Consider the following 121,896-nt stretch of genomic DNA (forward strand, 5'->3'; position numbering starts at 1 on the left):
GAGTCTTTTGTAGGCGAAGTGTTTGGGCTACTCAGGAAATAGACTCCAACTGAGAATGTGGAGATGTCAGATGCCGTCCACTTAGGAATGTTTCCTGGACCAGAGGGTAAGAATCCAGGGAAGGTGGGAAAAATCCAGGTTGCGTTGAAGACACAGCAGTTAAGGTGAGGAAAGAGCCTGGGTCAGCTGGCCAGAGGTGGGAAATCCATCCACCTGCCCTGGCTGGCTTTGCCAGAGTTGCTTGCATTTTCATTGGCATCAAAATGATTTTAACTTCTTTTCTGAATTTGCTAAGAAACTATTATTTTAAGTCTCTCTGTCATTATCCTGATCTTTATTTTCCTTTTCTGTAGAGGCCGGGATGATCCCCAGAAACCAGCTTCTCCTTTTATGGAGAGCTGCCCACGTCATCCTTTGAACCCGGAACCACCTTGTCTTTCTTCTGCACTCATCTGGGATTTCTGTGGATGATTGACAGTAGTCTAAGTATGCCAGACACCGCCCTCTGGGAGACCTAGAGTGTCCCCAGGATATTTCCTTCCAATCCCTGCTTCTGATTCTATGTAAGATAACATTTCCTCTGTGTGGCATCTTTTGTTATGATCATACTAGTGTTGGATACATAGGCGTAATAATGCTTTACATTTTAAAGTAATTAAAAATTTTCAAGTTATCTTTAAAGGGTATCTTAGTATTTTCATTCCTTTATGAAAATAACCAGAAACCTGTAAAATTCCAGGGTCAAATAAAGCAGTGACATCATGAATTAAAAGGCCTGACTGGACCCAACTGCCTAGCTCTTTGCTGTGAACTCCTCCATGTTGGAGAGGGTTCTCTTTGCCCACTGCTGTTAAACCAGCCTGATATAAATGTGTGTCTCCTGTGGTTCCTCACATCGTTCCTAGATTTAGGAAGATTATTAGGGATTTCCATTTTATTTCCTTCTGGGTGTGTGTGTGTGTGTGTGTGTGTGTGTGTGTGTGAGAGAGAGAGAGAGAGAGAGAGAGAGAGAGAGAGAGAGAGAGAGAGAGAGAGAAGCAAATACAAATACAAGCAAATAGTGTTTAAATCTATCTGTTTCATTGTAGCCATTTGCCCTGAGCTGAAAATTCTCCTTGCTGTGAATAGTCTTGGAAAGGGACTGTCTTTGCTAAGGATGTGGCCATGATTGTAGAAGCCTGCATGTCCATACTTCAAGAAGACTGAGTTTGGGAACTGGAGACTGGGTAGCCCCTGGTTCCAGTTCAGATCTGTTCCCAGGTATATGGAGGATTCTTTTCTACCACAGAATTCTTCCATTGATGATACTTTAAGTATCATCAGCCTTCCATGTCTGCAGGTTCCATAGATAATGGTTCAACCAATGATGAGTCAAAAATATTAGAAAAGCACACATGTCTATATTGAACATACACAGATTTTTGTCTTGAATTTATTTCCTAAACAATGTGTTTTAATACCTAACTACTTAGCATTTTATCAGTCAGTATAGAGATGCTTGAAAGCATACAGGGGGATTGTGCAGCATATAAGGAAATAACACGGCACTGTATTGTATTTATTAGAAGTAACAGGCCAGGCATCATGGGGCACATTGCGGTCCCAGTGTTTGTGGGATGAGGCAGGAGGATTTGTTTGTTTGTTCAAGGTCAACCTGGTCTACAGAGTGAGACCTTATATCTTATACCATTGGAAGTTCTTTGTGTTTGCCTGGGGGCTTCACCCCAGCTCCTTGGCATAAGCTCCCTCCCCTGGGAGTTGCCTCAGTCCAAAGTCCACCTTCAAGAAAGCCCACCTAATAGAGACGCCTCCCCAGAGAGGGTCAAGAAAGCCCACCAAATGGCAATCCCTCCCTAGGAAAGGTCGGGTCCACTCCTACAGGCTATTTAAACTTCTCCCCAGAGAATGAACACGTGGTCTCTGGGTTACCCATGGTCTTTCCCTCTTTATGTTTCCCCGGAGCCACCCAGGAGTAAGGCCATCTATTAAACATGGGCATCTTTAATTCGGTCTGATTTGGTCTGATTGGGATTATTTATGTTAGTGGAGAGGCTTGTCTTAAGAAAATACTTAACATTTGGAGGTTCCACCAGGGCTGGGGAGGGGATGTTTTTTCTATGGGCCCAGGGCCACCCTTCTCACGCATGCTCACTCACGCATGCTCTCCACCACGCTAAGATCAGCTTCATCTAGGTGAGTTCTCCTTTTTGAGTACATGCCTCTAGGGTCCAGAAACCAATCTGCGTTTATTTTTACTGATTTTCGGGCTTTTCTGTGGGAGTCACAATCATACCGAATGCCCGATTCAAGTGGTAAGCCAGGCCCCGCTGAGGTGAGACTGAGGGAACAGGAATGTCTGCCACTCATTTCTCCTGCCCCACTCCCATTCCCCATTCCCCTCCCTACTTCCCCAGCTGTTTGTTCTCTACAAGGGATCCGATCCATCTTCCAGTCCTTTTACCTTCTTTGTCTCTGTTCCCTCTTGCAGCATCTGCTAATCTGGTCCTTAATGGGACCACCTGTGTCCTTCCCTGGCTTCTACCACCTAACTACACCTGGATTTTTAAGTTGGCCGGCTGACACAAGTTCCTAAAAGTGTTTTGTCTGTCTGTTAGAATAATGTGGCCACAGTATGCTTGTTTTATATGAGTGTGTTTCCACAGTAGGCTGGTTTTATGTCTGTGTGAGTATATGGGTATGTTTCCACAGTATGCTTGCTTTATGTCTCTGTGAGTGTGTGTGTCTGATTTCACAGTATGCTTGTTTTGTCTGTGTATATTTGTGTGTGTGTTTTAAGATCTGTAAAACTTATAACTTCAGATTACAACAGTCTGGAAAAATACAAATGTGTGGATAACCTCCATTTTGAACCCAACACCATCTTGGGTAAGAGTACCCACATATGCTAGTCTTCTTTGGCTTATTAAAATATTCCTTTTAGTCTTCTTACATTTACTAGCATTGATAAACTGTAACTAATTGGGTAAAATACATGTCTAAATTTAGCTTATATGTCTAGTTTAATATAACAGGTAATTGTACCCAATTCTCAAGTGCCTTTATAGATCTGAGAGTATGGCATTTAACAAAAGAGCTTTTAACACACAGGCATGCCAGCTCTTGTAGCATCCTTTAGCTCCTCCGAGAAGATTCATGGTTACAAAGGACCTTCTGCCTCGAGGCTTGCCTTTGGTTTTGGCAAAGTCACCTGCATAGCATAAAGCAGCCTTCCACCTCTTCAGCTTCCTGGATGCCACCCGGGGAATCAATCTTCTCATCCTGCCAAGACAGTTAGACTAAATCTCCCCCCACACCACCACCACTTAGGAAAATCTTTGGCCCTCTTGTACACAGCAGCTAAAGGCAATCACTGCTTCTAGGCTAGTGTTCTCCAAAGATTAAGGAGAGACTTGGGATTGCCTGTGTAGCTAAAAAAGCTGTCTCATTTCTGCTCATTTATCTCTCCCAGATCTATCTGATGGTATTTGATGACCTAAAGTACTGGTAGCTCATTACTTCATTTGTTAAGTTTCCTGCTAAAATATAAACAGGTGTGCCTCTTTCACAGGCTTCATAGTCCAGGACTAACAGGTTTCAGGTGTATCTTCAGAGGTTTAGAGTTTCCAATTTTAATTGTCTTCTAAAATGTTCATGCCTTTTAACCTAAAGCAACAGCCTTTTGCTACAACATCAAGACGTAAATCTGTTCCAGTTGTTTTACAGATACCTACAGGTTCCTGGAAAAAAGTTCTGCTGCTGTATCAAAAATCAGGCCTGGTAAAAACTAACAGTCTCCAGAGCCTACTTTAACCTCACCCAGTTTCAAGCATATTTTATAGGTCACTCCTGCTGTCTGGGGCAAGACCAACTTACAAAGGGCCCTTCAAACAATGCCAACACCTGCACCAGCTCCTGGAATTTCACCATTGGTACCAATCCTCTTGACTCAAGGACACCTACTAACTAAAATCTGGTTTTATTCCTAATTACACACCTGAGCCTCACCTGTACATCCAGGGCACTGCTCTGTCCCATTCTTTCTGGCAGTTCATGACTCTTCCCATGACTAGCCCCATTCATAAGGCCAATAATAACAATATAAATTTTATCCTAGCCACCTGCCTACTCATCTCCCTCAAGAAACAGCTGCCTGCGGTCTCCAGGATGACAGTAAACCAGGTGCTGCTCCAGCCCCACCTCTCACTGGCTGAGCATGAGCCCAGCAACTCCCAGCTCTCCCCTCCCTCACATTGCCTCATGCCGGCAGGAAGCAGCCACACTTGAGCCGGCACCCCTTTACCCAAGGAGTCTAAAACGTTTGGTTGAGGGGATTCACCTCAGCTCGCTGGCACCCCTTTATCTAAAAGAGTCTGGAATGTTTGGTCGGAAGCATCACCTCAGCTCCCTAATACCCCTTTATACAAAAAGTTTGGATTGTTTGCCTGGTGGCTTCACCCCAGCTCCTGGCATAAACTCCCTCCCCTGGGAGTTACCTCAGTTCAAACTCCACCTTCAAGAAAGCCCACCAAACAGCGACCCCTCCCAGGGAGGATCAGGACCACTCCCACAGGCTATTTAAAGTGCCCCCACCCCAGAGAATGAATCGTGGTCTCTGGGTTACCCATGGTCTTTCCCTCTCCACATTTCACAGGGGCCACCCAGGAGTAAGGCCATCTACTTAATCGTTGATTCAGAATGAGGCCAATTTCTGAGCTCTCGGTTAGGTTTGTACAGCTGCTGTTTCCTGGTTTTTGTAGCTCTTCCATACACAGAGAATAATTAATTAGTGCGGGTCCTTTTACTGTGCACCATCCTAACCACTTTGATTTCTGTAGGTTCTGTGCATTTCCAGTAAACAACGACAAACTGCTCAGTTTTTAGCCCCTCCCCCACTCCTTCCAGAAGTAAAGTTGGAATTTCACTGAGTTTGTATATCAGTTTGAGGAGAATTCACCTCACATCCAGTTTGGGGTATGCATAATATTGCATTATTTAAATCTTCCTTAATTTTTCTTCACAGTTTGTCTTAGATTTTGGTGTATATAGGTATCATATATGCTGTGTTAAGTTGATCAAAAAGTATTTCATACTTTTAGAGATCACTATAAATTGAATAATAATTATTATTGCTAATGCAATTATGAGACTGAATGATAATATTTCAGAATCACTTTTAAAAATTTTACTATCCTATTTTCTTTTACTTTGTAAAATAAGCATGATTTTTGTTTTTAAAGCATGTGGTCTTGCTAAATACACATGAATTTATAGAACTTTTAGCATTTTCTATTTCCTATATGCATAACTGTTCACTATAAATATCTTTTTGTATGTGTGCATTAGTTTGTACCTTTTATTGCTCAGTATTATTCCATCCCACTAACATGCCTCTCTAAAATATTCCTTCTTTAAAAGCTCTTTCTTTAAAAATATTTTTTAGAGTAGGACTCAGCCAACCATGATAAGCTTAATAGCAGCAGACCACCTAAAGGAAGTTCTTAACCATTATCACCTGCCAGAGTAGGACCCAGCCATGACAGGCTTAATGGAGGCCTGAGTCTCAGTAGTTTGCCCTGAAGCAACACCTGATTGCAGGAAGGACCACAAACTGAGATTGCCCAGGTACCATCCAAGAACAGATCATTCAAAGGAAATTCCTAACATTCCAACTGATTTAAGATAGGATCATCTGCTAGCACACACTCACCAGGACTCCCCTAGACAAATGTCAGCCAATCAGGGGTCCTGAATCTTAGAAATCCCTCACCCCAACCTTTACTACTATAAAAACCCAACTCTAACTGAGCTTGGGGTTCTCCCATCACTCCAATTTGTTGTTCACATGGAGAGAACGAGTTTGCAAACTTGTATAAAACAAAGGCTCTTTGCTTTTTACAAATGGGACTCAGACTCCTTGTTGGTTTCTGGGCATAGCAGTGTTTGATAAGAAAAATTGGGTTACTGTGTGTTTTGAGCTATAAAGCCACCCCGAGCATTTGTTGACATTGCTTATGCAGAGGTGAGCTTTGGCAAATCCCAGCGGGTGAAATGGCTGGCTCCTGTCAATCACAGATGAACGCTCGCTTTTGTAGGAAACTGGTGAACTAGTTCCTCACCGCAGTTTTGGAATTTCACATTGCCACTAGCAGAAAACTGGCAAGTAAGTAGAGCTCGCCTTTCTTTGTTGTCTGCCATGCTCACTTCTGCCTTTGAACACGTTCCATCCTATAGATGACCTCTCTTGCTCTGGCCACCTGGTCCCCTCCCGGGAGCTTCAGCACACAAAGCCATTTCCTGTCTGAAAGCATCCTTAGCACTGCTTCCTCTCCCCTGCAGAAGCCCTGGCTTCCTTGTTCACCTTGGGTTGGAGGTCACATCCTAGTAGCCTAAGCACACTGCTTAGGCACTGCTTGCCCCTGCTTCATTACACTGTTTCCTTTTTCTTTGTAGCATCCCTGCCCCCTGCCCAGCCACCACTGTAATTATATTTAATTGTTTTCACCTATTTCCTTGGCTGAGGAGTCAGCTGAAAGTTTTCCCACAACATCCTGAAAATAACTCACACTGGGACTTCGATCGTTGAACCCTTTATTTACAACTCATTTTCTTACCATTAGTGTTTTTTTTTTTGCTTTTTTTTTTTTTTAGCATCCTTATTTGAGAAACACAAGGCAAATTTGTAGGCAGATCCAACTCTGTCAAGCAGACTAACTTGGACAATTGTCATTACAATAGACTGAAAAAATACATTCTCATGAGCCCATCTGAGAAAACTGCCATCAAATCATTGGGCATTCCAATTGTCCTCGTGGGATGCTCGAGAAGGTAGGACTCATTTGTTCATTCCCACGCCTGAATCTTTTATGAATGCTATACAGTTTTACAAAGAAGGACCAGCATTGCACTTCTCGTAAGTGGATTTAATAAGATTTTATTTTGGGTGCACAAACTGTATAGAAAGGGAGGTCATGACCCCTCTGAGGTATGGTTTAAGGGAAGGTTTTTATTGTAGTTATGAGGGAGAGGACAACCAGAGGCCTCTGGAAGAGTCCAGAGAAGGGAGAGAAAGTAGTGGACTATACATGACCAGTACAACCGAACCAGACTATGGGGAGGGGGCAGGCAGTGGGGGAGTGAGAGGAGGCCAAGGGAGAGGGGGCCAAGAGAGCACACGGCCAAAATGACAGGGCTATATGGGAATGAGAAGCTGGGGAAATGGAAGTCAGTGAGCTGGAGACTTTGGAGTGGTGGGGGGACTGAGAAGAACCAGGATGCCAGAATGGACTCAATAACAGGTATTTGCCAGGCTGAGATAGCCTGGAGGCCAGTGTGTGCTTTGTTATGCTAATAGGCACCACAGATAGCATTAGTCCTAGTTTCTTCTGGGCTGAGCACACAACATACTAACTTAGCCTAAATAAAATAGGTAAGCTTTCAGGTTAAAAGAATTCAGACAGTGTATACAATAGACCTTACTCCATTTGTTTCTCCAAGTCTGTTCCTGAACTTGAATAGCCTTCTATTTTTTTTTCTTTTTCAAGAATGTATTTCTTTCCTTCTAAAAAAAACAAAACAAAACAAAACTTTTATTAATTCTTTGAGGATTTCTCATCATACAACTTCGATCCCACCCATCTCTCCATTCCCCCCCAATTTATCCTCCGCCCTTGCAACCTCCCACCCCAAAGAAAAACCAACCAAACCAAACCAAACAAAGCAGTGTTCCACTGGAGTCTCCAGTTCCTCCCTTTCCAGACCCTGCCCCCTCAGAAAGACAGCCTAAAGTCCAGGTTCCTTCCCCAAAGCTCAAGAACTCACCGACAGGGTATTACAGTACCTGTCCTCTAGATTCGCAGTGTGATTTCTCCTGTGCCGCACTGCCCTCCCCGCTCCTCCTCGCCGCCTCACCTCAGGGGTCTGGAAAGTCACCTGCGAGTGCTTGAAACCTATTATTGGGGCACAAAACCCTATCGTCTTGGTGCCAAGCCCAGACAGAGTTAAGCATTCCCCTAGAGTCACCCCACCGCGTGAGAAACCTCTCTTACCTTTACCTGACGCTCCAACAGATCAATCTTAATCAGCTCGGGGACTCTGATACCTCTTCCGAATCTTTGACCCACTTGACCCATTCCAGGTCAAAGACTTCTGGGGCACCTGCCACGCCGCTGCAGTGCCACGCGACTCCGGCCCATTTCCGGAGCAGGGACTGGCTCTCCTTCATGGGGCCCTTGGTTCAGGAGATATTCTGCACAGAGGCGGTCCCCACAATGCTCTCGGCCCTAAGCTGTACTGTTGAACACATTGCTATAGCCTTCGGTCTCCGGCAAAAAGCTTATAGATGGGTACTTAAGGGTCAAAGCCCGAACCTCAGTCACCCCTGGCGTGTCTGTTACAAAATTTATTCAAATTGGGGCTGTCGCACACCATATGATGGTTTGAACTCCCTCATCCTGGGTTTTGGGGCCCTACACTCTTGTCCCCACCATTCCTCATTTCCTCATAAACCTCTTTCACTAACCCTGCTGTGACATACCTTGGCAGTGCCCACTAAACGATACCCATTTTGCCTTCATTCACCAGGCTTTCCTGGCGTCTGGTCTGGCCATGCTGGGATTCTTCCTTCTGCCTATTCTCCCGCCGTACCGTGTTGGATTTCTACCCGTCTGCTCCACCTGTAACAAATCCATTCTCCTTGTTTGTTCCTGTCTGCTCCCCTACTCTAAACAGCGGAAACAATGTGCGAGTCAGAGCCGGAGAGACCGGCTGCTGCGTGCCCAGCACATGCCTACTCGTGCCCCTCTCCAGCAGCCTGGGAGAGCCCTAGCCTGTGTTCTCCATGTGACTCTGGCTCCTTTGGCCTATAGACCCACATTCCAAAGCTTCTAAGGCTCTACTTCATCACTCCTAAAAATAAATAAGTAAATAAGTAAATAAATAAATAAATAAGTAAATAAATAATCTATTCCTATAGTTTCTTACATTCTGCTCGATACTGTAAGCTTTTATTTCAGTTGTAAGTTGCTCATCCCAAATGATTTAAGATCTATATAATTTGTAACAAAGTCTGTTTCCTGCAGAAAGTTTGGTTCGTCTCATTGTTAGAAAAATCCTGTCTATTTTGTATGTATGTATATATCTGTGCCTGTATGCTTTCTTGTGGACTCAGGAGCCACACGAAATTACATCAGGCTCAGTTGGATGTGTGAATGTATGTGGCCACTGCATGTATGTGACCATTGCATGTGTGTTTCTGACTGGTCTTGGACACCTGAGTTTAAATGTTCCGTGTGTCTTGATATAAGCTCAGCTGTTATTCTTACAACTAGCTGCCCGGGCTCAGAATTTGCCTCTGGGATTTCTGGCCACTGAATCTGATGCAACAACAGAGATCCATATGTCATTGGGGTATAGATAATATTAAAGGTGCTGTACTACCTTATTTTTGAAAGCAGCTCAGGAATATTTTTTTTAGTTTTTTGTTTGTTTGTTTTTTGCCTACTACTTTATGCGGATCTACGGTGGATGGTGGGAGACTGTGTGTGGGTCTTCTGCAGGCCGTCGGGCGGCGCTGACAGACGGTCATGGAACTACATGTGGTGCCAGGCTGGGAATCGAACTCAGGTCCTCGGGTGGAGCGGTCGGGCGTTCTGCCCCCTGAGCCGTCTCTCCGGCTGGCAACTCAAGGAATTTTATATGGTTAAAAATCTTTAACAAAAAGTTAACTTAAAACTTGTAACTCAAAATTGGAACTACTCTGAAAAACAACACAAGGTTTGCCCCCATCTTAAGTACAGCCACATGGGCAGCCACCATTTTGATTAAGGATGGAGAAGAGGTAAGTCACATGACTTCACCGCCATCTTGAATAAAGACGACCACATGGAGTGGCCCACCATAATTCTTAGCCCGTCCTGAAAACAAATCCTAAAAACTAGATTTAAAACAATGCTGGTTTTCCGATATATTAGAGATGCACCTAGATGCATTCAGTACAGGGATGGATCTTTCTCGCAGTCAAATTCTATAACATAAGAGTAATCCTCTTGGTATTGATTTTAAAAATACTAAGTTATCTACACTGCTGAAATTCTGTTTTGCCTCTAAGAGATACACTGTTGAAACTTTGATCTTCTACAAATTATGGTTGTGTGCTATGTATTTATCCTTGAAATAAAAATTTAGAACCACAGCTGAAAGCCAGAGACTGAGGTATCCCCATCTCACAATACAGCAAGACAGTGTCCTAAGCAGCCTGGCAGAGGGTCTCTCCTTACCTAAGGTCTATTCAGGCTAACAGAGACTGATTTAGGAATATATTTCTAACTTCTTTGCTTTTCAAAAATTGTTAACAGATAATGATCCTCTGATCCTCAAACACTTCAAAGATCTGGGAATATAGCATTAATAAAAAAGCTATTCATGATTAGAGACGTGCCCTCTCCTGGTAGCACCCGTGTCTCCTCCATGGAAGACGGATGGCTGCAGAAGAACTCCCACCTGGAGCTTGTCTTATTAAAGGCAGCAAAGCCAACCATGGAGCAGAGAAAACTGCCTTTCACCTTAACTGCTGCCAAGACCCTGTCCAAACAAGCAGGACATTGAGGGATTGATTGCTTTGGTTTGCCAAGACAAGGTAGGTCTCTCCAAATTCCTACTTTGCTGGACAGTCTGTCAGATCCTCTGGGTCTGGTGGCTAAAGACTGAAACTTCCCTGGGACCTCTGTCCCCAGTGACCACAGAGGAACCTGGGTAGCGGATAAGCTCCTGTCACTTTTGATAGATTTGGAAGCTGTTTCCCTTCTCACTTAGGTAAAAATTACCCTTCTAAGACCTGGTGGTGTTTGATGACTAGGGTACCGAGATCTTTACCTGTCTAACACCTCACCCAGCCCCCAAGACTACAACCGCCTTGGTAGCTCATTAGTTCTTCAGTTAAGTTTCTTGTTAAAAATACAGACAGGTTTGCCTTGTCCACAGGCTTTGTAGTAAAAGATAAATAGGCTTCAGAGGTTTAGTATTGATAAGTGGAGTTCGGATAAACTGATAGAGCACTGACTGCTATTTTCAGAAGTTCTTAAATTTCTGTGGGTTTTACTGGTCCCATTGTTTAGGTTCTTCACAATACGAATGGGACTTTCTTGAGGCTTTTTCAGCATTACCATCTCCAGCCACATGTGGCAAAACTCTGCTGAAGTGTTGCTGAAAAGCATGGTGCTGGTAACAATTCAACAATCCACGCTGCTCATTCTTGCTGACTCCCCACCCCCTCCCCGAAACAGGTTAACATTGAAGCCTTCGTGCATGTTCAGCTCTGTTCCTCCTTCCTCGCTCCCCAGCCTCTTCCCCTCCTGCTTCTTTCCTTACTCAACCTCTTTTGTTCAGTGAATTCCCTCTGGTTGTCTTCTAAGTATAGACTTAACTCAGGCTAAACCCAGGCCATAGGAAAATGTCCATGTCTTTTAACCCCAAGCCATAGCCTTTGCTATGATCGAAGCTGTAAATCTGTTCCACCGACATGCTCCTGGGAAAGAGTTCTGCTACTGTATCAAGGAATATGGCCTGGTGGAAACTAATATCAGCCTCTTTGACCCCACCCATCTTCGAGTCCATGTTTTACAGGTCGACTTCTCCTGCCAGATGTGTGCCAAAGCCAGCCCGTGGGCAACCCTCCAGATATGGCAGCCCTGTACCATCTCCGAGGACACCAACCGGGCAAGGACTGGCAGGTTAGTTTCACCCACATGCCCACCCCATAAATAGCTCTGCTATCTCCTAACTCTGGTTGACACCTTACAGGATGGATGGGGTTACTCTTCACTTCCCGGGAAACAGCTCAGGTACTTCTGGAACATATCATGGGCCCAGGCTTCACCATGGTCCTGGTGGCAGCACAGGCCACCCAGATCAATATAAGCCTTCTAAATGTTTATCTTGGTGAGGATAACAGCCAGTTAAAAGAAGGGTATAAAAGTCCACTGCAGACTCAGGCACTGAAGGATGGGCTCCATCAGCAGGGTCTGGAGAAAAGTGGAGTAAGGTTGAGATGTGATGAAATCATGAGGAGGCTGAGCTCTTCTCAGTGGGTCCATCCACTAACGAGCTCATGACCCTGGATGGGAGATTAGGAAGGGGTCTTTGAAAGGTACATCTTGTCCTTGTCCCTTCAGCCCTTACTCTCTCCCTTCCCATCCCCTACTCCTGGTTTCTCTACCTTTCTCTTTCCCTCTCTTCCTCTGCTTCTCTTTCTGTCCATTAAGAGTTGAGCATTTTCTTCTACGATATACTGTATTGCGATAAGCCTGGGAACAAGGGATCCAACAGCTATTGGCTGACACCTCTGAGCTACGAACCACAATGAACCTCCTGGAAGTTGATCTTCTCAGTTACTTTGTCATAGGACTGAAGAGCTGAGCAACACAGAGATCGAACACTGCCCTTGCCATTGCTCCATTTTGCTTCTTCTTTTTTTTTTAATCTCCCATCCTCTACCTTTCTTCTTCTTTCTCGTTCATAGGGATGAGGTAGCGACAATAGCGAAGATGGGCTGTCTGTTGCGCACACTCGATCATTAGGAGCAAATCCTGGCACACTGACGCAGTCCAGCCATTGTCTGTTTTGTTGTTTCCCTCTGTCAGTTTCTTTCCTCATCGCTGTCACCAAAATAGCTGACAAGATACAACTTCAAGGAGGCCGTGTGTGCGTGGGCTTCTGTTTGGAGGGAAAGTCCATCATCCTGGGAAAGGCATGGCGACCAGAACAGGTCTCAGGAGCATGAAGCTGCTTGCTCACATTTGGGTGGATCCAAGGAGGCAGGGGCAGATGAAGAAATGTGTCTGATTAGTAACTTCAGGCTTGCTGTTGTAATTTTAAAAAGCAGTGTGAGAGAGAAAGACGCCATGTGACGGAACTCACGCGGAGAGGTTTTTTATTAGAGGAAAGGGAACATAAAAAGAGGGAAGGGGAGGGGGAGACTGACTTCTGGAGCAGCAGAAAAGAGAGGCAGAGAGAGAAGGAGAGAGGGAGAGGAAGGGAGAAAGAGAGAGAGAAGAGACAGGAGGTGGACAGGGCCCTTTTAAAAGGGAACATAGTGAATGTACACAGGAGGTGCTCTTAGTGGCTACAGCTGAGAATGTATCCTGTCGGGACCCCAAGGGAAGGCCAGTACAGATTTCTGAACACTAACACAGCTTTCAGTGACCTGCTGCCAGTGAGGCCTGACTCCCAAAAGATTCTACACCCCAACCCCAATCACAACCACCACTTGGGAATCAAGTGTTCAAATGCGCAAGCCTGTGTTTGAGCATTTTCTACTCAAATCATATTGTCTCCAATATATCCATCCAAACAACTGATCAAGATATCAGTCTGATTAAGATTTTTTTGCCGGATGGTGATGGTGGCACAAACCTTTAATCCTAGTTCTCAGGAGGCAGAGGCAGGAGGATCTCTGTGAGCTGGAGGCCAGCCTGGTCTACAGAGTGAGTTCCAGGACAGCCAGGGCTGTTATACTGAGAAAGTCTGTCTCAAACAACAACAACCAAAAGATTTTTGAAGATGGGTAAAAGGTTGGTTAATATTAGCAAAGTGGGATTCTACAATAGGAAATTTTAGGTTTACTATAACCTCAAATATTTTGAACATCTTCAAACTTTCCCTAGTCTAGGCATGCTCAGAATACAGGATTGCCAAAAGTTGGCTGCCTTTCCTTGTGTGAGCATATTTTCCTTAAGTTGCCGAGCATAGTTTAACGGTGGTTTCAAAGCCTTTGTTTTTGAGTTTCATCTGGGTTACCCTAGTTGGCTTCCCTTAGCTTATTTTTCTCTTGATTCATATTCTAATTTCTTTTTTCATATCCAATAATCTCTACTATGAGAAAGATTATCCATATCCAATAGTCAATACTATGAGAAATACATCACTTAAGATTCTTGATTCTGCTATATTCCTCCAAAGGATATTGACTTTTTTTTTTTAAGAATGTAGAAGCAAAGCATTAAGCTTCAGCCTTAATCAGATTGCTTTGCGCCTGTGCACATGAGTGAGCTGGGAGGCAGACAGACTCTGAACCAAGTTTATAAGCAGATTTTGAGACTCTTCCTCTCTGACGTTTCTCACAAGAATTTCATCCCTCATGTTCCAGCTGTTGTAATTGTCCTCACTTCACCTCCAGCTTCTCATAATGAACAATGGAACAACTGGGCCCTCGTCGAACTAAAAACCTTCCATACAGCAAAGGAAGCAGGCAAGTGAGTGAAGAGTCAACTTAGACCATGGGGGAAAACAGTCACCAGCGATTTATCTACAGAGGGATAATAACTAGAGTATCGGAAGAACTAAAATCAAGAAAATAATACAATAAAAAGTAGAAATGAACGTTGACTCTCAAAATTAAAAAAAAGGCAGATTCTGTAGTAAATTCCTGTAATCTCAGCTCTCCTACAACCAGATGCAAAGTAGAGACAGAATATCCTTGAAGCTTATGGATCAGCTAGTTTAGAGGACACGATATGACAGAATCTCCACCAGAGACTCAGCCTTAGCAAGATGGAAGGAGAGAACGGACTCACCAAAGTTGTCTACTGCCGGTCACATATACACTATGGCGTGCACACGACTCCACATAGCACCAACAACAATAACAATGACAACACAGCCACCACCACCACCACAACAAAAACAACTATCGCATAACACAGCTTACCATTCTTGGTAAGATACCCAAAAGACTCTCTAATCTGCTACAGCAATGGTTCTCAACCTGTGGGTCGCGATCCCTTTGGGTCCTGCATATCAGATATTAGTATTATGATTCATAAAAGTAGCAAAATTACAGTTACGAAATAGCAATGAAATAATTTTATGGTTGAGGTCAGCACCACATGAGGAACTGTATTAAAGGGTGGCGGTCAGGAGGGTTGAGAACCACTTTGCTCCAGGGTACCTGCACGTCCGTGTTCACTGCTCTTCTCACCAGCGCTGGGGAACAGAATCAAGCTAGACATCCATCAACAGAGAGTGAAAATGTGCTACACATGCACAATGGAGTCTTATTCCTCTGTAAAGGAAAACGAAGTCATTAAACCTGTGGGAAACAGATAGAAAAGGGAAGTAGTGTTACTGGATCAGATAGCTGAGGCCCGTAAAGACAAATGCTGCATGTCCTTTCTCGAATGTAGAGCCTTCCTTTGAACTTTTAGATTTATATGTTTAACTTGGAGTAGCCGTAGAGGTGAGGAATCCAGAAAGGAGCCACGGGAGAAGGAGGGAGTCCTTCAGAAAAAGTGGAGAGAGCACACATGATGCGAAAGGATAGCAGAGTGGTGTTGAAGATGCAAAAATTTAAATGGGGGATGAAGCAAAGGATGGGAGAGATGAGAAGGTGGAAGATGAAGCTGATGAAAAATAAAGATATATGGAACCTTACTTGATACGCTATTTAAAAATACATTAGAAGGAAAAGAAGATGAGGAGGAGGAAGAGGAAGAGAGCTTGAAGGGAGGTATACCTTGCATAAGCAGACGATGCTGTTCCCCAAAGTCATGTTAATAAACAGAAATCCCAATGCTCTGTGTGGGTCCCCCAGAGACACCCCAAACCACACAGGTTGTTGCTACTGGGTGAACTATTGATAACTTCACTCCCTCAACAGATATCTCCTAGCACTACGGAAGCTAGCACAGCAGGGAGGACGCCCCCAGCTCAGCTGCTGCTTGGTTTCTCTATGTCGTACCATCCAAATGTGTGATGTCTTCAGCAACAGATTATTATCATCTAGGGCTAGTGTTTAATCAAGGACAGGAGCAACAACCTGCTGAGGGAGTGAAGTTATCAATAGTTTGTAGCATGAGGGGGCCGGCCTGTTGGTGTTTCCGTCCCGCCCGGTACCCCAACAGCCGGCAAATCCCAAAGAGAAATTACACACAGGACTCCATAAGGTTATAAACTGATTGGCCCATTAGGTCAGGCTTCTTGTTAACTCTTATAACATATATTACCCCATTATCCTTATCTATGTTAGCCACATGGGCTCAGTACCTTTCTCAGTGTGACAGCTTACATGTTGCCTCTTCGGTGATCTGCGCAGGAGTGCCTGAGAGAGAGCTTCTGCTTCCAGAATACTCCCAGTCTCTTTGCTCCACCCCTACTTCCTGTCTGGCTTTCCCGCCTATACTGCCTGCCTGTCCAATCAGCGTTTTATTAAAATATGATTGACAGAATACAGATAATTCTCCCGCACCATTTCCCTCTTTTTTTTTTAAACAAAGGAAAATACCCATAATCCATTTGTTGGGAATGTGGGCGTAGTATTTCAGTCTACTTCCTGCTGGTTGGGGGCGCTGATGATCTTATGGGGACCTAAAGAAAATTTAGAGTTATAATCAAGTCATGACTGGAGTATCCTGTGAGTCTCGATCATCTCAGGCAGCAGTCTTGGATCAGTTCTGGATGTAGACCTCTGTCATCTGGGCCATCTGTTCCTATCAGAGATTTTTCAGGTGGCCTCCCTTGGTCAAAGGTGATTATTCTTAACTCTGAATAAATCCAGAGTCTCTCGTTTTCTGTGGAAACAAAAGCAAAATCTCTTCTCCAAAGTAACATACCTTTTGACTTCAGTTTTGAAGCCAAGGTATTTTCAAAATTCCTATCTTGGGTTAGTTCAGCAGCATTTATAAACAAAAGTCTTTTAGCAGTTGTTGCTCCTTCCTCAGCAATCAAACAATTTAAAGAGAGCATAAAAGCATACAGTCTGAAGATTCTCTGTGCATTTTCCATCTTTATGTGGCTTTATTTTAACCTCTATTTCTTTTATTTTTACTTCTACTTTTTGAGACAGGTTCTCTGTATATCTTTGTCCTGGAATAACACTGTAGACCAGGCTGTCCTTGAACTCACAGAGATCCTTCTGTCTCTGCCTCCCCAGTACTGGGCTCAAAGTTGTTTGCTACCACACCTTGAACTCACAGAGATCTGTCTGTCTCTGCCTCCCAGGTATTGGGATTAAAGGTGTGTGCTACCACACCTTGAAGTCACAGAGGTTAACTACCTCTGTCCCTTAAAGTCACAGAGGTCAACATGCCTCTGCCTCCCAAGCATTGGGATTAAAGGTGTGTACCACCACACCCAACTACTCTCTTTCTTTCCTTTTAACTTTAAGAACTTTAACTTTTAGCCTGCATATACACACTGTAAACCATTTAGAGGTTTTCTTCCTCTTTGAATCTCTCTTTACTGTATATTTTTCTTTTTCTGACCATATGAGTCTTTAATTTACTAAGCAATATGGAGAGCCGTGGCTTTGACGGCTAGATCCAGCTCATTCCTTAGCTTTTCAGTGTCAAGGCTGAGGTACCAGCCAGAGCTGTGTTCACTGCCACAACTCTATGGCGTTTCAAGGTCCTTGCCAGAAAGCAAGCTGCAGCATTCTGCTCACAGACCACACTCAGTCGGACTGCCTGCCTGAAAGAGTCAAAGTTTGTCCTGGCAGGACAGCCCAGAAAGCCGGCATTTTAAAACAGCACAACTTTTTTCCTGCTACGACTGAAAACCGAAAAGCATGCGTTCAGCTTTTCATCAACAGCATTTAAGTGTTTCGTGGCAGGACCTCTTAATGAGCTGCAAGGTTTTGCAGCTAAGGCTGAGTCAAGAAGCCTCTCTTAGATGAGACCATTTGCTTGCCTCTAGCAAGCAGAGCAGAACCGGAAAATTGCTGCTACCAAGAAAACATACTTTATTCTATTCTTTCCCAAACTTTCTCAGGCTTTCTGTGGGATTCATTTATCCACGTTTGGGCGCCATATGTAGCATGAGGGGGCCGGCCTGTTGGTGTTTCCGTCCCGCCCGGTACCCCAACAGCCGGCAAATCCCAAAGAGAAATTACACACAGGACTCCATAAGGTTATAAACTGATTGGCCCATTAGGTCAGGCTTCTTGTTAACTCTTATAACATATATTACCCCATTATCCTTATCTATGTTAGCCACATGGGCTCAGTACCTTTCTCAGTGTGACAGCTTACATGTTGCCTCTTCGGTGATCTGCGCAGGAGTGCCTGAGAGAGAGCTTCTGCTTCCAGAATACTCCCAGTCTCTTTGCTCCACCCCTACTTCCTGTCTGGCTTTCCCGCCTATACTGCCTGCCTGTCCAATCAGCGTTTTATTAAAATATGATTGACAGAATACAGATAATTCTCCCGCACCAATAGTTCACCCAGATGTGACCTTCGATATCAATCTGCCAGGAAAGATGAATCCCCGGTGCAGCAGTGGCATGACTGTTGTGGGGTGACCAATTCCTGATTAGATCTGAGGCCCACTTCACAGAGGGGATTTGTGCCTGGTACTCGAAACCTGGTCAAAAATCCAGCGGGTAAGTCATAGGCCCTAGGTGAGCCTACCCTACTGTTGCTTCCCTAAAATACATTGTATAAAATTTCCTTCTAAATATTTATGTTCATAACTATGTTAGTGCGGCTTCCAGCCTTGGTTAGAGAAGCTTGTGTCTGCAGTGGGTGCACAGTTAATTGATGGGAATAAGTGACCATTGACTGTTTCACCTTAAATAGGACTGTAATCAGAATCTTTTCATCAGGACCGCTGGTCAACTCTGTCCTGCCAGCTGCTCCCAAATAACCACACCGAGACCTAATATTAATTACAAATGCCCAGACAGTAGCTTAGGCTTGTTACTAACTAGTTCTTACAACTTAAATGAAGCTATATTTTTATTTATGTTCTACCCTGTGGCTCGGTTCCTTATCTCAGTATGGCATGTTTGTCTCTTGCTTCCTCTGCCTCTCCTGAGATTCCTGAGACTCCACCCATCTTCTTCCCAGTGTTCTCTCTGCCCTGAAAATCCTGCCTAGCCATTGGTCAATCAGATCTTTACTAACCAATGAGAATAATGCATATTTAGTGAACAAAAGGATTGTTCCTCAGCATAGGACACCTGTATTGCCTCCTAAAAGACCCAGAGGTCATTGTGGGAGAGGGGTGGAAAGAATGTAAGGACCAGAGGATGGGAAGTAGTGTTTTGAAATACTATTCTGTGGATTTGACAGGGTTGTTATAGACTTGCGTTAAATAGTCTATGATAACATTCCGTTATGAATGGGAGAAGCTCTATCCTTACCCAAGGAGCTATAGGCAGCTAATGAATGTTGAAGGAGGCAGAGTCACATTCCTTAGTGGTATAGTCCCCAGTGGGATAAGTTATCTTTGCTCAAATAAATAACCTCTAACCCATGCAGCCATAATTAAATGTAGTGGGCCACAAAGAAAGACATGAAAGTGAGAGGGGGGCTTCTTGTTGGGAAGAAAGGGTTTAGTAGGAGGGGAGTGGGGGTAGAAAAGTGTAACCGGTGGTGGATATAACCAAATATATACTTACAAAATTATGAAAGGATAAATAAGTTTTTAAAATTAAGGTCTACTTAATAAAGGGTGTGTACATGTATAAAAGAAAGGATTTGGCCCACTGTGATGGGAAGGCATGGTGAGAGAAAGCAGCTGGTTACACCGCCTGTGCCCTCGGGAAGCAGAGAGAAGATGAAGGTTGGTACTTAGCTTGCGCTACCACCTGTGCCCTGTATTCAGTCTAAAATTTCAGCCCACAGGACAGCGCTGCTGCATCGCTTTCTCTGTTCATCATCCCTGGAAATGCCCTGGCGACACGCTCAGACATGCTCTAAGAGGTTTGTCTCCTAGCTGACTTTCAAATCTCTCTAATTGACAAGGGAAATTAACCATAACAGAAGTTTTCAAAGAGAGGCAAGATCATTTCTCCTTGTAATTTCATGAATAGCCAGGACTGCAGTATGTAGGCAGGACATGTCACTAGCCCTAGAAGATCCCACAGTCAGGGAAGAGGCCCGCCAGTGGCCAGGACACGCTCCAGCCTTGGTGTCAGCCTCGGTGTTTTCTGGGAGACACTCTGAGGAGGCTGAAATTCAAGCACATCCTGGCTTCTGAGGCATGCTGAGGCTGACTAGGCAAACTCCACCCTGAATGCTGACGCTGCTCATTCATTGCTAACCCTGCAGCAGTGTCAGGGGCAACTGCAGTACCACCTGGGCCTGTGGAGAATCGTCTAGGTGGGCAGCCACTAGCCACATATGATTTTTAAGCCCCTGATACCTGATATCCTGAATAGAGACATGTGCTAAGGGTAAAATGTTCATCTGATTTTGAAGTCTTAATGTAAAGATGATTGCAAAGTATCTCTACAGAATTTGTACTGATTGTATGTCTAAATAATAATATTTAACACACACAATATTGGATAAAATACATATTTAAAATTAATTTCTTTCTAGTGTGTTCACTAAAACAAACTCATATATAGATATATCACCGATGTTTATTTGTATCCAACAGCATTAGGCTGAATGCCCCTCTGACTATTGGTCACTTGGAAGCAGGTAGCATCAGGTAGCAGGGTTCCAGGCCATAGCACACAATCCACATTCAGTGTAGTATAAAGAATAAAGCCGTGATGTTTGTGAGGTTTGAAAATGCAGGTTGTTGACCCAGCAGCCCAGTGGATCCTGCTTGACACATGCTTGCCATGTTCTCACTCTGCCCTCATCTGACACAACACAAAGTCAGGGGATTGCGACATTCCAAGGGTCACATCCAGTCAATGCCCAGGGGAAACAGAACCATGCAGATTGCCTTTCCTTGTCTCCCTCATTAGCAGCCACCTCTTCCATGCCCCATTTTCATGTGCCTTCTCTGTTATCTTGCCCCGTAATACACCTGAGTCTTAAAACAACTCTATTTCACCCCAGCAGAGGGCGTCCTTTCCTTCTGGGAACAGAACCAGCTCTTAGCTGCAGAAGAGGAGGCATAAGTTATGGGGCCTTCTAAACGAGGTCATGAGAACAGTTTCAAAATCTGAGAGGATGGGCTAAAAAGCACACTCATTATCCAACCTAATGGCCTTATTTCCTGTGTGACCATTGCTCAGAATTCCATGTTCTGGTGATACCTAGCTAAGAACTAGAGTTTAGGTTCCTGTCGTCTACTCAATGCATCTTCTCATGCTCGCCCACAGCCCTCTGTGCCTTTACTAAGCAAGAGTAAGCTTAGCCCATTTACATTTAATATAATTACTCATATTTTAGAGGTTTAGGCTATCATATAATTTGATGATTCTGAAGTGTCCTACCTAATTTATCATTCTTTCTCTCTCTTTTCTTGACTTCTTCTGAATTGACTAAACTTTTTAAGCATTATTTTAGACATTAGTCTTTTCTTTGCTTAGAAATTTTGGTATTTTGGAATTATCTATTTTTGGTAGGCAACCTAAAATTATAGTTGTTATTTGCTATTTTATTTTAACCTTGCATTAACTTATCCAAATGTAATATGAATATTGATCTTTACCATTATCCTATGTAATTTGGAAACATTAAAAATTTAAACCCCATTCACTCTCATCTCAACTAATTTGTTATTTATCAGTTTCTAATTCTGTACAATTTTTAAATCCCACAAGATACTTTTTTTGTCTTTATTTCTTTTTTCATCTTGGCCCTTCCATCTGAATCTTTTCATTTCTCCTTCAAGTATACGTTCTGGGATTTCCAAAACTCATTTAAACAAATGATAATAGAATTTCTGATAATATAATTTTAGGATCCTAAGTGGGCATCTGTTTTCTTTCTCTGGGCTGATAGTACAGTGTTACTACCTCTTGACTTTGAAAAACCAGCTTTTTGAATCCTTTGAAGGTCATGTGTTCTCTACCCCTCCGCATACACACTCCCTCAGTTTCCGGCGGCTTCACTCTGATGCTTCCGGAAGTGCCATGTGTCAACGCACTAATCTTCCTGAATCTGTGGATTTATGTCTTTCATCAGTTTTTAAATTGCCTTACAGTTGGAGACTGAGAGCCCAGCAGCTGCCATCCCAGTGCTGGGTCTGTTTGTGTTAGTTCTGCTGTCTTGTTTTACTTTTTAAAGTGTGTTTTGTACCTGTGTATGAATGATTCTTCTCGACACGTGTGTTTTAAGGTATTTGTGAGGATGGTAGCATCTTTTTTCCAAAGAGAATTTTCATTTTCTTCTAACAGATACTCGAGGCATTTCAAATTCAAATTAAAGTCTGAGGTTAGTGGCTTCCTGGACTACCTCTGTGATGTAACTCAAGACAGGAATTCTTTCCAGGAATTGGTTTACTTACAATTCATGCTGTCTGAAGTGGCAGCCATTTGGAAATACCAGCTTTAAGTAGGTTGGCCGAGTAGAGTCCTCCCATCTGGGGGACAGCAGGTCTTGGCTTAGTCTCCCTCACACCAACATCCATCAACAATGCAGCCCAGTTACAAATCGGTTTTGTAAGGATTGACAAATGCCCTGAGGATGAAATCATGTTTGAATGTTAGTCTTGTTCTCTGGGTTTTCCACGTCTCACTTTTCATTTTGTAAACTCTCACTATCTGGTTAATACTTTGCCACTTTAAGTTGTTAAAAGTTCAGATTTCTGAGTCTTCAATTACTGCAAACAGAAGTTTCTAATCCCATAGATAATCTTAAAGAAAACAGCTTCACGGTTCTCTGTTTCCACTTCATGACTGTGAACTTGTCAGTCCCTACCGACATTGTTCAGATACAAAGGATTATCAGAACCAACTCAAGGGAGGAGATTTTCTTTGGCTCTTGAACCAAGAACACATTTAGCATGGTGAAGGCATGAAGGACAGAGTAGCTCCCAGTAGTACTCACCTTGTCATGTCTCTGTAGAGCAGGAAGCAGACAGTGGATGAGAAGGGGGGCTGGGCCATAAATCCCAAGACATCAGTAACCCAGTTCCTTCATCGAGTCCCATTTCCCAAAAGGTTCTACAGCTTCCAAAATAGCATGAAGTGCCGACCATGCGGGTACAACATATTCAAACTATCGCATGGTGGAAATGACATTGTGTGTGCTGACCTTGTGGGGACACCATGTTCAAACTATAGCACAGTGGAAATCACATTGTGTGTGTTTCCGGGGAGATCGGGAGTGGCCTTGTAGCATCCACGCTTACTCATTTCATTTGAAACCCTGAAACATTTATGTCTTGAAATGAAAAAGATCCACACAGAGAGAAAGATATCAAAACCAACATAACGAGAGAGGACTAGAGAGATGGCTCAGTGGTTGAGAGCACTGATCGCTCTTTCAGAGGACTGGGGTTTAATTCCCTGCACCCACACGGCAGCTCACAACTGTCTGTAACTCCAATTCCAAGGAATCTGATGCCCTCTTCTGACCTCCAAGGACCCTGCACACACGGTGCACAGACATACATGAAGACAAAACACTCATGTACATTAAGTGAAATCTCAAAAGAACTTTGTTTTTCCAAAGGAGAGAAAACCCCAAGCAAAACGGGAGAAGGAGTTGATATCTGGGGTAAACCGCTAAGGACTGAGTTTAAGGCCAAAAGTCTAAAGGAACACAGAAGTTCTCATCATGGATTTACTCCGCGCCAAACACAATACCGCATGACGAGTCCCGGAGTGCATCAGTGGAAGTGAAATCGCGCTCCCCAGGCCTCCAGGCCTGCAGGACCAGATGAGCCAGGTGAGCACAGCTGGGGAGGAGCCACAGCGCCTCACGTTAATTCTGATGGTGAAATGTCCTCTAGTGGTGACAGGCAGCTGGGAGCAGTGATTGTTGAAACAAATGTTTGGATTCAGAAGCAGAAATGAAGCTGAGGCAGGAGGAGCACGAGCTGGAGGCCAGCCTGGGTCACGTAAAGAAAACTTGTCTTTAGAAAAGAAAGAAAGAGAGAGGAGGAAAGAGAAAGAGAAAAAGGAAAACGAAGAAAGAGAAGTGAGAACCCCGTGATCGGCTTAAGAATGACCTGTCCAGAAAGTCTTGTGCTTCTTGAAGCCAGGGGGATTTTTGAAATGGAATCAGAGGAAAGAAATTGGGGTGGGATGGGGAAAGCCCAGAAGTTCTGATGGCCTCCTGGCATTTGCCTCTCAGTGGGCTCCCTTCCCGTCCAAAGTTAGCGCACCCTCCTCATCTGGGGAGCCTTCCTGCACAGGAGCTTTGAACTGTGGGAGGGCGGCCAGCTCCCTGCCCTTCTCCCAACAAATCACAGCTGGGGGGGGGGGGGTGGATTCAGAGAAGTCAGTTTTCCTAGGTTGTACCCCGTTTTAATGGTTGTGACCCCTTTTGTAAACGGAGCCCCATTTTAGTGACTGAAAACATCCTGCATCCTGTCAAATATAGCTCCTGAATTTGCTCTCTTTTGTGATGTCATTTTCAATAGAAGACTGGGAAAGAGGCTGGGGAGATGGCTCAGGAGAGAGAGCATTTGCTGCACAGCGTGAGCTGTGACCTCAACACCACACATATATTATACACACACACATATGTACTCACACATGTACACACACGGACTCACGTGTGCCCATACACATACACAACATTCACTCACACGTACTCATTCACACGCACATGCACTCACACACATTCACACATATGTACTCATGCATGCTCTCACACACATACACACACAGACTCACACATGTGCTCACACACATACTCACACATATGTACTCACACTCATATTCACATGCATACGCACACATGCACACACACACACACACACACACACACACAGACTGGAAAAGGTAACAATGTTTTTGTGTGTAGCATAAGGCTCTTTACCCTTACCCCAGCCCCACCTCTCTGGTTCTCACCAGCATTATATTTTAGTAATATTCCTACGGGAAGGAAATAATCCAAGGAATAGCTGTAGGCTGAGTGCCTGATGTCAATCAAGACAAGGGCCTGATGTCAGCTCCCAGACTTGAACACCACCACCTCGGAGACTCGGGGCCCAGCAGAACCAAAGCCAGCCTCCCAGTCCGTCTGCAGCTCTTCCTGTAACTAGAGGTCTTTTCCTGTGTTTGAACTCGCCACCAATGACTGTCCTACCAAAGGTAAACAGCAGAAGTCTGGGCAGTCCTCTCTGTTCCCAAAAGAAAGCTTTTAACTTTTCTTTTGGAGGAGGAAAGGGGGTCGTTTGAGGACTAGGTGGAGGAAGGGAGGGAGGAGGCTAGACCAGAGGAGACACAATGACCCTAGCGGCTGCCCTGCTGTGACTCTTTCTTCTTGTTCTTTCTCTCTTCACCTCTCTCGTTATTTTTGGCTGGCTCCTTTTGTGCGGGCTACCTTCCATTCGCTGACAGCTGCTTTGAACATCAGTCAGAGCGGGTCACCTGCCAAGCTGTGCGCCTCTGGTCACATCCCTCTGAGGGCTCCCTGTTTGTTAGCTTCAAAGCCCTGCGCAAGTGGTAACTCGCCTCCTTCAGAGTGGGTATTCAAAGAAGAGGAAGCCTGGGCCAGAGTTACAAAACCTGTGAGATTAAGGCTGGAAGAAGAAGAAATAAGAACCAAAGAACAGTGGCAGTCCCTGCCAGGCCCTGGTGACTGGTACAGGGAAAATAGGGGCAAAAGGCAGATGGGAACACATCTAGTCTAGTTCTTCCGGCTCTTTGGATTTAAAACTGTTTCTCCAGGTGGCTCAGTCCGACACACACGCTGGCTCAGCATGAGTGACGAGATGTCAGGGCTTGAAGGGGAGTCAGGAGAGTGAGTGGCGGACGGGGCACCACCAAGCCCCTTCTTTCTGGTGTTGTTTTTATTTTTTATTCAGTCAGCCATTCAACAAATGGTTATGGTGCCCATAAGTGACTTTCTGACCCTGCACAGGCTAGCCTGTTCAATTCCCGTGAAACTTACCTTCCCTTTTAAGTAATGTAAGCCTTTGGACAAAGGGCTCTGTGAATTTGTTTTTTATAAGTAGACATTTCTAATGTCTAATTTTCTGAGCATTAACTGGCATGCATAAAATGGGTATATAGTTTGTACTGTACGAAACAAATTAATAAATCTGTCTCAACTTCAAACTTACCAAGAAAGGCACCTTTAAAGGACTTGCCTAGATGTCACCTCCACCCTCTCCAGCCCTGCAGTTGCAGGGGAGAAAGCAAAGCAGGAAGAAGATGGTGTGGTCTGCCATCTCCCAAGGGTCCCCACTGCATCCGCCTGCTGTCTCATTGGTCAGGTATTTGAACACTATGAGAAGACTCAACTCACCCTCCTGGTGTTCAGGATGTAATGGTTAGCAGCTCTGCTTAGTGTCAGAGTCAGACTTTTAGAAAAACCTGTGAAGATTCTCAGCTGGGATATTTGGTTGGAAAAGTTCAAGCCAAAAGCTGTAAACCAGAAGCCTCCTGAATGCTAACTGCATTAGCGATCTGTCGCTGCACAGCAAATTGCACGAAAACTTAGGGCTAAAACCAGCAACAGCAAAAACAAAAACAAAAGATCAGCGCTGTGGTCTGAACGTATTCCCAGAAATCCTGCGTTAGAAAGTTCGTCCCAGTGTGGCAAAAATATGAGGTAGCGGTGCCTTTAGGAGTGATGAGGTCATGGGGCCTTCATGGATGGATTAGTGGTGTTCTCATCGGCCAGCACAAAAGTGGGCCATGATGAATTGAGACCTCCCCGGTGTTTTGTCTCCTCCAGAAGTGCCTGCTTGGTCTTGTAGTTCTCCGTCATACGAGACAGAAAGGTCCTCACCAGCTACTGTTGCCCAAACTTGGACTTACAAGCGCTAGACCCCTGAACTAAATGAAAGTTCTTTTCCATATACAAATGAATGGAGACAAAAAAATTATTGCCTTGCAGATTCTGTGGCTCAGCAATTCAGAGTGCGTGGGTGTTTTGTCTCAGAATCTCTCTTGAGGGTACAGTGGGAATGGCAAGGAATGGAAGGGCTGCTGTCACCTGGAGGCACCACAGGTGACATGACCAGTCCAGATACCAGACAGCCTCGGCTCTCCTTCACGTGGTCCTTTCCATAGACTGCCTGGGTCTTGTGACAAGCAGCTCATTCCCCAGGGCAAGCAACAGTACAAGAGCGTGAGCATGAGAAGCCTTGATGACCTTGTCCCCAGGTCCCTCGCTGTCACTTTTGCCTAATTTATTTTTCCTTTAGGAATAAGCCACCAACTTCTGCCACCGGGAAAGGATAGGGAATCAGGTGTTTTTGAGCAAATAAAGTAATAGCAAAGCGTTTGTGGGCATATTTTAAGATTATCCTTAGGTTCCATTTACATAAAGAGTTTATTTTCCTTAGAGAATTCTATAGCACATTACCGGCGCAGGGGCATTTTTAATTTTAATTTTAAAATATTTCTTTAATGTGTATGGGTATTTTGTTTGCATGTATGTATGTGCACCACATGCATGCCTGGTACATGCAGAAGTCAGAAAAGGGTGTCCTCACCCCCGGAACTGGAGTCCTGGATGGTAGTGAATTGCTCTATGTGTGCTGGGAACTGAATTCACGTCGTCTGCAAGAACAAGTGCCCCTAACTTCTGAGCCATCCCTCCAGCACCGAAATATCGTTTTATCTGCTGATACGTTACTGCACATCTTTAAAGCAAAACCACCCTCTCGTTTCTCTAGTCCAGCAAAATTAGGGCTAGTTTCACAGTAGTTAAAGAAGTAATCCGTGACTCTGACATCTTAAAACAGGGATTCCACATAGAAGTTCTAAGTTTGGTCTTTTGTCTTCTTTGGCAGTAGCGGGGACAGGGTGGGGTGTGAGGCAGGGTTTCCCTGTGTAGCTCTGACTGTCCTGGAACTCACTCTGTAGACCAGGCTGGTCTCGGGTGTGTGCCACCATGCCCAGCTCTGTCTTTTAAAAAGTTTTGAAATAATAAGGTCAACCCCACCAGCTCTGTGTTCTCACATCGTTACAGACCTTTGGTGGTTTATGACTGATCAGTTAGCCCTGCTTCCCCTCACACCCTCCTACTTTACACACACGAACCTTATTTTACAAGTTTGCATTAGCTGCTTGGCTCCTTCACTAGTATGCGTTTGTGTCCAAACACAGTGCAGCGGTAGAGAGGCCAGAAGACAGGCTTGAAGAAGAGGGGCCCTGACCCTTGTGCGAGCCAAGGCTCAGAAGACGGAGGAAAGCAGCTCAACTGGGAGTCGAGTTTTATTAGAGCAGCTGTGGCCTTGTGCTCGTCTCTGGGGTTAGTTCAGAGGCCTTTGGCATTCTGAATGCTTGTCCCCATGACAAGTCTTGACGGCGAAGGCATGGAGCCACCAACAAGCCAGCCTGCCTTTGTGACCCAGATCAGGCCAAGGTTCAGGGTCTTGTGTTCTCTGTCTGGAATAACTAACGGAAGAGTGTGGGATCCATGAAAACCATTGACACGGGGCCGTCAGCCGATTTAATGTCTGTGTAAGAAGTCTTCCGTGGTTTCTTGCGTGGTATACACACAGGCTCCTGGACGCTCTTGGAGCACCTGTGAAAAGACAGACTTTACGACCACCTTAGCAGAGGAAACTGAGGTTGGCTTTTCTGAATTACTTGTGGGTACTGGAGGGCTTGAGTGTTGACCTCTGGAGTGACACCCAGTCACCTTAGAATGCAGATGGGCACAGTTTTATATAGAGATTATATGTGTATAATCTCTCTCTCTCTCTCTCTCTCTCTCTTTCACACACACACACACACACACACACACACACACACACACACACACACCTACCTCCTTTAGTTTCCTGAATGTATATCCTAAAATTCTTCCTGAAGACCAGTTCACCAGTGACCAATAATTTAGCCATGGCCACATAAAATAAGCTCCCAAGAGTTTGGGAGCTTGTAGATAGCCTACCATGGAGGCTCCTAGACAGTGGTGTGCCCAGAGCAGGGGAAGCTTTGTTGCGTTTCTAGACATCCCTCCCCGCTCATCTCCACCTGGTGTTCATAGGCATCCTTTGCAGCATCCTTTGGGGCAAAGTAATGAGCAGCTTGGTGCTTTCCTGAGTTCTGAAAGTTGCTCTGTCAAATTATTTAAGCCAAGGAAAGGGTTCTGAAAGCCCAACTCATAGGCAACTGGTTAAAAACACAGGTGAAACAACCGATCGCTTTGCAATTGCTGCCCGGAACGGTGACCAGGGTCCTGAGACTGAGCTCACAGCTTCTGGCTAAATGGGTTCTCTCTGTAGACAGTGTCGGAACAGAACTGAGTTAGAGGACACTGATATCAGCTGCAGAGATGTTTGTTTGCTTAGTGTGTAGGGAAGTGTGTGTGCTCGCGAGGGTAGTGAGTGCTCTATGTAGCCAGAGAAGCTGGGTAGGTATTTTCTTCTTCTTAGTCTCAGATATGCCTTACAGCTATGTGTGCCCAGTTCTAATACTACCAATTCACCGTGTGTGGCACAGAGTTGGCTTAGACAATGTCAACCTTGGCTCTAACACAGAATAGCTAACATGTATTCTCCTCAACTCTAGTCGTCAGCATGCCTGGTGGGATTTCTGATAGTCCTTACCAGGAGCATCAACACAGCCCATACTTTAGAACTGCCTGTCCGCGTTTACTCTTGCCTCTCCACAATCCACCTTTGCACAGGGACCAAGCTACGTGGAATTCCCATCTCTCATGCGAAAACTTTAGCGGTTTTCCATCTTTCGTGTGACCAAGTAAAGAGTCTGAACTCAGACTGACCACGCTGCTGCCCTTACCTAAGTTTCCCCTGACCATCTTGGCTCATGTTCGTTCTTTGGGCCTCAGTTGACACACAGTTTTCCCTGGAAAAGACTCTTTATCTAAGCAGTGAAGATTGTTTAGGTATCCAGGCATGATTTGTTTAATTTGCTTAATATAGCTCTTGCCTCTATCAGGCAAACAAAATCCAGAAGAACACTGACTATTCACAGCATGGAGCCTTAAGGTGCCCAGACTTGGTCACTAAATGATCGCTTCGTGAGCTTCTTGGCCATTCATTTTTGCTTCTACTACCATATAAAGCACAGTTTTCTCCAATTTTAGGTACCATTAATTGTGTTTTTACTTCTCGACGGGGATTGCTTGTGTAGAAGGCAAAGTCAGTTGTTTCCATGGCTTAAAATCAGGGTTCCGAGAATTGAGGGGTTTGTAATCTCACTAGTGGCGTGATGCTGAAATTGTGTGGCCATGCCATGACTACACATTCTCAGCCACAGGGATGGGTGGATGCTGGCAGCATCTCCTTCACAGAGCCGTTGTGTCCTTAGGTAGATCATGACTTTCAAAACATAGACAGATGCCACCCCCATATGATGACTATGATAGACTTCCTTCCCCAGTAACCTGTTCAAATGCATCCTCATTTCATTTTCCAGGCAAACAAAGCAAACTGAAACTAAAAAGGAAGAAAGAAATGAATTTTGCCGAGATGTTAAGAGTTGTATTTTAAAAAACCTCAGGGCTTGGCAGAGAGAGACAATAAATCAAAGAGACAATGGATATTACAAAGCATTTTCAGGCTGGAGATTCAGACAACCCCTTGACACCGTAGGGTGATAGAACTCTGCTTTTCCTTGGGGAACCCAGAGGGCAATAGAGACTTGTAGTCCACAGAGCCCCAAGACAGGAAGTCCACCACTGAGGCTGGAGATCAGGAGCCATCTGAGTCTCCAGGTCTCTGCACCCTGATGGCCCATTCAAGCTTCTCAGCCTCTTTACCAGCGTCTCCAGTTATCACCAGATCCTCAAATCAAATCCATGTGATTAGAAAAGAAACCGTGATGCTGTGTATCCCAGGTGCGAGGAACTGGGTGCTAAAGGAAGTCAAACCAACCAACCAACCAGCCAACCAACCAACCAGTCTACCAGCCAACCAACTAGCCAAAAATAGTGAGTCACTGGAGAGACTTCTCTTCCCAGAGAGAAATGAGACCTGCCTCTGACCTTTAAGAAGACATCTGGTAGGGACAGATGTGATGCTGTATATTAGGAGTGACTCAGAGCAGCAGACATGTAAATTGTGGTTTAGTTCCAACTTGAAGCACCAGGCAGCAAAGAGATGGAATGACCTGCTAACACTCCCAACACTGAGGAGGAATCCCGCGAATGGCAAAACTGAGAAACCCCAAGCAGATAAGCAAAAGCCAGCTTCATACCCTAGGCAACTTCAAAGGCAACTGTGGTTAGATATTAAGATGATGTCCCCTGAGGACAGGTGTGGCAGAAGGAATGTGAAATCCCTGCTGGCTGTGGATGCTGGTCACTCAGACCGATGTATTTCTGGACTTTCACTGAGCAGTACGGGAAAGTCCTGGTTCACTTTTCAGAACGTACATTCTGCTTCCATCCTACCTACACCCTGGCTTCCTACCTCCATGATCTGGGACTAAATTGCTCCCAGGATGAGCAGAAGGCCCCGAGTTCTTGTCACCATAGCCGAAGGTGTCCATGAGTTGGGATGGCTTAAAAGTGGGAAGCGGTGATGAGCTGAGTTCACGTGGGGAGAGAGGAAGCTGGTGCTGATGTTGAGTTGTTAGATTACTGTTTTTGGTCCCATCATTGTTTTTCCCCAAGTCCCATGGGTCTATAGCCCTGTCTGGCCAACTCAAATGACCTCTATAATGAGTCATGCTACATGGAGATTAAGGAGGTGGGGATCTACACCTAGGTTACATCCATGTTACATACGCACCTTCGCATTGGTTCAGTACAAGAGCCCAGTCCCTTCTCCCTCAGTGGGATTCAGAGCAGCCTCCAGCAGATCACTAGACCTTAGAGACTGACCCAGATCTCTCTCAGGAGGAGGCCTGGTTTCCTCAGGACTGAGGAAGTTTCAGTTTCTGACACCCAATCGTGATGGGAACAGGCTCCTAGGTGACTTTCCATATGACTGGCACTGCAGGAAAGAGGAAGAAGCCTCACTGTGGCTCCAGCAGGCAGGTTACAGCCAGGTGTCTGCATGGAGCAACTTCGGGGAGTCTTGTGTTCACCCCAAGAGCCTACTAGAGGCCGATGCCTAGAAGCCAAGTCCAGCACACTGAGTGGACTTGTCTCTGTCCAGGCTCTCTTGGGTGGGTCATCTAGCTTTGAGAAAACAACAGGGTTCAACGTGACAGTCCCCACATTCTAAAGACTTGAAAGGGAAATCCTTTGGATTGGGTCTGGACTCCTGGGGCTCAGCCTGGCCTGGCCTGAGACTACAAGAATAACAAGTAGGAAGGCCATGGGGTGTGACTGGCTGCTCAGGTGAAGGTTTCTTGGCTGCAGGGACTCTTGTCTGCTCCTCCCCTCCACCCATTGCTGTGATGACCGATGCCCACCCTCTCCCTGTGGCTCCCACCAGCCTCTCTCTCATGACCCACTTGGTATGCTAAGCCTCTGTGCTCCAAAGCCGCAGGATTCCTCCCAGGTGTGCCCACTGGTGCCCCCCCTCTGAAGCCTCTGCTTCTTTTCTTGACACCTTCCTTCTCTGCTGGGTTTCTCTTGCCTTCCTGGCTCTCCATTTTCCTTTTCCTCCCCTCCCCACAGAGGCAGGATGCAGAGGAAGGCCAGCAGAAGGCTAGAGCCCTGGAGAGGACTCAGGAGGCAGGTGAGTGCTTGCTCCCCACTGTTTTGTGTGCCTTTATTGTTTTGCTGGCTGTTGGTGCTCTCACCTGTGGGGACAGGCTCATAGGCTGGAGTCTCTGTGGAAGAGTTGGATGCCTCCCAACTGCAAAGAATGGGGTCACCCCGATTCTTATAAACACCCAGACCACCCGTTTCTTAGGCCCTCTCTGACCTTGCACACGTTTAGACAGACAGACAGATAGACAGAGACACAGATGTAGAATGAAAACGTGGGATAAGCACTCAATGCCTTGGACCATATTACCCAGGGGAAATTGTCATATGAACTCTGAACCCAAACCTCACTTTCTGTGACGTCACCTTTCCCATGGCTGTCCATCAGGTATACTCCCCACCCCACCCCCTTTTTTCCATTATCAAGTGAATCGAGGAAGCAACTTATAAACAATATATCTTGTGCCACCAAAAAGGACCACAACTGCTGGTTCCTGTTTGTGGTGGCAATGGTCTTAACTGAATGAACAGAGGGCACGAGACTCACAGTACTAATTGCAGGATTTGACTCCAGCTCCCTTTGTAAGTGTAGGCATGCTTCAGGGAGCCCAGGCTTGCCCACTGCACCCCAGCTCCTTCCCCTGAAGTCCAAACATTCCTCAGAGAGCCCAGACCTGCCCACTGAGCCCCAGCTCCCTCAGTAAGTGCAGGCAAGCTTCATGGAGCCCAGGCATGCCCACTGAGCGCTAGCTCTCTCAGTAAGTGCAGGCAAGCTTCATGGAGCCCAGGCATGCCCACTGAGCGCCAGCTCCATCTTCGGTAAAGGATGCTCAGTCCATATTTTCCTGCTTCCACTCAGCCTTCCCACCCTCCTTCAGAAACAGATTGATTTATCTAAGACCTCAGCTGTTTCACGGTATTTTCAAAACAAATGAACACCCTTCTTCTAGAGTTCCAGAGGTGACTACATCCCAGAAAGACAGGACAGTGTAAACAACAGTCGGAGCTAGCCACGGCCTGGCTGGCAGCACTGTGCTCAGTGGCTTCTTTTCCTTTTTCGTCCACCAGCAAAGATGGAGCCGGACTTGGCCCACTGCACAGAGCTCGGCGAGCCATGCATAAATCTGCTGTTCGATAGCGAGGAACTCGGAGAAACCTGGAGTGAGCCAGGAAACTGTAGCAACAGAGGTTTCTCGAAGCAGCTAGGAGAAGCCAAAAGGCCTGGGTGACCAGCCACCGTACCCTTTGTTATAGGCTGCAGGTTTCCTTTGGTTAGCACAGCAGCCCAAGCGTTCCCCAGCTGAGAGTCGACATGACATGATTTGTTCCCTTTGGGCTGTGTCAGTTCTGCAAGCCAGATACCAGAGTCTGCGACTCAGGAGAGCCTGCATTTGTTTGGACAGGATAGGACCACTCTGGAGTTTCCATCCCATTAAAGCTCCCAGAGCAGAGAGCATATTTGAGGAATTCTTTTCCGTAAAGATTTTCTTCCTTTCTTCCCACCCCCCCCCAACATTTTTGTTTAAGAGAAAATGAGATGTCTATCTTCTGTTTCCTTATTTTTTTTCAGGAAAGCGAAGGGTTGTTGACTTCCTCCCTCTCCCCTCCCTTCCTTCCTTCTTCCCGAAGGTACTCATCTGAGAAAAGGAGAACGAAGCATTGTTCCTGTTCTCCTTCTTAAGTCATTTCAAACACTGTCCCTGCGAGTTCTCTAAGTTCCCCTGCAGTCTGTACACAAGAGAAAGAGGGGGAGAGAGAGAGGGAAAGACAGAGACAGCCAGAGACCAGGTAAAGCGGTGGGGCCGCAGCCTCTCAGCCCTCAGGAGCTGGTAAGTGACCACACAATCCTTTCTACCTTCATTTCAATGTCCTGGCGATGGAGGCTGACCCGGCATCTTCCATAGAAACCACTGGGCTGCTCCTTAATCAAAAGGTGTGACTGATGGATGGCCCAGACTGTCAACTCATACCTCTTTGCAGAAGAGAATATGAGTGCTTGGCAGAGCTGAGGCTGGCAGAACTGGAAATAGCATTGTATCGGGGCTGAGGAGGACGCTGTGTTAAATCTGAGTTATTTTTTTGGCACAGACAACTTGGTTGGGTTAACTAGGAGCTACTGGACATGTGGTATGTCCCAGTGGTGGGGTCACTGCTCCCCAGGGCTGCATCCTGGGAACCCTCTTGGGGTGTCTGTTGAGAACTGCTACTTGCTCAGTGGTTTTGTTAAATTGCCTGTCTTGAGGTCCCTTTCTGCTTTCTCCTTTCCACTCCGTACTCCACCGTCCTCACAGAGAACTACTCATGTGTGACTGTCCTCTGTCACTGGAGAGGGAGGAGAAGGAGGGGAACCTTGCTCTGCAATAGTGCTGCATGTGGGGGGCTTCTGGGAGAGGCGCCCCATGTGGGGTAAATGTAGATGTACTGTCTACTGTCAATGGGGGGGGGGTGTCATGTGCTACACAAAAGAAGGCAAAGATTTGAGGGCATATAGCTTTGGTTTTGAAAATCAGCGTGTGACTGGAATGGGAGGATTTAGATTGATTGCTTGTGTCAGAAGAATGAAAAGCTAAGACAGAGATGCAATTGAAAAACAGTTTCTCGGAGCCTGCTCTTCTAGGCACCAAATAGAACAGCGCAAAGTTGTCGGGCGTAGATACACGGTGCCCCCGGTGTTTAAATGTCCAAGTCACCTCCGTTGCATTTGTCACAGAGGATAATGTTACCCAGAACTTATTATGGCAAGCCATGAGGGAGCCAGGATCATGTTGTCAAAAACAGGTCATCAAGGTTGGGCCAAGACGGGGACATGGCTGCTGACATTAATAATTTAATCCAGTGAGGTGCTGGATGAGCAGAGGGCAGTGGCCGTGCACATTTCTCGAACTATTCATTTCGATGGTGGGTATGGGCTGAAATCCTCAGGGCAGGAAGAGCGCGATAAGGCTAGCTAGTCGTTTTAAGATTAATTTGGCCAGATTATGGTTTAACCACGACCAGGTAATTAATCTTTATTCGAAACTGAGCCATCTTCTTAATAAAGGTGAGAAAAATCAAATAGAACTGGACGGTTAACGCAGGGTTTGTCCCATTAACAGGCTTATTTTTCTTTGTTTTGATAAGAAAATGCTTTCCTTAGAATTCCTATAAAATGCGCTACATGAAAGAGGCATGGGTAGCAGTTGCCCACTAAAGGATTGAATGAGTGTGTGACAGCAGTGGCCAGTGGTGCCCAGCTCTCCTACCACCTCCCCCCAGCCACCCCATCCTTACCCATCTCAGGGCAGCAGGCTCTAAGCCTGGTCCTCTTGGCAAGTGTGACCCCAGAAGAAATGCAGGGCTGCGCGGGACCCTGCTTGGCTCCTTTCGGTTTCATTTCTCCTGATATTATTAATGCCGTGCCCAATTAAGAGAATAGCACGGGGGACTTTGCTTATGGAGAACGAGTCTCAGATGGGATGTGATGGGAGACAAATGACCTCAGGGTCACTCTGTTTAAAGACGAGTCAGACAAAAGTGGGGAGACCATGTTCACTGTGTCCCCTCATGGAGGCCAAGTAAGGAGCTAGGGTAGTGGAGTCATTGCCAGGATAGCTGCAGGATGCTATGGGGGTGGGCAGAGGCTCAGGAAAAAAAAATCCTCCAGGGACTTTAGCCTAGGTCACTGCTACTCAATTTATCTTTTATTCAACTCCAAAGAGCGTGTTGGCATTTGTGGAAATTTCCAGAGTGACTCTCCTTTAGGGACATCATAGGCTCCTTTTTGGTATCATTAGGGAAATTCCAATTTGGAATGATCCAGAACTCATACGAGGCTTCATCAATTAATTCCTGCCAAATCAGTACCAATAACTAAATTACCAGTATGTCATCAATATTTGGGGCGGTGTTAGGGATTGAGCTTATGGTGCAGGCTAGGCGCTTGTTCTTCTGTTGGTCATGCCCCACCCTTGATTAAATATAGTTTGAATCTCGTCATGCTATGTGTACCCCAGGGCTGTGTGTGCATGGGCGACTCAGATGAGAGCAGGCAGAGCACCAATAGCACAGACTCTAGAGATACAAACTGAGCTTGAATTTCAATCTTGACACTTACTGATTGATTACTTAGGTCAGGTCCTAAGTCTATGTCCCCAAATGTAAAACTGCATTAATACAATAAATTCTAAGAATTAAGCAGAACTGTGGATAAGCAGCAGGTAGCACAAGGCTCGGAAAGTCACTGGCGGCAATCGCTGCCAGCCATGATTCCTTTTCAGAGTTATAAATTCATACTTAGGTAGCCCGTGTTTTGAAACTTGAGAGAATAGACTAAGTTTCCCATCTTTTGGTCGATACTATACCAGTGATTTAGCAAAAGAGATTATTCTTTATAATTTTCAAGTTGGACACACACCAAGCACACCTATCTCGAACCAATCTCTCTCTCTCTTTCTCTCTCTCTCCAATTTTTCAAGACAAGGTTTTCTGTGTAGCCTTGACTATCCTGGATCTCACTCTGCAGACCAGGCTGGCCTCAAACTCACAAAGATTCTCCTGCCCCTGAGTCCCAAGTGCCAGGCTAAAGATGTGCGCCACCACCAACCGGCTGTCTATCTCTCTTGATGTCAGAAATTCGGATCTTAGCTGAAGGAGTGACAGCGGCATTCCAGCGTTCCCTGCTGGGAGAGGCTTCCTTTGGGCCCAAACCTCTCCACTTAGATGTGTGTGGTAAGGGCACTGTATGATGCTGCAGCCGTCTGTGCTTCCTTTCACCCACTTCCCCATGTTCAAGCTTTTCACTGACCTTTTCCCTGGTTGTGGAGGAGTATAGACACTCACTCATTCTGAAGACGATGGTGGCTGTGTCACGACTTAGGCAAAAGGCAGTTTCCTCTCCCTAAGCATTACAGCAGCAAGCCCTCACCCTCAGAAGGTGATGGGCTGCTCCGTAGGAAGGTGTCAGCCAGCACCCGCTGTGTGTACTGGGTGGGGGGGGGGGGGGGAGGAGGCATGCCTGCACCAACTATTGTTTCTCACTCTAAACTTTACAACCAGCATGTCTGTTAGCTCATCAAGTAAAAATGATACTTTTATTTAGCTCCCAAACTTCCTTCCACTTTCTGAAAACAAAATGTGCAATAGCGAAAACGACCCAGACTCTACCACCCAGAGTCCAGGCTCTTGGGATTCTTTCACTAGAATACAGGCTCTCATACAATGGAGCCTGGGGACCCCATGCCACTGTGCTAAAGGTGCCTCTCAGTGTGGCATGGTGTTGGAGAAAAAGGCCAGATCAGGAGCCAGAACACAGACCCAAAACTGCCGCTCCCCGAGCAATGCTTGACAGGTGTTTTGTTGTTGTTGCTGGCTTGTTTGTTTGTTTGTGTGGGCCTCCATTTTTTGTTTGGAGATGAGAGGGCTGGATAAAACCAGGGATGAGAGTGAGAAGAACCACGGGAGAGGGGCTTGCTTCTGACAATTGTCAAACGCCCAGGGCTAGAACAGCATATGACATAAAAAATAGATGCATAATAAATATCTGTTGAATAGGTGAATTATGAATAAATGGGCTGTCCAGTGAAATGTGCTGTCTTTATATAATGCCAAATGAAGCAATTAATTAGTTAAGGGGAAAACAGGTCAAGCTTTGGGCAAAGGGAGGGTCGAGCTAATCCCACACTGCTGGCTTATCAATTCCACACTGTTATTGACTGGAATTCTATGGGCTCGTTCTACTGGTACGTATGGGGCTGCTACACATATATTACAGGTGTCACGCTGGCAGGCAACCCGCCTACTTGTTCATGGAAGATAAACATTTGTCAGAGAGATGCACTGGAAGACTATTGGTTGCATTTGTTTTCCATTTGTTTTCTGGGCAGATGATGGGTTAGCAAATTGTTTTTGGCAAGAGAGTGAGAACGACTCTTTGTTTTCTCTTGGCTGAAGAGCCATGAGCCAGGACTCAGCCTTGAGAGAAGATGGCTGCACTCTTGAGTTGACTGTAGGCAAGGCTGTGCATGCAAATGAAAGGAGTGCCAAGTCTGGTGAGAGCCCAGAACTCGTGGGCTGAGTTCAGGGAGGGACACGGGAAGCCCCTGTTGAGTGCATTTCACTTAATTAAAATCTATGAAGATAGCCAAAATTGGCTTGCGCCAGTCTTCCATTTATTTGGCAAATTTAGTGGGGAAAGTATAAATGCCTAACAGAAAGTTGACGGTCATTACATTTGACAGTAGTGTTCAGACTTTCTGCTATTGCAGTGGAGCCTGAAAAAGCTTTGCCTGTCCTCTGTATTGATGAAGCCTGTTCCCTAGATTCTGGCCCACACACAAGGCTGTTCTGGTCCACCCCTCTGCTTCCTTCTATGTATTGTGGCCCCACATTGACCTCATTCTTTGTGTCTACCAAGTCAGGGCAAGATGATGTAACCAGAGATGGCGTTTGGGTCAGAGCCCTTACCAGGTTTGGGGCCCTCCCAGGGCATGAATGTATCAGCATCTCCTGCTGTAGGAGGCAGTGTGTGCTCTCTCATCTTTGACTGATAGAAAGGCAGACAGGCCAGAGGAAGTGGCTGTTCCCCCAAACGTAAGGAGAAAGTGACATGCTCCCTCAGACTGAAGTTGCTTGTATTCTGCTTCCTCACTAAGAAAGGGAGGGCAGTTGAAGCTGATACACCTTTGAAAGTGGCACATCCCTTCAGGCAGGACCCTTCAAATGTAGGAGTCGGGAGCCTCAGATCCCAACCCAGACTTACTGGATGAGACACGTCCTTCCGTCATGGAACCCCAAATCACATTTCCAGACAATTCTGCTACTTTTTTCTAATCCAAGCAACACCAATGAGGGTTTGGCCTGCGGGACCCAGGGTGATGTAGATCCCTGTTTCAAGGTATTACAAAGCCATCTGCCAACTGTGACTCTTCGACAATGGGCTGTCCATTAGCAGTGACATTGCCAGACTAGTCTGCTTTGCTCAGCTCAGAGCAGCATTTAACATGTCTGTTATGGTATCACCCAGCAAACAAACTCCATCCCAAAGACCCCTATCCTGCAGGGTATTGCATTTCCAGTGTGGTTTTGGTGCGAAAAATCAAAGTCAGTCAGGGCAGATCCCTGGTTCTGGAAGATAGCAGAAATATGGGGTGAGGAGCCAAAGTGAGGCTATGCTGCCTACCCAGGTCAGCAGCTCAGGATGAAGAAACCCAAAGTTCAGGCAATGGGGGTGATGATTTGGGGACACAATACTCTTTTTTTTTTTTTTAAAAAAAAAAAAAAGTTCTGTCTTTTCAGCAATCTGAGAACCAATTAAACAATACTGCTGGGTTTGATTTCCAGCACAGAGAAAAAGACATTTAAAAATGGGGGGGGGGCGATGGAGAGGGAGAGAAAGGTAGGGAAAGAGGAAACAAGGGAGGGAGGGAGGGACGAAAGGAAAAGAGAGAAAAGGAGAGAGGGGGAGAGGGAGGGAGAGAGGGGAGTGGGAGGGAGATGAGGGAGGGGAAGAGAGAGGGAGGGGAAGAGAGAGAGAGAGAGAGAGAGAGAGAGAGAGAGAGAGAGAGAGAGAGAATCCCAGCTTCTTCTCTAGAAAGCTCTGCAATGACTCATGAAATCCCGCAGTCAGCCAGTGTCTCCGGGATTCTGTGTCCAGCACGGGAGCCAAAGGGGAGCGGCCAGGACACACACCTCACTCCCCTCATCTAGAAAAGTCCGCGGAAAGAATCCTCAGAGTTTCCTTTCGGCTGGGGACTCACCGTTCCCTCTCAGAACAGAAATCAAGAAGGGGCTATTGTTGGAGGGGTGGGGAAAGGAAACAGCGGAAAGAGCGAGGGAGAGGACAGGAAGTGCCTGCGCTTGCTGCAGCTGGGACCCAAGAGGGCTTGGAAGGACCCGGTGGCTTCTCTGCTTCACTGGCCCCCTTCCATAGCGGTGCTGGGATCAGAGGAACTTTGGGTTTCAGCCGTCTCCTGGGGAAACTACTGCAGCAGGGCCCGCCACTGTTTCTTGCTGACTGTTCTCCTAGCTCTGGCATCCCTTTTAACCCCCAAAGTTTTGGGGGTAGGGCACAGAGCAGGATCTTCTAGTATGAAGATTAAAAAAAAAGTCTATCTTAACTCATTTTGAATACTCGGGAGTTCTGTGTTCAGTCTGTTGAAGAGAGTCCTGAAATACCAGAACTGGATTTCGGGGGGTCAGAAGCATGCAAAACGTGCTGAGGCTTCATTGGTAGGGTTTATAAGGCAGTATGTATCATCTGTGTGGATCATCTTTCTAGAGACCCTGGCAATGCTTGCAGGCATCTCCTCCCGTGTGGCCCACAGCCCTCGTGGCGCACCAGCTGTTTCCCACACAATCTCTTGTGTCTGATCACAAGGTAAAGACTTGAGAAACAGATAATTCTCCCTGGCTGCAGCTCAGGCCCTAGGTTTGAGCACGGAAGCCTAGGTTTTAGTACAGAAGGCCCTGGCCAACACCACATTATTTGGAAGAAGGTGAACCCGTTCCATGTTTCTTCAAGACCTTTCCCTGCCACTGGGCAGTATAGCGACTTACTTGCCTCTGGCTCTCCTGAGAGAGAGGTAGTCTCACATTTTACTGCGTTCCTTGGGGAGGATAGTTCATGTGGAGCGAATCCCATTTTGTCTTCTGGATGTAAAGTACTAAGTGTATTTGGTCTTCAATTGCTTTGGCTGTTTTGGAAGAGAGAACCGGTTTACTTAATAAAATGCTGCCACTTATTGGACCTGCCACAGCGTCCTACACACGGCTGTGTGAATACACAGCCTATTCAAAACCACTGGCCTTCATAGAAGACTAAGAGCCCAAAGATTGGCCATCAATTAGTTATTTGACTTGAGAACATTGTATCAAAGGTGAGCCGATCTTCGCCCGAGCCTTCCCATCTTCACGTGTTTCTCTTGGTGGGTTCTCTAACATTTGAATTTCATTAGCAGGAGGCACCAGGAAGAAGGTGAAAGACGAGCTAAAGGCTCCTGGGAACAACTCATAAAGTGTTTCATTGCCTAGTGTGTGCAGTTGAGGAGAGTAGGAGTCATGGGAATTAGGCCCCTGTATAATAAACTGCCAACATGCTGTGTTTCTTAACATAAATCTCAAATAGACCAGGAACATTAAACGTTAAAAATGAAAGCATACTATGACTCCAAGACTACATTAACGTGATGTCTTTTAAAAATGGAGCTGACGTGTAAGCTTGTAAAAAACAAAGAGTACTCATCCCTTTTATAAAAGGAAAATACAAACTCAACCCAGACGTCAGTTTTCACCCACGAGACAGACCCAGATAAATACGTGGGGCACTAGCACTGTGTCTTGGCTCTGGTGTGACTGTGACTTAAAAGTGTCAGATCTGCCGGGCAGTGGTGGCGCACGCCTTTAATCTCAGCACTTGGGAGGCAGAGACAGGCGGATCTCTATGAGTTCGACGCCAGCCTGGTCTACAAAGTGAGATCCAGGGCAGGCTCCAAAGCTACAGCAAAACCCTGTCTCAAAAAAAAAAAAGTGTTAGATACCTAAAATTAAAAGATTTTTGTTGGAAAAAAGATGTCTTATTATCGTACACACACACACACACACATACACACACACAACAGCAAGAAGAAAAACTGGATAAATAGGATTTATCAGAACTAAAAACATTTATTCTTGAAAAAAGATACCACTAGAAAAATGAAATATCAAAAACTAGAAGAAAATATTTTCAAGACATTTGTCTGGTGAAGACTTTATTTCCAGACTGTATAAAGAACTGTTTGAATTTCATAATGATACACCAACTCAACTAAAAATGGGGAAATTTTCTGAATGTGTAAGTAAAGAAGAAATGCAAAAATGGAAAAGCACTCGCTGCGGTATGAGGATGCAGACGTGAATTGTGCAGGGATGCCTTCATGAACCAGTTACATGTTCCAAGCCAGGAAGACGGAAAGTGCGGACCAAGATACGCAGGCTGGACTCTCACTGCACACTAATGGATTGGAGGTAGAGGGGTACTACTGATATGCTGAAAACCAGTACAGACGTGTACCCACCAGATGGTTCAACTTCACTTCGGAAAGAATATGTTTACGTGAAAATGATGTATCACAGTAGAATTGTTTGTAATAATTCCAAACTGAAAGTAACGCAAAGGACCATCATTTGGTTAGTAGACAGACTCTGTCTTGTTTATGGAATGGAACGCATCCAGGCATGGGAAGGGACTTCTGAAACACACACCACTGTGGGTGAGTCTTCGAATCAGCCTCTGAATTAGAGGAATCAGGCACAGCATTACTAAAGGAGACTGACACACAAGAGATGCTGAGAGCTTCTGTTCGTGCGGAAGTTCTAGAAGCACAAAATGACAGAGACAGAAAGCAGATTTGTGGTTGTCTGGAGCTGGGTAGGAGTTATAGAAGGACAGTTATTAACTATGAAGCAAAGCTATGATTGATGAAATTATTCAAAGTTGGATTTTAGTGGTGATCGGAGTTAGTCCATCACACTGAATATTTAAAAAGACTTAATTTTATACTATGTAAATCATACCTCAGAAAGCTGGTTAACTAGTCAGTGGGGGAGGATGATGCAAATCTGTATGTTCTCCTAAAGGAATAATATCCAACCTGTATGGTTCAGGGAAAAGGCCATGGTGCCTTGATGGTGTAGAACGAATCAGTTTTGTAAACAAACAGAAAACCAGAGTCTAGTTTCAATTTGCATAGAATATCTTTAGGAAGAAATGGTAGACTTGCTAATGGAATTTGGATTTTGGAAAGAGAGAAAGAAAAAAGGAAGGAAGGAAGGAAGGAAGGAAGGAAGGAAGGAAGGAAGGAAGGGAGGGAGGGAGGGAGGGAGGGAAGAAAGAAAGAAAGAAGTCTTGAGCCCCAAGGCAAGCATGCCAGGCCACCCACAATAGAACCTTAACCATGTGACAGAGCTGCTGGTCCCTCGGCCGAAAAAGAAACAGACAAGACCAATAACGTCTAAGGATGCATGTGGTTTTAAGTCCTGTCGTTCTTTAAGAATGACCTCATGGTTTTCTTTTCCTCTTATAAATCCATTGCCAACTTGTCACAAAATACCACATCTAGAGGCAGGCAAAGCCTCCTTGTTTATTGGTTCCTATTCTCTTGGCAACAAGTACAATCTGGGTGAGCTGGCAGCCTAAGAAAGTATCAGGGCACGGCGGTAAGACAGGACTCAGGAGCAGTCCCAATCACATGCTAAGGCTGTTTGGGATGAATTGCCGTCATCTTGCTTGCCAGTGCTGGGATCACATGTTGTTCTTGTCTGAGGTGTCTCCTGTATGGCAGGGATTGGATGGCACAGCCCTCTTTCAGTGCCAGCTGAGAAGACCGCTTCTTGTGATCACTTAGTGCAGTTAGTGCTATGTGGGAATCCTTTGATTATGAAGTGGAGCTGTCCCTGTTCATAAGATGGGTGCTTTCCTAGGGTAGAGGAAAGAGAGGCCTCAAGTTTGGCTTGCTTTTCTTTCTTTCTTTCTTTCTTTCTTTCTTTCTTTCTTTCTTTCTTTCTTTCTTTCTTTCTTTTAAATATTTATTTATTTATTGTGTATACAATATTCTTTCTGTGTATATGCCTGAAGGCCAGAAGAGGGCACCAGACCTCATTACAGATGGTTGTGAGCCACCATGTGGTTGCTGGGAATTGAACTCAGGACCTTTGGAAGAGCAGGCAACGCTCTTAACTGCTGAGCCATCTCTCCAGCCCTCTCCTCTTTCTTTCTTTCTTTCTTTCTTTCTTTCTTTCTTTCTTTCTTTCTTTCTTTCTTTCTTTCCTCCATTCCTTCCTTCCTTCGTTCCTTCCTTCCTTCCTCCTCCTCCTCCTCCTTCTCCTCTTCCTCCTTCTCTTCTTCTTCTTTTGCATTCTGACAACCCAATGGGAGAGGCTGCAGTACGTTCTGCTCCTCTTAAGCTGATGTCACCGAGGTAAGCATCTTTTAGGAGCTGGCGTCAATGACGGCCTGAAACTAAGATAGACATGGTTGGAAGTCATGAGAGTGTAGCATTGTGCGGGGGGCTTGAGGCCGTTACGTGTCTTAAATTAGATCAGCATGACGTGCTGTCAAACATTAATGTCAGAGAACCTCCTCTCCAGAGCGCCACCCGAAAATCTGAATATGTCTTCAAATCAAATGGAATCAAGCCAAAAATCTCCTCTCACTGTGAGGGATACATCTCCTGCGTCGACTGCAGTTTTAGTTCACAGAGAGTAAACCATCTAAACCCAGACAGCTCTCTGAGAACCCCTGTGACATCAAGCATCTTGGCCATACATAACAGTGCTCCACCCCACCCTGACACACACCTTGCTGTAGAAATGTCTCTGATGACTTAAAGGTGACTGCTTCCCCGTGTACCTGTGAGGTTAGTGAGCCCCTTTGGCACACACTCTGTCCTATTCTTGAACTAGAATTTAGGGAGCACATTTAGTGCTTTGCTCCATAAGTCCATCTTCCAAGGGTGTTTGCTGTCCCCCATAACCACATGAAAACTAGACAGACCAGGGACTGCATGGCAAACCATTTTTCTATTGTCCCAGACAGAAGCCCTCTGAGTGCCTGATGGTTTTATACTAATTCTGTCAGAGGCTTAAAACATCTCATATCATCCCTACTTTAGAGATGGGGAAACTGAGGCTCAGAGACAACAAGCACCATGGCAGAGGTCAGCACAGGGGATCTCAGAATGTACACAGGGGTCAGGTTCCCAGTGTCTGCAAACCGGCTGCTTAGGAAGGAGAAGCAGGTGTATTATTCAAATCTGGTGCCCTCACGGCAATGAATTATCTAGAAATCAATGTAAAGATGTTCCCAAATTCAAAATAGCTTTTATTTATTTCGTATTTTTTTTCAGGCTCATCAGAGATTTATAAAATAGGTTTCTTTTTCAACTTTGTTAAGTGTTCCCATGCTGAGAAGTCTGGGATCCACTTCTGGAACCAAACCTGTAGAGAAGCATTTGGGGCAGGATTCTGTCTGATGACAGTGAGCGCTTCCATCTTAGTGTTTTTGATTAAGTATTTAGAGTATTTGTTATTATTCTCTCTCTCTGTCTCTCTGTCTCTCCTCTTTTGTTTTTGTTTTTTTTTTGTGTCTGGTATATCCCTGACTGTCCTGGAACTCATTTTGTAGATCAGCGACCAGGATGGTCTCAAATTCAGAGATCCACCTGCCTCTACCTTCTGAGTGCTGGATTAAAGGCGTGCACCACTACTACCCGGTTAGTATTCATTATTATTGTCCTGTTTCTTTCTTTATCTATCAACCACCTCCAAAGTCATAGTTCCTTCTTTTATTGTCCGTTTGACTTTGGGCAACCTTCCTAGCCTGTTTGTGCTTTAGTTCCTTCACTGAGAAAAAAAAAAAAAAAATGAAGGAAAGAATGTTACTGCCTGCGGTGCTATGACAGTCACATGAACGAGCACATGTGATGTCTTTAACACGGTCCTGTCACCCCGGAAACACTCAGCAAAGATTGCTTAGGCACCACTTGTCACTGCCGTTGACACTCTGTGGAGGCTGAGCTGACAGAGAAACTGCCAAAGAGGAAGCGGAGCAGCTGGACATAGGCCATTTCTCACCCACGTTGCCGTGGTCCCCGTTGGGTAGTGAAGATGAGCGTCCTGCAGATGCTTCGTCTGGGGAGCTGTTCGCCTGAGGGAGCTCAGACTCCTGCATCTTCAGCTTCAGCCGACTTTCCGCGTTCATATCCATGATATATTCGATGCATCGAAGCCCACACCTAAGGGGACAGTAGCCTGAGCTTGGGCCTAGAGTTCGTGTGAATCACACTCTTCTCTCCATCACCAATGGCTGAGAAAGGAAAAACACCCACGAGCCCCTCTGCACCAGAGAAGATAAGCCGAGTGTGCACTATTGCCACAAACCAAAATGCTGAGGGCCACAGTTATCAGAGGGCCAAAGTTCGAGGGAACTCTCACAGCAGACTCAGTGTTTAGCCAGCTGAAAATTTCACTTCTAGATCATCTCACGGATGGATATTTAACTTTATAATGAAGAGCAACCTTCTGGCTTAACAGAAACGTTGACTTGGGAGTTATAGTATTTGCCAGGGGGATTAAATTATTAATTAAATCTATTTAGCTGATACATAAAAATTGTACATATCACTGGGGTGTCATGTGAGTTGAGGTTTTTAAATATAAGAGAAAGGAACCTGAAGGCCGAGTTTAAAATGGATCACTTGGTCCAGAGTTTGGTGCAGGCTGACATTGTTTTGTTTTATTTTTTAAAAAAAACAACAGAATTGTCAGGCAAGTCAGACAATGAAGAAATAACCTGTTTCTGGGAATTAGTCATTTCTCTGAGAATAATTATTCTCAGCGTGGCAGTTACTGTCCTTGGCCACCCCATGTGGAGGAGGTTCTATGTTGGTGCTAGGACCTTTAGATAAAAGAGATTAAACTCAAGCCTTCCAGAAAATTATCACCAATATGGAAAGGAATTTGGATGAATGCGTCTGCCAGCCTTGTTTCTGCCCACTGCCATTCATTCTTTCTAAGTCCATCTCTTCAAATAATTTCCAGGCTTCTAACATGATTCTATACATAAGGGTGACCTCAGCCTTGTTCATAGGTCTGCCCTTATGTCTCCTGGCCAGCAGATCGCATTCATGTGTGTGCCCTCTGTCCTGTCCATCACGGCTGACGCAGGACATTGCCCACTCCTGTCATCCCGATGGTTTTAGCCAGTAAAGAGCATCCTGGGCCCATTTTCAAGGCGAGAGCGACCGCTGTGGTTGTCTTTTAAAAAGCCCAGGTGAAGTGCACTGGAGAGGGAAAACAAGAAGCTCGGAATGAATAAAAATTAGAGATTTTTGCTTTTAGTCTCCAGCTCCAACCTCGTCTCCAGTCTCCTTTTGTCACTTGCGTAGCCCTGAGAATATCAGCATTATTGACCAGCATTATTAGGAAGAGCAAATGCTAGCATTAGCTACTCCCTAGTTTGGTAGCCTTTATCTTTCATACTTTATAATATTGTAATAATCCTGCAGTTATTGCTTTTATAATACTCTTTTTTTCTGCATGAAAAAAGCAACTGAGGCTCAGAGATTAAGCAGCTTGTTATAGTTGGTAAGCAGGCAGAATTCGCAGCTCTGGTCTCTGGCTTTCAAATGTATGTTTCTTCTTTATTTATCAACCTCTGTGACAGAACACACTTGGGCATATTTAGAGCCCTGCCTGGCCATACAGGTACTCTGTAAATGTTACTTCCTCTTCTTTCATCTTCTGTTCTCTCCTCCCCAATATCACAACAACCAAATACACAGGGAGAGAGTTTCCAATGGGCATGGCAGAGATTCCCCAAGTGGGCAGTTGTTATAGATGCTGAAGAGGGATACTTTTTCCCACCCGAGTCTCTTCTGTGATCTGTAGCACAGCCTACAAGGTTCCTGCAACAGCTAGGAGGCCAAGGAAAGTCAGAGTGTTCGTTCTAAATACTCTGCTTGCCCTTTCCCCTTTCTCCAGGTCATTCTAGTCTATCCCACAGCCCGTCTTCTGAGCTCCACGGCACTTTTTGCTGCCTCTGCTTCTTTGAACTCCAAGTTCACAGCTCAGGGCAAGATGCAGACAGCAACGAAGGTCATCTTAGTGTGGATTTTTCCTTGGTTCTTTCTTCCTCAGTGGGGTCCTTTATGACCTGTTGGGAGCTTTCTGTTACCTCGCCTCCAACAACTCTCGTACTCAAGACTCGTGATTCTTCACTAAGAGCAAGGTAGCACCCCGTGGAGGCATGTCAGAGTAAGAAGTGCACTTTTGGGGGTCATAATGCGTAAGGTATACAGTTGGCATGTCGTGGTGGTGGTGGGCAGTGGTATCAGATGTTTTCCATGTACACCATAGTCTGGTATGGCGAAAAACAAGTCCCCTTGCGAACGTCAGGGCCATCATTGCCTGCTTGGCAATGCCCTCCATGCTGAACACAATGCTCCTTCATGGTTCTTTGGATACTTGAATAAGTATCCTCCTTTGTCACCCCTCTACATTTCTACTTGTCTCTGAAGAGAGGCTCTGCTCTGAGGTCTGGTGTTACTTTCGTAAGTAGATGTCTTATTGAGCTGTCGTTTCCACATTCCGTTCCTCTTTTCCCTATTCTCAAATGTGTCACCAATTTGAGATCTACCACACCAGCTTGGATCTTCTAAACTGATCGACAGAGGTTACCCTTCTCAGATCAAAGCCACCGCGCTGTAGAGTAATTTTAGGCGGGTGTTTTCTCTCAAACGTAGATTTAAGTGCTCTAAAAAGGTATCCTTTAATTGACTGTATTGGTCAGTGAATAAGTCAATGCCTGTAAGCGATGTATCCAAAGCAGCAACAGTGACCCTGCTCGTTCTCCCTCCGAGGAGCCCAGGGAATGCAGACTGAGGTCTGGCCGTCTTCACCGTGATTTCTGAAATATCAGGTATACGGATGCTGAGCCATCCAAGGACACCAGCTTGCCCCAGGACAGATGGACCAACAGGGAAGAGACAGAACTCTGTCCCCTGAGGTGCTTGCACCTGATCTCAGTCCAGTGCCACCTGGCACTTCACAGTGAGCGAGCACTTGTGGTACCTTCAGCACCCACTGACCTGAATCTTACCTTCTGAGTAACCTCTTGAGAAGACCCACAGCTCCTATCCCCTTGGCAAACTTCAAAGAGAAAATTCACTTCCCAGGGAGGGAATGCCCAACCCTTTTCCATTAAGAGTCTCTCATTTTGTTAAAAGGTTTCACAGAACACTTTAACAAGTCTTAGAGTTTGTTTTCATTCTTCCTAAGCTGTGAGCACATGGAAGACCAGTCTAGCTTGTGGCTAGTGGACACAGGCCAGCCACGACCGACCACGTTTGTTAACAGAAGAAAACACTAACATTTATTAGTCCTTGCCTTCTGCCATGCATAGGAACTGTATTCTAATTTTCCTGCAGACCCTAAGTGTATTTGTCAGGATAGATGAGGCTATGATTCAATACAAAAAAGTCCCAGTTCTCCACTGGGAAAGAGAAAGGAAAACACAGATTTATTTTTTGCCTCACTATCTATCAATCAAAGGAATAAGCCATGGCTTTGACCTTGGCATCTTAACTTTGGGCCCGAGACCAATATAGTAACTGTCACTGAAAAAGTTTCATGTAGCTACAGTAGGGGGAAAGAAAATGATGCGGAATCACAGACTTCTCAAACATGGTAAAGAAATGTCCTGTGCCACCTGTACTTACAGCATTAAGTGTCATGTTCATGTCTACCTTCAATAAGGATAAGGAAGTCCAACCTAAACACCAGGGGATGGGTAGTTTGTGGAGTTATGATTCTTGTTTACTGAAGCCCGGGAAGGTTGGTATGTACAGAACAGGCTTCCAAAGCCATATTTTGCAACATTTTCTGCTGAGCTCTTGGCTCCTCTGCCATGGGTGCCTTCTACAGAGCGCTGTATACATGGTACCTACCCCACCTCCATATGTTAACATTGAGATAGGAACTCATGGGGGTTTAAGGGTATATGCATATTCACTTGAGAATATCTGGGTTAAAGCTAACTCAAAAATCATTGAAGCTCAGCCACTGTCCATGTTTTTTTGTTTGTTTGTTTGTTTTGTTTTGTTTTGGCTTTTTTTTTTCTCGTTTTGACTCCTTTCGAGGGCTTCAACACATCTAGTATGTCATGTAACAGAATCTGTAGTTTGAAAATGTGACAGGGTTTCTTTCAAACCTCGGGTGTCATGGGTTTCATTGCTTACTGCTTTTGTTTGCTAAGTAGCAAGCATACAGCCACTTTCTCTTCAGTTCAGCAAGGCTTCTGCCCAGTGGATCTTCAAGATGCAGAAGAAAGGGATCCAGAAGGCTTAAGTTACTTTAGGGAAAAAAAAAAGACCTCTAGAGGAAAATGACCCCTGTTCAAAGGAACAGTAAAACAAAAACAAGACCAGCTCTTAGAGATTCAGTCTCCCTGGGGCACAGTTACGTCAGGAAGTGCTCAGCTAAGTCAGTTTGCCTCTGATGTTTCCAGTCCAAGCGTCCCTAATGGAAGCGCAAAACTGAAGAAGAAATCCCGAGTCGTGTAAGTGGTGAATTAGACTTTAAACTGTCCGTGTGCCCTCTGTTCTGTTCGGCCACATACTTATATTCCCAATGAAAACGTTTTAAGTTCATTAACCCTACAGAAGATGTTGCTCTGTGCTCCCCACCGTCCCTCCTCCAGCATCCCAGCATGTAATGACTATATGTTCATCACTGAAAGTGGGGCTTGGGGAAGGCAAGGGTTGTTGTCAGGTTTGTGGTCTATGAGTGGACCCCTTAGCAGCTACAGCACCCTAGAAAGCGGAGGAGGAGGGTGTGAGGAAGAGGAGAGGGAGCAGCAGGAAGAAGACCAGGAGGACCAGGAGGAGGAGGATCCAGAGACGGAGCATGAAATGACATCAGAAGACAAAAAGGAGTCAGTACGGACAAGGAGAACCCCACACATGGCCCAGAAAAGTTTATGGAAATAGCTTGGAACCAATTTACTGATTAATGTAGTTACTAGAGCACTCTGTTTTATTCGTTATATTTCCTTTGAGCATTAAAAAAAACCCAAAATAGTTTGTTAGAAGCAAAACAAGCTATGAGTTGAAGCAAATGGTTTAACCTTGCGGTGTCCAAGCCATAACTCAGGGGCTGATCAACCTAATGAAGCACAAAAGCACGAATATCTCTCAAGGTGAAGAGCGTAATTTAGGAATCATGTATTATTAAACAAAATGTCTACTTAGGAAGGAAACTCTCCAGTCACATTCTGTCGCCCTAACGAGTCACTGACACTTAGAAGAGCCAGTTGCTCAAGTTCCAGGGCAGAGGATTTAGTTGTTGATCACTAAAAATGGAAAAAATATAAGAACAAAGACACCAGGCGGGTCGTAACAATTGACACGCTCCATAAGGCATTGGCTGCGTTCAGAGACAGGTTCCTGAGCCGAAGAAGGCTTCATTTACTGGAATGGAAAAACCTAGGGCCAGGAAATTGCTCAGAGGCCTCCTGTCTTCCTGTGAGCAGGGAGATGCACTGCGGGTGCATTGGCTACTGTTTGGATCGGAATCTCGGTTTTAGAAATGGCTCGAACTGTGTCCTTGGGAAGAAGGGAGTTGTGTGGTGTGTTTGTTGGAAGAGGAAGAGGAGCTGGACAGGATGTGGGAAGGAGTCCTTTAGACTCTGTCTGGAATGAAATTAGCACACTGCTGTCCTGGGAGATTCCTAAACCAACCTGAGCTTAGGAAGTTGCCAAGTTTCCTGAAGTGGGTCCCCCTGAAGAAACAGGCCCATTCTGCGTGTTTAGGATGGAAAGTTAAACCCAAGATGAGACATGTCAGGAAGTCAATGCCCATGTGCTCATGGAGCCTACATTTTAGCAAAGGTTCAGTGAGTGAGGACATAGGGTGTTGGAAGATGTGACAATAGAGTCTGTAGGCTTTGCTAACCTGTATACAAAGGATCTCAGGCTAATGATCTGTGGATTAATGCCCATGAAGGCTGTCCGTACCCTCTTCACTCAAGGAACACACAAAGAAGGTACATTAGCTATGGAGGTGGGAAGTGTGGGGGGGTCTCTTCTTCTTTCCTTTGTCCCTTCCTGTTAACTGAGAGTCAGTCATGTATCAGACAGAAAATGACCCTGAACTGACAAGATCCCTGGCCCCATGGAGCAAACCGTCTACCGAGAGAACCAGATGTTAAGTAAGCAATCCCCCAAATTAATGTTATGTCCCCACTCTGCTGTGTAAGCATCAGCACTTGTGTGTCTGTCCTGGTTGGGGGTTCAGGGGGAAGGGATGCTTGAAGTAGTATCTGAACACATATGTGTCGTCCCAGCCAAAGGCAGCTGGGAAGGTAGGGACGGTACTGTAGACCATGGGAAGAATGCTACAGTCGGTCTGAAGGAGTGGGAACAGAACATGGGCATATGTGTGTGTGGTGGGGACTGAAACTGTTGATGCCCCAGTGGACTCAGGGAATAAGACAGTATGGGGGTCAGGCCAGGTGGGCTTGTAGGTTATATCTAAAGTTTGTTGTGTTTTTGGATTTAAACCAAGATCATTCTCTTGCTTCAGTTGTCAGTGGGAACTCCAGGCTCGAGCTACCGTTGCTGGATGGATTTTGAGCTGTGTCCCCAGATGAGCAAGAAGCTACTGGAGAGAGGGAATGGCAGGGTCATGCTTACATGAGATATTCATGTTTAGGGCAAGCTCACCGTGGCTGGGAATGGAGGACAAATTAAGGCTGTGGAGCAGGAGGGAATAGGTCATGAACCAACTGAGGCTGCGCAGGTGAGATGGTCGGGAATAAGATCATAATAAGGGACCCATGCCAAGGTCTAAAAGACCGTCAAGGAGTTGAACTCGATTTCACATCGGCCATGAGGTTTGACGGCGTGGAAACTGAGGAATCGTTTCCAGAGCACAGCTGTGTCTGTGGCTCCCTTGCATGCAGAACTCACCTTCTTGTATTAGACTAAAAACAGGGATGTTAGAATATATATTTGTTTGTTCTTGGTATTAGTTCTCCATCTGCAAGTATCCCTGCACACCAGAAGAGGGCATCAGATGCCATTATAGATGGTTGCGAGTCACCACGTGGGTGCTGGGAATTGAATTCGGGACCTCTGGAAGAGCAGTCAGTGTTCTTAGCCACTGAGCCAGCTCTCCAGCCCCAGAATATATATATATATATATATATATATATATATATATATGTGTGTGTGTGTGTGTGTGTGTGTGTGTGTGTGTGTGTATGTATGTATGTATACACACACACACGTATAGATGCTATCAAAGAATATTGCCTCCAACAGCATCTACTCCAGCTGCTGCCCATCCAAAATACTATCTCAGGGAAGCCATGATTTACTCTTGTATGTCCCTGCAGCAATATAACTCGGTGGGGAAAAAATACAGGTGAAGTAACTCAAATGATCTATTTTATTGAACTCAATAAGTTACAAATATTTCATTATATCATCATCCATGGGGTCATTGTGAAGGAGAATTTTACTTCTTTCCCCGAAATCTTTGCAATCCAAAGATTTCACAAGCGCCATACATCTCGGTAAAGCAATGCCACATTTGATGTGCTCACAAGGCATAGGCGGCCTGGGCCTGGCCTGGCCAGCACAGCTCTGGACCAACAGCCTCCGGACTCCATGCTCCAGCGCCGAAGCGCAGGCCCTTCATCGGCAGTTGAGGAAAAAGTCATCCCATGACCAGCAGTGCCTCTTCCAATGGAAAACTGAACAGCTTGTCACCCATGGGCTGTGGCACTCGTGGGCATCAGTGGAAGACTCGTAGGCTCTCATCCCCGACTCTAGGCTAAGGAAGTCCAAATGGCTTTCCCTTCTCAGCTTGCGTGCGGGTGGTCCTGACCTTTCTTTGCAGACTCCTCTATGACAACTGAAAAGTGGGGAATTGTCTTTTTGTAAAAACGTGACAGAGACCCAAGAAGACCTCCCATACTAACAACAATAGCAACAAAAGGATTTTGTTAAGGGAAGTTTGAATTCTGGTTGGACACTTAAATGATTAATGAAGCTATGTTGTTGTTGTTCTTATCTATAGTACTGTGGCAAAGTTTTCAGACTAAAAGCTTAGATTAAAATATAGTCAGCTTTCCACATCTTCAGGTTCTGCCTCCACAGATCAACCAACCTTGGACTAAAAAGAAAATTTTGCCTATGTGCATATGTGTTGAACATGAACAGACCTTCCCGCCATCATTTCTTAAATAATACAACAGTTTACACAGCACTTACGCTGTATCAGGGCTGAGTAATCTAGAGATGGTGGGTACAGGAGGATGTGTGTAGGGTATATGTGAACAGTATGCCAATTAAATGAATTAATCAATTTTTATTTTGAGACAGGATCTCACTATGTAACCTTGGGTGACCTGGAACTCAGTTTGTAGACCAGGCTGGCCTTGAACGGGAACTCAGTTTGTAGACCAGGCTGGCCTTGAACAAATAGAGATCTGCCTGTCTCAGCCTCACGGGTGCTGGGGTTAAAGACATAGGCCACCATTCCCAGCTGACTATGCCATTTTATATCAGGGAACTTTGGTAACTGAAGAGGTCTTCACACCTCCTCAATCTCTTAAAGATACCTAGGGGCAGCTGTATTTTGGGGTGAACTAATATAGTGTCATGGATCTACTTCCAAATTGTATATTTATTTGGGAAGCAGAGTGGGTAGATAGGAATGAAAAAGAAATTGGTCCTGGTTGAAAACTGAATAGGAGATCCATTTTATTACTCTCTCTACTTTCACAGGTTGAATTTTTCCACAATAAAACAGTTCTTTAAAAATCAGATTCTGGTTTTTTTTTTTTTTTAGGTTGTACCCCTTGTTGGGCTTCAAATATTCTCCTTTACTGTTGCATATACCTCATGTTACAGCAAAAACAAAACAAAACAAACAAACAAACAAAAAACAGCCACAGGGACTCTAGGAATGCACAATCCTTACTTATAGCACAGAATGAAGCCCCAGGCACAGACTCCAATCATAGTTTAAATATCGCTAACTTTAGTAATAGTATGACTTTATCCTCATTGTCCTTCCCTTTGGTCCTGCTTCAGATCAATATCTAAAGTTGGGGGACTATGCTCCCATGATTCAAGGAGATTCAGTTACCGCCAGAGCCACACAGGTGCCCAAGAAACGATAGCACCGACTTGGATAAAGCCCGTTGTACTCAGAATGGCACTGGTATGGTGGATGGTACCAACCCGTTTCTTCCTGCTTGCCGTTTGGAGCAATATGCTACAGAGATGGGTAGAACCTGCCGAAGAAGGAACTCAGAAGGACTATGAGCTCGGAGTCTCGGAGGACCAGCTTTTGGGGACTAGTGGAATGTGCACAGAGCTCTCCTTCCCTAGTCGTCTGTGCCGTGTCTGAGAGCCGAGCGGAAGGCCGTGCTGAGTTCGGTGAAAGAACTCTGCCCTCCTATGGGTTTTGCTTTCTCCCCCACGCCTTGGTGGGGATAAGGACGCCAGCCTGTGCCTCCAAGTTGAAGAATTGTACCAGTTAATTAGGAACAGAGGGCAACGTGGCCAGGCAGACATCTCAGGCAACATGGCTGGCAAGCCTGGATTTTCTATGATCCACACACTCCGGTGCCGCAACTCTCACCGAGAGTGAAGGAACTGACCCTCCTTTCCCTGAAGGAGCCCTATTGCTGACCTCTTTAGAACAGTGCCTACACAGAAAGGGAACAGGACTTAGCCTGAATGTTTTCCTTTTGCATTTCAGCCAAAGGAGTATTGAGTTTAGGGTACCAACATACGGCACAAGTGTTAATGTTAAGGATAATTTGGCATAAATCAGCACACTGAACTGCGTTGCTTTCTCCACACGGGACATTTGGCTCCAGTGGTAGCAACGTGGCGCCAGATTTTCTTAAATGTCAGATGTCTTCAGAAACGGTTTCTCCAAATTTAAAACCAAACACAAAAAAGCCATGGGTATGTTACTGTGGTGTTCTAAAGAAAAGGAATTTGGTTCTTAAGACAAAATGAGGCAACTGCTTAGTGGAGTTCATGATGGATCCCTGGCGGAGTGTCCAGCATGGGCAGTGGTGTCCAGCATAGGCAGTGTGCTGCTTGGTCTTCTAGGCCACAGGCTTTCATCCCATCGTTAATTATTCAGAAGAAGACAGCTCTGCACAGAATCAAGGCCCAGAACTTTGGGTTGGAAGGATCGTCGACAGTTTCGATTCATCCCACGGCCTCCTGAAAGAACTCATTTGTTACATAAGTTGGATGATCAGGTGAAAATTAGCGAGAAGCACGGACTTCCTCTGTGTCTTACAAACCCAACATTTGGTCGTCCTTGTGGTCAGCCGTCTGACAGTGAAGCACGTTGGGCCTGAAACTACATGTATTCTTCCAAAATTTCCCTTGAGCAGTTTGTTTTTGACTAAGTTCACTCTGAGTTCAGATCTGACCCTCCTGGCTGTTGCTGGCTTACTGTCCTCTGTTCTTGGGGGAACTTCCTGGGAAATCGTCCACACCACGCTAAAATGTTTATCTCAAGAATGCTAAACCTCTGTGACTCTGGATCCAGATTTCCAGTTTCCCTCTCAGTCCTGTCACAGAGGGAGAAGTCTCACGCTTGCTGGGTAGGCTCTACCGCTGAGACTCATCCTGAGCCACACAGAGAAATCTAGTCAAGTGTTTCCTGGCGAATTTGTTAGTCAGTAGGGGAAGGAGGGAACTGCAAATACCAAAGAACTTCCCAGGGACCAAGCTAGAACCACGATCTAGGGCAGTGGTTCTCAACCTTCCTAATGCTGCGACCCTTTAAAACGGTTCCTCATGCTGTGCTGACTGACCCCAAATATAAAATTATCTTGTTGCTACTCCATAACTGTAATTATGGATCGCAGTGTAACTATCTGATATGTGGGCTGTCTGATACTCAACGCACAGGGGTCAAGACACACAGGTAGGGAACCTCTGCTCTAGTGTAAACTGAGTTCTAGAACATTAAAACTTTTGTATCTTCTTTATGTCGCTGTTGGATGGAAATATCCCCTAAATCTGAACAAGATGGTACCAGGAACCCTTTCCCATGCCCTGAGCAGGCCTCTTCTTGGGAAGATTTGTGAGGCTCAAATGTGATTGTGGACATGATAGTTCCTGAAAATGTTGAGAATGATCTCAGTGTTGCCATGGCACCGTGACATCAATATCGGGTTGCTTTTAGGAGCTTACTTGATCTCATCTGGACCATGGAAGTAGCCATAAAGGATAAAAAGATACATCTAAAAAGGGAAATGATATAAATATGAAGTAGATTGATCTGAAACAATTTAGCACTGTGTGCCAAGACCCAGAAACTCGTAGACTTTTTTACTCCATAACTCTAGTTCTAAAGAATCTAATTTCAGGAAATAATACTCAAAAGAGATTTATGAATGACATTGTTTATTTTGTATATTTATTCGTACACTAAACAGAGATTTAGATTTAATAGTGCTGTCAAAGGAAGCACCCATGCAAAGTAAAAGAAACTAACCAAAATGTTAGCATAGCTACTCTGGGATTATTGATTATTTTAATTTTCTCCTTCAGTATTAAATTTTTCAATGCTTATGGATTTATATTATTTAAAAGTCATTAAAAGCAAATTATGTGGAATTCTTTACCATAATCAAATGTTGGTGCCAGCATATTTTGGGGGTTAATATGTCATGACCAATAGCTGGTGCATCTCATCTGCATTTCTGGAATTCCCTTTTCCATCACTCGGTGTGGGCTCTATGCTGCAGCTTGTCCCCGCCTCCACCCGACAGCTCTCCAACATTCAGAGAGCTGAGTCCTGTTGATCTTAGGGTGTCTAAGTGTGGCTTTCCCCTCTGTTTCCCACACCTTTCCGTCACACGAGGTTCATATGCTATTAATTAGCTCATAGCCCATTTCTTCAAAGGTAGAACCTTCCACGAGACAGTCATTATAAAATTCAGTTTGCGCAATCCTCCCTGAGAAGGTCTAAAATGGGAGCTTTCTACATTCGTATTGAATTTCACGTTGGTAAATAGCTGTTCACTCTGAAAATGTCAGGAGTTTCAGACATTTAACACATTTTGAAAACTCAGAATTTAGTATTTTATTAGTCACAAATAGCTTCAAGTGAGTACCCTCAACCACTTGAGATGCTCCATAAACATGTCTTCATCCTTTGAATTAGTTGTCTTAGGTCAGTTTCTCCATCTTCAGTCAGCAAAAATCAATATAAAAACTTGAAAGGGGATGTCTGAAATGCACTACTAAATGATGTTAGCAGCATGGTCTTCTTCCCTCCTTCCTTCCTTCCTTCCTTCCTTTCTTTCTTTTTTCCTTCCTTCCTTCCTTCCTTCCTTCCTTCCTTTCTTTCTTTCTTTCTTCTTTTATCTTATCTTTTTTTTTAATCCGGGCTGACCTGGATGTTGAATATTACTGTCACATGTCCTTCAATGATGGGAATACTTCCTGAAATAGATATAGTCAGTTTCATCATCATGCATACATCACGGAGCGCACTTCCATAAGCCTGTGTGGCTATAACATCAACAGACAATATAATCGTATAGAACTAACGAAAGGCCTTTCCTGACCTAAACATCTGTACGTGGTGAGCTACTTCATTTGTCAAATGATGTCAACATATTTTTGTCTGCTAATCTCTGATGAACTTTATGTGATTTGGGGCATGTGTGACTTTTTTTTCTTATGGATTCCTGCTATCCAATTTTCTAGTCCCTACTTCAGTGAAGGGCTTAGGAGATTGTAGTTTTAAGTCAAAGACCCCAGTGGTCTGCCATTCAGTGATCAGAGAGTCCTCTGTGGGCAGAGCTGGTACATTGTTCCATTGTGGGTTTCTAGTGTCCAAGCATCTGGGCAGGGAGCGGGTCTTGGAGAAGGGATTAGAAGGAAAAGCCCTCTGAATCAGAAAGAATGGAAGTGGGAAGTGGCCTCAGGGGGACGGCAGTGACGGCGATGACTCTAAGAATTATGTGCGTACAAGAGCCAGGTATGTGACTCGTAACGGAATGACTGTCCTGTAACCTTTACCAAGCTGCTGAGTGTTTGGCAGAGTTTAGAGGGACAACTTCTCCCCAGACTTAAATAACCTGAATGATTCAGTGATGGGATTTCTGGGGGTGGGTGGGTAAGTCCTTTTGGGGCCAGCAGTGTTATGAGGAAGCAAAGGTTTGCCTGGGTCCTATGGCCAATTCCCTGCAGATCCCCTACTTAACATGTGTACCAAGCCCCCCCCCCCACCCCGTAAAGATCCTTCACATGCCAGACTTGATTGTTCTAGCAACCATGTGAAGGGCATAGGGAACCTCTGGGCTTCCTGTTCTTTGTAGAGAGAGGGAGAAAAAAAAAGACTTTCAACTTAATTGATGTTCTGAGCTCACACGGCGGTGGTTGAGTCCATAGGCAAGGTGAAGTGTGCAACCCGTTCTAGAGAGCCTGTGTGACCTAAGTGAACGTGTACAGTGAACACGTGGTTCAACCACACACACTCTGGGCTCAGGCAGGTAGCTTCCCCTCTGTGCCTTTCTCCTACAGAATGGAATAACGGCTCCTCTTTAGCAGGATTCATGTGAGGCCTCAGTTATGCAATATCTCACTTCCCTTGATTCTAATATTCATTTATTTTGAGGTTGTGCAGTTTTGAATGATGTCTGGAAACTTAGGGAGAATCGGTCGTATAGAGATGGAATCTGGCCCCCAGTGGGTGCTGCATGAAACTCCCAAGATGTACTGGAAACTTTCCTTGGATGGGTGCTTGTGTGGTTTTGTCCTCAGACCTTGTGGCCTGACCCACTGAGAAATAAGACATGCTTGAAAGAGCTCAGTTATTTACCGGAGTAGGAGACACTGTGTACTGAACTTTGTGACTGCTCACAAGAGTTCACAAGTAGATGTACAAAATTTCCACTGAAATAAAAGATTCTAGAAGTATGTATCCAAAGAGAACTTAAGGTCAAGATTAAAAGCAGAAAGACGTCAGCAAGTTACGGCCCTTAGGACAAATCCAGCCCACTACCTGTTTTTGAAAATAAAGTTTTATTAAAACACAGACACGCCCATCTAGTTTCCGGAGCGCTGCTTTCTTTTCAATGGCAATGTTGATTATCTGCAACAGGAGATTGTGTGTCTCATAAAGCCAAAAATATTTACCATCTGTCCTCTTACAGCATCTATTCACCAGCCTGTGGTGAAGACTTCCAGGCTATGCCACATTACACAGATCATTTATACCCGCAGTGCCTCAGATTCCCAATGAATTCAAAAAGGATGGGATGAGGTGGCAGTTCACACCAATAATCCAAGCTCTCAAGAGGCAGGAACAAGTTCAAGCCACCCTTGGCTTCTTACTGAGATGGAGGCCAAACTGAGTAACATGGCAAGATCTTGTCTCAATACATAAAGGGATGGATAATAGCAGAGGTATACTATGTAAACTCAATAGTTCATGAAAGAGACCTGCATGTGATAATCCTCTGCTGACAGTAACTATCACAATTATCAGTAGCGCCACTAATTGTCAGCTAATCTTTTTGGGTAAAATACCCTGGGCAGGTTTTCAAGTACCACCCCCGCCCCCAGCCAGCGTGCATGCATAGATATCATTGCAGCTAAATTCGTCTCCTTCCCCTGCCACCAGTGTGCTTTCTTAAGATCAACCCTTTCAACGCTATCAGCTCGGCACACTGTCCCGTTCCTCCACACGCTGTGGAGACATTTGGATGAGTGTCATTGAATATTCCCCAGTAGTCTGTGCATCCTATCTGAAGAAGGGGAATTGAGGGAGACATTCTGCTAGAATTAAATGTCAAGACTGCCAGCTGCTTCCTTCTCAAAATATGAGCTAAATATTCCAAAAAGTGTGAACCATCAATCAAAGTATCAGAGAATATTTTGAATTTACTTGCTGTTGTTAGAGGGGAAAAAGGAAAAATTTTTAGAAAAAAAATCAACCTCTCGACAAATGGTACTTAAAGCTATTAGGGAGCTGAAAAACCCAGCAGCCTCCCTGCGCCTCCTCTGCACAGTGGGAAACGCTTGCTCCGTGTAGAAAACATGCTCCATCCTGAAGTGCTGTCACAGATGGGGGTGATTTCCAAGAGAGAACTGAAAAGAAAACAAAACCCCACAGCCCAACCTTTCAGAAGTATCGCAGTCATGCAGAGAGAAGGCTTCTGTAGCCCTTCCTCATTGCCAACCTTTGCAGATTAGAAAAAAAAAAAAAACCAACCAACCTGAAGCAGGCTTACTTCCTAGCATGTGCAGGGCCAAACCTTGAAGAAGGGACACCTGGAGGGAAAGCAATGTGTGGGTGAGGAAACATCTCTAGCTGAAGACTCTGGCGGCACACAAAAGCAACACACTTGTGGCATCCTCTACCACCGTCGGGGTAGAGTAAAGCTGGGTCAGGTCACATCCATTTGTGGATCATGCAGTCCAGAGTGACCACTGCCGAAGTGTATACTTCATTAACTCAGACTTGGTACACAGCCATGACCTCCTCTCCTCACTCTCAGTCTCCAGTGTTCTGAGTAGGCGGTGGGAAGACAAGGACTGCGGGCTGGCACGGGGCTTTCCCCTTTGGAATGCTTCTTCTGCCCCCATTGCCCACTGGCACATCTTGTCACACTTGCTTTCCCTTTGCCTGAACTCTGCCATGTACATCCAGTGAGCGCTTCCCTTCAGTAGTTCCCAGCCATGGGTGACAACAAGGGTCACCCACCGAGCTCTTTAAAGACATGAATGCCTAAGCCTCTGCCCAAAGACCCTCAGGCCATCGAGTCTATGGAGAGAAGGAGTAGTGTATTTTTAAAGCTTTTCAAGTGGTTCTAATGCATCAAGACCTACAATGTGCTGGTTCTAACGCATCGAGACCTACTATGTGCTGGTCCTTCTTCTAGAGGAATGGAACAGAGAACATTGGCCAACTGTCTGATCTAAGTGGGGCAAGTCAGATAATAAATGCGTGAATAGTCAATATACTCTTTTCTGGTAGTGCAACACACACACACACACACACACACACACGAGGCTATAAAAGAATGAGGTAAGGGTATCTTGTAATTTTACTTGGACTGTCCGTGGCTCAGAATTTGCTTCTTTGCTTGGTGAGCTCTCTTAGAGTTCAGGACCAGCTACCAGATATGTTTCTAGTCCAGGATGGTTAGCCTCCTTGCCTTCTCTGAGCCTAGGTTTCATAGCTTGATAGACGGTAGCAAGGACACTCTCACAAGGCAGACCTTGCCTCAAGGATGCCTCCACCCTTTCCCTTTCTACCCAGAGGACACTTCTTTCACCCAATAGGGCGAATCTTGAACTAGACTGTTTTTTTTAAAAAGTGATTACCACTTGTTTCTTCCACTAATGCAAACGTCTTTGGCCACCCTCTGAAGAAATGTCCCATTGACAACGTTTATTGAACACAATTTTCTGTCTTGTATAACAGTAATTATCAAAGGGTTATTTATCATGTGTGGGCACATCGCGCGACAATTCACTCAACTCAGCCACCACTAAGATGGGCATAATGAGCCAGCTTTGGTCAGTATGGAAACTGAGCTCACTCAAGACTCAGCTTAGCTTTTCAAACTTTTCAGGTTCCTTCTGAACCTGTGGTCCTTTGGTCTCTTGTCAATTTCCCCAGCTAGGAGGAAGCCCCCAGGGAAGGCATCTGTTTCACACACTTCATCTTGATGCCCTTCTCTCCTACCCGTCAGGAGTCTTGCTTGTGGTGATGAAGGCCACCCAATTCTGATAGTCGCTCTTGAGTCCCTGAAGCCCCAGGAAGGTTTTCTGCATAGGCCCTGGTGTCCTTCACAGGATTCTCTGTGTTGGAACAAAGATGGCAAGATTCCCAGGGGAGCCGCCAGCAGGCAGCACTGAGGTTCCACAGAGGATCCTTGTCATAGAGTACCTCACAGGTGTTTAGAAAGGACTCCCATGGGCATTTGTTCCCTGGAAAGAAAATTTCAAAAAAAAACATTCTTTCTTGCAACCTTTCTTTCTCTAACATTTTTTTTAAAGATGAGATTAAATCACAAAATACTGTCATTGTATCTTCAGGTTAGGAATAATTATTCAATAAGGAAGATTGAGAATGTCAATTAAGTATGGTCTATACTTAAGATGGCAGAGGATTCCACACAGAAAGAAGCTCAGGGAAGGTTCTTGTCTTCAAAGGGAATAAAAAAAAAATTGTTAGTTTAACACAAACAATGTGGCAGGGTATAGAAAATGTGTTTTTTCTAAGGCTTGTGTGTGTTTGTGCATGTGTGTGCACGAGTGTGCACACAAATCTGGGACAGAGAAGAAGAAAACTAAAAAGTTAGAATAACCTGAGGACAAAAGGACATTCTCTAAGATGCCAAGTTTGTGACGATTTCAATCAGTTTACAGAGTGATTCAGCTGACAGGTTAAGCCACCGTGTCTTGTCCCCTCTCCTCTTCTCAGCTCCTTTGTATAGATGACAAAACCTAGTTCTTGACACTGACGGCTCAACAATGCGGCCTTGCTGCAGGCCCACCCAGCAGCCAGGTAACTCAGAATTTTTTAAAATGGTTTTGTGGGTTTTTTGTTTTTTGTTTTACTCTCAGGATGCCATAGTCTTGATCTCACTTCCTCTTCGTGCTAAAAACCCAGATTTAAGGAGTTAGAGGTTTATTGTCAACATCAAGGTTTGCTCTATAAACAACATGCAAATCCAAACATTCTCACTGCAAGAACTAACACACAGTGATAATGTGGGCTGTTGCAAATTTCTCCACATGGCCAATTAATTCATTCTGACTCTGAACTGTCAATCAATGCAAATATTAACTGATCAGATGGAGATACAACTTGCAATTCATATAGGCTCTTAAAGCCACAGGGAGAACTGCTTTACGGCAGTTCAGCAGCACATAACGAGACAACCAGAGTCAAGCCACAGTACCGTGACCAGCACAAGGAAGGGTGTAGGCGTGGATTACAATCCATGAATGTCAGGCTGCTGGGAGCTTAGGCAACAGTTGGGAAAACAGAATTACCCATGAAATAATCCAAGTGAACTATGAGGGAAACTTGTATTTAATATTGGGCTCAGTCACAGGGCACAGGTAACAGGATTTGGAAGAGAGGAGACGTAACTATGCGTAAGCATAGAAAAGGCTTCCGGTCATCTTGAAAGAATGTAGTGAATCAATTAAAAACAAAATTCTGAATGAATGGTCATCCAGCCTATGCAAAGTGAAAGAGGTAGGCTGGTGATTGGCTTGCTCAACTAGACAAAGGTAGTGACCTGCAAACAGACAGCAGCAGAAAGGAATTCAGGGAGCAGGGATCTCCTCCCTTGGGAAGCAGCAAGAGGAGTTTGCACTTGCTCACGTAGAGGTTCTCTTGCTGAATGCTTTTGCTCAACACAGCAGAGGACTCGTTTGCTTAAAGAGCAGGATGGTGAGCATCTCACGAACACGGAGCTCCACGAGGCCTCTTTCCCTCCCTCCTCCAGCTTAGCTGTCAGGAAACCGTGCTCTTCAACCCCTTGCTTCATGATTGCAACATGGCTGTTCTGCCTCCAGCTTCATCTCCTCCACATTCCAGACAGGAGAAAAAACAGAAAAGGGGAACGCCTCTGCCATGAGAGGCACAATAGCATTTGCATGCAGGTCCTCAACATGACTAGCTGCCAGGCAGTGCTGGCTGATTGGGAAGGCTGGTGTTTCTCCCAGATACATCATCACCATAAGCAAAAAGGGGAGAACAGATATTCTGAGTTCAATTAACATCTCCACACAGTACGCCTAGCTACTGCTATATGCTACTACCTAGGTTCCTGAGCAGAATTGTCTTAGAAAATCTAACAACGTATTTATGGGTGGATTGGACATTATAGGAAAGGGGCATACATGGAAAGAAAGGGAATAAATACCCAGGAGGACAGTTGGAAGTTGTTGGGAGGGAGTTGGGCGTGAAGTGGACATTTGAACTAGAGTTCTGGGTACGATGACAGAAATAAAGAGGCAAGGTATCAGTCCTTTCCCAGGGGCAATCACAGGATTTTGTGATAACTGCTCGGCAGTGGGCAAGATGGAAAGTGTTGATAAGCCAACTTACTGGTTCGCTATTTTCTTGCTCTGCACAAAGCTAGCGTGTGGAGATAGATGGAGAAAATTACTAGAAGGAAGAAGTTGGTAAAGAAAACTGTCGCAATCAGAAAGATTGCAACACTAACAAACCCTGGGATGCTACTGTGTTTTAACACAGAAAACATCTGAGGGGCAGGAAAAGGATGAGGAGGCCCAAGGAGGGGATTCTACAGGAATCTTCCCTCTAGGAGGCTGAGCTCTCTTTCCAGGGATATCTGCATATCACACAGCAGGCCAAACCCCTAGAATATGTCTGTGCTTAAGAATCAGGCCTGGAAATGCTTCAGAATCAGCCCACATTCCTTTCTGTGAATAACCCTCCACAAAGAAAGCCCTAGGTCTGCCGGCAGGAATCAGAGCAAAGGGAAGATAGAAAAGGAAGGGATTCCCCAGACTTCTTTGTTATTGTTGTAGTTTTACTTACTTGTTAATTATAAAAGAACAGAATACAAATTGAAGGCTAGACAATTTTGGACTGTGAAAATATGTCTCTTAAAAGTATCAACCATGGACTAGCGAGGGTAGACAGGCTGAGAGGCGCTTCTGGCCTTGGGAGACCCAGGGTTACAAGAAGGCAGCACATCACACACAGTACCCAATGCAGAAGCTCGGTCAGGCCAGTGAGAACAGACTGTGGAAGCTGACAGAAGGAGGAACTAACCCAGCTGAGGGCGGAAGCAAACTTCATGCTTTAACCTTTCAGCAGTTAGCACAAACAGTTGGGAATTTTATGTTAGCCTGAAAGACATTCCAAAGCATCTTGGGGGCTTTAGAGCCCCGGGAGAGGACCTGGCATGGTGAGAGACCCAAGAGTGCCACCGTAGCCTCCCAGAATTCTGTCTGGCGAGGGGAAAGTCCAGGATGAGGAGAGTGATGGGGAACTGGATTAGTGTGCAGCCCTGCCATGACCCAGAATCTTCACGCTGCACTCATCTGTCTGAACACTCAGGGTTGAGCACAGTCCGTCCTTCTCCTCATACAACATGGCTTCCTGAGGGCCCACTTCTCAGGTCTTCCTCTGTTGCCCAGAGCACACAGGCAGCGAGGCTGGGACATTGGCTGGGGAAGAAGGGGTTTTTCCTCTTTGCCCTCCCGTCTGCACAGATCCCCCATCCTCTGTGGGGGGTCCTCAGAGTTTACGATTGAAGAAGGGAACACCTGGAAAGACACAGTCCAGAGTCAGTCAAGGGAACGGAGTTCTGCTTCTGGTTCTGCTGTCTTCAAAAAAATCAAGCTTTCAGGTCAAGATTCCTCCACGGTCGCTCCTACATTTTTCTCCACGTCTGGTCGTCACTGTTCTCCCCCGACACGGAGTTCCCCGAACATGGTTAGCCAATAGGGCCTTGTGTTCCTGGCACCCACCCTTGGACAGGCACAGAGTTGCTTGCTCAATAGATGTCTGTAGAGAGGTTCTTAGCTGTAATGTATACTTATTTCCCTGATAGGTTGAGCCTGAATCACAATACTGTAAACTCAAGAAATAAGCCATGATGAACTCTATTGTGCCAACAAAAGACCCAGGGGTGGAAAAATCAGAGACAAAATCAAAGCGGCTGAGAACATTCTCGAAGGCGATTACACCGCGCTACTAAATGGGATGGATGCTCCCTTACTGTGCCTCAACGTCTGATGCTTAATAACCAACATGGATTTGCATTTTTGTGCATATGGTGTTTGAACAGCTATGCTGTGGTTGGTGTAGGAAAGTGTTGGTTGGAGTAGGGCATAAATAGTTGCACTTAGAAAACTGCCCAGCTGCAAAGCCACCTTCCCATGGGCCCTGATAGGAACAGCTCTTTCTAATGTCAGTGATTCTGTTGCTTAGCTCCCAAGCCTACCCTTCCTAGCCACTCAGTCCTCCTCAGAGACATAAGGTTTTCATATTTACTTCCAGGGAGAGGCCATGTAGACATGTACCTGAGAAGATGTGCATATATGTTTTGTGTGGATGTGTATATTTCCTTTAATGAGCTTGTTGCGCAGAATTATTAGAACAAAGTCAATAGGAAGTGAGTAGATGCTGAAGTAAAAAGTTGGTGGAGGAAGCAAAGATATGCTAATGGCTCATCACCAAAAATCAGCAACAGAGCGGGGGGGGGGGGGTTTCAGTCCACATAAATGGAAGGAAAGAACAGGGGTCTCAGGTCTGTGTGTCCATTACAAGAGACGTTCCCCGGAGCTAACAGGAACTTACACAATGTCATAGAAGATGTCGCTGTTACTCACAGCTGGCAAAGCACCATGGCCTGCCCTCCAGGGACCCTGTGGGGTAACACACTCTCAGACGCTAAACACCACTGTTGCCTTGAGTATTTCCAGAGACCACCTACATTAATTTATATTACTTTAACAAGATAGAATATTCTTATGGGCCAAAAAATAAAACATACTTTCACTAAGAAACTCAAGCCAAGATAAAGCAGAGGCTCTTGGGAGCTTCTGAACAGCTACCATAGTCCCAGATACCCTTTGGTCAATATTTCATCCTCATTAGAGATGTTCTTGGCAGTGAATTTGGATGAGATTAGCTTGGATGGGTTAGCAAGGATAGACTGGAGGAGCACAGATTGAACAGTTAATCCTTCCTTCAGAGAACACCCAAATTTGCTTGGGATCAAGGAGAAAAGAGAGCTGGAATGTGGCATTACTGAGTGAATTCCTAAGCAATTGCTGGTTCCACACATTTATAGACCACCCAGTTTCTGACTTTCTAAGTAAATTATGTTACACACACACACACACACACACACACACACACACACACACACGGAAGAGAGATTAAGGACTGCCAGTGATAGAATTCAAAGAAAAGCGGGATTGTGACAAGAAAGGGTTTCCTCTACATTCCCATGAAATTTCCAGCATGGCAGTTTCTCTCCCCCGCTCCCCTCCGCCGCCCCCGAATGTTGCAGAAACCCATATATACCAAACGCAATGTGTTATGACACTAGGGCAGATGGCTGCTCAGATAAGCTGCCTGGGAGAGAAGGGCCTGGTGAGGACTGTGGGACTCAGCGTGTGGCCTCTGGGTGTGGAGATGTATAAGTGAGCTCCACTCTTAGGACAGAACTCAGTTGATCAGAGTCAAAGAATAACGAAGAAGGGTGATTAGCGGCCTGACTATTGTTATCAGTCCATTGATTTACAAGGGGCACAAGTATGTTTCTAATGACCAAAGTGAGCTCGTCAGCTCATGGGAGACCACTTTACACAGCTCATGGGAGACCGCTTTACATCTGAAACACCATTGAAGCCATTAGAGAAGAGTGCTTACTGAGCACGCAATCAGATTAGAGGACAATCTAATTCAAGCCAAGTACAACTTCTCTGCCTTACAATATTTTTGTTGAATTGGACACACACACACACACACACACACACACACCACACAAGTATACACATTGCTTGTATAAATCATATTTAAAGTTCTCCTTTTGGACAGAGTAGGAATCATTGAATTCTTACGACCCAGCCCGTGCTCATTTCTACAAACCATATGCAAATTATTGGGCACATTTCATAACTAAGAATTTGTTAGAGGGGTCTTTGTCATCATGATTACTGTTTGGACATCTGACAAATATCCCTAGTTATTCATTTCATAATAATACACAAAATAGCATTTATTTTACATTTTAAAACTTATTTGAAATTTATATTCAGCATAATTTTTTTATTATTGAAATTATAAGTACATTGTTTCCTTCTTTATATTTCCACCTTATACAGCTCCCTTGCTCCCTCTCAAATTTATGCGCTCTTTTTCTTTAATTAGTTGTTGTATTAATTAATTCTTTAATTGTTACATATATATATATTCCTAAATACATGAGAATAATTTCTTACATGAGCTATACAAACTTTGACAAATAACAGACTTTTGTAACTCCACAATCAAACTGTAAAGCATTGCATTGTCTGTTTTTCGCAGAGAAATACTGCCTTGGATGACATTTTCAAAATAAGTTTCTTCTGCACAGAACCCACAACAGTTGAATGCCACTCAAAGGGTCGCATTTTCCGGCCTTTCTGTAACACACTGCCATACCTGCAGATGGACGCAATGACGCTTCCTGACACGCATGCGCATGTTTGCTTAGCTGCACGTGAATCTGTTCAGCACCTTTTATCTATGAACAAAGAGCAAAACAAAAAGTTGACAGCTGTTCTAAGGACAATTTTTTTCCCCAGAGAGTTGGAGACAAATTCCATCCAAATGAGAAGCATTAACTCTGAGGAGGGTAAGGCGAAAGAGAACTGCTAAGCCGTATCTTCAATTCATTTCCTTCCTCTAAACAAACCACACACACACAGATAACCCCAAACTCTCTTATGGCCAAGCACCCAAGCCTCTGTAGTCACTGGAGTCACCCTGCTGTCCAGAAAGCACTACATAAAACCCACATCCATTTTGGCCTGTGCAAGTTAGTGTCTGAATTCACTACGAGAATTTATGATGGCATTCTTTGAAATGGGGCCTGGCATAATGGCTTCAAGGGTAAAGACACCTGTTGCTCGGCCTAGAATCTAAACTGGACCCCTAAAACCCTCGTGGTACAAGCAGAGAATTGAATCCACAGATGGCAACTCTTCCCTCCATGTGTGCAAGGTGACATACATCCACACACGCACATGTGTGCTTGTACAACACACGCATACAATAACTAATGTAAAACAATTTTATGGCTTTCTTAGATATTTATAATATATATATATCCATGATCCATGTGGATTCTAGAGATTTTAAACAACACAAAACTCCAGTTGGCTTTGCATTGTCTCTTGGTTGTACTAAAAAATTGTTTTAGTTTGATTTTGTTTTTCTTCCAGACAAGAGCTCTCTACAAAGCCCTGGCTGTCCTCATTCTATAGACCAGGCTGGCCTCAAATTCAGAGATCTGCCTGCCTCTACTTCCCAAGTGCTGGGATTAAAGGAGTGTGCCACAGCACCTGACTAAATTTTTATTTTATTTTATGTGTTTGGAGTGTTTTACCTGCGTATACATCTGTGCACCATGAACATGCCTGGACTGGTGCCCACAGAGGCCAGGAAAGGGAAGCACATGTGCCTGGTGCCTGTGATTCCTTGGAACTGGAGTTACGGACAGTCGTGAGCCTCTGTGTGGGTGCTGGGAATTGAACCCAGGCTGTCTGGGAGAGCAGCCAGTTCTCTCAATCACAGAATCGTTTTGCCAGCCCCATACTAAAGAATTCTGGTGCGCATTCAATGAACTGTTTCATATGTGACCAGACCTGACAACCCAATAACATATTTTGGTGACCTTCAGCAGACAAACCATTTCCTTTAGACGAGTAGAAGACATGAGCTTTGTAAGACAAATGGGAGCTAGAAAGGCATCCGGAAGGGTGCTGGGGTCTGCTTAGGAGGCATCTGGACCCCTCTTTTTGGCCTTGCTACAGACATAGAGGATGACAAGGCAGAAGAATCTTTGTTCTGAGGACAGACCGCTCCACCAGTAGGATGTCCATGAGGACCCCTCACTTCCAGCCCGTCCTGGGACATGAGACTGAACCGCTGCCTCCGATTACCTGCACCGAGAAACTCAGCCAACTCCCGTTTCATTAGAAACTGCATCTTAAGTCTCAAAGTCTCCATCTAGATTCAGAAAGAATGGGAAATCCCTTCGAGCTTCTTTCCAGAGGGATCTGTATGAACCAGGAGAGGACAGGCAGGATGTACTGTCCCACCCTGTCTTCTGTTGTTCTACGCGCACGCCCTCCTTCTTCCCCTGGGCACTGCTTCTCATTCTCACACTTTTCCTGCTCCCCATCTCCTCCCTGCTTCACCCCTGTTGAGAGCGGAGCTCAAAGATAAACTACAGAGGCAAACCACAGGGCTTGTTAACATGCAGCCTCTTGCCACAGAACGTTGGCAAGCTTCGCGGAATGAAGAGTGCAGTTCCTCCCTTTCATGCGAGCGTGAACACTCTTTGGTCTGTTTCAGGATGCACAGAAGTCGGTGTGGAAGAGTGGGGCTATGGCTGTCCCTGGCATGCTGACTCACTGTGACTCCTGTAATACCACTTTCTAGAATGACCTTCAGTTCAGATGAGAACCACAAAATACCAGTAATTTTATTTGGGGGAATATTTATATTTTGGTAGGGTAGGTGAATTCCTAATGAAAGGGCATTATTAGAAGCATTTCCCTTCAAATTCCACATGGTTTCATTTTAGCCTTTGCACTTCTATTGGATCCACATGATGGAAAAATTTATTATTATTATTATTACTATTATTAAATTCGCCCATTCCCTATTTCCTTCTAACTGATTCCCATGAATACAGTCTCTCAAAGAAGACACTGTAAGTTCCAAACTGCTTTAGACAAGTCAACCCCATCCCTCCCTCCCTGGTTCAGTGCCCACTGAGTCTGGTGACTGAGAGCACAGCATTGAGAGCCAACTGTTCTCTGCTCAACGAACTGAGCGATTGGCATTCTACAGTCGTCTCTCCCATCGATACGAAGAGCAGACTAACTTCCTAAGGGCAAAGAAGTGCAGAGAGGGCACACAGACTGCTCTCCATGCAGGAGCCTATGGCTGATAACCTCTGGGCTTTTCAGGAATCTGTTCCCTGGCTAGGCTGTAGAACTTTGGGGCACTTGGAAAATAGCATCAGTGTAGCTAATGCTGCATCTAAGGGTTAGCCAGGGACCAACCGCTCACCAAGGGACTGTGTGCAGTACGTCCTTCAGTAACTGCAGCGTGCCCTCTGGGGGGTAAGAGAGCAGGTAGTATAGGAGGGCTGGGTCAGCCCTAGAACTCATGAGGATGCCACCAATCATGTTCATCATGTATCAAGACACCATAACCTGAATCACATAAGATAACTGCACACATTTAGGCTTCATGTAGGGGCTTTACATACAAGAACTAACTAATAACTTCTCTTAAAGCATCTTACTGAGCAGCTCTTCTGAGCCAGGCACACGGTGGAGTCTAGAGACATAGCATCAGACAAAACAGATCGGGTCCCTGCTCCCTCCTGCCTAGAACAGTGATCCTCAGCCTTCCTGACACTGTGACCCTTTAATACAGTTCCTCATGCTGTAGTGACACAAATTATTTCTATTGCAACTTCATAGCTATAATTTTACTATTGTTAGGAATGTGATGTAAACACCTGCATTTTCCAATGGTCTTAGGTAAGCCCCACGAAAGGGTCGTTCGACCTCAAAGGAATTGCGACCCACAGGTTGAGAACCACTAGGCTACAAGGCCCAGTAAGCTGGTCTGAAGCTGGTCTGTCAGTGTTGATCCAGCACTGTCCTAGCAACTGTACCTTTGGACCTCCCAGACAAGCGACCTCCAAGGTTGGATAGGGACAATCCTTCAATCTCTAACACAAGCTAAGGTAGCTCCCAGTCCTTCAGTTCAACTCTGCTTGCCTAAGCAGTCTGGTATTAATGTACGCGGGAGGGCATCTTCAGCACAGAAAAACGAGACATGGGGAACTATTCCTAAGCTCTAAAGCTGTCACTAGATGCAATTAGCAAGCTCTTTGACCCTTTGAGTGTGGACATATTCACCTCTGTGACGAGACCAACACAGGCCGAAAGAGTAAAGCCTTGGTTTTGAACTTGTAGAGTAGAGGCTAAGATTCCAGTTGGGGATGACTGAGTGTCTGTTTGGAAAACAGAAGTTTCAGCCAATATCAATCCACTGATCATGGACCCTGCCCTTCTCTTTCTGTCTGCTCTCTTGCCTCTCAAGAGCACACTGTTTAATAGACTTTCTCACACTCTATTTTAAGCCTGTAACCATATGGGGATATCCAAGCTCCCATTTGACAGATGGGAACAGCAGACCTCAAAGCTAACTTGCTCAATCTTCCACAGCCGCTGATGAACCCAGCATTCAAGCCCAGACCCCCCTCAGGCTCCAAACCGATGCTCCTTTCGTGATCCCACAAGTGTTCGCTTGAAAATTTCAGTTCTTTCTTTCTGTGTGTTGTTTCAACACACACGGAACAGGTGGGTAACTGCCTCATGGCCTGCTGGTTTTCTCCAGCGTTCTGGACGCAACCTGCGATGGCCACCAAGTAGAGGATTTCTGCTGTTCCCAGACACAGGTCTCAGAGTCAGTTGCCTGCTCTCAAGTCTCCCTTGCCTCCTGAACAGGAATCCTGCTGCTGCCTGGATGCCTGAGTATCTATTTTTAGAAATAGAGGCGGGAATGTGGGTGGAACACATTTGAGGTGTTGTAGGGTCTATTAATATTTTTTTTTCCTGAGGACACCCAGAATTGTAACTTGACTAAGTTCAAGATGAATGATCTCTGGAGGTGAGCTTGCCCTTCAGCACCGCCCCTTCCCAGCATTGCTTCTTTCCTGAGCTCTGCTGTTGTTCTCCTACTCCCTAGGGCTTCTTCCAGCACCTGGCACTCAAAGCCAGGGGCATTAGTAGCTCAGCAGAAGCCTCCAGTTGATTGCTCTCCAAGAAGGCCAAGGGGGAAGCAGGGCTAATTCTCCTTGGCCTCTGTAGGGATTGGCAGGTTTCCCTGAGATTCTTCGGCAGAAGGGGCCTGCTGTTTTAAAGACTCAGACAAACATCCATGGGTGGATCCCCTGCCTTTTAAGACTTCCTGGGGTCACTGACTTTATTCTAGGGCACATAAAATACTCTTTCAGGAATGAGAGACTAGAAAGGCAAAGCTGGAGGCCATTCATTTTAAAGTGTTAAAGCAAGTATGATATCAGGATAAATATACATAAAATTTCTACCTTTGGCAACGTAATAGTGGCATTTTTGTTCATAATAGTGGCATCTTTGCTCAAAGTATTTCTTTGACTTACCAGGTTAATGGAGGCAACATAAAACTGCAAGTGTGTGCTTTTGAGGTTAGGTTTATGTTAAGAGTGTCACCATTGATGTATAAAAAGGAGTTGACTAATTCGTAATGTCAAACTAAATATTAAACAAGACAATAACAGTGGGAATAAACTAAAACATCTTCAGTTTCAAAATCAGTGATGACCTTCCTGTCCCGGTAGATTCCCCATAGAAGAGGGAGCATGTGATAGAAACAGAGGGGGCATGTATCCCCAGCCACAACTTTTCAAATACTTTCTCAATAACTTAAAAAAGCACACTAAAAAAGCCATTATGTTCTAACTTGCCCATTAGCTACAGATTCTCAAATCAAGCTCCCTAGTATAAACTAGGAATAACTGCTTATTTTAACCACATTAGAGTAAACCAGAAAACCACTTTGCTTTGGGGTAGGTTCTTCAGATAGTGACAGGCACTTACCTCCTTCAAGACTCCTGTTCGGTCTCACTGGCCTTTTCGCCAAAGAGAATCTCTCCCTAAAGGGATTCTGAAAGCAGCTCTGACTAACGCGGAACTCCAGAGAATCACTATTGCGTTTTCTGATGCTATAGTCTTTCCTGAAGGCTAATCTAGAAAACTCTTGGTCACACTCTTATAGCTCTGTGAACCTAGAGATAGAGCCTACTGACCATCTGGCAAACATGGGAAGACACCAAGGAGTCCGTACTGTCCCCACTTCCGGCCTGTGTTATTGACAGCAGCACGGCCCAACTTTTGTTTTAATGTCCACCTACATGTTCTTGGAGCCACAGAGCCAGGCATCTCCCCTCCTCTAACCCTATCACTTCCTACAGTTGCCTGGGGGTGCTTAGAGATCTTGCACTTTGTAAATAAGAATTTTGCAAGGAAGTAGCACTTGCATTTGCTGGATACACAAGCTTTCTTTCTTAATTACTGAGGCCCAAGCCCAAAGAAAGAACAACAAAACAGGGCCATCCTCCTACTTCCTAAATGTAGTAGGCAGCACCATCACCATCACCAGTGTTGTTAATATTTCAGTTCTCAGACCACTTCACTGAAGAGCTTTAAACCGTGTTTAAATATTTATATAATAAGGAGAATTTTTTCCCCTCAACTGATTGGTTGTATAGGGACTTGATAATCAAATATTAAAAATCATTTTTATTTCAATTGCACTATACCTCTCAAATGTCTCAAGAACATCCCACACATAATTTGAGAATGTCTGTATAGTTGTAAAAAACTCAATGTCTTACCAAAGGTTCTAGGAAGTGAGATGTTTCCAGCCATCTCATTCTCCACCCTGAGCCACAGCCTCTGGCCACTTTAGGTCCCGATTCCAGCCCCTTATCCAGTGGCTCTAGCTCAGCCTTTCCATGTTGTAGGCCCCCTTACGAGCCTCTAATAAGCAGGGAGGACCACCAAAACTCAGAGGGTTTGTGCAACAAGAACCCTCACTGAAAAGGCAGAAGCAGCCACTGGTTTATTCTACCACTGTCTTTACGGAAAAGGAAGGGACATGGCAAGGAGGTCCATGAAAAGAAATGTGTCCTTGGTCCAGACTTTGGTCTACTCGTTCTTTTAGCAATGCCCGAGAGGGCCACCATGGTGTGGTATCTGGCTTAGTGGGAGACACAGCAGGCTCCATAGGCTGCCTTGACTTAACTTGCATGAAGGGAAAAACAAATGGGTGGGTTTAGAAATTCGTAGCATTGGAATCCCCCAACTTGAAATTGCTTCTGATTGAAGATTTAGAATGTATGGGCTGTCAGAATGACTTCAGAACATGGAAATGCCCATCCTTTTCCTCTCCATGTCGGTCTCCTTTACTCAGCAGCTTCCCTTGCTCAGGGTGGATGCTCATCCACAGGATGTCTGAGCTCAGCATGGCGGGCAGTCTAGCCCCTTTCAGTCTTTGGATAGCCTAGTCTTGCGCAGCACAGACTCAACCAAGCACAAACAGTGGAAATCGGTTTTCATATGCAAGAAACAGAGGGATAAGGCACATTAACGACATCTTGGATAGATACAACCACAACTCAGATTGACAGCTGCAACAGAATGCGTTCAGTTCTGACTCCAACTCCGACTCCTCCTCCTCCTCGTCCTCCTCGTCTGAGTAGCTGTGTGGCTTGAACACATCATTCTATCTCTAGGGGCCTTGGGACCTTCACCATAAATAGAGGGAGAACGGGGCAACACAAGGGACAGATGAGTGTTCAGGTTTCTTCCAGAACAGATCCACTCCTAGCCTCTACGGTACCGAAGGTCTATGGTTCTGTAGTTTACAATAGGCCCTCGGATCTCACTCTCCTTGGCCAGTACTTTCCACATTAGTAGCCGAGTTTAGACAAACTCAGAGGGTCAAAATAAACAAGTATTACTCTTTCTTTATAAGTTAGTATTGATCCGTAACCCAAACCCTAATTCCGACAAGAAGGTTGAAAACAAAGTAAAGCAAAACCACACAACAGTTTCCTTTTCTTTAAAGGGACCCTGCCAAGGATGCAGAAGGCAGTAAAGATGGTCAAAGATGAGGATGGACCCTTCACAGCAGCTGCGAAGAACGTCCCCTCCTTTCCGCATTGCCTTCAGTCGGAGGCTCCCCGAGGGAAGGTTCCCCAAAGACACCTCTTCCCTGAAGCTCTCCGAAGCCCCTTTTCCCAGTTTCGGTATGAACCTCCTCCAGGAGACCTTAACGGATTCCCCGAGGTCTTCGAGGGAGGAGGGTCCCGGAAACGGAAGAGCATGCCCACAAAGATGCCTTACAACCATCCTGCGGAAGAAGCCGCCATTGCTGAGGAGAGCAAGAGCCTGGGCCCTCCGAACCTGCCTCTGCTTTTCCCGCAGCCACAGCGCCCGAAGTGCGACTCTCAGATGATCGACCTGTGCAATGTGGGCTTGCAGTTCTACCGCACCCTGGAGCACTTGGGGGGCAAACCCGTCAAGCAGGAGCCGGTGAAGCCCAGTGCCGTGTGGCCCCAGCCGACACCTCCTGCCTTCCTGCCTCCGCCTTTCCCCTACTACCCCAAAGTCCACCCGGGACTCATGTTCCCCTTCTTCATGCCCTCGTCCTCACCCTTCCCTTTCAGCAGGCACGCCTTCCTGCCCAAGCAGCCCCCCGAGCCTGTGTTACCCCGGAAAGTTGAGCCCCTGGAAAGCGAGGAGACCAAGCAGAAGGTGGAAAGGGTGGATGTGAACGTCCAGATCGATGACAGCTACTATGTGGACGTGGGTGGGGCTCAGAAACGTTGGCAGTGCCCCACCTGTGACAAGTCCTACACCTCCAAGTACAACCTGGTGACCCACATCCTGGGCCACAGTGGGATCAAGCCGCACGCCTGCACCCGCTGTGGGAAGCTCTTCAAGCAGCTCAGCCATCTGCACACCCACATGCTGACACACCAGGGCACGCGGCCCCACAAATGCCAGGTGTGCCACAAGGCCTTCACCCAGACCAGCCACCTGAAGCGACACATGATGCAGCACAGCGAGGTGAAACCGCACAACTGTCGCGTGTGCAGCCGGGGCTTTGCCTACCCCAGCGAGCTCAAGGCCCACGAGGCCAAACATGCCAGCGGGCGTGAGAACATTTGCGTGGAGTGCGGCCTCGACTTTCCTACCCTGGCTCAGCTGAAGAGGCATCTCACCACGCATCGCGGCCCCATTCAGTACAACTGCTCCGAGTGCGACAAGACCTTCCAGTACCCGAGCCAGTTGCAGAACCACATGATGAAGCACAAAGACATCCGTCCCTACATCTGCTCCGAGTGCGGCATGGAGTTCGTGCAGCCCCATCACCTCAAGCAGCACTCGCTCACCCACAAGGTATGGGGGAGGGGCGCCAGTGGGGATGGGGGTTAGGCTGCTAGGGCCACCAGTCAGGAAAGGAACAGAGATAGGGAGCTGTGGGGGGGGGGGGGGGGGGAGACACTCGCTGCTCCTACCTAAAATGCGGAGAACCTGTGTGACCCTGCCTAAGATACTCGCCTTGCTTGGGTCCTGGGAGCCATCCTGGCTTTGCGCAGCCAATGGTGAGCAACTCGACAGTAGGCAATCAATTAAGGCCTTTCCCAGAATAGCCTTAGAATTGAAGGTGGAACTGGAAATTACCAATGCAGACATTGGGAGAGGACAGTGAGGAAGGATGAAGGAAGCAGCTGGCTGCCGTGATAGCTCTGCTTAGCCCCCAACAAGCCGAACAAGCCCTGGAATTTTGTTTCCAGGGTTAGGGATCACCACCAGTCCGGGTTATGCCAATGAAAGCCACCTTCTGGAGAATTCCCTGAGAGTTCTTTCCATCTGAAGCAGGGGCTACTTCTGGCTTGTTGGCTGGCTCCTGCTTCCTTCAGGTGGCTATAAACTGGAGCAGTTTGTCCGAGTCACTCAGGACTAAATCTTCCCTGTTGCTTGGGCTTTCTAGTTTGTGGTGTTATTGTAGGAAGCAGATGAAAGCTGTTTGGTTTTAATTTCTCTAGGCTCAGATCTTCACAGAGAAATACAGACCCAAGGCTCTAGTTTCTGCCTCCTTTGCAATCATTGCTTTGAAGGTCATCAAGCCAAAATAGGCAAAATCCCAGTGGCATCTTGAAATCTTACTCCAGCTGGGCTGACTTGGGTCTGTTTTGAGATGCCAAAAGGTGACTTTTGCTCCCCATGACCTCTAGTCTCCCCTTTGACCTCAGTGGTTTTCTTGGCAAGGAAAGCTTCTAGGAAGCCAGGGTCTCTAAGCCATCCTTTATTTCCAAAAGGTCATGAGCGGACTACTCAGCTCAGGTGATAATGCTGCCACTTTGGTCTCCTGGGCTCCATTTGTTAGGTTAGGAGTGTTTCCCGGCTCTGCGGCAGAGATATACGTCCTGCTGAACAAAGGACACCTATAGACACCATCTGAGATATACGTCCTACTGGACAAAGGACACCTATAGACACCATCTGAGGGAAGCTGCCTGCCAAGTGCAGGAACTGTCGGCAGAGGATCTGGACTCAGATTTGGCCACAAAAGCACCATGGGTGCCTGTGTACGTGAATGAGGAATCAAAGGTTATTGATTTTCCACCACATGAACTCTGCAAGGCAACAGAAAATGAGGCTCAAGTGGGAGAAACAACCTATTGTCTGACATGTATTTCCTATGAATCAGTAAACACAATGTGTTTTCAGTAGCACATACGCAGTGAGCGGTAAAGTTCACTGAATGCTTGCGTAGTGCTTCCCAACTTATTTATGCAGATTCTCAGGGACACTGGGGTCTGCTTCCGACTGAAAAGTGAACACACTGGGATGTGATGAGGTCTTTCAAAAACCCCAGCACCAGCACCCAAGTGTTTATTTATTCATTTGCTTTTTTATTTTGTGTTTATTTGCAAATGCCCATGGAAAGGCCAGAGGTCAATGTCAGGCACCACTGTGGCTCTCCACTTTATCTTTTTGAAGTGGGTCCTCTCACCGAACTGGAGTTCATCAACTGACTAGGGTCTGACCAGAGAGCCTCCCGGCTTCCCCCTTTCTCTGCCTCCTAGTGCTCCTAGTGCTAGGATTACAGGCGTGCCTTGCTAGGCTTGGCTTTTCTGTGAGCACTGTGAATGCTTGGATATTGTGGACCATTCTACCTGGCTTATGCATAGCTGAGGCTCCAACCCGGGGCTTCATGCATACAAGGCAAGTGCTTTCCCAATGGAGTTATGGGCCCATCCCCCACCACTTCATCTTGAGAAGACAAATCTTCACCATGAAAGACCATGGAACTTACTTCAAGGTTTCATAGTAACTAAATGGTTGGACAGAAACATGAACCCACTCTTTAGTGCTCCGGGCTCACCAAAACTAAAAAGTGCTAATCTCTTACCCCACACTCCAGCTTAAATAAGTGAGACTATGACTAGTGTCAGCGCTAACTTAGAATATCTCCTTTCTTACGCCACTTATACCAGACAGTATGGATTTTTAAGATGTTAACTTGGAACAACAGCCGCCCAGATGGCTGAGAGGCAAGAGCTCCGACCGCCCTGCCCGAGGTCTCGAGTTCAAGATCCATGTGCATGTGTGACGTTGCTTACTGACGTCATGCATGCATAAATAGGGAAAAAAGACGTTAATTTGGTAACTTGGTTCTAATCCTCATTTTAGTGCCAAGGTTCTTTGATTCTTCTTTTTTAAAAGTCTCTTGCCTGGAACAACAGCACACACCTGTAGTCCCAACTACCCAGGAGCCTGGAATGGGAACCCAGCAATTCACACTAGCCTCAGCAACGTAGTGAGGCCCTGTATCAAAAAGTCACTATGGAGCCTGGAGAGACGGCTCAGTTAAGAGCATTGGTTCCTTTTGCAGAAGACCTGAGCATACTTCCCAATACCCACGTGGTGGTTTATAAGCACCTGTAACTCCAGTTCCAGGGGGCATCTGATTCCCTATTCTGACCTCCTTGGGTACTAGGCATGCAGGCGGAATACATACATACATACATACATACATACATACATACATGCAAGCATTCACACACAGAAAATAAATCTAACATTGTTTTTAAGGCATTGTGGATGGCCACCTTTGGCCCTGGACTTTCCTGGGAAGTGAAGGTTGCCGAGAAAGCCAACATTCTATCTGGGAGTCCCTGGGAAGGATCTGAGTGGATGGTATCAGCACATAAGCCTTGAAACGCTGTTCTATAGATAGTGGGGAAACCAGACGACCCTGCTGTTCTATTTTCCAATTTAGAAGGTTGTCTCATGCCAAAAATGCTCCACCAGAAGCAGCTGGACTACATACAGGAGGCTCCAGAGCTACGGTCCCCACGGGTCAGCATGGCCTATGGAAACCCAGGGGACATACTGGAGAGGGCGATTATCTCGTTGTAATTGATTGAAGCAAGGATGAATGGCTCTTTGGGGATTTTTCGAGTCCATTACTGAGAACTGGTGAGAGACACTGGCTTCCTTCTGGGAAATGATAATATCAGTTTAGATTTTTTTTTCATCATCATGAAAGCCAGATTATAGACTCATTTCACATATCATTCTGCAGTGCTCTTACCAAAATCGCATTAATCCTCCAATCTGATGCTGTAGAATTGGCCCCATCAACAGTGAAAACAACAGTAGTTTTCTTTTCTTCTAGTGTTGAGCTAATTTATGATGTTCAGGAAAAAAAGGTAGATTATATCATCAACACTCTCTCAGGAAATCACAACTTAACATGGCTAAAGTTGTGTCATTTCGAACTGCACTTCTGTCTCCAAGCTTCCTGTGGATTTATGTGTCGAAGAGGAACAGCCTATAACACTCATGAAAGCCTGGCACGTGTTCAGCACTCACTGTTCTGAATCTCGCCTCCCCGCAGGGCGTGAAAGAGCACAAATGTGGGATCTGTGGGCGCGAGTTCACCCTGCTGGCCAACATGAAGAGACACGTGCTGATCCACACCAACATCCGCGCCTACCAGTGCCACCTCTGCTACAAGAGCTTCGTGCAGAAGCAGACGCTCAAGGCGCACATGATCGTCCACTCCGACGTGAAGCCTTTCAAATGCAAGGTGGGAAGAAGGGAGGGCTCGGGGGCGGGGCTATGCAAATATAGGACAGGCAAGCCCCTGGGGAGCCTTCGGTGGTGTGACTGAGGCTCAGAGCCGGTCTGTGGCCGCGTCCAAGTTACATCCATCATGTTGCTGCTGCTTCTGCCACATGTGATCACAGCAGCTGTTACCCGGTCCCTGTTTATGTCACTGTGCATTAGTGCTTGGGTTGGGGATGGAGTAGACAGTCATGAAAAGTCTGAGTGTAGAAAGCTCATTAGAGAATGACTTGGAAGAGGAGGAAGGTGATGGGGGCACTACTGGTCGATAGTGGAAAACTCAGGCAGGCCTTGTTTCCATTATAAGCCAATGAGTAGGCACACAAAGGGATCTGAAAAATCTAACACCCTCCCCCCTTCCTTGTCCTGTCCCTTTCTTGCCTCCCTTCCTCCTGTCTTCACACTTATAACATGAAAGCAGATATCCCAAGAACCCTGGGTATCTGACTTCCTTCTCTCTGGATATACTCAGTGGTTACATTACTAGTTCTGAAGATAGCTGTAGCTACAGCTAAGACAGGGGAACCAACCTATGGGCACATCAAAGGATGAGGTGAAGAGAAGGGGTACAACACCCTGATCTGTGTCAACCATGAATGGAGGCTGAAATGGGGACACAGTGTGAAGTGCAATAAGCGAGGCACAGAGAGAAAAACATTGCGTGTCCTTGCTCTATGTAAGAGCTACATTGGTATCATAGAAACAGAGCTGAGACAGGGGTTCCTGGAGGCCAGGAAGGGAAGGTTGGAAAGGAGGCAGATGTTAGTAGGGGTGCAGAAATACAGTTAGGTGGGAAGAATGTGGTCTGGTGTTCCACAGTATAGCAAGGTGATTAGCTATCAAGACTTTATTGAGTATTCCTCCAAAAGAAAAGTTTTGAGCAACCCCAATATCAAGACAATATCTTGATCTGCTCACCACATGTTCAGCATATGAATCTCAATATCATACTATACCCAACATATATGTGTAATTACTATGTGTCAATTCCAATTATTCTGAGAAAGTAGTAAAGGACCCAAGGCTAGTTCTTCAAAGGACCCGAGAGACACTTGTGTGAACTGAGGAATAACTGTGAGTTCAGCCTCTACAGTATTTTTCCTTTATTCCTAAGTACCACGTGACCCAGGATCGACGTTCCTTTGTAGAACAGCTGTATTAAACCACTTTCGTTCCTTCTTATTATATCAGCCGAGAGGATGCATGAGATCTTACCAGACTGTGACTTCCCAGGGCTGTTTTAAGAGGATTTCTCAGGCCTGGGTAGTTGGGGGTGGGGTGGGCACCATCCCACTCGGGAAGAGAGAGCAGCAGGAAAGAAAGAACCTTGCCCTCAGACAGTTGAATGTGTCTGTGTGGACATCTAAGCTTTCCTTTTCTGTTACCGTGTGTTGTCTGGAGTGTGGGTGACTCATTTTGCAAATTCGTATCCCTGCAATTGGATTCCCTCCTTCCAGGAGGGGTAGCTGCTTTCATCCCTCGGTAGCGTGGCCCCCACTTGAAGGAACCCCCTGTGAAGTTGGCTTCTTTCCTGTGTTGGCAGCTTCTCGGCAGGGTGAGGGGTCAGGAACCAGAGCTTCCCTAGGCCTTGTGGACATTGTCTAGAGAGGGGCCTTCTCCCCCCACTCCCTTTCCTGCCACCCGCTTCTGTTTCCCCTTCTTTTCTCCCAGCTTTCTGTTGTTTGAAAGTCACATTATGTCCATCTTGAGCGTGTGAGCTAACAGAGGAGAAAGTAGAGTGTTGGACCGGGGCGGGGGGGCATCGCTTTCAGGGCCCAGTGAGGAATGGAAGGAAAGGCTTCTTTGTAGGGGACAAGTAGTTTCAAGGGTAAGTAAAGCATTAACTCACACTGAGGACCCTCCCGACAAAGAAGCCCATGAGTGCCTCTTAGTCATGGAACTCCACAGGGACCTCTTCCTTCTCACCTCTGACACTCCTCCACTTTCCTTCTCACTCCGTCAACCTTCTCAGTGCTTCCGCATTGACAGTTGCTCTCCCTGCAGATATTTGCTGTCTCCTATAGTGGAGGAGCAGGCAGGTTCTCTTCTGCTTGGACGTCAAGCACAAACTGCATTAATTATCTTAACTGATGGTTGGAGTACAATTGTTGTTTTATAAAGGGAGCTACCTCTTAGTTTCTTCCCTAAAGAAATACACACCCACTCAGTCTGGCCACCCCCCATCTGTACTGTATCTCCTCTGATTCCTCAGAGACATATTCCTCCCTGAGATGGAGGGACAGTCTGGGACAGAGATATAATTGGGGGAAGCCCTTGAGACAGAGGGGTAGGTCAGGGCAGAGATATTGTCTGGGGGAACCCCCGAGATAGAGGAGTAGGTCAGAGCAGAGATACAGTATGGGGAAGCCCCTGAAATGGAGAGATAGATGAAGGAGAAAATCTGTCTGGGAGGGCGGTAGCCCCTGAGATGGAAGGGTAAGCCAGTGCAGACGTACAGTCTAGCGGAGAGTCTGGAGTGGAAGTCAGGGCAGAACCAATCTAAGCAGTGTGGGATCTAGGGACAGTTCTGCTTTTCTACTCTCGAAGATCTGCAAGGTCTCTTGGACCTGAAGTACACAGGCATCTAGAAAGTTCTCTGTGGAACCGGGGTGCAGAAAGTACCCAGAGAAGTGCCCTCCGGGCCTAGTGCTGCAGTGAGCTCTCGCTGCATGTTCTCGGCCTCCGTTCACAGACGACTACACCCTTCTCCTCCTCAACAATGATGCGTCATCCGTGGTCCCAAGAGCATGGATAGTCAGCTGTGTAGCTCAGAAACTCCATTTTATCTCTTCTCTCGGGTTGCTTAGGCTCTTGATGTCTGGCCCACGGCACCAGATCCTGTAGCAAAGTGAAATCCCAGCTTTGACATGAGAGACAGTTGACCCAATACAGGGAGAACAGGAGGTGGGTGACCCTTCGACATGGTGTTTAGGTTCTCTCAGAAGGCCGGAATACAGCTCCTCACCTACAGAGTGTTGTCTGTTATTAGGCAAAACAATTTGGAAGATAAAAGGCATTCTCATCAAACTTAGCTGGCCCTGCTCCAATGCTTAGACATTTCTGAAATAGCAAGCCCTGTAGGTCACCTTGACCAAGCCCTTATTTCCTGAAAGCTCCAAAAACATGCTGCCAGGTTCTTTTTCTTCTCATTCCCACTTCCTTACGTGGCATCCTTTGAGCTAGTCTTTGGTACCATCACCCCTCCTTATTTCAGCAGACTTTCCTGGCATGTATGGGTTACATGTCATGTAGGTTCCTCCGTGTGCATGAAAACCACAGGGTAGAGAGATCTGTAAAGTCCAAGGTCCCAGTTCACATCTCAGAAGGGCAGCGTAGTCTTGAGATGGTCTGTGGACTTTGCTTCCTATATGCTTTGAGCGGGATGGAAATCTGGCCCTGGGTGAAGGCTGCAGGGGACTGGAAGGGTTAGAGACGAGATGGAGGCCACTTGTTCGTTGCTATGCTCTTCTCAAGCAGCTGAGACAAATGTCTGGCCAACCACATAGCGATGATGGGGAACGAGCCTAGGCAATTACACCCAACTTTGATAGTCATAACAGAGGACAGTTAGTCTCTTCCAATGATTGACATGCTGGGGGAAAAATGATGAGGCTTGCTTCACATCAGCAGGGAGCTGGCTCGACTGCTGCTCCTCCCAAATTTTCAATGAGGAAGATTCTTTTGGTAATAGAGTCTAATTTCTTGGGATCTTCACCATTAAAACACCCTCCTCAACATAAATCCTTCCTCCTGTTGTGGCGCAGACTCGTTCTCACTGGAAACAGCTGTCCCCAGTGGGCAGAAATGTTTGCTGGCTGTAGACTTAAGCATTAACAACAGGATGGAAAATTAGTGGAGAGGGAAGTTTTCCATTCTGTGTTTCTTTCACACACACACACACACACTTATATGTCATATATTTATTTATGACTGCCCTTCTGGACTCTTGCTATTGGCTCGACTTCTAGACTCCTTGCTGCTGGGAGCCAGCTGGAGTTAGTCCAGAGAGCCAGCCTGTAGACTTAAGCTATGTTTCACGAATATGCTTCCCACATTCTGCGTAAGCACACAGGCCTTGATTTGGATACTCTCCTTGTGGTGGCTGCACTCCATAATAGCAAAGAACCAGCTGCCGTCTTTGGAAAGCCGGTCCAGGAAAAGCTTCCATCCAGAATTTCCGGGACAAATTCTCTTTTGAGATGGGTGAAGCCCGGAGCTGCCTAAGTTATGAATCACTGGGTCATCTACAGCCTTTTCTACAGCAGAGGCCTGAAGGCTGGAGGCCCGGGAGTGGAGCAGAAGGGTGAAGTTGCCTCGGAAAGGGTCTATCCTTCCTCTCCCAAACGGACTGCTGGCTGTTCGATGCACCTGAAGGAGAGAGACCAGGCTGGGCAGTTTGCAGGGATTCAGTGCCCCCGGGGTCAGGGTTATCAGGCTGGCGTGGAGGGGGTTAAGGCAGTGACCAGATAGCAGCCTTTTGGCAGCAAAGCCCTCCTCCTAGGCAGAAGGAAGGATATAGCTGTATGAACTGCCTGCTTAACAATGCCCAGCATGTCCCCAGAGGCCCGCCTACAAATAGATTTCATCTTGCTTTCTCTTGTACTTTTCGGAGTTTCCTGTTTTCTCACGGTCCTTTTGGACAGTTTACAGTCTCTCTCTCCCTCCCTCCCTCCCTCTCCCTTTGAGGAAAGGAACACCCTTCTTATTAAAGAGGGAGAGGGGGAAGAATGTACAGGAAGGGCAGCCGAGCCGAGGCCATTCTCTTGGACCGGCTGGAACTCTCTGACCTTTCCTCTCAGGATAGCAAAAAAAGCTTCCTGGGGCATCTTGTCTCTGAAGCTCACCTCAGGCAACCGGAGCCAGGTCCAGTGCTGCTTGGCCTTCTGGGCCTCTGGACTCAGCCAAGTGGCTGCTAGTGCCATTGTTCCATCTCTCTGCCCACAGCTGACCTGGGTGGCAGCTGCTGCCTCGGGGGCTCATGGGAAGCAAGTAACTCCAGGCCCTGTACCGCGGGCTGGGCAGATGGGAAGAGCACCGGGAGGCCAGAGCAAGGAGGCTGAAGCAAAGAGGACATGTGACAGCTGTTTCAAGGGCACGCTGGACATCAGAGAGCCATCTGGTGGACTCCCCAAAATCCTGTGGTCTATCGTGAATCTTTGCTTTCCACCCACGAATCCTGGGCTGAGCTTCTATTCAGTCCCAGGTCACCTGGCAGGGATTTAGCCAGAAGATTCCCTTTCCGTTCCTTTGATGTTTGAAAAGGGACAGCACCCTCGCTGGGCGGCTCACATCTGGAGGGATGGTCGTGGAGTCTCCAACCCTTCAGCAGCACCTGCACTAATGGCTCTCTTACTTTGATGCAGACCTTATTAGATCGTTCATCCAGTCCCCGCTTGGGAGGGCACTTATATTTTCAACTCAAGATTAAGGGAAGCCTTCACTTCAGCTACTGATTTTTCTCAGAGGAAAAAAAAAATGAGTTTTGCCATTCCCTCGGCACTCTTCCTCCTTCCGATCTAATGCCCCTCTCCAGCATCGAGGGCATCCAGGACTCCATCAGTAGCAGACCCAGGGGCTCTTTCTCTACCCCCTCTTCACTGTCTGAGAGGTGTGGCTCTCTACACTTGGGCATGGTCATGTGAGGACACTCTTCCGGGAACAATGGAGGAGCAAGTGTTCCGGATGAGGACCACAGGGCTTGGTGGGGGTCAGAGGTGGAGGAAGAAGCTGAGTGAGTTGTGAATGGAGGACGGGTGCTTCATTCAGGTCCTCTGTGACCTGACTCCACCTGTCTGACACGGAGGGTTGCAATTCACAAACTGATGTGTGCGTCGGCTCGTGGGGAGATGAGGAGGAGCAGTAATGGCTGTATTTTAAGATTTCGTATGGGGTGATGATATTTCCTGACTTGTTTATATATTCGCCCAGCCTAATGCTTAACTACTCATTAAGGGTATTATGTTTGTAGCTCTGTGCCTGATCCTGAGCTTGGTTACAAAGGAAATTGAAGTGACCTTTGAATTGAAAACTGCTTGGGCCACATTTGGGACCTCAGAGTTGACTTGCCTCCACTTACCCCCATTGTGACACCCAATAGCTACCATCAGTCATACAGGGGTAACTTGATTATAAAAAATTAAGCTTGCCAACAGGACAAAAACTAGCTTCCTTTACCAGTCAGACAGAATAGAGCTGACCGTCGGTCATGCCCCCCGGTGTAATTTCCTTTAGACTACTGGGATTACTTTGGAGGATAATATAATGTCTTGTTTTGCTTTGTGTTTTGAGACAGGGTCTCTCTATGTAGTCCTGGCTGTTCTGGAGCTCATTATGTAGACCAGGCTGGTCTTGAACTCACAGAGCTCTGACATTATAATTTTAAAGTCCAATATAAATTTAAAAATAAGCATAATGTCCCCATATGCCACTAAAATGTCCCAAGAAGTTCCAGATTAAATGAATTGAGCCAGAAAATCTGCAGCAGAATAATTCACTAGGTTTTCAGAAAGGATCTAAAGGGCAGCTTTTCTGTCTCAGTTAGGGTTACTATTGCTGTGATGAAACATCATGACCCAAGCAACTCGGAGGAAAAGGGTTTCTTTTTCAGTTTACACTTCTAGATAACAGCCCATCACAGAGGGAAATCAGGGCAGGAACCTGGAAGCAGGAGGTGATGCTGAGGTCATGGAAGGCTGCTTACTGGCTTTCTCCCCCTGGCTTGCTCATCCTGCTTTCTTATAGAATCCACGACCACCACTCACAATGGGCTGGGCCCTCCCCAACCAACCACCAATCAAGAAATCGCCCTGCAGTCAGATCTTATGGAGACATTGTCTCAATTGAGGCTCCCTCCTTTCAGATAACTCTAGCTTGTGCCAAGTGGACATAAAGAAGAACCTGCAGGACCCCCAGAGGTGGCCTTTATAATGAACACATACCTCTGAGTGTAGACTTATGGTGAGGGAAATTGATAAGTGGGTCCTTGAGGATTGATGGGTGGGACTGTGAGGCAGACAGATTGCAAGACCTTTTCTGGCCCCATGTTCCAGGTATGATGGGTATGACAGCCATAAGCAGTGGGTCCTCACCACAGCAGCAGCAGGTCCCTCACCCGTGCTGCAAAGTAGGCTGAAGTGTCTACAGATATTCGCGAAGATACCTGATACTTGTGCCAAGGCAGGACTTAGCACACATCCTTCAAGAAAGGCCTAAACTATGTGTGTGTGCATGTGTGTGTGTGTGTTCATGTGTAGACCATAGATCAACCTCAAATGTCATTTCCAGGACTCTCTCTCTCTCTCTCTCTCTCTCTCTCTCTCTCTCTCTCTCTCTCTCTCTTTCCTCGGGGACCTAAGGATCACTAGTCAGCCTAGGTTGGCTGTCCAGTGAGTCCCCAGGGACCTGCCCATCTCTACCTTCTCCACACTAGTGTTGCAGAGGCTTACCACCACACTCAGCGCTTGGCTCAGGTTCTTAGGCTTGGACAGCAAGCACTTTACAGCTAAGCTGCTGTCCCAGATCCATCTCTCTGATGGAGCATTTTCAGGCCAGTCCAGAGTCTAACTAATACCTGAGCAGAGAGATAATAACCAGAAGAGGAATGTCTCGACCACAGAAGCCAGTTTGGAAGGTCTTCATCCTATCCTCTCAATGATGTCTGCCTGCTTTTGAGCGGAGCATCCGACCTGTCTATGTCTGGACTTGCCCAGTGATTGAGCTGATCTTTCAGCCTTCTGCTTCTCTCTCCCACTAGAGGTTTTTCCTTATTTAAGTTCTTCTCCTGCAACATGCCCCACTTTCTAACTGAGGACCTGTCGCATGTCAAGCACACCCAAGGCAATGGCAGCAGAGCCTCCGCAAACCCCGGGAAGCGTACTTTCAGAATTGCCTAAGCACTGGTCCCAGCAATCACACCAGCGACACACCTCTAAGCACTCAGGAATCATCCCACAAAACATAAGAGGTGTTGCTTTTCCTTAAAATGTAACATGAGTCTTTAGATCTGAAGTTTTATTCCTTAGTTATATAGAGAAGTGGGTTAAGTAAGCTAACAATTATAAATTTACAAAAACAAAAACAAAAAACCTCGAGACGTCCAAAGCTGAGTACATCTCAGTGTCTTCATGAATCCTGTCTAGTGGGAATAACGGAGGGATCGACCCCTCACATGGCTTCTCTAGTGGAAGCTGGGATTAGATCCATTTTCTCATCCTTTCTCTTCTTGGGGTGTCATTTTTGTTCTTGCCCTCTTACTCCGTGCAGGGGTTCACATGCTATGCAAGCACTGCACTGCCAAGCTGCATCCCAGACTTTGGGGGTCCCCGTTTTCTAATGTGTGTGGCTTACAGTGACTCTGAGTTTAGAGGTCTGCCTAGGACACCAAATTCATTCTTGCTGGCAAGGAATCAAAGGAGAGAAATGGTCTTCAAATCTTCAAATACAAATCATTCAAGAATACTAAGCCAGCCACTCATAATCTGTATGTGGATTATTTGGGCCGGCTGTGCAGCCCCAAGCTGGGTCCTCTTATAGCCAGCATTCTTTTGCCTAGCCTCCCAAGGTCAGTCTTGTCAACTCTCCCCAGTCTTCCAAGGTTAGCTCCACTGCCCTTCCCTAAAGAAAATAGTGTTGTTGATAATGGAAAATCAGTCTAGAATCTTCCACATTAGCCTTGAAGGTCTCTCTCAATGAGAATGAGAAGGGAAAGCTTATGTGAGCCCCAGGGGATGCCGTATTGCACATTCTCCTTGTGGAATCTCTCAACACGTGCTGCTGTAACCACTCCACTGCCCGTCAGAGGCTGAGGACAGAGGGGACTGCTCTGCCTGCCACCAGTTAACACACTAGCTTAAGCACAGACACAGAATCCTTCTTTCTCTTCCGCATAGCACAACCAAGGAAGGGCTGGAGCTCCCAAACATTGTTCTCCTGAAGCAAAAGGATAGAAGGTGCCCCAGAGTCACTGTTGTGCCCTTCTTTCTGCAGAGACTGTCAGATTTGCTCTTGAGATCCATCAAGTATGGACCCAAGCTGGGTGGCTCACAGCTGCCTGGTCGCATGTGTGCATATAGGCGCACACAGGTACATTTACACAGACTCAGAAATACACACAGGTACATGATTTTTAATGCTTGCTCGGAAAAAAAAAATTTCACTTCCTTAAATCTCCACCCAGAGAAAAGATAGCTCCTTACTTAGATTTCTGTTTCTTTTAATTAGCCATGTAGTGAGTTCGAGGTCAGCCTGGACCACATGACACGCCTCCACAAAACAAAACAAGCTTTAATTTAGGAGCTTTGAGCTCTGGTCCTGGAGTTTAGAGCTACTGGACACCTGTGTCTCGGAAATCCCGTCCACCTGCTCCACTTCGGAGCCTGGGCAGCACCTGGCTCCTCCCTGGTGGCCGGGGGGACATTGCCTTTGGAAGTAGTTATAGCACCAAGCAGTTTTGGCCGCTGCTCTCCAGATGTGCCCCCTCCCCCGAACACAGACTCTCCCCGGAAAGATCACTGTGTCCTGGTCTCTGTCCCCAACAGCTGTGTGGGAAGGAATTCAACCGCATGCACAACCTGATGGGCCACATGCACCTGCACTCCGACAGCAAGCCCTTCAAGTGTCTCTACTGTCCGAGCAAGTTCACACTGAAGGGGAACCTGACGCGCCACATGAAGGTCAAGCATGGAGTGATGGAGCGAGGTCTTCATTCCCAAGGTACTCCCTCCACCCTGGTTGGAAGCCCTGCCCACATAGAAGAGGGATGTGCTTTTATGGGGGCTGGGATGATTCTTGCCCTAAACAGGGGATGTGTTTTAATGGCCACAGTAGAGCGGGCGTGAGTAAGGGTCACAGAGGCAACTCGGGAACGCAGTAGTGATGCCAGAGGTACGGTTATTGGTCCCTTTGTCTCACACACTCCAAGGAGAGCTTTATCTCTTTAAATCCTCCAAGTCACTCCCAGCTGGAGAATATCTGTTATTTCCATTTTGCACATTGAGAATCTGAGACTTCCAAAGTTGCTCAAGGAAAAAGGACCAGAGTCAGGATTTGAACCCCAACCTTTCCAACGTAGTCTCTATTAGATCTACTCCTCATAATGCTAGACGACAAGGGATTTTTTCTTCCAAATTTTTTAAAACAAACAATGATGAAAACAGTATGGGTCCTCATACTCTGCCCCAGCATAAGTACATTTGCCGTGGGCCATGTTCCCCTTCTGTTCACTCAAGGGCAGTTTTCCTGTTGTCCCAGCTCCACATGAGCAGGGTGTGTGTCTCTCCTGCTGAGTCTTTGCTGAACTAATGAAAAGTTCTTGCTTATTTTAATTCCTCGGTCCCAGGCCCTTGCCAATGAAGACTTGACGTTCTAGGTCCCTTGAGTGCGTCAGGCCACTTCGTCACCCAATCAACCAATCTTACAATAAATAGACAATAAATGCACCCTAGCGAGGGCAGTGACAGAGCAGAGGGAATGAGGCCACCTAGGCTTTCTGGGTGTGTCTGGTGTCTCTGTGTGTGTGTGTGTGTAGAAGACGGTCAGGCAGAGCTCAGGATAAGACTATCAGCAGCATCTTCACTCAGTTCTCCCAAGTTCGTGAAAGAGTCCATGACACTCCTCAGTTTGTATCCGAGGAGACCAGGTCTCACCAGTGTAGTTTGAAGGCAAGGCTGGGATTCTAGCTCTAGGTTTTCTGGGTCAACCGTGCATCTGTTTGCCATCCCTCGCAGAACCAGGTGACCTGTTTGTACTTACAAAGTGAAGTGGACAGGCACACACATGTGTCAGATGCATATCTGAACACACAACAAGAAGGAAGATAAGCATAACTTGGGGTTTTTCACAACACCCCGAGTTCATGGTGGTCCCCACTCAGGCAGCTGTGGTCATCACAAACAAGGGCTGGAGTTTATGCAAAAACTTTGGAAAATACTGGTTAAAAGGAGCTGTTTTTTTGTTTGTTTTTAAATTTTTTTTATATATATTGAGATGGCCTTCCTCTTTAACCGTTCCTTGAATCTCTGGCTGGTCAAGTCACCTCTAAAGCGAGGTATGGATTTTTCTAAGTAGAAGAGACAGCCATAGCAGGAAGAAGCCAGTTTGCTATCTAGAAATTTGATGTGATCACTATGAATTTGCCCCACATTGAAGGTCGCATCTTAACAGGAACCTAGTGGTTCTGTCACGTTGTGGGACAGGGAGAGCATCACTATGTCATTGCTCTGAAAAAAACTAACAGATTTTCAACAATTTTTGCAGCTTCATCTATAAATGGTAAATTTGTGTGTGTGTGTGTGTGTGTGTGTGTGTGTGTGAAAAGAAATCATTAGGAAGCTGAAAAGATCCCTCTTGTCCCCTGACAAGATTAAAGTTATAGACAGCTGACGTCATTGTCCCTCAAAATCCCTATTCCTCCTTTCTTCACTCCAACCCCAGCCTGCCACCTCCCTTCTTATTTCTCAAACCCTTAGTGTCCCTGCTGCGTCTCATGGTCTGGTTTGGGTCACCACAGTCTGAGGCCTTAAACCCGAGATGACATGAGCCATTATGCCCACTGTTGACCAGGAAGCCCATCTTTCTAGGTACCCAAACATCACCCTGCCCAGTAAAGGGACATCTATGATCCCAAACAGGGACTTTGTGGGCTCCTCAGAGAACCTCTCCTCTCTGCATAAGGACCATGGACTTGGAGCAGCCTTTTTGGTACCACATGGAAGAGCTTAGGTTCATTTGTCTTTGTTTGAGGATGAACTCTCTTTGCTGTTGCTTTATTTGTTGTCAGCTTAATGCTATCTGTGAAAATAAAATGAGAAATGCTTAATGAGTGAAGAGGCAACGCAGTAACCACTTCAGAGTTCATCCAGTTTTGAGATCTGAGCCTACATCCTTCCAGACATTTTTGGTAAGGAAGAATGGGAAGAGAATGCCACAAAGACTGAAAATATCTAGAGAACACATGCATGGTCCTTAGTAGCCATCTGCATCACACAGACATGACTCATTGTATAGTTTATATGCTTAACCAAAATTTAGATACTCATTTTTTTACATATTCAGTATAATGAAAAAAATCCATACATACATGGTGCTCCTCTCCCCCCTCACTTTTTAATATTTTAAATTCTCAGTAGGGCATACATTGCCAGGTTTGCCTTAAAGGGTTGCACGGATTACAATCTTCCTGTACCATGTACTTAATAGGAATCACGCTCCCCTGCCTCGCCCTGTTTATAAAATGGACAACCAGGGTGCTTAAAAAGCCTTGGGCACTCCTTTACTCAGGCACGTGAATTCTGCTTTGGTCCTGCAGGTCTGGGCAGGGGACGACTCGTCCTGGCGCAGTCCACTGCTGTCCTGAGGAACCTGGAGCAGGAGGAGCCGTTTGATCTTTCCCAAAAGCGCAGCGCAAAGGGGCCAGTGTTCCAGTCGGATGTGGACAGCACACAGAACTGCCTCTGCCAGGAGGAGGAAGAGGAAGAGGATAGAGATGAGAGCCACAGCTATGAGGCAGAGTCCTACAGCCCCAGCCTGGCACAGGAGAGCCAGCAATCCTGCGCGCCTGAGGATCTGTCCAACAAGCAGGAGCACACCTTCCAGGGCCCCGGGGAAGGATGCAGAGACGAGGATGCTCTGGAAGAGCCACGGGAGGAGAGTGGCGAGGACCATGAAGGCAGGGACATAGACTGCGCCATCACAGACGAGCCCCTGGGCAGCAGGCTGTTGCAAAGCGGTGGGCAGAGCCCCCCTTTTTCCGATTACTTATACTTCAAGCACAGAGATGAGGGTTTAAAAGAATTACTGGAGAGGAAAATGGAAAAACAAGCAGTCCTTTTGGGTGTCTAAGTGGACGGCTTTGAAATTACATTTGGAAAATGAGATCTAGGCAGTTCAAATATAGCTTTCTGCATGAATTGTCGTTTGCTGGGGACAGGCGAGTGGTGCCAGTCTTTACAAACGGCTCAGACTAAACGTGCAGGTGACACAAAAGCCTCTCAGGTCGTTCCTTGGGCACTTGGCAACTTCATACAGGTGCAGAGGCCCCCAGTGTTATTTTACACATCATCCACATGAAGAACAGAGCTCTCCTCTAGATACCTAACTGCAAGCAGCACCTCAAGGTGCTTTTAGAAACTGTTTTCTTCTCACACGCAATAGGGTAAAATGTCTTTCTAGTTGCCAAACTGTGGTGCTCATGTTACCTTGGCAATAACTCTTTAGTTGCATATTTGAAGGTTACAATACCATAGACAAAAATATTAGCAGTTGTATATAATAATAGCCTCTATTAAATAGTAGAAACGTGGGCAATGATGCAAGAGATGGGCTTTAGGGAAGGCTGTTCTCAAGGAGTTCCTGCAGATGTGACTAGGGCTTCAGGAGAAGGTAAATCATTTTGACTGAGCTCTTAGACGCCTGGCTGGTTACTCTGTTTTGCCTCAGCTTCACTGGTCAGTGGGAGATTTGGAGCACCCCCGTAGATATCTGGACAATGCTTGGTGGTCCCAAATCTTCAGACCAAATCCCTGTCTCAAGAAGAGCTTCCTCACAGAGACCATTGACACCTCGTTCTGAGGCCTCATGCTCCAAGAAGCAACTGAAAGGCAAGTTGCCACAGTGAGCAGTGGGGCTTGGGCTATGAAATGGGGTTCAAGACTTCTCCCTAAAATAAGCTCGACTTATTTAGGGTAAAGGAATGATCACCCACTAATGCTATAAGCAGGACCTGAGTTATGATCTCAGAGCTGGCTACATGTGAGACTCATCCAGAAGAAGCTCTAGAAAACACTGATGTAGCTAGGCATGGTAGCTCACAGCTATAATCCCAGAACATGGAAGACTGAGGCAGGAGGGTTGCCTCATGTTTGAAATCAGACTGGGCTACAAAGGAAAAAAAACCTCTCTTAAAGAAGAGAAAGAAAGAAAGGAAGGAAGGAAGGAAGGAAGGAAGGAAGGAAGGAAGGAGGAAAGAAAGGAAAAAAGGAAAGGAAAGGAAAGAAAAGAAAAGAAAAGAAAAGAAAAGAAAAGAAAAGAAAAGAAAAGAAAAAGAAGCAAAATCCACCCATGGTAGGGCCTCGCCCTATAAGGTTCTGGCTTTAACACATCTGGAGTGCCACCCCCCAGTACTGGGAGTTTCCAGATCACCTCTAGGTGCCTCTTAAAAAAGAAGCGCACAGTTCTCACATCCCCCAGTTCTGTGTCTGCTGGGACGCCTTCTCACCGCCCTTACATATTTCTGATCTTGACTTCAGACTCACTGAAGAGGACAGGAGACCTGTAACCACAATGCTGACTTTTGCTTTTGTTCCTATTCTGTCACTCTCCCAAGGACACATGCATGCACACGCACACACTATGGACATACATTTTGTGTGTGTGCACCTGAAGACAAGGCCTGTGATGTTTGTAGCCCCCAGTGTGTGGAAAGACATATGTTGGCTCTTGTTCTTGCCCAGGGGCTGGAACTGCTGTTGCAGGACCTGTGAGCATTATGATGGCTGTGTTGGCCTATCAACTGGGCCTTCTTAAACCCTGCCACCGTGGGAAGCAGCACTGACAGGACATTGCATTCATGTCGCTGAGTCATGGTAGGTACCAGACTGTGCTCGCGTAAAGCCTGCCTCTTGGTTGGGAGTGCCAACATTCTTGGTAAAGTCAGGTTCTAGTGACTGCATTGCTGCCTCTCCTCCCAAAGTACCCAGCACATTCCTTTAGAAGATCCAGTCTAGCTCTAGCCGGATGCGGCTTTGCACATCAGCCAAGCTGCTTCTCCATGACCCTCATCTTTTTACTCCTGTGCTCGGAGAACCTCTCACCCATGTCTCCTGCCAACATCCTAAAATTCCTTCCTCTGTCACAACTGACTGCCACTGTGAAACACAAAGGTTGTATGTGTTTCCTACCCCACCTGTGCATATCCCAAGGGCACAACACCTGCAAAAGGATGGATGATGGAGAGAATGCCCTGGGCTTCTATGGCCACAAACACAACTCTGGACACAGAGCTGTTGCAGGTCTTCAGATTCGCAAGATTCCTTCCATGTACTATGAATGAAACTTTTAGGTGCCTTTGGTAAACGTGCCAAGGAAGCTTCATTCAGGAACCAAGAGTTGAGGACCTACTAGGTGCTGTGTCTTATCACAGTTCCATATACTTCCAGGTGCTTTCTGGGGATGTCCTGTTGGACTGAATGAACCAGGAGAATCTAGAGGAGCAGAATCTAGTCCATACCAAACAAACCCTGTGGGACTGTTTGAGGAATCAGTGTGTCAGAGAGAGAGAGAGAGAGAGAGAGAGAGAGAGAGAGAGAGAGAGAGAGAGAGAGAGAGAGAACACGGACAAGAACAGTGGTTTACGAGCATGTTTTGAAGAGTGGGAAGTCTCATCACAGGGCCCTCCAGATGCAAGGAAAGAGATACCTGGCCCCTAGGCCCATGCCACTCCAGGCTTCCTCTGTGTGCTGTTAGCATCCTGAGCAAGATTTCCTGAAGGGAAAAGAGAGATCTTGGGAAAGTAACCACAATGTAGAACAGCCTACGCTAATCCTGGCTCTAAATTCCATTTCCAGGTATAAAAGACTTAGTAGGCTTTAACCAACCCAACCCTGCAGCAAAAGTGAAGCCAGCCCCAGGTTTCATGTGTGGAAGAGGCAGTAGCCCCCCTTTACGACTATTCGCCCAAGGTAGCCACTAGCATCGGTTCCTTACTTCGCAGAGGTACCCCAGTATGTTTGATCAGTTTCCTGACTTTGGATGAGGTGTGACCAACCTTGATCCATGATCTGATTAATCAGATACAAATCTGAAGTAGGGCTCATGGGGCCAACCTCGGAGAAAAAAAGAATAACATCATCCAAGGTCACCAGCAAAGCCAAGCCATGCTGTTTGTCGCATTGTCGAATTCTGGAAATGGATCAGAGCGGAATACTTCCCTGGCTTTTGACTATCACCACTTTGAACCAATGAACAGTCCAGCCAAGTGGCATATTTGCCTCTTATCCTTTTTATTCAGGTTTATGATGGTCCTCCTTATTGCTTTTGTATTCCTCTTTCATTCTTTTATTTTTTTTAAACTTGGATATCCCTTTGGCACTGACACTGGAGTCAACTTTTCCTAAGCCAAAAGGAGTTAACGGGTCTCTCTGGATATATGTAGCTGCAGGAGAAAGCTCAATGTCTGTATTTATTGAGTCCCAAAGACAGTCAATAAAATATTCACATTGTGTTTTGAATTATGACCTTTGTCTACTTTGCTGAAACAAAATGTAACCAAGCTAACATTTGAAATCCTTCATATATTTGGACAACATCACAGTAAATGTTGCTTTTTATACAGAATTTTGGCTTGCCAGTTAGAAACTTAGCCTCCAAGGGTCTAGCGCCCCAAGTTGTGAATATTGCTTCCTCTTTCCAGGCAGTCTACCTGGAAATGGCGTGTAACCTATATTTTGTTAATTTAAGCAAATAAAAACATGTTGAAAAGAACTGTGTTACTTATTTGCAACTACTTGAAAATCGGGAAGGAAGCTGCCACCGTCAATAGCTGACTCCCATCATTACGCCCACAGTCTGGAGGAAGGGTTTGGGAGACTCCTGCCCCAAGACTTTGGAGAAGAAGAGTGAAAGTCAGCCCGTGTGCAACCAGATGACTGCGCTCATTGTTCTGTCCCATTCCGGGTTCGTGGAGTTAAGAGGTGAGATTATCTCCATCTGAATCCAATAATAAATAAATAAATAAATAAAATCAAGACAAGAGGCAGCAGACTCCAGAATCAGAGTACTCAGACCAGGCCTCTAGTCCTCGACCAGGCTGCTTGTTTTGGACTTTCAGCTTCAAACCTCTGCAATTTAGACCAGACCTCAGTGTGTGTTAGTTTCTTCATCTGTAGCTCAGGACTAGGAGTTATTCCTTCTTACTTGGGTTACTACTGTGTGGGTTAAAGGACTTAGACCAGGACGCTAGACCATCTTGGGCTCACAGGTTATGCTGTGAAAGAATTAGGCATGGTAATGGCCAACAGCATGGCCAGAAAACCAAGAGGTCATTTTTCTTCCTCTCCAGGGAACCCACAAAGCCACGTTAGCACAGGTTAGCAACTGTTTCAAGGAGCTGCCCTTTAAAAGACCAGGTAAATGTGCAGCACACTCTATTACATGTCAGGCGCTGTGCTGGGTGGTTCACACAAGAGGTTTCATCTCAGCCTAACAGCCCCAGGAGACTAACACTATCCTTTTAAACCTAATGCTACTAAGAAAGAAGTGGACATTTAGGAGAGCAAAACAATTTGCCCCCCAAACACCTAACTACTAAGTTTTTCTTACGTGCCTCAAAGCACATGATTGGCACAGGGTTGGTCCCCTGGAAGCAGATGCAAAGACAGATATGGAAGTAAGATGCTCATTAAGACTAACACGAGTGAAAAGGGATGCAAGACTTAGCAAGCAGGCTTTTCCTACCCCCCACACTCCAGCTATCCCCACTCTGCACTCATCAACAGAGGTGGGCTACCCTGAGATGAGCAGACCCCAGCATTGGACTGACCCTAGGCCAGTAAGCAGCCGGAGGCTAGCACTCTCAAGCGGCTGCATGCCTTTCCTTGGAGGGAAACCGGGAAAGGGCTCGTCTCGGTGCTTCCCAGTGATACCCCCTCTGACATCACTCCAGGCTTCTTCATTGACCTTCTCTGGCAGGTTCTGGTAGGCCTTTCCTCACGTTGAAATCTTAAAAGATGAAGGTGAAAGCAAATTCTAGCCCTTGTACCTGCAATGCATCAGGGTCCAAAGTGTGGGGATTCTCCTGTTTCCACTCCTAGTCCCTGGACACGTTCAGCCTTCCTACTGAACAGTAACACCCTTAAAAGTCCTTGATCCATGAATATACTGGAGGATGGGACCGAGTCTTCACAGACTGTTTCCTCTGAGAAGTACTCTAGGAACATTCGTTCCTGGGTATCGTGTATGTGGTACAGCCCATCTCTTGGCTTTACTCTAGAGTCATGCTTATGGTTCGAAGTGATGGTGTGTGCGGTTCTGTGTTGGTAGAACCAACACCCCATCGCTGACTTGCACGGTAGTACAGGCTAGGTTCTTACGTGCAGCAAAAAGCAACTTCCACAAGGAATCTGTGTCTGTTCCTGCTGGCCCTTCGGGATAAAAGGTAAATCTGCCATCAAATGATCGTTCTTCTTAAGCAGTGGGGTCATAGGGGAGGCTCAGTGGGAGCAACTGGTTAGGTCTTGGTCAGTGCAGTTCAGGCGGCCAAGCCTATAGGCCACCCCACTCACACACACACATCTCTGCTGCAGTGGCTACTTCACGCAATGTGTTCTTTGTTCCAGAACTACAGTGGCTATCAGCAGAGGCTGATGCCCACTGGCAAGGTCATTTTACGTGCCATGTTATTGAATGTCTCTCCCATGATGGGTATAACATGTTGTGCAAAGACTTTCATACTTTTATTCATCTCCATACTCCTATCCACATAGTTCTCCTAGATGGGGGATAAAGAATACTAATGCATTATTGTTCTGTTTTCCCAGAATGTAGCAGGAATAGCCAGCCTGCGGCTCAGTTCTGGATAGAGTCTTCATGTATACCCTCTTAAACTTCATGAACTGGGCCTCTAGTTTCCACATTTCTCCAAGAATTCTTAGTGCTTTAACTCTTCTCAGAGCATCTGATGGTTTTTCCAGCCCAAAGTCCCAAATTCTTCCTCATTTCTCCTCCAAACTTGTGCCAAAGGCCTGAGAACCACAAGTTTCAGCAGTAGCCCCACTTTTTCTTTTCCTTTCCTTTATTTCCTTTTTTTTTTTTAAAAAAAAAAAAGAGGGTTTCTCTGTATAGTCCTAGCTGTTGTCCTGGAACTAGCTCTTGTAGATTAGGCTGGCCTTTAACTCACAGAGATCCACCTGCCTCTGTCTCCCAAGTGCTGGGATTAAAGGTGTGCGCCACCACTGCCTGGCCAGCAACACTTCTTGACATAAGTTTTCTGTATTAGTTACTTTTCTTATTTCTGTGGCAAAGTACCATGGCTGTCTTGGCTAGTATTCTATTGTTGTGAAGAGCTACCATGACCAAGGAAACGTTTACAAAAGAAGGCATTTAATTGGGTCTGGCTTATAGTTTCGGAGATTTAGTCCATTATTTTCATGGCAGGGAGAACTACTGTATGCAGGCAGATTTTGGAGCAGTAGCTGAGAACTACACCCTGATCTCTAGGCAGAGAGAGAGAGAGAGAGAGAGAGAGAGAGAGAGAGAGAGAGAGAGAGAGAGGACTCTGGAATTGGATGGACTCTCAAAACCTTAAACTCCTCCCCCATTGACACACTTCCTCCAATAAGTCCACACCTCCTAATCCTTCTAATCCTTCCAAATAGTGCAACTTCTTGGTGACTAAGCATTCAAATACCTGAGCCTACGGGGCCATTCTTATTCAAACCACCACAGTGACAAAGCAACTTGAGGATGGGAGGGCTTTATTTGGCTTATAGCTCCACGTCCGTCCGTACCTCTGAATAAATGCCATTTAACTTGAAACCTGAAGGACCAGAAAGGCAGCCATGGGAAAAAGAACATTAGGGCTTTCTAGATGGTGTCTACCACATGGGCAAAGGTCCTATTGTATAAAGAAACATGGCAGAGGAAAGACATGGCCACAGGAAAGGGACAGTAATACAAGGTGAGGATGATATAAAAAGTCATTGAGCAAAGAATATAATATTCATATTTTTGAAATTCATTTTAACTATCACATAAGAGAACTGTTTGAAAGATAGCCAGAAGGATGCTGGGAGATATTCTAGAGGCAGCTTTAATATCCTGTGAGAGACGATATTACAGTGAGGTGATAACCAAGAATTAAAAAATAGATATAATGGCACATATCTGTAATCCCAGGACTCAGGAGGCTAAGGCAAGATGATGAGAGTTCAATAGCAGCTGAGAGCGAGGCAGGGGGAGGGAAGATGGAAGAGTTTTGGAGATTCTTTGACTTACTATATTCAAGGAGAATTTAATAGCAAAAACTAAAAGTGGTCGGGGTGATGTGACAGCTGGTAAAGTACTTGTCTTGCAAATGTGAATACCTAAGTTTGATGGTCCAGAGCTCATGCATGGGGCAGGCCTGGGGGTGGGTGTCTAGATGTAGTTTATATAAGCCTGCAGCAGGAGAGGTAGTGAGGGGTGGGGCCCCTGTGATTGCTGACCAGCCAGATTAGGCAATTTGGCAAGCTCCAAGCCGGACAAATAACAAAAAACCAATTGGAAGGCACCTGAAGGACAGCCTTCACATTTGCACACCTAAAAATATACAAGCATGTCTGTGCACACACGTGCATGTGCACACGCACACACGCACACACACGCACGCACACGCACGCGCACATGCACACGCCACACACAATAAAATGTATCTTTTTCTAAATACAAAAAAAAATGCCCCTTGATATGAAGTCCTTTCATCATGACTAAAGGGATTGATTAGAGTCTGTAGTTCTCTTGGTGCCCACGCTCTTTCCTTTGTGGGCAGAAGGTACACTTACTAAGTAAGCACCGCACTGTGCAGAATTAAGTCCATCCGTTCTCTCCGTTTTCTTATAGATTTCAGTTGGTGGAAACTAAAGCAGACAAGAATTGCACGGGCACAGTGCTGGGCATAAATGGCTGAGCATAGAGTTAGAGAAGCCACAAGGCCAGGGCGCAGAAGCCAGACCCTAAGACCCTAAGGGGCTGGGAAGAGCCCTTTCCATCTCCACGGCTCTGGACTACCATCTACGCCTGATCCAGCCAGGAAAGCAAGTTCGTGAAAAGGAACTTCCATTCTTATAGGAGAATCCACTGCTCAAATTCGTTTTCATTACAAAATACAATCAATTCTGCAAGCCCAGCTATGTAGAAATGTTGCTTCAATGCATGCCTTACACCTTAGTAAGGTGAAGAAAAATACAATGCTGTTATGGTATAAGTCACAGAGACAATTGTTCCTGGACATCCTGATAGCACTTTAAGAAGAAACCAAAAACAAAAACATGTGGAAAAAATTTGTCTCCGCCCTTAAGGAACACACAGTTCTGACCCAGACTGTGGAAAACAGCAGGATATAGCTAGATTCTCTAGAGCTCATTCTCCAGATCCCCAGAGCCTTACATCTGATACATCCAAGACTCTGCCTGGGAAAACCTAGGTGTGTTCACAGCTGCTTTATGTAAAGCACGGTCACACACCACACACACATAGATCACATACACTACATACACACATTACATACCACACACACTATACTCACCCAGATCACACATCACATATACCACACACACACCACACACACATTACACACCACACACATCATATACAACACATCACACACACCACACACACACTACACTCACATAGATCACACACATATTACATACCACACACACTGTACTCACCCAGAACACACATCACACATACCACACACACACACATTACACACCACACACATCATATACAACACATCACACACACCACACATATAGCATATCACACATACCACACACACATATTACACACCACATACATGCCATACATCACATATCACACACAAACCACACACACCCCCTCACATATAAACACACCCATACACATATCACACACACACCGTACACATACCACACACACACATAATACACACACATCACACACCAAACACTCAGCATATATCACACATAAGATACACCCCATATACACATCCATACCCCCCATATACACACACGCATCATATCACACACACACACACACCACACATCATATATACCATACATCACATACTACATATGCTACACACACACACACACACACTCCCATTTCTTTTTCTTTCTTTTTTCTTCTTTGTTTCATATCAGTACAGCGCCAAGAGCAACCTCCACACCCACTACTACGAACTCCCTGTGCGAGCAGAGGAAGACAAGCCCCTGTGGTAGCTGGGGTGTGACCCGTATGGGATCCCTGGGGGCCCAGTATCAGTGGCGCTCACGGCTTCCTCTTCCCTGGATGCAACAATATATTAAGGGAGAAGAGAGAAAAAAAGAGGTTGGCTCTTTTCATGATTTTCCTTTTTAAATTTTTGTTGAAAGAGGGCTGTGTTCTCTTGATCCTTCAAACAAATGGAGGGGAAGTGGAAGCCCAAAGATTTCTCTTATGTTCCCCCGAGAGGGTGGCTGTGTTTGTAGTGCGATGTGGGAAAAGTCCTTGTGTATCTGCTGTATTGTCATGTCGCACCAAAGTGACTTGTGCAGGGAAACATGGGTCAAATAAGATTTCTGTCAGGGAAGGAGAAGGAGTCATGGCCTGGAATCAAAGACCTCAGTTTGCCCTTCATCTCTAAGACCTCCCCAACCTCCACCCTCCATCTTTATCCCACGATGAAAGAAATGCAAGAACATGCTCTGAGCTTGACCCAAACAAGCCATCTGAGCTGAAGTCCTGTTATTCACAATGCTCCTCGTTTCAAAGCAGGTGACAGGGTGAGGGGTTGGCCGAATTATCCATAAATGATAGAGGCCACGGGGAGGGGAGGGGGCTGTTCTGGCATCGTACCTAAGAATCCTTTCTAACTGATGCTTGGCATATGTAGCAAGTCTTTTTGCATAGTGGACCTTAATGAACGAATGGTCTTTGGAAGGAAAAGAGATACATTAAGAGGCATATGGAAAAACCACAAGGCTATTGCTTCCAACCAGTGATTCCTCATAGTAAAGCTGGCAAATAATTTTGCTTCTTTCTCTAGAAAGTCAGAAGAGTAAAATCAGTCTCCAACCTTGCATCAAACGAGGGGACAGATGAGGGAAAGCCCATCCGTCATTCTGGACTTGCGGAGACAACCGTGTCACTCATGGTCTACAGAGAGCTTCCCTTCCAACCCGGAGCAAGTCTAGTGAGGAAAATGGCTTCACTTGGACTGGCAGGTTATTCAAGTCAGAATAATACGTAAAGCACCCAGCTGTCATTTTGCAAGACGGTGTACATACAGATTCGAGTCAATTGCCATTTCTGGCACTTTAAAACCCAATTGAAAATAAAAGAAACACGAATTCTTTGGCAGTGGGAAATTCCTTCTGGGAAGGAAAAGCAAAATTCAAGGCAAGGTTATGCAGAACTTTAGAAACGGCTTGCGACAATGCTACTTCCTAGGGTATGTTCAGAAACCATTCCTCAAGTGCCGATGCTGTTCTCTGAAGAGAGCACAGCTGACGGAGGCCAAGTCCCTCAGCGGTCACCCGAAGCCCCCATCTGAAGGCGCAGATAATTTCCTGGGTTGTCAAGGGCTTGGGTGTCTCCCACTGTTCATCTCCCCACTGAGCTGAAGGAACTCTGGATTTTCCATCTCAGCTTTCTACTCAAATGTTTTGCTTTCCTCCAGAAGAGAGCTCACTGGGCAAAGGGCTGGGCCAGGTTTTAGAGCAACTGGACTTCGGCCACAGCCACTCTCTCTGAGTCTCCCTGGGGCATTGCGAGAACACTGACAGACTTACTCGGAAGTATGAACTTACGCGGAAATCTTCAAGAGGATTGACACAAAATGCTGCTACACAAAAATACACCTCCTTTCACAGTGGTAATTTTTTGATCCAGGGTCTATCATAGCTCAGGTGGGCCTCAAACATCCAAATAAAGCCAAGAATGGCCTTGCAGTCCTGAACCTCCCACGTCTACCCGCTGAGTGCTGACAAGAGTCATACTTTACCACGCCCAGCTTACGTGGTGCTAGGATCAGATTAAGGGCTAAACAAGCACCCTACCAACCAAGCTACATCTTTAGTCTGTCAAAATTCCAGAATACTAGTATGGGGAATCTAGAAACACTGCTCCTCCTGAGACATCAAATAAAATAGGTAAAAATTTGCACAGTTGTTTCATTCAAAAATCTGGTGACTGGCCAAAGGGCTTAGAACAGTGTAAGAGACAGGCTTTCAACAAAATCGTATCAACTCAGTAGGAACAGTGGGAGGCTGACATGAAGCAGGGGTTGCCTGCTTCCTGCAATCATTTGAATATTATAGAAGATGGGTTCAGTGAGCCAAGAGATAGCTCCCATCTCCCAACTCCGTAAGGAAAAACAATACCATGATTGAGAAGCCAGACATTGGCACTAACACCCCATCTGAAGGCTTAGCTCAACAGGAAGGAGTTGACCTGGGTAGCTCCCACCTCACCTAAATTGTTAAGAAAGACAGGTATTCTATGTCAACTAAGTTGCCAGGCAAAATTGATACATCTATTTCCCTGGCTCTGTGCTGGGAAGATGTACCATCAGGAGATAGCTGGAAGTACTGGTGATACAATATTGTCAGAACAATTACTATAATCCTAAGTGTTTCCATGTGTTTGTATTGAGTTACACATACTATATTGTTTACCTCCTTGACCATTTTTAGTGAAAAGTTCACTGGCATCAAGTATATTCACACAATAGTGTATAACCAATACCTCTATTCATTGCCAGGAAATTTGTATCTTTCTAAAAAAAAAACTTTATACCCATTTATTAAGCTGTTATCTGGAGCAACAGAACTGAACTGAGTGAGGAAGAGTCTCACATACACACACACACACACACACACACACACACACACACACGAGGGAGAGAGGGGGGAAAGGGGAGGGAAGGGAGGGGAGAGGAGGAGAGGAGAAAAGAGGGGAGGGAAGGGGAAGGGAGGGGAGGGGAGAAGAGGAGAGCAGAAGAGAGGGGAGAGAAGAGGAGGGGAAGGGAGGGGAGGGGAGAAGAGGAGAAGAGAAGAGAGGGGAGGGGAGAGGAGGAGAGGAGAGGAGAAGAGAGGGGAGGGGAGAGAAGGGCAAGGGGGGACGGGAGAAGAGGAGAGGAGAGGGGAGGAGAGGAGAGGGGAGGGGAGGGTAGAGGAGAGGGGAGGAGAAGGGAGGGTAGAGGAGAGGAGAGGAGAGGAGAGGAGAGGGGAAGAGAGGGAGGGGAGGGGAGAAGAGGAGAGGAGAGGAGGAGGAGAAAAGAGAAAGAGATGGTCTTAAATAATGGACTCTAGGTAGTGCAGCCTTAGCCATCTGCACCCTGCAAGGCCTGAGAGCCCACTAGCCCCTCAGTCTAAGGACTGGAAGCCTCAGAAGGGAGAATCCACACAGGTCTGCCCGCATCTCTTTCTTGCCTTCTCCTCTCACTCTGAGCCACAGGCCTCTCCCTGCAGCGGATCATTCTTCTGAGCGACAGCAACACAAGCCTTCTTCTGCCCTGAGCCCCGTCAGCTGCGGGAGATGGATTTCTGACTGGGCTGGCTCCAATTTGCATTCATTCCTTCCCTTTGAGATGCATCAAAGGGCATCTGCGGGGCATGCATCTCCCCAGCTGTGACAGACAATCAAGCAGAATGGCATCGCCAGGTGCCCTTGCTGGTCCTCCCAGCACAGTGGTGCAGCGCTGAGGGAGAAAGCCTCAGGTAGCCGTTGCCTCCAGTACACTCGGTACACTCGGGCGGAGAACTCTAAACTTTTAAAGGAAGACCAAATTTAGCAGGCAGATGGCGGAAACTTTTTAAGGTTTTCATTACATAGGCAAACACCTGGATTATATGTCAGGCCCATGGGTGGCATAAATAGCAATGTTTTTTGAACAATCCATGACTCGTTAAAGGACCATGAAATCAAGTGGATTGAGAGCAACATTTTTACACAACAAAACAGACTGCAGTAGAAAATGCCAGAAAATACCATAGGCCAAGTGCTCTTGATGGTGTTTGGTTTTGGATATGCGGAAGTGGAGATGGATAACATTGCCAAAGTTTTTCTTATTGTTGGTTATGGTCAAAGCAGTTTGAACGTCACTTGAATGCTGGCCACAGAGAAGTACACATGTGATTGTATGACTGTAAGAGGCAGCTGTCACTCAATGTCTTCTGTTCATATTGGGTCGCGATGTCACCATAAGGCTACCCGTTGCTGCACGAAGTGGGAGGGAGGACCTCTGAAGAGTGAAGATCAGACCTGTGCCCTACCCCAGCAAGTGTTGGGGCCCTTTTACTGACCTGATGTCTGTGTGGCACAGCGGTGATGGGATGTTGAAATGGAGCTAGGCTAATGTCATGTAACTTACTTGGACTGTCTTTAGGTGTTTTCTCCGAGCTCCTGTTGGATGAGTACAGTAGATTGTCTAGAAAACTGGCAGGGAAGTCTCAGGACTTAGTTGAGAAGCAGGGTTAGGTAGACAGTGGGTAAAAGATGTGCTAACTCCTAGACTTTAGTACTAGATCATGGATGGAAAGTCTGCAACCTACGATTCTAATTCTAGGAACTTCTTGAATGCTTTTAGACGCACTGACACACAGATGCATAACTTGGATATACACATGTACTTTGAAGAATACTTTGAAATACCAAAGTAATCTAACTGTCCATCCATCGGCAATTTTCTAAATGAATCATGATGCCTACCTTCTATAGTTTAGATCTGGAATGTTCCCTAAAAGGCCTGCACGTAAAAGGTTTAGTCCTCACCCAAGGACCATGAGGAAATGGCGCTTTCAAGTGATGGAACCTAGTGGGATAACTTAGGTCATGATAAGGCATATTATTGAAGGGACAACAGGACTCCAAACCTCTCATTTTTTTCCCCATCCCAGCTGTGCGGTAAATAGTTTATGCTGCCTGAAATTACCTGGCGTTGAGTAAGAAGGAAACATGGAACATGCAACAAATCCGCGCTTAGTTTATTAGAGGGGGGATATGTACAGGCCTGGTAAGGTCGATGTGCAGAGAGAGAGCTGAAGGCGGCATGTCCAGTTTTTAAAGATTGCCTAGCGCCTGCAAACAGGGGTATAATGGGGCTACATCATACGCAGATGACAGAACTCACGCATGCGCACAAGGGCTCATGTGGCTGCTGCATCATGCGTAGGTGATGCAACCATGCCTCACGTGGGTCACACCTGAAGGCTTGTCCGCACATGCGTGGCTCTGGAACCTGGAAGTGTCAGCCATGTTGATTTGGCTGATATAACATTGCTACTATGAAGTGCTGCCTTTCTGACAGTGCCAATCAGCCTTGGATGGAAAGCTCTAGAACAATGGGCCAAAGTGTCTTTAGCTTTTAGCTCATCTCAGGTTCCAGAAAGGAAGCTGACTAGCACACTAGCTCCATTCAGCGAAACGCTCCCTACTACACTCGATGTGGAAAGACTATGTGGAATAGCCCACTCAGAAAACAATAAAGAAGCTCTTGCTTACTTATGGAAAGGATGCTCACAGAGCGTCTTAGTCAGTGTTCTATTGCTTTGAAGACATGCTATGACCATGGCAACTCTCATAAAAGAAAGCATTTAACTGGAGCTTCCTCATAGTCCCAGAGACTCAGCCCATTGTCTTCATGACAGAAGCATGGCAGCAGGCAGGTAGACGTGGCAACTGAGAGTTCTACAGCCCGATCTGAAGGCAACAGAAGAGAGAGCCATTGGGCCTGGCTTGGACATTTGAAACCTCAAAGTCCACCCCTTATGATGCACTTCCTCCAACAAGACCACACCCCCTAATCCTTTTAATCCTTTCAAATAGTGCGTTTAAATACCTGAGCCTATGGGGTCCATTCTTATTCAAACCATCATACTGAGTGAAAAGATCAAACTACTGTAGTTCTTTAGAAGGATAATTATGGCTCTCCCAGCCGCTAACACCCTCACAGGGTCACTGGAGACTGTGTCAGAGCTCAACCACTGCTTCTGTCAAAACCGCTTTTCACCCTCTGCTCCATGGGAGTCACATTATTTACTGATGGCTGTATAAAATACCATCACAATAAGCATTATTCTCCTGTGGACCAGGGATTACAGACTGAATGATCTTAAGGTCTTTTGTCATTCTGGTCAAGATGTGGTGTGGGAGGTCCTTCTGTCTGTATATTTTTTTCTTGGTTAGTTAGTGAATAAAGAAACTGCCTTGGTCTGTTGATAGGGCAGAACTTAGGTAGGTGGGGAAGATGGAATTGAATGCTGGGTGAAAGAAGGGAGGAGTCAGAGAAACACCATGGAGCCACCAGAGACAGATGCTGGGAATTTTACCTGGTAAGCCACTGCTACGTGGTGATATATAGATCAATAGAAATGGGTTGAATTAATATAAGAGTTAGCCAATAAGAAGCTAGAGCTAATGGGCCAAGCAATGTTTTAATTAATACAGTTTCTGTGTGGTTATTTCAGGTGTAAGCTAACCAGGTGGCCAGGAAGGACAAGCGGCTCCCTTCCTGTTACCACCCCTGGGCCTCAGACACCATGTACACTATCACTTGCCTTCCCCAAGCCTACATCCACACTCCACCTAGTGTGTTGGGAACAGATCTAGGGGACATCCATGGTGTTCCTTTCCCTCTGTCCTTCTTTCCCCCAGCATTCAGTTCCATCTTCCCTGCCTACCTAAGTTCTGCCCTCTCAACAGGCCAAAGCAGTTTCTTTATTCATTAACCAAGAAAAACAACACACAGGCAGATGGACCAACCACACCAGCGGGTAGTGCAAGCATTATTGAGGATGGGTGAAGTGGCAACAGAGCCATCTTAGAGAAGGTCCATCTCTTCTACTTGCTCAGCCCCTGGAAAGAAGAGTCTGTAGCCTGGCTCTGCCATCTCCCCTGTGGGTTGACTGCAGTCTGTTTTCCCTCAGTAATTCCTTTCTGAGCTTGGAGAAAGAGCTGTAATTGCTCTCTGAGCATGGAGAATGAGCTTTAACTCCACCCTGAGCACGGAGAATGAGCTCGCCATTCTTTCCCCATATCCTTTTAGAAGCACACAGCGCTTAGTTCCTCTCCCCTTTCCTCAACCAAGTGGAGTGATATCATTCGTATTTCAGTGCCCTCCTCACCCTTCTCATTGGTTTCTAACTTCATAGATAAGAGTAGAAATCAGCCTGGAAACTGAATGCATCCTCTTGGAATAATTTTTTTTATCTATTTTTATATTAACTGGGGTCAGGTAGCATGACAACGTGTTCATTTGTTCCATCCTCCATTACCATCCCACCAAACCCCCCAAACCCCATCTTTTCAGGGCCTCCTCTCCATCCTTCCCAGCACGCCTTACTCATGGTTGAAGTAAAGAATTCTGTTGTTGAAAACAGTGGTACAGAAGGTTGGTTAGAGAGGCCCTGGTCTCTCTCTCTGGCATCTGATTTAATTTCTAGCAAGTGTCAAGCCATCTTAAAATAAATGCACAGTCCACCTAAATCTACCTTTAAATGAAGCCCCAAATATTGTTATCCCAGTACCAAATTATAAAAATGTCTAAGATGGCTACTGATTTGGGCATGCGTTAAGGCAGACTATGCCATTGACTTCCACTTCTGCTCCAGAGAGCACTGCTCACTGAGATTTACTCTGCTGCAGATAAAGAATGTGAAGACTGTTTCTTTGCTTGGAAACAGTGGTTCTTATGTAAATTACCTGGTACCCCTAACCGAGGCTGACCTAGTCATGACCTGACAGTCATTCATACAAAAGAAGGCACTGAAGCCCCCAGTCCTGCTCATGGCAGAAATGGCATTTCCTTATTCCTGTCTTTTCTACTCTTACGTTGTTCTTGAATCCCTGGAGCACAGATTCCCCCACAAGGACACTTGGCACTCTCTTAAATTGTATTTTACCCTCAGCTTTCTATGTACCCGTAGCCTAACTGTTGCAAGATATTTGTTTACACTGTGTGAAGATGTGTTACCATGATTGGTTTAATAAAGAGGTGAATAGCTAATAGGTAGGCAGGGGAGACTAGGTGGGACTTCCGGGCAGAGAAAGGAACTGGGGATGAAGGTGTGTGAGAGATGCCAGACAGACACTAAAGAAGTTACAATAAAAGATAAAGTACATATAAATATTGTAACTGTAATTCTTACTTGATATCTGTTTTGTTATATGCAATTTTTCTGTGTTAAAGTTAAAACCTTCCTTTTTATTTAAACAGAAAAGGGGAAACGGTGTAGGAAGTCTTTCTGTGTATGTGTTGCTTTTATTGGTTAATGAATAAAGAAGCTGCTTTTGGCGAATGGCTTAACAGAATATAGCCAGGCTGGAAGAAATATACAGAGAGAGAGTAGGCAGAGTCAGAGAGAGACAGCATGTAATTGCCAAAGAGGAAAGACACAAATTGTTTGCTGAAACCTTGCCGGTAGGCCACAAGCCTCATGGCAAAATATAAAATAATGAAAATGGGTTAATTCTAGATGTAAGTGCTCGCTAGCCATACACTCAAGCTATTGGTCAAACAGTATTGCCATTAATACAGATTTCTGTGTGATTATTTCAGGAGTCTGGGCAGTTGGGCAATGAACAAGCAGCCTCCTCCAACCATGCATTGTGTGTGTGCAGGTGGTCACATGATCTCCTGGAACTGGAGCTACAGGCAATTGTGAACTGCATGATGGGGCAGAGGGCGAGGAACCAAATCCAGGTCCAGCACAAGAGTAGTGCATGCTCTGAGCCACTGAGCCAATACGCCCATATAAGATAAATGCATTTGTCTATTGACGCTCAAGGCAATAGAATTAGACACCTGTTGTTAGAATAGGAGCCGAAGTTCCTGGTACCTGGGATTTCTCCTAGCAAGATGCCTGCAGGAAGCCTCATTCTGATAAAGGAAGTACTCATAAACTTCCGGTCTCTCACTTGTAACAGCTTCTCCCAGAAGGAAACACGTCAATAAAAGCAATATAATCAACACTTAATTCTAAGCAAAAAGGTAGAATTTGGTAGTAAGCCATAAATGAAGTGGAGGGAACCCTGGAAATTGTAGGGAATGTCTCTGAGTCTACCATAGTCTATCATACATCCGCCCCACCAGGAGTAATTTTATCCCAGTTCCTCCCAGGAACATAAACACTTCTCCATCACAAGTAGTTTTTTTTTTTTCTCCACGCAAGTTAGGTTCCCTGCTTTTCCCTGAACAAGGGACAAATATCAGAACTAAGCCTGACCATTCAGCCTCTGTCTCACTTAGGATTTCTAATCTTGGGTAGATTGGCATGAAGACAGATTAGTGCCTGCTGAGCAGAGTCCTGGAGCCACCCTGGTTTGCTGGTGCTCGGTTCTGAGGTTTGCCATCATCGTGAGGTTTACAATCGTAGGCTACCAGCAAATGTCATTTTGACTTAGCCACACTTTGTTTCTGCTGCTGTGCACCTGGCAATCTCACTGCATATGAAAGCCCTGCAGTGTCCCATGCCGTAATAGCCAAGAGGAAAGCAGGGAGTTCTGAGGCAGTCATTTCGAATATTCTTGTCAGAGATAAGTATGTTGATCGTGTTGAAATATATAAGTGAAGAAATAGTTTAAGACCTGAGGAAAATAAGGGAATAAATAATCTTAAAATTTATCTTGATGTAAAGGAAGAGGGATGGGAATAGGAGCATCCAATGGTCAGGTTAATGAAATCAGATTAGAAAAAATCACAGTGGGGATAGAAGGAAGAGTATGTTCAGAGAAAGACCAGTGCAGAAGACTAAAAGTCACATCTGGAAAACAGAAGCGAAGAAGAAGAAGACGAGGAAGAGGAAGAGGAAGAGGAAGAGGAAGAGGAAGAGGAAGAGGAAGAAGAAGAAGAAGAAGAAGAAGAAGAAGAAGAAGAAGAAGAAGAAGAAGAAGAAGAAGAAGAAGAAGGGAATCAAAGTATACAAAAGCATCTAGAAACATCAAAATAATGTTACATTGGATATGGCTAGAACCGTGCAGTGAGGCTGAGTTTCCGAAGCTGATGGATGGCAGAAAGGCGTGAGGGGGAAGGAGTGGGGTGGGGTGGAACTTTCTTATACCTCTCAGTTTCTGTCTGCTCTGTGGAAGTGAAAGGCTTCAGGTCTGGATGGGTAAAACAATCGCCACGACGTCTGAGAGGGCGCAATAGGGAGAGAACAGGATGCCCCTGTAAAGAGCTCAGTTCTTCAGAACTGGGTAAATTCCACGCTACGGTGCCGAGGGAATTAGCCGAAGACACACAGAATCATTGCAGTTTCTCTCTGGAAAATAAGAAAGAACGGGGACAAGTGTCTGAAAACTGCGGTTGGAAAACGATTATTTCTGAAAGAATTAGGGTGGTGACTAGGAGGGGCTGGGATCTATAAATAACCAACGTAACATCGACGCTGGTTAGTTGAGAGTTATGGCACCGAGGGTACCATATCTGCAGGCTTCGCAGTGATTACCCTGATTTAAGCAGATAGAACCCCTTGTGATGCCCTTCAGACCAGCATGGAAAATGTCTGAGCACAGTTCTGTGCGGTTCTACCTGGCTGGAAACTCCCACCCAGCCTGTGATGAGTCAGCAGTCTCTGGAGGGTGAGAGGTGGGCTGTGCTGCAGGAGGCTGTGCTTACCCGCCCAATGCAATGTTTTATCAACAACTCTCGCAGGGCACCGAGTCACTCTGGGGATGACTCAACCAGAAGGAACAGCCTGTACGCTGGCTATACAAACGTCACGAAATGGCCTCTATGCGTCAGCCATGCACAGAAATGCATCTATTTATGGGTTACTGGAAAGCTGTTTATTGAGGTTCTGGAAAGACGAGCATCAAAGTGTTGGTAATGATCAACACTGAGTGGGTAGCTTTATAGAAATTCTAATGTTCTTTCTGCTCATCTCCACTTTATAAACTTGTAATGAACGAGTATTCCTCTCACAACAAGAAGATATTGTTTTAAAAAATATATTCAAAGAAAAAAAACACCTCCATTGGCTGAAATCGTATAAAAATAAACCAGACAAACAGTGTGGACAGTCATAAGGTCCTGGCTCAGGCAGAGTGCACCTCCATAAACATGAGCGAGAGGTGAGGTGGGCCTGGGAGGAGCGTTTGGAAGTCTTTAGCCCAGTTAGTGCTTTCTAAAGGGACATAGAGATGAATTCACACACTCAGTAAAGTGCTTGCCTTGCGAGCAGGAAGGCCTGTGTTCCAGACTCAGAACCTGTGTTTTAAAAGGCAAGGCTTGGCTAGAGAGATGGCTCTGTGGGTGAAGATACTTGCAGGCATGCCTGACTAGCTGTGTTCAATCCTTCCACAAGACAGAGGGAGGGAACTGATGGCTACAAGTTTTCCTTTGGCCTCATAGTGCTCTCTCTCTCTCTCTCTCTCTCTCTCTCTCTCTTTCTCTTTCTCTCTTTCTCTCTCAAAATTAAAAAAAAGAGAGAAAGAGAGAAAGAGAGGGAGGGAGGGAGGGAGGGAGAGAGAGAGAGAGGGAGAGAGAGAGAGAGAGAGAGAGAGAGAGAGAGAGAGAGAGAGAGAAATTTTAAAGCCATTCCAATGTTAGGGAGGTACAGACAGGCTTAAGTTCCCTGGGGCTCAGTAGTCAGCCAACCTAGCTGAATCACTGAGTTTCTGATCTGTATACACAAAAACATGGTAAATAACATCCTGAGAAGCAGCTTATGAAGTTGACCTCTTGCCTCTATACAATATGTGCATGCCCATGTGTTTGCACACGCACACACACATGCAAAATTTTGGAGAAAGACTACAATGATTTAATGAAATGTGACCAGAACTCGTATGGACCCCTGTGACCAGTTATGAGTGCCATATATACTAATATGGGCATTGTCGGTCCAGGGAGGGAATAGAAGGGTCATCTAAAGAGAGGTAAGTTTGAAGTCCCTGACACCTGAGAGCATATATCTTAGATGAATTGTGATGGAGCAGAGAAAACGGAAAAAAGAAAAAAATTATGTGATGGCTCTCATAAGACATACTGGCCATTGATGGAGGACACAGTATGAGCCACACACTTGATGGTCTCACGGTGACGTTCCTAACATCTGAAAGCCCGGGAAGGTGGGTAGAAAGCAGGATCAATCATCTTGAAAATATCAACAGAAGTCACGAATGCCAGCCCTATTAAGTACATTTGACAACAGAGTCGGGACCCAGAAACCCCGTGGAAGATCTAAAAATGAGAGGGAACCACCCAGTCCCTAAGGAGTTGGGGTACCAAACAGGCAACAAAGGAGTCTATTAAGAAATGGGATTCAAGAGAAGGATTCAGTGTGAGCTTGGTGGCACGCACCTTTAATCCCAGCACTCAGGAGGCAGAAGTGTGTGGATCTCTGTGAGTTTGAGACCACTCTGGTTTACATAGTGAGTTCCAGCACAGCCAGGGCTACACAGAGCGACCCTGTCTCCAAAGAGAATGGGGAGTCCAGCTAGCACCTGCCTTGTAGTTCTTGAATTATGGTTTCCTAATTAATACCACCACCATCACATGGTAGCTAGTCAGAAATGAAAATGCCCACCCACTTCCTTATGACCTAGGAGCCGGAGACAGCCAGCAGTTTGTTCAAGCAGACCCTCTGAAATCCTAAGGCACCCTCAAGTTTGAAGACCTTCAACTTGTGGGACTCTGTTACTTTTCCATTGCTATAAGATACCATGACCATGGCAACTTAAGGAGGAAAGAGCCTATTTGATGCATATAGTTTGTGAGGGTTAGAGTCTGTGACCATCCTGGTGGAAGCCTGGCAGCAGGCAGGCAGGAATGTCACTAGAGCAGTAGCTGAGAGCTCACATCTTGAGACACAACTATGAGAGAGGGAGAAAGGGAGGGGAGGAGGGAGGGAGGGACAGAGGGAAGGAGATTGAGACGGGGAATGGTACAAGTCTTTTGAAACCTCAATGCCCACCCCCAGGGGCACACCTCCTTCCCCAAGACCACTCCTCTTTTAAGCTTTCCCTAACAGTTCCATGGACTGGGAACCAAATAGTCAAATATATAAGCCTGTGAGAGCCATTCCCATTTAAACCATCACAGGGACTAAGCTCGGGGACTCTACAGCCAAAACATCTAAGCTTAAACCTCAGCTCTGCTGGCTTTGTGTTCTCAGTTTGCATATCTGCAAAGCAGGGGTTCAAATGGAACCCACTTAAAAGGATAGCTATAAGGATTACTCACACACACACACACACACACACACACAAACACACACACGCACCTTTAAATGGCACTTGTATGTGTAAGCTAATATGGTTTGCACCATTAGTCATTAGGGCAAGGGTATATGAATGAAACAGAGCCTCCTATAACACGGCTTGATGTGGAAGTACAGAACTCTGAACTTGAGAATCCTTCCATCTGTGTCCCTCAGTAGCCCTCAGGGAGGGGTCAGCAGTTCCAGCTGGGAAGGATGCGTGCTTGGAGCCAGGAGGTTGAGGTTGAGTGCTTTGAATTCTCCAGCAAACTCAATGAGCTGCCTTCTGAAGAAGGAGAGGATGTCTAGGTGAGGAGATCACAGGCAGGGCAGGTTAGAAACAGGTTTCTGGTGGGGAAAGGTGTTAGAACCCTGGTGATTCTCTCCACCTGTCCGGTGTTGTCCGGCTCTCAGCACTCGGGCTGGCAGCAGGCTTGCCACTGAACTGTGAAAGCCGTCTCCATATCTCCATCCACACAGATGCTTCCCTCTCCATGGCCGCCCACCATTGCCTCTTGGACACCAGCCCCTTCAGCTGGGAAATCCAGGTGAGACCTGGTTTGGAATCTGGAACTCATGCAGCAGATCCGTGCTTTTAACAGTGTGGTCTTTTGTGTGTTTTCTTCCCCTCGCTCTAGATTTTTCCAAGGAAACAAATGGGGCTCTACCCTCTGCACACAGATAAAGGGAAGACTGTGGTGTTTTACTCTAGTAGCAGCAGGTTTATACGCTCCGGTGAAATCACAGACATACAGGAATACATGCACGTACATGCACACCCAAGGAGAGTTGCAGCCCCCAAGAGGCCTTATTTTCAAAGGACTAGGGATTGCCTCAGTATGGAGAAACATTCCTATTTTGAGTATAAAATAGGGGAGTGTCTCTCACAAGATCCTTGGTTTCCAGAATTTTAGGAGAAAGAGAAAGCCTATGGGATCCTGAGATTTAAAGCCTTGGGACCTTTGGATTCACTTTAATTTCTGAATTTAAGATCTTGAGGCTATTCATGGTCCACTGGTCGTGAAGAGCATGTCACACAGTGTTGATGCTCTGGGAAAGGAGAAGCCAGGGAGACACTGCTGCTGTCTTTCAGCAATTCAGTTTCTTCGCTTTGCCCTAAGGAAATCGCCGAATGCATGCAACTGAATGCAGACACAAAGAAAGAGGTAGCGCTGAGGAATACCAATGTAAGTATAGATCGAGGAATATTCAAATAAATCAATGTTAGCTTTTAATAAAGGTGACAATGTGTGCCTTGACATAAAAGGGTGTTCAGAATGTGATGTTAATGCAGTTTGAACAGCAAAGAGAAAAGTCTAGGAGGCTACACACCAAATGTTACAGAGGTCGAACGTCATGTTAGGACTACAGATTTTTTTTTCAGTAAATTTTTTCTTGTTTCCCTTATCTGAATTTTTTGATGTGGCTGTAATAAACCTGTCTTCCTCTTATGACAAAAAAATGAACACTATCTACGAGAACAATAATAATAGCTTCACTTCATGAATACAAACTCCGTGGCCCCATGTCATTTCTAGCTTGGCTCCACTTTGTTCTGGTCGAGAGCAAGCCTTTGCCTACTGTGTGTGCAGCCCTGCCTCTCCTTTCTCTGGAGTCTCCACCCTGCATGTCACTGCCCCATTCTTGGGCCTCATTGACTCTCTCCTCAGCGTTGGCAGGTCACAGCCTCCAATGTGAAGCACGCTGACTTTGTGTCGGATCTCTCTGTGTGTTCCTTCTCCCTCCTGCATGGATGACAGGTTCTCCGTCTGCTCTCCTGGCCCCTCTCCTCACCCTGCTGGGATCCTCTGCATGCAATCTGATCATGTGTGTGTGTGTGTGTGTGATGACAGTCTCACTGCCTAGCTCTGGCTGGGCTGGAACTCGATATGTAGACCACGTTGGTCTTAAATTCACAGAGATCTTCCTACCTTTACCTCCCTAATGCTGGCATTAAAACTGTGCCACCATGTCTGGTCTTAAATGAAATTCTATTTTTACACATACACCTTCAAGCCCCAGGCTAATAGCTCCAGTCTTCTAAGATCTACTTCCTTCTCCACATGCCTGGTTGAACATGTAAACAATATGTTGAAGAAACACTGAAGCATTTTGTATCTCAGACCTGTTGATCTCCTGCACTCTCTTAAATGCACAAACCTTGAAAGTTCTACCTTCAAAGCCCCCTGAGAATCGGTCACTGTCTCTGCCACTCTTACTACTACTACCTCAGTTCAAACCAGCCCAAGCATCCCTGAGGAGAGCTGCCACAGACTCACACATCCATGGGACCCACTCCCTCTGACCTCCTTGCTGCTCCTCGAACTGGCCATACCTTACTCGAGACTCAGGATCCTTGTCCGTAACATACTCTCTACCTAGAATGCTCTCCCCCTCGAATGTCCCATGACGCATTCTCCTGCTTTCTTTTGTTTTCCGCTCAAATGTCACTTAACAGAGAGTCTTTCCCTGCCTGTGACATCCCATCACACCCACACTTCCTCATCCCGACTTACCTTATCCGCAGTGCTCCCCGCCATCTCACAGGAGATGAGCAGGAGCCCCCGAAACACACGATCTCAAGAAGCTGCTCCTTTGCAAACGTTATGGAAAAGTTGATCCTCCCAAAACACAGTCTGGCAAAGCTGTTTGCTCACTGCAGGGCAGTGGAGAAATACAATCTGCTGATTGACAAATTGTCTCTCTGAGATGTTAAGTCTGCGTTGTAAGAAATTTGTTATGTTCATTGTTGCACCCTCAACAATACCTGGAGCACACCCTGAGCTATAGTAGGATAAGAATTCAGGAAAGATTTGAGTGGCCTGCTTGTCTAGTCTAAGACTGGAATTGTTTTTTCCTTGCAAATCGCTTACATCTCAAAGCTTGGGGTTGTAGAATCAAGTTAATGATAATAGTGTCCATACAGGACAGCGTGAGGAAAGGATCCATAGCCCTCTTCTGGATGTCTCTGACAGCAGCCAAGATGTGGTAACAGAACCGTGGGGGACGGTGGAAGTTGGCTTGGAAATACCCCCGGCACTTCCAGTCTGGGCTGGGGTCTCAGTCCGTTGTGATGGGGTTTCCTTCTGAGCAGTTTAGCTTAAGAATGAAAGGAAGGAAAGTTCACTCTGCAGCAACTAACCCTAGACCAGACTGATCCCATCAAATTAAAACTTGAAACAAGAAGAACTCAGCATGTGTGGCTGTAAAGAGCTGCTCTCCCCCGGCCCTTGGGAAGAGTCACATCTCTACACCCATATCTCTACACCCCTCTCTCTCTCATGTCTGGTCTCTTAGCTCGACCTTGGTCCTGCAGGTGTCCTAAGTCAGCCCATGTCAACATTAGTGTCTATCACTGCGCAAGCCCTTACACAACGGAGTATTTACAATAACTTGGTACCTACTCCCAAACACTTTATCTCTAGGCTGGTATCGGTGTGTATGTGGGGCGGGCAAGCACAGATGTGTGTCTACATGTGGAGGCCAGAACTCCACTTCACGTGTTGTTCCCTGGGGGCTGTTCACCTTGGTTTTGAGGGAGGGTCTATCATTGGCCTGAGTTTCATCAGGTGGGCTAGGCTGACTGGTCAGCAGGCCCCAGTGATCTTCCTACGTCCACCTCGTCACTGCTGGGAATACAAATGTGTGTCATCATGCCCAGCTTTTAAAATAAACACACAAACAAAAATTTAAAAAACGACTTTTTTCCGAGCATTTCATACATGAGTACTATATTTACATAATTTTCACTCAATCCTCTTCACCCTCCAATTCCCCCTATGTCTCCTACAATTCCTCTCAAATTCATTACTTCTTTCTTTATTATCAGTGTGTGTGTGTGTGTGTGTGTGTGTGTGTGAGAGAGAGAGAGAGAGAGAGAGAGAGAGAGAGAGAGAGAGAGAGAGAGATTAGATTTTTTGCATGGGTTTTGGAACTCAAACTTTGTCTTCAATCTTGCTAACTGAACTGACCTTCCAGCTCATCTATAGACTAGTAATTCCAGTGTAATGCAAGTGCTATATAGAGGGTGGTCACACTGCATTGTTAAATGCATAATGACTGTGTGTGTGTGTGTGTGTGTGTGTGATGTGAGGGAGAAAGGGAGAGAGAAGAAGATCTGATTTTTTTCTGGAACTCAAAGTCTCCACATAGCAGCAGAATATATGTGCCTCCACATATGCCTCTGGCTCCATACAGAGTCATCAATCCTGCAATCTGGGGAAATGAAACACAAATCAAGAGTCTGGTGGCAGGGACTTCAGAGCAGTCTCCACCTTTGATTTGCTAGGCCTCTGTTGCGGTGCTCTAAGCGAGCCTGAGCCCAGGGACTGGGGCATGGGGACATGCTGTCCCTAACTCGCCGCCGTCACGTATGGACATAAAACTGCTTCCTTTGCTTCCTTTCCACACGCTCCTAGAACTCTTTATTTACTTAAGATGACATAGTCTTTGGTATGACTCCATGTGTTAATGGATGGCTTTGGTTGAAATGTGTTTAGACACAGACTTGGGAAGAAATGTCCCCTGGGAAGAGCACGTGCCGGCATCTGCGGCAAATTTCAGAGCTTAAGGCCTAGTTTGTGTTCACTTGTTTAGGAAACCCTGGGAAACAAAACAGTAAGCTAGGGGCTAGTGATTGTTTCTGAAGAACTAGATCCACCCAGAGTATTCATCTCTATAAATATAATCTGTCTAAATAATGATATATTATTAATGTTAATGGGAGAGCTTGTCTGACAGTGCAGGTACCCAGGCCCTGTGGGGCTATTCTGATGCATTAGCTCTGGAGGAGCTGCTGGAGTATCTTCTGGAGATCATGGGGTAGTGGGGTTCTCAACACCCTAGCTGGTGTCGGTTTGAACTGGACCCTAATCTTATTTCCTGAAATGGGAAAGGCTTAATTGGTTTAAGGAGAATGAGCAAGTCATTTCTCTTGGATTTCATTCTCAAGTAGTTTCAGATCTTAATTGGACTTTCAATTTCTAACTAACTGGCCTGTCAATCTTTCTTAGAAGAAATTAGTTGTCTTCAAAGTTGAGAATGTACCATTGAAACCTGAAAAGGTATTTCCAGTTTTCTTGTTGTCTTGGACAAGGCTCTGCTAGTTTCAAATTATAGAACCAGAATCATATATTTAAGTTAGCTTAAATATAAACAGGTAGGTGAGGAAGGAAAAGATGAACAACTAGCCCACAAGATGGTGAGACACAGGTCAGCCCCAGTCATTGGCAACAACTCCAACCCTGAACTTTACTCTGCATCTCTTATTTCAAACTTGAAAAATTCTCAGAGACAAACCCAATTGACTCCATTTATGTCAGGGGTATTTTGCCTAAGTGAACTATGGTTAAGAAAGAAGAGGGTCACGTGACTCAGCACCACAAGTGAGGGCCCTGGATGTGAAGGGAATCCAATTCTCTAAGAGGTGAATTTCTTAGCTTTGCTTCAGTATGACCAAAACAACTAACAGAAACCAATGTGAAGGGAGATTTAATTGGCTCAGGGGTCTCTCAGTCCATCATGGTGAATGTACTAGTTACTTTTCTA

General features: G+C 45.8%; 1 protein-coding gene and 2 long non-coding RNA genes across 4 annotated transcripts; 1 reads left to right on the forward strand and 2 right to left on the reverse strand.

The window, feature by feature from the left end:
- Positions 1 to 15,931: 15,931 nt before the first annotated feature.
- On the reverse strand, positions 15,932 to 18,111 carry LOC148119659 (uncharacterized). Its single transcript, XR_015735035.1, has 2 exons — positions 17,996 to 18,111; positions 15,932 to 16,559 (listed from the first exon to the last, which is right to left on the reverse strand). It is a non-coding gene; the product is annotated as an uncharacterized LOC148119659 (long non-coding RNA).
- A 15,881-nt stretch (positions 18,112 to 33,992) lies between these two features.
- Positions 33,993 to 97,915, forward strand: Znf366 (zinc finger protein 366). 2 transcript variants are annotated; one of them, XM_087896822.1, is made up of 6 exons: positions 33,993 to 34,207; positions 72,917 to 73,051; positions 76,362 to 77,698; positions 81,210 to 81,401; positions 90,976 to 91,150; positions 93,744 to 97,915. In XM_087896822.1, exons 3-6 carry the CDS (start codon positions 76,376 to 76,378, stop codon positions 94,274 to 94,276), a joined length of 2,223 nt encoding a protein of 740 aa, XP_087752948.1. In that variant the 5' UTR covers positions 33,993 to 34,207; positions 72,917 to 73,051; positions 76,362 to 76,375; the 3' UTR covers positions 94,277 to 97,915. The 2 variants fall into 2 exon arrangements, with proteins under 2 accessions (XP_087752948.1, XP_048297505.3); XM_048441548.3 differs by lacking the exon at positions 72,917 to 73,051.
- On the reverse strand, positions 85,345 to 86,536 carry LOC146891630 (uncharacterized). Its single transcript, XR_014997094.2, has 2 exons — positions 86,284 to 86,536; positions 85,345 to 85,807 (listed from the first exon to the last, which is right to left on the reverse strand). It is a non-coding gene; the product is annotated as an uncharacterized LOC146891630 (long non-coding RNA).
- Positions 97,916 to 121,896: the final 23,981 nt, after the last annotated feature.

Source organism: Myodes glareolus, chromosome 15 (genome assembly GCF_982192425.1).
Source record: "Myodes glareolus chromosome 15, mMyoGla1.1, whole genome shotgun sequence".
Taxonomy (NCBI): Eukaryota; Metazoa; Chordata; class Mammalia; order Rodentia; family Cricetidae; genus Myodes; species Myodes glareolus.

What these genes read in the sequence shown, in the direction of transcription:
- Znf366 (XM_087896822.1), top strand. Translation starts at nt 76,376, where the DNA reads ATGCAGAAGGCAGTAAAGATGGTCAAAGATGAGGATGGACCCTTCACA. An exon ending in TGAAGCCTTTCAAATGCAAG is followed by an intron (nt 81,402 to 90,975) that starts GTGGGAAGAAGG and finishes TGTCCCCAACAG; the next exon opens with CTGTGTGGGAAGGAATTCAA. An exon ending in GCGAGGTCTTCATTCCCAAG is followed by an intron (nt 91,151 to 93,743) that starts GTACTCCCTCCA and finishes TTGGTCCTGCAG; the next exon opens with GTCTGGGCAGGGGACGACTC.